Source organism: Prionailurus bengalensis, chromosome E3, assembly GCF_016509475.1.
Source record: "Prionailurus bengalensis isolate Pbe53 chromosome E3, Fcat_Pben_1.1_paternal_pri, whole genome shotgun sequence".
Taxonomy (NCBI): Eukaryota; Metazoa; Chordata; class Mammalia; order Carnivora; family Felidae; genus Prionailurus; species Prionailurus bengalensis.
The window spans coordinates 39,245,559-39,374,765 of NC_057357.1; the positions used below are offsets into that span (position 1 = coordinate 39,245,559).

At 59.7% G+C, this 129,207-nt stretch overlaps 12 protein-coding genes and 1 long non-coding RNA gene across 65 annotated transcripts; 4 read left to right on the top strand and 9 right to left on the bottom strand.

The window, feature by feature from the left end:
* The first annotated feature begins 3,680 nt into the window (after positions 1-3,680).
* BICDL2 (BICD family like cargo adaptor 2) lies at positions 3,681-11,138 on the top strand. Its single transcript, XM_043560770.1, has 10 exons — positions 3,681-3,745; positions 5,073-5,368; positions 7,649-7,864; positions 7,986-8,102; positions 8,179-8,325; positions 9,183-9,374; positions 9,477-9,626; positions 10,085-10,215; positions 10,443-10,563; positions 10,649-11,138. The coding sequence occupies exons 2-10, from the start codon at positions 5,087-5,089 to the stop codon at positions 10,808-10,810; spliced, it is 1,518 nt and encodes a 505-aa protein (XP_043416705.1). The 5' UTR covers positions 3,681-3,745; positions 5,073-5,086; the 3' UTR covers positions 10,811-11,138.
* Positions 11,139-11,164: 26 nt separating this feature from the next.
* Positions 11,165-14,189, bottom strand: THOC6 (THO complex 6). Of its 2 annotated transcripts, none has more exons than XM_043560772.1 (13): positions 14,076-14,189; positions 13,171-13,286; positions 13,001-13,065; positions 12,805-12,908; positions 12,687-12,724; positions 12,555-12,603; positions 12,360-12,431; positions 12,166-12,268; positions 12,029-12,078; positions 11,875-11,937; positions 11,664-11,774; positions 11,443-11,577; positions 11,165-11,344 (listed from the first exon to the last, which is right to left on the bottom strand). In XM_043560772.1, the coding sequence occupies exons 1-13, from the start codon at positions 14,112-14,114 to the stop codon at positions 11,264-11,266; spliced, it is 1,026 nt and encodes a 341-aa protein (XP_043416707.1). In that variant the 5' UTR covers positions 14,115-14,189; the 3' UTR covers positions 11,165-11,263. The 2 variants fall into 2 exon arrangements, with proteins under 2 accessions (XP_043416707.1, XP_043416706.1); XM_043560771.1 differs by lacking the exon at positions 14,076-14,189 and adding an exon at positions 13,946-14,060.
* A 314-nt stretch (positions 14,190-14,503) lies between these two features.
* Positions 14,504-15,816, top strand: HCFC1R1 (host cell factor C1 regulator 1). 3 transcript variants are annotated; one of them, XM_043560778.1, is made up of 4 exons: positions 14,504-14,612; positions 14,913-14,969; positions 15,083-15,208; positions 15,439-15,816. In XM_043560778.1, the coding sequence occupies exons 1-4, from the start codon at positions 14,518-14,520 to the stop codon at positions 15,572-15,574; spliced, it is 414 nt and encodes a 137-aa protein (XP_043416713.1). In that variant the 5' UTR covers positions 14,504-14,517; the 3' UTR covers positions 15,575-15,816. The 3 variants fall into 3 exon arrangements, with proteins under 3 accessions (XP_043416713.1, XP_043416714.1, XP_043416712.1); XM_043560779.1 differs by lacking the exon at positions 14,913-14,969; XM_043560777.1 differs by lacking the exon at positions 14,913-14,969 and having other exon boundaries at positions 14,507-14,612; positions 15,020-15,208.
* Positions 15,817-16,060: 244 nt separating this feature from the next.
* On the bottom strand, positions 16,061-18,206 carry TNFRSF12A (TNF receptor superfamily member 12A). Its single transcript, XM_043560780.1, has 4 exons — positions 18,049-18,206; positions 17,166-17,270; positions 16,787-16,921; positions 16,061-16,701 (listed from the first exon to the last, which is right to left on the bottom strand). Exons 1-4 carry the CDS (start codon positions 18,140-18,142, stop codon positions 16,646-16,648), a joined length of 390 nt encoding a protein of 129 aa, XP_043416715.1. The 5' UTR covers positions 18,143-18,206; the 3' UTR covers positions 16,061-16,645.
* A 78-nt stretch (positions 18,207-18,284) lies between these two features.
* On the top strand, positions 18,285-21,926 carry CLDN6 (claudin 6). 2 transcript variants are annotated; one of them, XM_043560775.1, is made up of 3 exons: positions 18,285-18,952; positions 20,614-20,768; positions 20,862-21,926. In XM_043560775.1, exons 2-3 carry the CDS (start codon positions 20,637-20,639, stop codon positions 21,300-21,302), a joined length of 573 nt encoding a protein of 190 aa, XP_043416710.1. In that variant the 5' UTR covers positions 18,285-18,952; positions 20,614-20,636; the 3' UTR covers positions 21,303-21,926. The 2 variants fall into 2 exon arrangements, with proteins under 2 accessions (XP_043416710.1, XP_043416709.1); XM_043560774.1 differs by having other exon boundaries at positions 20,614-21,926.
* A 203-nt stretch (positions 21,927-22,129) lies between these two features.
* On the bottom strand, positions 22,130-24,326 carry CLDN9 (claudin 9). Its single transcript, XM_043560776.1, has one exon. The coding sequence runs from the start codon at positions 23,296-23,298 to the stop codon at positions 22,645-22,647; it is 654 nt and encodes a 217-aa protein (XP_043416711.1). The 5' UTR covers positions 23,299-24,326; the 3' UTR covers positions 22,130-22,644.
* A 5,341-nt stretch (positions 24,327-29,667) lies between these two features.
* Positions 29,668-30,211, bottom strand: LOC122471780. Its single transcript, XR_006294276.1, has 2 exons — positions 30,067-30,211; positions 29,668-29,854 (listed from the first exon to the last, which is right to left on the bottom strand). It is a non-coding gene; the product is annotated as an uncharacterized LOC122471780 (long non-coding RNA).
* Positions 30,212-34,006: 3,795 nt separating this feature from the next.
* LOC122471782 (glycine-rich cell wall structural protein-like) lies at positions 34,007-44,903 on the bottom strand. 29 transcript variants are annotated; one of them, XM_043560795.1, is made up of 34 exons: positions 44,806-44,890; positions 44,573-44,605; positions 43,589-43,618; positions 42,889-42,924; positions 42,525-42,557; positions 42,365-42,418; positions 41,908-41,928; positions 41,789-41,821; positions 41,662-41,703; positions 41,285-41,344; positions 40,542-40,571; positions 40,435-40,467; positions 40,311-40,346; positions 40,078-40,107; positions 39,962-39,994; positions 39,300-39,335; positions 38,918-38,947; positions 38,793-38,825; positions 37,962-37,997; positions 37,760-37,792; positions 37,640-37,675; positions 37,293-37,325; positions 37,145-37,180; positions 36,690-36,821; positions 36,361-36,405; positions 36,017-36,058; positions 35,862-35,894; positions 35,374-35,433; positions 35,265-35,294; positions 35,127-35,186; positions 34,880-34,993; positions 34,570-34,614; positions 34,417-34,470; positions 34,007-34,177 (listed from the first exon to the last, which is right to left on the bottom strand). In XM_043560795.1, exons 1-34 carry the CDS (start codon positions 44,870-44,872, stop codon positions 34,152-34,154), a joined length of 1,485 nt encoding a protein of 494 aa, XP_043416730.1. In that variant the 5' UTR covers positions 44,873-44,890; the 3' UTR covers positions 34,007-34,151. The 29 variants fall into 29 exon arrangements, with proteins under 29 accessions (XP_043416730.1, XP_043416734.1, XP_043416732.1 ...); XM_043560799.1 differs by lacking the exon at positions 35,862-35,894 and having other exon boundaries at positions 44,806-44,891; XM_043560797.1 differs by lacking the exon at positions 39,962-39,994.
* A 5,044-nt stretch (positions 44,904-49,947) lies between these two features.
* PKMYT1 (protein kinase, membrane associated tyrosine/threonine 1) lies at positions 49,948-59,021 on the top strand. 12 transcript variants are annotated; one of them, XM_043560793.1, is made up of 10 exons: positions 49,968-50,160; positions 50,464-50,611; positions 54,646-55,150; positions 55,961-56,454; positions 57,117-57,223; positions 57,338-57,510; positions 57,596-57,753; positions 57,963-58,083; positions 58,581-58,679; positions 58,763-59,021. In XM_043560793.1, the coding sequence occupies exons 3-10, from the start codon at positions 54,800-54,802 to the stop codon at positions 58,781-58,783; spliced, it is 1,524 nt and encodes a 507-aa protein (XP_043416728.1). In that variant the 5' UTR covers positions 49,968-50,160; positions 50,464-50,611; positions 54,646-54,799; the 3' UTR covers positions 58,784-59,021. The 12 variants fall into 12 exon arrangements, with proteins under 12 accessions (XP_043416724.1, XP_043416729.1, XP_043416728.1 ...); XM_043560794.1 differs by lacking the exon at positions 50,464-50,611 and having other exon boundaries at positions 49,954-50,160; XM_043560788.1 differs by lacking the exon at positions 57,963-58,083 and having other exon boundaries at positions 49,969-50,160.
* A 2-nt stretch (positions 59,022-59,023) lies between these two features.
* PAQR4 (progestin and adipoQ receptor family member 4) lies at positions 59,024-62,556 on the bottom strand. 2 transcript variants are annotated; one of them, XM_043560826.1, is made up of 3 exons: positions 62,050-62,556; positions 60,451-60,672; positions 59,024-60,290 (listed from the first exon to the last, which is right to left on the bottom strand). In XM_043560826.1, the coding sequence occupies exons 1-3, from the start codon at positions 62,213-62,215 to the stop codon at positions 59,857-59,859; spliced, it is 822 nt and encodes a 273-aa protein (XP_043416761.1). In that variant the 5' UTR covers positions 62,216-62,556; the 3' UTR covers positions 59,024-59,856. The 2 variants fall into 2 exon arrangements, with proteins under 2 accessions (XP_043416761.1, XP_043416762.1); XM_043560827.1 differs by having other exon boundaries at positions 60,451-60,746; positions 62,050-62,161.
* A 965-nt stretch (positions 62,557-63,521) lies between these two features.
* Positions 63,522-67,993, bottom strand: KREMEN2 (kringle containing transmembrane protein 2). The gene is made up of 8 exons (XM_043559457.1): positions 67,502-67,993; positions 67,086-67,260; positions 65,979-66,070; positions 65,754-65,878; positions 65,404-65,557; positions 64,521-65,042; positions 64,358-64,439; positions 63,522-64,117 (listed from the first exon to the last, which is right to left on the bottom strand). The coding sequence occupies exons 1-8, from the start codon at positions 67,596-67,598 to the stop codon at positions 63,907-63,909; spliced, it is 1,458 nt and encodes a 485-aa protein (XP_043415392.1). The 5' UTR covers positions 67,599-67,993; the 3' UTR covers positions 63,522-63,906.
* Positions 67,994-75,052: 7,059 nt separating this feature from the next.
* On the bottom strand, positions 75,053-116,718 carry FLYWCH1 (FLYWCH-type zinc finger 1). 8 transcript variants are annotated; one of them, XM_043560833.1, is made up of 9 exons: positions 89,228-89,439; positions 88,035-88,475; positions 87,301-87,762; positions 85,798-86,223; positions 85,403-85,666; positions 81,344-81,607; positions 80,061-80,358; positions 78,588-78,652; positions 75,053-76,144 (listed from the first exon to the last, which is right to left on the bottom strand). In XM_043560833.1, exons 2-9 carry the CDS (start codon positions 88,366-88,368, stop codon positions 76,137-76,139), a joined length of 2,121 nt encoding a protein of 706 aa, XP_043416768.1. In that variant the 5' UTR covers positions 88,369-88,475; positions 89,228-89,439; the 3' UTR covers positions 75,053-76,136. The 8 variants fall into 8 exon arrangements, with proteins under 8 accessions (XP_043416768.1, XP_043416769.1, XP_043416767.1 ...); XM_043560834.1 differs by having other exon boundaries at positions 80,086-80,358; positions 89,228-89,438; XM_043560832.1 differs by having other exon boundaries at positions 75,053-78,652.
* Positions 107,620-116,737, bottom strand: FLYWCH2 (FLYWCH family member 2). 2 transcript variants are annotated; one of them, XM_043560836.1, is made up of 3 exons: positions 116,634-116,737; positions 110,521-110,958; positions 107,620-108,854 (listed from the first exon to the last, which is right to left on the bottom strand). In XM_043560836.1, exons 2-3 carry the CDS (start codon positions 110,849-110,851, stop codon positions 108,751-108,753), a joined length of 435 nt encoding a protein of 144 aa, XP_043416771.1. In that variant the 5' UTR covers positions 110,852-110,958; positions 116,634-116,737; the 3' UTR covers positions 107,620-108,750. The 2 variants fall into 2 exon arrangements, with proteins under 2 accessions (XP_043416771.1, XP_043416772.1); XM_043560837.1 differs by lacking the exon at positions 116,634-116,737 and adding an exon at positions 111,715-112,041.
* Positions 116,738-129,207: the final 12,470 nt, after the last annotated feature.

Below are 129,207 nucleotides of genomic sequence, written 5' to 3' on the forward strand. Positions count from 1 at the left end.
GGATAAATCTCATAAACATTCTGGAAAACAGCTGCCTGGAGTTTTGTGGGGTTTTTTTTTTTTTTAGATTTTTTTTTTTTATTTGTAACTAATCTCTACTGTCATCGTGGGGCTCAAACTCACAATTCCAGGATCAAGAATCGCGTGCTCAGGGGGATGGGCTAACTGGGGGAGGGGGATTAAGGAGGGCACTTGTCATACACTATATGTTTAACTAACTAGAATTTAAATTTTTTGGAGAAAAAAAAGAGTCACAGGCTCTACCCACTGGGCTAGCCAGGCGCCCCCAACAAGTGGGCTACTTTAGATTAAAGGACATCTGAGAAAAGACAGCTAAATGCCATATGTGACCCTTGATTTCATCCTGGATCAAAGAAAACATCATCTAACCGGGGCATTACTGGGAACATTCGAACATGAGCTGTATATTGGGCAAGATTCCTTAATCTGTTTTATCACTGTTCAGTTCGTCACTGGCGATAATGGTCCGTGTTACGGAGGCGAATGTCTGCGTCCTCAGGAGATGCACGCCAAACCGAGGTCGCCAGTGGGTTAGCAAAACGTGCGGTGGGCAAGCCTTGTGTAAGAGAGAGAGGAAGCGTACGTGGCAAATGTTCACAATTGTGAGCCTACAAGGAGCGCATTCATTGCATTATCCCTGCAACTTTGCTTCGGTTTGAGAAAATTGTCAAGTCGATTCTACGGATGCATACAGCCTGGATGAGTCTCAGAAGCATTATGCGAGGTCAGAGAAGCCAGGCGCAAGAGACCACGCACTGTACGTGATTCCACGTGGAGAGCATTCTGGAAAGGACGAGATGATAGTGACACAAAGGGCGTCCGTGGCTGCCGGGGGCCAGGTGTGGGACAGAGACTGCACGAGGGCTTGGGGTACGTTGGGGATTCAGCAAGTGCTCTGTCCCAGGACTGTGGCAGAAGCTACAGCACCACATATACTTGTAAAAAACTCATCACATGAGGGACGCCTGAGTGGTTCGGTGGGTGAAGCATCTGATTGCAGGTCAGGTCGTGATCTCCCGGTTTGTGAGTTTCAGCCCGCGTTGGGCTCTCTGCTGCCAGCCTGGAGCCCCCTAGGGACCCTGTCTCCCTCTCGCTCTCTGCCCCTTCCCCACTCACGCTCGGTCACTCTCTCTCTGAAAATAAACATTCAGGAAAAAAATTTCTTAGGCTCATCAAATGAAACACTTAACCTGGGTGAATTTCATGATGTAAACATTATTCCTTGCGGAGGCTTGTATTGTGTCTCCAGACAACAGGTGTCCAGGTCCTAATTTCCAGACCCCGGGGAATGTGCCACTATTTGGAAACAGAGTTTCCAAATAGACAGGCCCAGAATAGATTTCATCCTCAGAGCCCGGGCAGGGAACCAACCCTTTCCCCACTTTGATTTGGGACTTCTGGCCCCCAGAACCAGGAGACACTAAATTTTGTTTTTTTTTATTTAAAAAAAATTTTTTTTTCAACGTTTATTTATTTTTGGGACAGAGAGAGACAGAGCATGAACGGGCGAGGGGCAGAGAGAGAGGGAGACACAGAATCGGAAACAGGCTCCAGGCTCTGAGCCATCAGCCCAGAGCCCGACGTGGGGCTCGAACTCACGGACCGCGAGATCGTGACCTGGCTGAAGTCAGACGCTTAACCGACTGCGCCACTCAGGCGCCCCAAGTGTGCAGTATTTTATACAGAGGTTTAAAATGCTCCAAACAATACCACTTACTGTTCACAGACTTTGTATATGTCGTAAAAGCCCGGAGGCACCTTGATCTGGATCCGCGGCGTTCCCACGGGGTTACCTCTATGGCAGGGGGCATTCTTCGGGCCTCTGGACGCCAGCGTGGACCGCCCACAGCTCTGCGAGGGGACCCTGGAGCCAAGATTGGGCACTGTAGGGGCCCACCTGCTGTTGGGAAGGTGGGGAGAAAGTTCTAGGGTGAGAGTGAGCCCGGAGGCTCCAGGAAACTGGCTTGTTTGAGGGCTGGGTTGTCTTTCCCTCCCTTAACTGCTTATATCCCAGCCCGGCTAGGGCGTCCCTGGGGCCCCTCTGTCCCTGCTCTCCATTTTCCTGCTGGAATCAGCAGGGAGGCTGGGAGAGGGCAGCGGGGGGCCTGTGAAGTCAGCCCTCCGGTCCATCAGGACAGCTGGAGGCCAGAATTCCTGGGTCCAGAGGAAGCAGGGGGCTCCTGCAAACGTCCAAAGAGTGACCAGGTGCCCCCCGACTGGCAGAAATTTAAAAGTCTGATGATGTCAAGTTGCACGGGCAGATCACTGGGCCTCCCTGAGCTGGCTTCTGGTCTGCGAAGGATATGACGTCAGGGTGGCCGTGAGGAGGAAAACACTGGAACGTGTGTGGTGAGTCACTTCTATGGCCGGGCTACGGCCACTCAGAGGGCCCCTAGCAGGATGAAGTGCTGGCGCTTGACCCTTATTTAAGCCTCCCTATAAGCTGGGAACTCTTATCTCCCCCATTTCACAGATGGGAAAGGCGAGGGCAGCAGAGGTTCCTCACCTAAACGACACAGGTGCGCACAGCTAAAATGTGGCCAATCTGGGATTTGGCCTGAAGCCAAATCCGGGACTTGGGAGTCCCAGCCTCTAGGCCACGCCTCCCACGAGTCCTTGCCCGCCGTTTTCCCAGAAGCCACCTTCCTCTGATTTCTTTAGGATCCGGTCCCCAGGACCCAGGAGTCCTGGCCGCCAGCCAGAGGGGCGTGGGACGCAGCTGGGACGAGCTGATAAACGCCAATAATGCACACCTAGGCCCAACTTCACATTCAACAATGTCACGTCGGTAGCGGGACATCAGCCACGGAGGGAGAGCTTCTACCCCAGAAAGTGCCACGTGCAACCATCTGGGGCTTTCTGTTTCCCCAGAAAGCCTGCTGTTGAGCAGTTCCCAGCCCACTGCTCTTCCAGCGCCCGGCGTGTCCCCGCTCCCCAGGCCACGAGCCTCCGCCACAGCGGCGCGGGGGAGCCCCGGACACCTGAGGAGGCTCGTGACCGGACACGAGGCCGTGGCCGGGGCGTCCCCCACATGTCCGGGCCGCACTGGGCTGGGCCCGGCCCTGGATCCTCCTGGTGTCCATACCGAGGCCTCTGGCCCTGGCCTGGAGCGTGGGGTCGAGTCTCGCGCAACCTCGAAAGGGAGAGCCCCAGGTTCCCAGCCCCACGGGAACCAGGGCAGGAGCACACGCCCTGAAGTCACACTTCTGTGGTTCACATTCAAGTTCTGTCGGTGTGAACCCAAGCAAGCTACAGCCTCCCTCAGCCTCAGTTTCCTCGTCTGTAAAAGAGGGCTAATGGGAGTTCGTGCCTCGTTAGGGTGTCATAAAAGTAAGCAAGCTGTGCCTATAAAAGAGCTTACTTAGCAGAGTGCTCGGTAGGTCAGATGTGTCCTTGCTGTTGTCATTCTTAGCGATTCCCTATCCCACAGGGCGGTTTGTCAGGGGAAAGGAGCGGACGCCCATGCTCAGCGTGGGGTCTGCATACAGCAGGTGCTCCACTAATGGGGCCTGTCGTTTCTGCCAGGGCCGAGATAGGTCGGTGCCTCAGACCTGGGTGGGGGCGACTCCCCTTCAGCCCCGCCCGGCCATTCCCGCCACCAGGGGGCGCCCCAGGCCCGCCCGCGGCACCGCCCCCTCACCTGTGCGGGCCTGGCACCTGGCGCCGCCTCCGGAAGAGAGGATCGGGGACCGCGGGGACCTCGGAGGGAGTCCGGAGTCGGCGGGTAGGAGCCTAGGGGCGCCGGACACGGGGCGCCCTTCGAGTTTCGGGCAGGACAGGGCCAGGACGAGCGGGCGCCGGGGGTGGCGGGTGCCGAGTCCTGGGGTCGGCAAGCGGGGGGGGCACCGGCAAGGGGGGAAGGTGGCCGCCTCGGGCCGGGGGGTCGAGGAGCCGGGGGCGGGGGGGGGGCCCACACGCCCGGGCCGACGTGCTAGACAGCAGCTCGATGCGCGGACGCGGGAGGAAGAGGGACGCTCCCGGGTCTCCAGAGCGGGGTCGCGCCCACTGGGGCCTCGTCACGGAGACTCCCGGTCCCCGGTCGTCGCTGCGCTGGGACGATGGCGACTACTGGGTCCCGCGGTAGGGCTGGGCTTGGACACCTGGAGAGGAGAGAAGAGGAAGGGGCGGGGTGCGTGTGTGTGTGTGTGTGTGTGTGTGTAGGGAGTGGGGCCCCCCAGAGGGCTAGAGGTGGGGAGGGTGCCAGGCAAGCCTGGTGTGCCTTCGCATGAAGCCCCTGAACCGCCGGCCCTGGGCCGCCCTAGGAGAGCGCCACCAGGCTCCCATCCCCAGGGGCGGGCCGGGAAGTAAACAGAAACCTGGAGCGGCAGGGCCTCCGTCCGCCGGCACAACCTGTTACCTTGCCCTGCCCCCGGCCTGACCCCCGCGCCCTGGGAAATCCGTGCCAACACTCTACGATGGGCACCGGGTCTGGGCATGGGGACTCGAGACACCATGGATCTCGAGAAGTTAGGAGAATGAGGCCTGGGCTACCTCGTGGGAGGGCTGGGGGCTGGGGAGGGCATCTGAGCCCCAAGCTGCTGAGGACCTGGGGCTTCTAGAAGAGGAGGAGGCTGGATTTCTTGGGGCAAAGTGCTCAGGAGCTGTAAATTCCCAAGGGCCCTGTATTCTTGGGAGGGGAAGGGGCTGAACTCAGCCTTGAGTCCTGAGTCTCTGAGAACTTGGTTTCTGGGAGGAGGGTCCCTGCGGGTGAGGGACCAGGAGACAGAACAGCTAAGGTCTGGGAAGAGGAGGGCAGTAACTCCAGGTGACCTGCGGTCCCGGAGCACGGGGACAAGACCCCCTGGGGGGAGAGGATGTCTGCAGTTCACTTCCTTGTGCTCCCTGCCTCAGTTTACCCTGGGGACAGTAACGGAGCTGGGTGGCCAAGACACAGATCATTAACCCTTCATGGCCCAGGGAGGCCCCGGCTGCAGGATTGAGAGGCCAGATCTTGACCAGCAGGGGGCAGGCGCCATCGGGCTGCAGAGTAGAGCGTCCTGCAGCCACCTGCGCCCACTGAGCCACCTGCGCCCACTGACCTGTGCCCACAGATGCCGAAGGCACCATGAGCTCCCCGGAAGGGCCAAGCTTCCCGTCGGGGCTGCTCTCGGGGGGCGCCTCCCCCAGTGGCGACGAAGGCTTCTTCCCCTTTGTGCTGGAGCGGCGGGACTCATTCCTGGGAGGGGGCCCAGGGCCCGAGGAGCCCGAGGACCTGGCTTTGCAGCTGCAGCAGAAGGAGAAGGACTTGCTGCTGGCCGCGGAGCTCGGCAAGATGCTTCTGGAACGCAACGAGGAGCTACAGCGGCAGCTGGAGACACTGAGCGCCCAGCACTCGGAGCGTGAGGAAGTGAGCCGACGGCAGGGGGCAGGGGTGGACGGCAGGAGCTTCCAGGCAGGTGGGCAGGTGGCAGGCAGGCGGGCAGGGGGAGGAAAGCCCGGCAAGGGTCTGTCTCCGGGACAACGGTTCAGTGCTGAGCCCGTGCTCCTGGCCCGGCTCTCCAGTGGTGAGGGACGTGGGCCCTGGACACGTCAAGATCTGGGTTCAGACCTCTGCTTGGCTGTGTGATCCCGGGTGAGCCACTGGCCGTCTCTGAATCTGGGGTCCGGCTTCTCAGTGGGACGGCACAACCCCTCCAGCAGCTCAGGGGCAGCCCCTCCCGGCCTGGCTCTGGGCTAAGCACCTTCCATACGTCGTCTTGGTCCATTCTCACCTAACCCTGTGAGGCAGGACAGTTCCTCCCTCTGCCCAGGCTGTCCTCAGCCACAGTCTCATTTTGGGGGGGGGGGGGGTCACACCGGGCCCACTGAGCGCCCTGGACGCCACTGACCCCGGCATCCACAAAGCCCCAACCACTGCCCCGAGACGGGCCTGGGGCGCTTCTGCCCCTCCCCTCTTCCCCGGGCCACCTCACGGGCATCTCGACGTAAGTGGCACTCTTGACCCCTGCGCTCCTCACCCCAGCTTCCCGTGTCAGGACCAGAGCGTGAGCCGCGCACGACCCCTCTCCTCCTGCGTGTGCATGCCCTGGTGACCTCTCCTCTCAACTAGATTCTGAATCCGCCCACCTCCCGACATCTCTGCAGCCTCCAAGCTGGTCGCGGCCAACATCCACTCTGCCCCAGACCCGCGGCCGCCCCCTCACGCGTCCCCAGCTTCCGCTCTTGCCCCCTGGAGCCCATTCTCCATGCTCCACTCCGGGGCAGCCAGAGGGGTCTTCAAGTTGCAAACGGGGTCGTTTCGGTCCTTACCCCAAATCTCCCGACAGCTCCCCGTCACACTTGGGATGACGCGGAAAGTCCTCACCCGGGCCCGAGAGTCCCCACGTGCAGGCCTGCCGGACCTCAGCTCGCTGGGCGCACCGCCCTCCTGCTGTAGGGCCCCTTTTCGCTTTCTTGAGTAACCCGCGCGTGTTCCCTCGGGGCCTTTGCACCTGCTGCTCCTGGAGCAGCCCTCTTCCCCCTTGCCCCTTAGGCCTCAGTTCAAACATCACTTGTACCCCCAGCCTACCCCACTCTTCCTCTCCAGGGTTCCTTTAGCGCCCTCACGGTCCCTCTGAAATTACCCAGTTCAAGAGCATGTCCATTTGCCTGTGACTCTCCAGACTCTAAGCTGCTGGAGGTGGGGAACTGGGTGGTCTCACTCCCCGCAGACAGCCAGACCCCACGACGGGAGGAGCTCAGCAAATATCGGACGGATGGCTGCTTGACCGGAACTTGGGGAGGTGAAGGAACCTGTCTGACCACAAAGCGGCAGCAGAGCCGGGCACCAGCCAGGACAACCGGACCCCGAAGCTGGGGACTCGATCCTAGAGCCATGTTGCCCCCGTGGCAGTTGGCTAAGAGCTTGGCTGCCTGGGTTGGAATCCCTGCCTCACTAATTTGCTGGGTGTCCTTGGGCAAGGCGTTTCACCTCTCTGAGCCCCAGGTTCCTCAAAGACAAAATCAGCACATTAACAATTCTGCCTCTAGCTGGTTAAATGAGAAGCACCAGGAACGTGCTCGCACAGGACCTGGCAGGCAGGACACCTGCTAATAATTGTAGCAGCTGTACGGTTAGCATCACCTTCCTGCTTTGAGAGTTTATAGAGAGTGGGGACCAGAGGCCGGCCGCCCAGTTTGCCTGCCTCCCCAAGCTGGGCACCCAGGTGTGCCAAGAGCGTCCCCCTGCTGGTTGGACAGGTTTGGGGAAGGGCACGCAGAGGCACGGGGCCCAGGCGGGGCCGGCCAGGGTTAATTAGAGGGAGCTGGAGGAGAGGGGCTGAGCGGAGTCCGAGCAGAGGCCGAACCTCCACGGCCCCTGGGACATTGGTTCGCGAGGCCATGGGCCGGGGCTTAAATTCTGCCAGACTCAGGCGCCAGAAACGGCGCCTGCGGCCTCGGGTCCAGAAGCCCAGGCAGCAGCCAGAGGTGAGTGGGCACCGGGGACCCCCACTGCACTCCAGGCCCGGCTGGGCTCCTCCAGCCTGGCCTGGGAAACTCTCCACCTCCCCTCCTCGCCCAGGCTCTGGTTATCACCCTGCCTGCCTCTCCCTCTTGCCTCCATACCTGTCTCAGCTCAGCCCCGCTCCGATGCGCCCCTGGCTCTGTGTCTACTCGGGCCTCACCTGACTCTGTCCGGCCCCCACAGCGGCTGCAGCAGGAGAATCACGAGCTCCGCCGGGGCCTGGCAGCCCGGGGAGCCGAATGGGAAGCCAGGGCGGTGGAGCTGGAGGGGGACGTGGAGGCCCTGCGGGCCCAGCTGGGGGAGCAGCGCTCAGAGCAGCAGGACAGCGGGCGCGAGCGTGCGCAGGCCCTCCGCGAACTCGGGGAGCAGAACCTCCGGCTGAGCCAGCAGCTGGCCCAGGTGGGAGGACCCCCAGCCCACGGACCCAGGCTGGGGGGGGGGATTGGGGGAGGGGGGTAGGGGCCCTGGGCTTGGGGCTAAGGCCTGGGCCACCTGAGCCCCCCCCCCCTTCTGCCCCCAGGCCTCCCAGACTGAGCAGGAGCTTCAGAGAGAACTGGATGGACTTCGGGGGCAGTGCCAGTCTCAGGTCCTGGCGGGAGCAGAGTTGAGGACGCGGCTAGAGAGTCTGCAGGGGGAGGTGAGTGCCAGCTGGGGCTGGGGGCTCCCTGGGGCTGGCCGGGCACCTCCCCTCCAGCGCTGAGGTCTTCCCCCAGAACCAGATGCTGCAGAGCCGCCGGCAGGACCTGGAGGCCCAGATCCGAGGCCTGCGTGAGGAGGTGGACAAGGGCCAGGGCAGGCTACAGGCAACCCACGAGGAGCTGCTGATACTGCGGCGTGAGAGGCGGGAGCATAGCCTGGAGGTGACCAGTGGGGCTGGGGTGGGTGGGTCCATCCTGCTGGGGCACTGGCCACCGCCCGGGGGCTTCCCCGGAGATGAGCCCAGAGCTGGATCCGGGGGAGCTCCAGAAGCTGGGCCGTGACTGCGTGGGCGTTAGACTACGGCAAGTGGGAGCCTTGGAAGAGTATTGAGCAGGGGTGGTACGCTTTTAGAAGGCAGGAGAGCCTGGCAGCTGGGAGGCCAGGGCAGGGACTGAGGCCGGAGATGATGGGGACTCGGCCCGGGTCTGGGGCAGTGGAGAGGGATGAAAGGAAATGAAAACAGGCAGCGTGGCCTGCTATTTGGGATCTCAGGAGTTTACACTTTGTGGTCCAAAAATGTAGGCTCTTAGCCCCACGTCCCTTTTTCCTATTGTGGGACGCCCAGCCTCAGTTTGCTTGTCTGTAAGATGGGACGGTTATGGTAGAGAGCCGCCCTGAGGGTGAGGCGCTCAGCACCGCGGCGGCTGAGAAAGATCAATAAACTTTGTTGGTTGACTGCGCTGACGAGTTAGAAGACAGACCGGTCGGGGGAGGGGGCGGGGCTCTACGAGGTGACCTGATGAGGTGGGGCTGGAGGGAGGGTGATGAGAAACTGTAAAGCCGGGGCGTCTGTCCCCGCCCTGCTTTATAGACGAGGAAATTGGTACCTGCCGAGGAGAAGTGAGCGGCCCAAGGCCGCCCAGCGATCCGGGCGTGGGATCCGGATCCAGCAGCTGGAGCGCGCCGACGCGCGGGGCTGCCAGGCTTTCGGTGGCGCACCGGCGCCCCCTGTAGGCCGGCTGCGGGAAGAGGGCTCCGGGCGCGCCTCGGTGACCGCCTTCTTTCTGTCCCTGCTCAGCTGGAACGCGCGCGCTCCGAGGCCGGGGAGGCGCTGAGCGCGCTGCGGAGGCTGCAGAGGCGCGTGTCCGAGCTGGAGGAGGAGTCGCGTCTGCAGGACGCCGACGTGTCGGGAGCCTCGCTGCAGTCGGAACTTGCCCACAGCCTCGACAGCGACCAGGACCGGAAGGCAGACGGACACCGAGACGCCCGGGTGAGCCCGCGATCTGCTAACCCCCACGCTCCATGCAGACTCTGCCCCCCTCCTTTTTCCAGGAGGTCTGACACCTCACCGACCGATTCCTTTGGCAAACAGGACACCCTGTGCCCTGAGATCCAAGAGGCGCTCAGCCACCAGTCTTCGCCCCAGGAGGAGAGCTTGGAGCCTCCCAAGAAGCGAGCATCCCTGAGCCCAGGGGAGATACTAGAGGAGAAGGAGGCCGAAGTGGCCCGGCTGCAGGATGAGGTGTGTTGGGGGGCGGGGGGAGCATGGTGCTAGATATAGAGTCCCTCCCAAGGCCACTTTCCGTTGCCCATCTACACCTCTGGGCCTTTACCCACGAATCCCCCTCTACCTGGATTGATCTGCATCCCAACAAACTTGCACTCAGGCTTCAAGAGCCAGCCTGTAAGCCACCCCCTCCAGGAAGACTTCTTGGACCGCATCCCCTGCTTAGTCCCACCTCCCAGTGCTTCTCTCAGCATCCTTCCTGCTGGCTTACACCACCCGACCGGCCCCGCTCCGCCCCATCCCGCACCAGCCTGGAGGCTCAGAAGATTCATCTCCAGCACGGCCCACCGCTGCCCGGAGTGCTTGTGGAGCAGGCAGGGGAGGGCGCAGAGACCTGAACCCCTGGCTGCTGAAGAGCGGGACCTGGGAGGTCAGGGGCCTACCTGTCTCTCTTCACCCTTCCCTGCCCCCAGATGGCGCTGCAGCGGGCCGAGTTGCAATCCCTCCGGGAGGAGCTGCAAAGGCAGAAGGAGTTGCGGGCACACGAGGACCCCGAGGAGGCCCTTAGGGGCGCCCTCTCGGATCGAGATGAAGCCGTGAACAAGTGAGCCTCTGCCACCGTCCACCACAGCCCCAGTGGGGCTACAAGGCACCCTGGGCCTTCGGTACCCCCACGCGTGATAGAATTATTCCCACACCCACCGGGGGCCCTCCGACTTTGTTTTCGGTGTTCGCGGCCCCACCCTAGTCCGGGTCCAGCAGCGCCCAACCACCCCTGCTCGCTGAGGCCCCAGTACCCTCGGGTCCGCTCACTGCCTCTCTTGCCTGCAGGGCCCTGGAACTGTCCCTAGAGCTCAGCCGCGTCTCTCTGGAGCGGGACTCGCTCTCCCGGGAGCTGTTTCGCACTATCCGCCAGAAGGTGGCGCTGACGCAAGAGCTGGAGGCCTGGCAGGTGAGCGGCGGGGCCTGGAGGGGCGGGGCCCGGGGCGGGGCCGGCTCGCTGACGGGCTCCTCCCACCCGGCCTCCCTACCCGCAGGACGACATGCAGGTGGTGATCGGCCAGCAGCTGCGCTCGCAACGCCAGAAAGAGCTGAGCGCCACCGAATGTGGCCCGCGCCGCGCCGCGCCGCGCTTCTCCCTGCGCCTGGGCCCTGGGCCCGCCGGCGGCTTCCTGAGCAGCCTCTTCCGAAGGACCTGACGGCCGGGCCCAGGGGGCAGCGCGTGCCCGCTGGCTCTCTTTCCTTTTCTGGCCAATGTAGCAACAGGGCCCCGATCGTCTTCCAGACGGGGCTGGTAGCCTCCCCACTCAGGGAGGCTGGGCAAAGTCACACTGGGAGCAGGGGCCAGCTTTGGGGGTCAGGGACCCCAGGTGGGTGGCGGCGCAGGTGGGGCAGAGCTGAGTCTTGTATCTATACAGGTCTGTATTTTCTAAACACTCTGGGCCTGGCATGTTCCAGGGCAGAGATGGGGGTGGGTATTTATGTATCAAGATCAAACAGAGTAATATATAAAAATCATTACACTGACTTGGCCTCTATTCTTGGGATGAAAATGCATGGAAGAATAGCCTGAAATTTTATTTGGTAAAAAAAAAAAAGGAAAAAAGAAAAAGCACTCCAGGTCCCTGGGACAGAGGGGGCGTTGCCAGAGATCAGAAAGACAGGGAGAAGGCACGGTAGCCCAGATTGGTGAAGACATCCACCCGGCAGCTGTTACCTGCGGCTGTCAGGACCTGGAAGCAAGAGGGGGGGGTGCCTGGCCTGTCCACACACATGCCCCTTCCCCCCGCCCCCCGCCCCCCGCCCCCGCATAGCCCCCTGCAGGACCCACCTTGCACTCGGGTGCTGCTGGCTGCTGGTTGAGACTGAGGCTGAGCAGCCCTGGGGAGGAGCCAGGCACCTGGGCCTTGAGTTCCCCACTCAGCTGCCACTGGTTGACACAGCGGCCCTGGCCCGCGGACAGAATCTGTGGAGGGTGGAGAGAAGAGTCGCGGGTCAGGGCTGGAGAGGGGAACCGGGCACAGGTGGCAGAAGCAAGACAGAGGGCCTCACCAGGTCCTGGTAGAAGGTGACGTGTTTCTGTGGCGCCCGCATGGGGAAAACGGTGGTGGGCGTGGAGGATCGGAGGTGCCAGAGGGTGAGTGCTGGGCCTCCTCCACAGACCTGAGCAGAAAGGCGAGGTGTCCCCAGCCGCCGTGAGCCATAGGCCCTCTGCTGGCAGGGCCCGGAACTGTCACCCCATTCTGGACTTTGCCCTGCTCACCATCCAGTCTGAGTCGGTAGCCAAACAGCCGATCCAACGCCCATTGTGGGGCCTGGAGCACTCCTAGGAGGGAGGAGGAGGAGGGAGAAGGAGATGAAGACACGTGGGATGCCCAGGAAGCGGAGGGGAGGACAGGGCATGGGGCACGCCTCACCTCGTGCTTATAAACCTCGATGGTCTGGACTTCCTGGGCTGAGCGCAGGTCTGTGGGGGGTGGGGGAAGACTCTGAGAAACAGCCTGCCCTCCCCCATCTCCCTCACCACCACCTTTCCCTCCAACCTGACACTAACCCCAAAGTCGCACGGTTCCATCTTCACCGCCCGACAGGACCTCGGGGCTCCGCTCCCGCAGCGCCAGGCAGTGGATATAGTCCGTGTGGCCCCGGAGGGCCCGCTGCAGGAAGAGGGCCGGCGTCAGGAGATCCAGGAAGACTGCCCCTGCTAGCATCCAGCCCTGACCACCCCAGCTCCAGGGCCCCGCTCACTGTGAAGGTCCCCGTCTCGAGGTCCATGGTGTGCAGCTGACAGTCTCCCCCTGCCAGGATGAGAGAATTCTCCTGTGGAAGAAGGCAGGGTGGAGTTGCAAGTTCAACGTAGACTCGGGACAGGGAGAGGGAAAAGGCTTAAAGTCTGGGCCAAGAACAGCGTGGGGTAGAGCTCCAGTCACAAAGGGCTCAGACCTTGGGGACCAGAAGCAAAGCATTGATCTCAGGCACTTCTAGGCTGGTCCTGCGAGAGAGAAAGCGAGGTCAGCTCTGGTGAGCCAGTACCTTCACCCCCAAGTGCCTTCTGCCCACGTGGCCCTAGCTCACCTGTACGGGGGCTGACGTCGCCAGAGCTCCTTACAGCCCTTCATGGAGGGAAACACCGTATGTCAAAGGCTCTCTGGGCCTGGGCAACCCAGCCTTTCCCCAGCTCCACACTCCTTACCTTCTTGAGGATCTCTGCCCAGAGCCAGGCTTTCACCTCCCCATCCCCGGCACTGAGCAGATGTCGATCCGTGGAGACCATGCAGTAGACGGGCCCGTCATGGGCTAGATGGAAATGCAGAACTTGAGTGACGCTGTCCTGTTCCCCTCCTCCACTCCGGGGGGTTCCCTAAGCCAGACTCAATGGCTGCACCCACCTTGGAATGTCACCACGGGCTTCTTACTTTCCTCTTTGGCCTCGGAGCTCAAAGCGGCAGACAGACTGAAGGGAGAGGGGAGGGGAGGCCTGAGAGTCAGAAGCAGGGGCACCAGTCTCAGGGGGGAACGAACACTAGAGCTACTGGGCGGGGGAAGCAGGGGTGAGTACCTGAAGATGGCTATCTGCCCGTAATTGTTGCCAGCTGCCAGGAACTTGCCGCAGGGTGAGACACTCTGGGAGAAAATGGTCATGTGCAGCCGCTGCAGGGCCTGAAACACTTCGATCTGTGGAAAGAGGCTGCATGAAGGCTGCCTGGGACATCTGGGCCGGGGACTCCAACTCCTTCCTGCTGCCCCTGCCGCCTGTCCGGCCCCCCCACTGCCCAGGGATCTGAGGCCTCCTTTGAGGCAACCCACCAAGTGGGTCCCAGGGGTTGCTTCAAGAGGGTGACGAAGTGGGCAGTTGAGGTGGGACGTCTACCGGTACCTTGAGCAAGCACCCAGCCTGGCTTCCAAGGTTCCTCAACTGTCAAATGGAGCTCAAGGAGACTTTGTCACAACTGTCTGAGCTACCGTATCTATAACTTCGCACAGCGCTGCCTCATTAAAAGCACTTAAAAAGTGGCTCCATTGTCCCAAGACAGAAAAACACACAGACTTCTGATCCCTACTCTCTGGCTTTTTTTTTTTTTTTTAAATGTTTGTTTATTTTTGAAAGAGAGAGACAGACAGAATGAGAGCAGGGGAAGGGCACAGAGGGAGACACAGAATCCGCAGCAGGCTCCAGGCTCTGAGCTATCAACGCCGAGCCCCAAGAGGGGCTCGAACTCACCAACCGTGAGATCATGACCTGAGCTGAAGTGGGATGTTTAACCGACTAAGCCACCCAGGCGCCCCCCCCACCAGAACTTTCATGTTAGGCGCCTAAAGGGTTGCCCGGTTACCTTCCCGCCCGCGGGTCTGAGTCCGAGTCCCGCGCAGAACAGGGCTGAGGGCATGACTCCTTGCCTGCCCCTTCCGAGCCGGGCATGGACTACAAACCCCAGAAGGCACCGCGCATCACGCCCGCCTCACCTGACCCAGAGGTACTGCGTGTGGCACAGCTCGCTCCATCGCGAGAACTACAAATCCCAGAGTGCTCCGCGCGACGCAGCTTCACGAGTCTGGACGTGCCCGCGAGCGGTTCCCCCTCGCGGAGCCGCACAGCCTCAACACGGTTCGTCGGCCCGGCGCGAAGGCGGCCGCCGCGTGTTACCCCGAGCCCCAGGAGCCCAGGGACCGCCGCGAAGATCGCCAACACTAAGTGGCGACCACCGCAGCCCCGCTACGCCAGATCCCCTCCCCCACACCGCGGAGCAGACCCGCCTTCCAGCCGCGCGTCGCTCGTCCTCCGCGCCTGCGTAGAACCTTGCCGCTGCGCGCGCCTAAAGCCACGCCCCCCGTGCTGGACCACGCCCTCTGAGGCTCCGCCCTGTCGCCCGGATCCCACCCTCTGACCACAGGACCCCGAACCCAAATGATCCTACAGCAGCCCCTGGAGCGAGGCCCCCCAGGTCGGGCCCAGCGCGACCCACGGGCCGCGTCGGGGACGCCCCGAGGCCAGGACTTGAGGTGTGTGTAGGGGCGCTGGGTGGGCCAGGCCCAGGGGCTCAGGACCTTTGGCTGGAGGCTCTGGAGTGGTCTGCAGGATGACAAGCGGTGGGGCGAGTCGTCAGGGCTTGGGCATAGGCTGAGACTGGGCTGAGAGGTCTGAAGCAGGCTGCTGGATGGCCTGGGAGAGGGGGGTGACTTAGGTGTCAGCTGAGACAGAGGCGGGCTGGGGGCTCCTGGCTTACACTGCAGGCGCAGGAGAGCAGATCCTGGGGATGGGGCGAAGAGGGTGGGGTGCACCTGGTTTTCTTTTCTTCCCAGCTCCCCTCTCCAAGGAGCTGTGCCCATGAGCACCAAGCGGCGCCTGGAGGAGGAGCAGTGAGTTTGGGGACAGGGAGGGACTCCCAACAAGACCTCTGTCACCTTAGGTCCCCATCAGACTGCTGCTCGTGTGAATATCCTAGCCTGCCTGTCTCCCCGTCTCCCCCCAGGGAGCCCCTGCGCAAACAGTTCCTTTCTGAAGAGAACATGGCCACCCACTTCTCTCGACTCAGCCTACACAATGACCACCCTTACTGCAGCCCCCGCATGGCTTTCCCATCTCTGCCCCCACTAAGGTAGGCACCATCCACCGTCTGGGCCTTCTGGAAGATCACACCCGATCTTTGGAGCCAGTCTCTAGGCCCTGCCTCATCCTGCTATTTTTAGCTTCTAGCCAACCTCTGTTGTTTCCCATCTTGGCTCCTTGGAAGGTGCTGGCAGCCCACGAGCTCCTGGGGACCTGGACCCGGTGGGAGGTGGCTCTTCCAGACCAGCCTCAGCCCCATGCTGCTATTTCCTTTTCCAGGAGCCCTTGCTCTGAGCTGCTTCTCTGGCGCTACCCTGGGAACCTGATCCCCGAGGCACTCCGACTGCTGAGGCTAGGGGATGCCCCCACCTCCCACTACCCTGTGACCCAAGCTGGAGAGATAATGGAGCTCTGAGTGCTGGTGGGAAGATCCCTGCCTATCTTCCGTCTTCCCCAAACCGAGAAGACCAGCATCCCCACTAAGGCACCAGCTGTCCTGCTTATTCTCCGGACCGGGCCTCTGGGCCACAGGACCTACCCCCAACAGAGGAGGACACTGAACCCCACGGAGCCCTGGGCCGGGAGGGGCAGGAGGAACCGGAGCATGGGAAGGGAGGCATTCCCCTCCGGAGAACCGAATAAAGATTGCCGAGCAACTGAAGGCGTCAGTCTGGAACCCTGGGGCCTTTGGGAAGGAAGGTGGGAAGACTGGGGTGCTGGATGCTCAGGGTTTCTCAAAAATCTTCCCTGGAAAACGGTCAGGGCCAGGCCAGGTCCTGGCAGGCTGGGCTCAGGCATTGAGAATGTGTGAGTCAGAGCCTCACCCCCGCCCCCGCGGCTGACTCACTCCTCCCTCCAGCTCTGGGAAGTCGGGCTGGGGATCGTGCCACTCTCCAAACCATTTAAAGTTATAGATTCTTTTATTAATAAATTCTCCCTCCCCTCCAAACGCTCTCCCCAAAATAAATACTCCCCCCCTCTTTGGGGGTGGGGGGGGACAGTGTCTTAGGGCCAGCCCCCCTAGAGGGCCAGCCCCCTAGTGTTAGCAACAGGTCCCTGACCCCCCAGGCAGAGACCCTGTGGTGGAATATCAGTACATCTGAGTTGGTGGGGCCTCGTGGTGTCTGGCCCTCGGGTCAGCCTGGCCCTCAGGCCCTGGGGGTGGAGGGAGGGACCCTTTGTGCAAATGCTGCGGTTCCTCAGTGTCAGCTGTCTGGTGTGACCCAGCATGGGTCTCCTTTCCTGTCCTGGAGCCAGAGCCAGGGCAGTCAGACACCTTGGAAGCCTCCTCGGAAGCCTGGGCCCAGGCCTCGGGGAGGTGATTCACCAGTGCCCCATCCCTCCACACCCCTGCGGTTGGAAGAGTCTGGCTCTGGCTGTGTGTCGGGTGAGGGGCTGGCTCCAGAATGAATGAATGAATGAATGGATGGATGGATGGATGGATGATGAGTGGGTGGGGCCTCCTGCTTGGCAGGGGCTCTCACTGTCACTGGATCAGTGCCACGCCAGGACAGCCCTCCCCGCCGGTCTCCTCAATGGGGGCTGCAAAACAAGAAGAGGGGTGGTCAAGGGCAGGGGAGACGTCGAGGAGTGATGGGGAGTGTGCGGGTGGGCCTGGCACACTTACTAGTAAACTTCTCTCTCCTGCGGCACCGTCTCCAGACCAAGAAGCCAGAAAGCAGTCCCAGCACGAGGGCTAGGCTCAGAGCGCCCCCCAAGATGGGCCACAGTAGTGGGAAGGAGGCTGGAGGGGAAGCAGCGCCTGGGGGCGGAACTCCAAGTCAGACCTCGCCCCTCTCGGTACTAGCCCCGCCCCCTAGGTCCGAGCCCCAAGCCTTTACCCCACCTTGGCCCCTGCCCTGAACCCACCATTTTCCCACCCACCTCCCACCCACCCCCGCTTCCCGATTAATTCCTCAGATCTGAAGCACTGCACCCCTCTCCGCCCGGGCAATCCTCTCTCCCAGTCTGGGGTCCGCTCGCCTCCGGGCCCCGCCCCCACTCACAGCCCAGGCAGAAGTCGCTGTGCGGTCGCGCCGGGCACGACGCGCAGTCCATGCACTTGTCGAGGTCCGCGCTCCAGGAGCTGCCGCGAGAGCAGGGGGTGGTGCCTGGGGAGGGGGCCGCGGGTCAGGCTGGGGCGGGGCACGGCTATTCTGGGGGCTGAGGTCAGGGTCTGTCGGCTCGAATAACGTGAGTCACCGGCGCCCTCCCCTCGCATTCCTCACAGGTGACCGCACGACCCGACCGGGACTCGGCAGCGCGGGGGAAAGGGGGGCATAGCGCGGGACGCTTGTGGGGGGGGTCAGGTCCCCCCACACAACCCCCCCGCAGCCGGCGGGTGACTCACTCCTGGGCACGGGGCCGAACCCCGTCCCTCCCCCCACATAGCTGGGCACTGAAGTCACCGGATGGAAGGAGGTACCCCACATGGTATAGGGGGTACAGACCCCCGTGCCCTCGGCACCACCATCCCCCCACCCCGACTCTTCGGTCACTGGGGCTAGACAGAACACGTATTGAACAGGCTGGGGGCGTGCCTTCCCACCGAACCAGACAACCCGCCCTCAAACTTTCTTTCTCCCTCCACTTCTGAGTCTGGACTTTTTAGGACAGAAGCACCCCACCCCACCTCACCGCCTCCCCCCCCCCCCAGTTGAACGGGGGGGGGGGGGAACTGAGGCCTGGCCTGAGGATGAAGTTCGGAGCGGGATGAACCTCTCCTGGCCAGAAGCCCGGTGTCCGGAGACCACCTGACCGGGATCCCCACGTCCGCCTAGTACCGCCCAGATCGGCCCCGTTCTCTGGGTCCCGGGTGCCGGCTCCGCGATCCCCGGCGGGAGGCTCCCCCCGGCCTCCCGCGCAGCCCGGGCCCCGCGCCCGGCGTACCTGGCACTCGCTCCCCGGCCACGGCGCCCAGCAGGGCCAGCCCGAGCCCCAGCGCGAGGAGCCGCGGCAGCGGACGCAGCGGGCCGGAAACCATGGTGCGGGTCCGGCGGCCGCGGCCGTGTGTGCCCGCCGCGCGCGGGCCGGGGCGGACAGCAGCCACTCCGCCTCCACCCCCGCCTTCCGGGGCGGTCCCCTCGGCTCGGCCCGCCCCGCGCGGTCGGCTCCTGGACGCCCCGCCCCGCCCGGCCCGCTGAGGTCAGTCATTCGCTCGACAAACACCGCCTCCTGGCGCGAGCGGCTGGGACCCCCGCAGGGACGCAGCCCTGGCCCTGCCCTCTGGAAGCTGGAGTCCCGGAGACGTGTGCTGGCGGAATCGGACACGGAACAGCCCACCGCAGAGACACCTGCGGCTTTCCTAAGGTCCCCAGGGTATAATAACAACAGAACAATAACAACAACAAAATAATGATAATAATATGTCTTTAGTTTCTACCTTAGGACATAGTTACACGATAAAACGTGGGCTTCTTGCCTCCTTTTGGCCGAGTAGGAAACTGGAGCTTGGGAAGGTTAGGTGAGTTGCCGAGGTCACAGCGCTAGTAAGTAGCGGAGCCAAGAGCCACGCTCCGTTTGGCTCCACGCCCTGTGCCCCGACCCGCTGCGGGTCCGACGTTCGCCAGCTGAGGTCCCCGCACCCCGGGCCAGATGCGGGCGCAGCGGCCCCCGGCTCGAGCGACCCCAACTGACGAAGCTGGGATTCGCGCGCCCGCGGAGGTCCGGAATGGGGTCTCTGCCCCTCCCCGGGGCGGTGGTCCGGTGACGTCACTGCCTCTTTAAGACCCCCGCCTCCGCCCCCATCCGCACACTCGGCGATTCCTACGAATCCCAGTGGACTTCTTCGCAGGTGAACCTGGGGGAAAGTGCGCGCGTTGGAGGGGAAGAGGCAGACTCCTCGAGGAGTGGGGTGCAGACGGCGTGGGTGGGGGTGCGTGTAGAGAACCTGGGCTGATCTGGCTGCGGCCACCGGGGCACAGCTCCTGGCCGGGGATCTGCACCGAAGCCGCAGAGATCAGGTCCCTCTGCAGCCGCGGAAGGGTTAAACGCCCCTCCCCCTCCCCCGGGACAAAGGCACCGAAACCCGGGCGCCCCTCCCCCACCTGCTCTGCTCCCTGGGGCGGGGCTCCCCTCCCCCTCACCTACCGGAACCGACCCTGCTGCTCCCGCCGCCATTAAACCCTCCCCGCAGAGCGCCTCCCGGGCTGGGACCTGGCGACCCTTCCTCGGGCAGGACTCAGGAGGGAACTAGGGGTCGAGAGCGGGAGTGGGCGCCCTCGGACCAAGCCGAGTCCGCAGTGTGCGGAAAGAGAAGGGGTCGAGGGCAGAGGTAGGGTCTCGGAGGGGAGAGATGCCGGGTGCCTGGGCCGGCGTGGCCCCTGCGCTAACCGGGCCAGAGGCCTGGAGGACTGACAGCGGGTTTGGGAAGAGCGCGGCCAGGTATGGCTGGGCGTGGGCGATGCAAATGAGGAGTGGACGGTCTGTCTGTCCTTGGGCCACACTGCTGGGGCCGGTCCTCAGTTCAACTCCAAACCGTGCGCGGCAACTTTGGGTAACGGAGAGCCAGAACAGGACCCTGAACAGAACTGATGCCCCAGCCAGCCACAACACCAAGTGGGATGCGAGGAGGGGCCAGGGCTGCGGCGGAGGAGCTGGTTCACTGGGAGGAATCCAAGGGTTTCAGGTCGTCTTAGGGAAGTTGAGTCCTTAGAGGATGGCATTTGGGGCAAGAACGCACAACAGAATGTCCCCCACCTTGGAGGTATGCTCAGGGAACCCCTAGGGGAGGGCGGAAGAGCCGGGCCCAGGGCGCCGCCGGTGGCCCTGGGGAAGAAGCGCTTTTGGGTGAGAGGGTGGTATTTGTGGTTTTCACTGCTCCTGCCCCTCTGGGGTTTGACTGAGGCTGGACTGGGCCAACTGGGCCAGGCAAGGCCGGGAAGGGTGGGTCACCTGAGACACAAACATGACCACCTGCTTGGGGGGATGGAACCGGCCTGGGGTGAGGAGTTTGTACACTGCTACTGGCTGGTTGGGAGGCAGCTTGGATCTTTAATGGTGATGTTGAAACTGACAGGTTTTGAGCCTGAAACTCATGGCTAGCACCAACCCACCATCTGTGTGCCCTAAGGAAACGCCTGGAAATTGCTGTCTGATAAAATTAGGAAAAGTGGCTGGGGCCACGGACTAGCATTGGTGTGGGCTTTGTGTCTCATGTGCCCTTGAGACAGCCAGGACTGGGTTGCTTACTTTTTCGCTCTTGTAAGTCAACGGCAATCCCAAAGCCGGTGGGAGGTGGGGGGGCGGGGGTGGGGGGAACTGATGCTAAAGCGTTAAGTGTTCGTTTTGGCCACGAGAAAATGAGGCTCAGAGAGTGTGCTTGGCCCCTGGTGTACTGATTCCCAGGGTTCGTGTTCCCGGGGGCCACGGCATGTGGCATGAAGAGTTAGCACGGGAACAAAGGGTCTGGACCTGCCTGTCTTAACAGCAGTCTCCTTGCGTCCCCCAACGTAGCTCCTCTCAGCCTCAACCTCGCCATGGCTTCCGCTGGCCTGCAAATCCTGGGAATCATCCTGACGCTGCTCGGCTGGGTGAACGCCCTGGTGTCCTGTGCCCTGCCCCTGTGGAAGGTGACCGCCTTCATCGGCAACAGCATCGTGGTGGCCCAGGTGGTGTGGGAGGGGCTGTGGATGTCCTGCGTGGTGCAGAGCACGGGCCAGATGCAGTGCAAGGTGTATGACTCCCTGCTGGCGCTGCCCCAGGACCTGCAGGCCGCCCGCGCCCTCTGCGTCGTCGCCCTCCTGTTGGCTCTGCTCGGGCTGCTGGTCTACCTCGCGGGAGCCAAGTGTACCACCTGCGTGGAGGACAAGGACTCCAAGGCCCGTCTGGTGCTTGTCTCTGGGATCATCTTTGTCATCTCGGGTGTCCTGACCCTTATCCCTGTCTGCTGGACCGCCCACACCATCATCCGGGACTTCTACAACCCTTTGGTGGCCGAGGCCCAAAAGCGGGAGCTGGGGGCCTCCCTCTACCTGGGCTGGGCAGCCTCTGGTCTTTTATTGCTGGGGGGGGGGCTGCTGTGCTGCACATGCCCCTCGGGGGGGGCCCGGGGCTCAAACCATTACATGGCCCGATACTCCGCCTCTGCCGCACATGGCACCTCTCAGGGTCCCTCCGAATACCCCGCTAAGAATTATGTCTAATTCCGGTAGGGGAGCGGGGGACTCCCTTGACAGCGGAGTCTAACTTCCTGAGCCGGAGACGTGGAGATGGTGATCCAGACAGCTTTGGGTGGTTTTTTATCTTTTTTGGGGGGGAGGAGCGGGGGGAGTGGTATTTTTAAAACTCAGTTGGTAACCCGACCAAGAAACTCAGCATCTCTCTTGGGCTCTGCTGCTGGTGCGTCTCACCTTTGGATGATGGAGCCAAGGAGGTGATGCTTCACAGTTTCTGGATCTTTCTCCACCCCGGACATCCCCATCTCGGAGGCCAACCCGCAGCCGCGGGCCAGCGTGAAGGCTGCCTGCTGTTCAGATGCTTGCAGCCTGTCCCCAAGAGTCCCTCCTTTGTGGTGGGTCCTCTGAACCCCCCGGGGCTCCTGAGCCTCAGGTAGCCCGCCCTTAGAAGAGCGGGCGGTTTAAGTTACCAAAGAACCACCCACCTCCAAGTGTTCCGACCTCTGGCTCCTCTACCCTGAGTCCTGCCCCAGCTGTGCCCTAGACCACCTCCCCCGCCCCCCTCTGGCTCACCTTCAGCCCCTGCACGCTTCTGTCACGCCCCCCCTGCCCCCCACAGTTTTTGTTAAATAAAGCTGGTCTTATTTTGTCGCTTGCCTTGGGTGTTGCTGGGGGGCTGTTGAGAGCCAGCCCGGCAGGGGGAGAAGGTGGGTGCAAGTGGCTCATCTTTCTCACCCTCACACCTCGCGTGGTGAGCGAAGGTACCCACGGGACACGTCCTGGAGCGGGCCTTGGACTGACAGTCCCAGGAAGGCCACCCGGTCTTCCCTGCCTGACCACAGATCAGAAGAATCCAAGGTACAAATGCTGTTTATTCCCTACTGGCAGGGGGGAGTAGAGGGTGGGGTGAGGGGCTGGGCCTCCGGGCCTGAACTTCTGGGTGCAGGTGGGGGCCAGCTGGAGGGGACCCGCTCCAGGGCAGGGATCCCCTCCTCATTTTGGAACCAAGGAGCTGCTGCCCTTCAGGTGAGGGGCAGGCTCCTGGGGGCAGGGTGGCCTCAGGAAGAGGAGTGCCAGCCGGAGTCCTGGACCAGAAGAAGGCAGATCGTGGTGGGAGGTGGGGGCAGGCCAGCGTCGCTCTGCCTGGGTGGAGGAAACAAGAACGCCTGGGCCCCCCCCGCCCCCGCAGAAAAGGGTCTGGACTCTTCCGGGCCAGCTGGCCACACCTCTGGAGCCAGACCTGACTGGAGCTTCTGGAGAGCGGGTTTCGCCAAGGGAAGGGGTTGACGTCGGGGGGCAAGGGTTGCCACAGGGCATCCGGCACAAGGTCGGGGCTCTGAGCGGCGGGCTTCCGGGGAGGCTCTCCGCCTCATACGTAGTCCCTCTTGTCCAGCCCGGACGCACCTGAGCGGGAGGGGATGGAGTAGCCCAGCCTGGGTCCTCGGGGCCGGTCGATCTGGGGTGGGGGGCACGTGCAGCAGAGGAGCCCCCCACCCAGCATGAGCAGAGCGGCGGCGGCCCAGCCCACGTAGAGGGAGGCCCCCAGCTCCCGCTTGAGGGCCTCGGCCACCAGGGGGTTGTAGAAGTCCTGGATGATGGCGTGCGCGGTCCAGCAGACCGGGATGAGCACCAGGATGCCCGAGAGGAGGAGGAGGACCCCTGCGGTGAGCACGATGCGGGCCTTGGCACCTTCGTCCTCCACGCAGGTGGTGCACTGGGCCCCCGTGATGGCCACCAGCAGCCCGAGCAGAGCCAACAGGAGGGCGATGACGCAGAGGGCGCGGGCGGCCTGCAGGTCCTGGGGCAGCGCCAGCAGGGAGTCATACACCTTGCACTGCATCTGGCCCGTGCTCTGCACCACGCAGGACATCCACAGCCCCTCCCACACCACCTGGGCCACCACGATGCTGTTGCCGATGAAGGCGGTCACCTTCCACAGGGGCAGGGCACAGGACACCAGGGTGCCCAGCCAGCCCAGCACGGCCAGGGTCATGCCCAGGAGTTCCAGGCCGGCTGACGCCATCTGTCCCCTCAGGTCTTCTTAACCCTAGACGGCCCGCTTGACTCACTGGGGTACGTCAGGTGCTGCCGGGTGGGGGTCTCGGTGCCCAGAACGTGGGGAAGTCTGTGTCCTCGGCCAGGACCGTCCTCACATCTGTGGGCCTCTTGCAAAGCACCTCTCTGACCCTCACACGCACAAGTCAATCTCACAGTCTCACAGTCCCGCTCAGCGGAGTAGCGGTGTCCCTTCGAGGGGCCCGTTGCCCATCAGATGCCCGGCGGACGCTGCTCCTGCCACCCTGCAGGCACTCACGTCCCGGCGTCCCAGCTGCCGCCCGTCTGACCCGGCTTGCACAGACCCTCCCGACCCACCTTCGGGCTGAAGAGAGCCTTGTCCCTCCGGCAGGCACAGGTTCACGCCGAGCAGCACACCCGCTGTGGGTGTCACCTGGGGACTCGGGCCGGCTCCCAGACGCAGGCGGGGTTTTGAGGCCGAGGCAGGGGAGGGGCAGCAAAGCTGAGAGCGGTGAAGCCTGAGCTACAGGGAGTAGGTGGCGGGGGTGGGGTGGGGAGCCTGGGAGGCGGGACGGAGACCGGGAGCGGGGGAGGAAAGAACATCCGGGCCGGTGGGAACACAGGGACAAAGGAAAGGGGAGACTGAGGACCAGCTGGGGAGTAAGGATTGGCGGGGGGGGGTCATAAAAGTAACAGGCTCTGCACTGAGAAGCGGAGGCTCGGCGGCCTTCCTGAGCCGCCTCCTACTCCTCCCCCAGCCACCCCTTCTTGTCGTCTTTGCTCCCTGCGACCCCGTTTCACTCTACGTTGCAAACACGCCCAGATCCCCCCGTATCGCACACCCCCGCCCCTGTCCCCCTGCCCGCCGGGGACTCTCAGGAATCCGATCCGTCTCCAGTCTCAGCCCAGTGGCCCTGGCTGCTCCCAAGGGAGGGGCCCCGCCCGCACTGTTCCCCCGGCAACAGGTGCCGGCGCCCAGCTCAGGTGGCATCGCCCAGGCAACGGCCTAGAAACCCCCCCCCCACTTCAACCTCAGCTCAGGTGTGCCCTTCCCACCCCCCACGCTGAAACTGAGGGCTCAGCCGAGCTGGTGAAGGTCTCTAGTGGCAAAGGATGAAGGCGCTGTTGTGGAAGTCGGGGAGGGGCGTGCAGGGGTCTGTGGGGTGAAGGGGGATGAGTAGTGGAGACAGGAGCCCAGGATGGGGGTGAAGCCCCAGGACCCACTCTTTCCTGTGAGGAGCAAGCGATCACTCTGTCAGAGACACCACGGAGGAGGGCGAGGGGACGAAGCCTGCTCACCGTCTCCAGGAACAACGACCTGTCCTGAAGACCTTCTCGGTGCCTGTGACTCCTCTCGTGGGGGGCAGCCTGGGAGTCAGACTACAGCTCAAATCCTGCCCCCAACTAGGGATAGATTATGGAAGGCCAAGGTCCTTAACCTCCTTAGGACAAAGGCCCCTGTGAGAAACCTCATGGAACCCACAAACATGAGCCCCTCGTTTTGGGGGGGTGGTCATGAACTCCCTCAAGCCTCTTCCCGGCTACTAGGAACTGAGGGAAGAGGAACAGGGGTGGGGAGCCTTCCTTCATACCGTTTCCTGGGGGGCTGGGAGGACTCTCCAAGGCAGAGCTGGGCCCTCACCTGGGACGGCCTCTCACCTCCACACCTCCTCCTGAGGGCCTTGGCCCGTCTGCCCCACGGGGAGGCACCCGTTGACTGCCCGCGGAGGCCGGGAGGGGGGTGCTGGGACGAGGCCGGATCTAGCAGGGCCAACGGGGGGGGGGGGGCAGGCCTGCGAGGCCCCCACATACACCTGGGGGTGGCACGCACTGGGTGCCTCTTCACCTGTTCAGTGAGACTTCGTTAACTTCGAGCGGGTGCACTGCTTCTGGGGATGGGTTTTAGCATTTTTTAGAAGTTTATACTTTCATCAGATCTGCAAAAGGCTCAGTGACGAAAAAAAAGCTTGAGAGCCCCTCCCTCTAAAACAGAGACTGAAAGGGGCGCCTGGGTGGCTCAGTCACTTAAGCATCTGACTTTGGCTCAGGTCGTGACCTTGAGGTTTGTGGGTTCAAGCCCAGGGTCGGGCTCTGTGCTGACAGCTCAGAGCCTGGAGCCTGCTTCAGATTCTGTGTCTCCCCCTCTCTCTGCCCCTCCCCCACTCATGCTCTGTCTCTCCCTCTGTCAAAAATAAATAAACATTAATAAAATGGAGACTGAGGCCAGCGCCGATAAGTGGGCCGATGAGTGGGTCTGAAAGGTAGACGCTGGTGGCTAGAGTTTCCTCCACACCCTTGCCTCCCCACAGGTTCAGCTTTTCAGCTGGCTGGAGGAGGGCGGGGAGGGGTGCTCCTCCCTTGTGAGGGGCCGACTTGGTGGCCGGGTGGACATGGTGGGCAGTGTGGCGGGGAGGGGGCAAGTGGCCAGAGCCCCCTGCAGGCTGTGATGGGCCTGGGGAATCGTGGGGTTTGTCCAGCTAATCCAGCCCTGGGGCCCTAGATTTCACAGGGTGGGCGGGGAGGGGTGACTGGTAAGAAGGGGAGGGGAGGGGTGGCTGAGAAGGACAAATAGAGGCAGGCATTCAGGGCCCAAGGAATCCGGCCACACAGGTTCCAGCAGGCGTCAGGAGGCAGCAGCAAGCCCAGGTATCGGAGGGGCCCGGCAACCCTCCCGTAGCGCCTGCGTCCTGGGCAGCCTGCCCAGGGGTCTTTCCCGTCCCTGGGCACAGAGACAGCCTCGGCACAGTGAGACCCACCCAGCCCGGTTTGCCCGAGAGCCTGCAATTGGGCCCGGCCTCCAGGACCCCCCAGTTTCACAGGCAGCTTTAAACCCCTGATGTTGTCACAGGGCCAGTGCGGGGGGGAGGGGGGAGCGCTGCACACACATCGCGCCCAGAGGTGGCACTGAGGACCCTAATTGTTTTAGATCCCAATTCTTCTTGGGCTCGACACGTCAACACTCAAGCACAAAGACCCCCACACACGGGAGGTGAGTGGTCAGAGGCTGAAGACACCCCCAGACCAATCGGAACCAGACCCGTGGTGGGGGGCCCGGGGAAGCTTCAGCTTCCTCCCACCTAAGTCTACTCTTTCCCCCCTTTGAGAAGACAACGCACCTCCCCCCAAGGCCTTCGGGGAGGTTAAAGGTGGGACGATCTGTCCGAGAGCAGGGAGGGGCCGAGAGGACGCCGGAGGTGGCCAGGGGAACCGCCCGCAGCGGGGGTGGGCAGCAAGGACGATGCCGGGGAGACCCCGGAAGGCGCTTCCCACCCTCAGCCCTCACTCAGGCCGGGTCTTGGGTCCCCAGGTCCACCCGGACTTGGTTGGATCCGAGAACCAAAGGGTTAAAGTTGGGGCCCAGCGGGGACTGTAGCTGGGGCCGGAATGTCATTGATATGGAGAGGGGGGGGACTCCCTCGGCGCGGTTACCATCTCAAAGGCACTTCATCACATCCACTGGAATCTCCACCCCCACTGCCTCCGCCGGGGAAAGAGGTGGGGGAGGGAAAACTGCCCCAATATACGACTGTAGAGGGAAACTGAGGCACGGGGGTGTGTGGCCTGCCCCACTTGCTGCTTCGGTGGGTGGTAGAACTGGGCCCTATCTGTTCTCCGGAGGGCGGCAGGCGGGCCGCTCAGGTGGGCGGAAGACACGGCAGGCTTGGGGGGGAAGGGCGGGGGCGGGCTACCTTCAATCCTCACCTCCACCAGGCTTTTGGAGGAAAATGTGGCCCAAAGACAAAGACGGGAACCAAAGGTCAGAGGGCCATCATGGGGCCAAGGAGAGCATGGGGGTGGGCACGGGGGCTGTGCGGCCCCAGGGCAGCATCAGCCTCTGCTTCGGAGGTGCCCAAGGCCCCAGACTTTGTTAGGAGAAAGGCCAGATCCGCTGGCCGCTGAACCAAAAAGGGGCAGATGAAGCCCGAGGTCGCATATCCGTTCTTCTTGCTGGGTCACTACCTCCATTTTACAGACCCAGAAACAAGGTGGGGGAATGGGAGGGCAATGAGAACTTGGCCACATGTACTCATGAGAAACATGAAGTTTTCTGGAAGCCTGAAGGCGTCCAGACCCCGGCCCAGAGCACAGTGCAGGGGGGGGGGGGATGGGGGGAGGGGGTGGGGCTGAGCCAGGCCTCCCGGTGGCAGCACAGCAACCCGCAGGCACCACCCCACCCACACCCTGCCGAGGTCCTCCCCTGCCTCCCCTCCCTCTCCCCGCTCCCGCAGTCAACCCTGCACCGGGAAGTCTCCGCAGAGAACCGCACCTGGATCTGGTTACACACCGGGAGCCACCGTCCACCCTGGGCGGCACCTTCACCGTGTCTGTCCCCGCCACAGAAGGCACCAGTTGTTCACCACCTGCTGTGGGCAGCTTAACGGAGCCCGGGCAGACCTCGATGGGCAAGTCACAACTGCAGTGATCTCCGGGGGGCCTCCCGGCTGTAAAACGAAGGGAGACGCCTGCCTGGCCCGCCCCCAGGGTCACTACAAGAATTTGCCCACCAGCGAGCACCCCACACACCTTGGGGACCACTGTAGGTACCGACTTGGGACTAGAGTATTTCGTTAACAGCATCATGGCGGTTTCCCTTGTAAACCTGGTCAGACGCCATGGATTGGGTAGCAATTAACTTTATTTCTGTCGTAACCGTCAGCCTTCAAATAGCAGTCTTTATCCGTCTGGAGCTTAGAGGCGAGGGGGTTGCCCCTCACCTCACTGCTGTGTTCTTACGAAGAGTGGACATTCGGTCTTGTCCCTCCCATTTGGTCTGATTCTCAGTGGAGAGGAGAAGAGAGCTCCAGGATGTGAAGAGGGTGAAGAGAGCAAACCAGCAGGAATGGGAACACGGCAAGAATTCAAGACAAGGGCAGGGGAGTCGTCATGAAGGTACCAGTGACTCTGGCTCCTGCCCAAGGACTCCAAGGGACAGCAAGGTTCAAGCCAGAAATAGGGTTTTAAATAGAGTGATAAGGGAAGCTGGGAAGACGGCTCTGAAGGTGGCCAGAGCCCCCAGCGACAGGACACTACTGGTATAGAATGCATGGTGGCCCCCACAACATGTCCAGGTCTTAAGCCCTGGAACCTCTGAATTTGGCCTTAACTGGAAAAAGGGACTGGGTGGCTTAGTCAGTTAAGTGTCCAACTCTTGATTTTGGTTCTGGTCATGATCTGATCTCACAGTCCTGAGATTGAGCCCTGTGTCATGCTCTGTGCTTGACTGCACAGAGCCTGCTTGGGATTCTCTCTCTCTCTAAATAAATAAACAAGAGAAAAGAAAAAAAGAAAAAGACAAAAGGAAAGGAAAGAAAAGGCCTTTGCAGCTGTAATTAAATTAAAATAAATTTAAAACTTCAAGATGAGATCATTCTGTATTCAGGATGGGGCCTACATCCAATGACAGGTGTCAAAAGAGGAAAAAGAGAAAGATGTGAGACACAGACACAGGGTAAGGCCATGTGAAGACGGAGGCTGAGGCTGGAGGGATGTGGCCACAAGCTAAGGAACGCCAGGGGCCGCCAGGAGCTCGGAGACGCAAGGAAGGGTCCTCCCCTAGAGCCTTGGGAGGAAGGAGCACAGCCCTGCAAAACCCTGATTCGGGGTTTCTGGTAAATTCGTCTTATTTTAAGCCATCCAATTAGTGGCGGCTTGCTGAAGCAGTCACAAGCAATTCATATACTGCCTTTTTTGCTAGTGGGTTCCAGGCTCTCAGAGGTTGCCCAAGGTCAAGTTGGCTTCCCGATACCACGCTCGAGTTGCTGTAGAAGAGCCCAATGAGATAGGACATCTGCCTGTTACCTGAGCCCAAGCCACCTGAGTAACAAAGGGAACTTTATTCTGAGTTGTACAGCCTGGGGAGAACCTGGCAGGGGGGGGTGGAGGGGAGGGCAAGTAAAAAGGGGACAGAATAGGGGCTTCCTTTCATGACTCACCTTGGGAGGCTTCCCGTCCCTGGGGATGACCTAGGCCTTGCATGTGAGGCTGCTGCTCCAGGGCCCAGTATCGGTTGTCCATCAGCACCGCTGCTATTCTGGTGCATCCAGACCTGCACAACCCTTGGATCTCTTTCAGTCCAAAGTCTGACTCAAAGGGCACCTGGGTGGCTCAGTGGGTTAAGCGTCAGACTTCAGCTCAGGTCACGATCCCGTGTTTGGTGAGTTTGAGCCCCGCGTCGGGCTCTGCGCTGACAGCTCAGAGCCTGGAGCCTGCTTCGGCTTCTTTGTTTCCCCCTCTCTCTGCTCCTCCCCTGCTCATGCTCTGTCTCTCAAAAATAAATAAACATTAAAAACAAGAACAGAAAGTTGGACTCAAGGCTTGCAAGGCAGCAAGTTTCCCAGAAGCCATACACACGCAAAGGAACAGGACCTTAGTGATAACATCCAAACCCCTCACTTTATAAGGGAAAATGAAACACCTTGCATACCCAGTCAGAACATTCTGAAGTCTTGTTTTCATTTCAAGCCAAGCGCCGTGTGCCCCCTGTCCCCACCGCGCCAGATAAGCAGCCAACTTCTCTGCACAAGGTATGAGTTACATTCTCAAATAACCAGGCAAGAGGCTCGCTGTAGGGCAGTGGGACAAAACGGAATAAAGACCCTATTCTTAAACCGAATTTATTTTTAGACTTGCCCCTTCCACCCCAAACCTGGGCCTCTCCTCTGACACTGCCTCGCGCTTCCCCAGTCCAGACTCTCACCGGCGCTTTCTCAACCTGCCAGATGCGAAGGCGGTGAGGGCGCCCAGCCCCGGTGTCCAGGCAGGACGGCCTACTCACCCGCCCGCAGCCCCTCGGGGTCCACGGCCTCGCAAGGGCCAGGCCATCAGCAGGGAGGCGACAGGAAGAGGTACGGCGGCGGCGTCCGCGGCGGCGGCGGCGGCAGCGGCGGAGGGAAGGCGGGCAGCAGCCAGGGGGCGCGGGGCGCGGGCGGCGCCAGCAGGTTGGAGGGCGAAGGCCGCGCGGGCAGCGGCGGCAGCGGTTGCGGGGGCGGCTCGGCGACCAGGGGCGGGCGGCCGCGCGCGCCTACAGGCCCGGGCGTGGCGGCGACGGCGGCCTCGGGCAGCGGCGGCAGCGGCAGGTGCGCGGGCGGCGGCGCGGGCGCCGGTAGGCGCGGCAGGTCCTGCAGCGCGAGCGCGGCGGCGGGCGGCGCGGGCACGCAGGCCTCGGGAGGCAGCTCCGGCAGCGCCAGGTGGGCGCCGGGGCCCCAGGGTGCCAGCGGCTCGGGCCGCAGCGGAAGCGCGGGCAGAGGCGGCAGCTCCGCCAGGGCGAGCGCCGAGGGCGGCGGCGGCGGCGGCGTGGGGCTCAGGCCGGGCGGCAGGCCCGGCAGCGGCGGGTGCGGCAGGGACGGCACGGGCGGCGGGGTCAGCGACAGCGACGTGCGGGACCGACCCAGCCGCGAGTGGCCGCGGGCACGGACGAGCCGCGGGTTCGAGCGGGAGCGTGGGAGCCGCGCCGCCAGCTTGGCCGTCGCTGCGGGGCAGCGACCTCCTCCCTCCCCTACGGCGGCCACGCACCGCGCGGGGCCGACCAGGCCAATCACGGGTCAGTGCGCTGGCGGCCTTCGCGTGCGTCCCGCCAGGTAGAACGAGCTGCTGTGGCGGCCAATCAGAGGCGGCAGCGCTCCCCGTCAGCGTCTCCTTTCAGCCCTCCCACGGTCTCAACCAATCACGGTGTCCCGCGGTGCCCTTGGCCCCACCCCCTGCTAGCCCCGAGACCAGGCGCTGCACACGCGCAGTTGGCGCCCCCACCTGGCCTTAGCGTCGGCTGAGTCGCTGCATTCCCGTGGAGGCTAACGAGGCGATAGGGCGGCTCTCCTGTTCCGGGGTTTGCACTTAGCGGTCCCGGAACGAGGCGCGCCTGGACGTGGGTCAAGACCAATGCAGATTTCAATTATCTTAAAGAAAAGAGAATTCAAAACTAAAATTTAGGGGTAGCCTAGTGACTCGGTTGTTTAAGCGGCTCACTCTTGATTTTGGCTCAGGTCATAATATCCCCCAACGATGAGACGGGAGTTCTGAGTGGAACTTTGTGCTGAACAAAGCAGCCTGCTTGGGATTCTCTCTCTCTGTCAAAATAAATATATTTAATATGCTTAAAAACTTTTAAAAAACCCCGAAATTTGATGACATGTAGCATTTGCGTTATTGTTAAGATATGAATGATGGGGGGGGGGGGCAATCAGAAACGAAGGGATGGTAACTCTCTTTAAAACTGGAATATAGAAACCTTTATTAAAATATTAGATCATTTCTAGGTGAGAGGTGCGTGGGTGGTTCAGTTGATTGAGTGACTGACTCTTCATTTCGGCTCAGGTCATGATCTCGGCGTCATGGGTCTTCGCTGAGCATGGAGCCTGCTTGAGATTCTCTCTCTCTCTCTCTCTCTCTCTCTCTCTCTCTCTCTCTCTCTCCCCCTCTCCCTCTCCCTCTCTCTCTCCCCCCTTCCCTCTCTCCCTTCCTCTGTCCCTCGGTCGCTCGAGCTCACTCTCTCAAAATAAAAAATAAAAGCAAATCATATAGAAAAAAACATTTTGGGGTGCCTGGGTGGCTCATTCAGATAAGCATCCGACTTCAGCTCAGGTCATGATCTCATGGTTGGTGGGTTTGAGCCCTGCCTCGGGCTCTGTGCTGCTGGCTCAGAGCCAGGAGCCTGCTTGGGATTGTGTCTCACTCTCTCTCCATCCTTCCCCCACTTGTGTTCTCCCTCTCTTTCTCTCTAAAAAATAAACATTAAAAAAAATTTTTTTTTAATTTCTAGGTGAGTTAGGCAGGATACCACTCAAGGACAGTGTGCTGGGCGGGCCCTGTGCCCAGATGTTAGCTTCTAATCCTTTGTTACTGTTAACAAAAAATCAACCGAGTCATTTTGACGCTCTAACTGGCTTTAAGCGATTCGTGAATTGGATAGCATCCCATCCACCAAGTAGAAGGGAGCTGCAAGGAGTTGGGCAGAATGGAAGATTTTTACAGGAAGGAGGGTGAGGCAAGAAAGTTTAAAGAAAAGATTGTGACAGCAAGGTCACCTTCTCTTAGAGGGGAAGGGGGAGGAGGGGGGCAGAGGAGAATTAGGTAGATTACCTCATATTCCTTCAGGTGGGGTGGTGAGGCCCATGTGACATTACCCCAGTAGTGCGGACTAGAAAATCCCTGACTGGTTAAGACTACGTTTCCCGGAGGGAGGTGGGAACTGCAGTTAGTAAGGGAGGTAAGGTACTAAGCTCCCCTTTGGGGACTGGGCCTAAGTGGCCCCACCTTTAGCTTGTGGTTTCCTAACATCAGTAAAAAGATGTGATTTAGTGTATACCTTGGGGCAGAGAAAGACGAGACTATTTGGATATTTTATTTTAGTGTTTGAGAGAGAAAGCATGAGCAGGGGAAGGGCAGAGGGAGAGGGAGAGGGGAGAGAGAGAATCCTAGGCAGTCTCTATGCTGTCAGCTTGGAGCCCGATGCAGGGCTCGAACTCACCAGCTGTGGGGTTATGACCTGAAGTCGGACGCTTAACCCACTGACACACCTAGTTGGATATTTTTTTTTAAATGAGTAGTTCTGTGAAAAAGGAAAAATCCAGGCCTCCCAAAGAGAGCAAATCAAATGAGGTTGGCTAAGAAAAATCAGGCTGGAATTCTGATGTTTATAGAATTTCCTAAAAGCTGATCAAGCTTAAGCCTTATTTGTATTACTGTGAGGGTCGCCAGAGGTGTGGGCTTGCAAGGGCACAAGGCCATAAGCCAGAGGCTCAGAGAGATGGTTCTGGCACGGGCCTGCCCCTGAGTAGGAGCTCGGAACAGCGGGTCAGTCCCCAGTTGTGCCACCTCCACGCTGGAGCCGGGCAAAAAGACTACTGGGCGTCCCATTTCTGTGCAAGAAGATCTGTACGCGTGGGGTAAGAAAAACGGGCAATCCAGTATCACCAATACTGATACTGGGTCAGTAACTGGCTTTTGAAGATGTTTGAAAGCGTTCAGGAGTCGGAGATGGCAAACGTCTGAGTTCTTCATTTCCAAGAGCCCTTTAAGTGCTCAGAAAGAACTTAGTGGTTGGATTTTGTAGATCGAGGAGATTATGTGTGTAATTGAAGTGTGTAAAGGAATTGGGGTCATCAGGTTTGGAAGGCATGCTAAATCTTCAGGGAGAAGTCAGATCTGGCAAATTCGTAATCTAACTTGAGCATTCATCCAAGAATGTGGGAGTGAGTTTTACATCCAAATTGTAAAGTTATTTAGTACAATAACATTGGAAAGCAAGTGAAAGCTTAAGAAAAAGATTTCGAGGGGCACCGGGGGGGGGGGGGGGGGGGAGTGGCACAGTTGGTAAGGGTCCGACTTCCGCTCAGGTTACGATCTCACCATTTGTGAGTTAGAGCCCCGCAGTCGGGCTCTGGGCTGACAGCTCGGGGCCTGGAGCCTGCTTTGGATTCTGTCTCCCTCTCTCTCTGCCCCTCCCCTGCTCACCCTCTATCTTTCTCTCTCTCAAAAAATGAAAAATAAAAACATTCTAAAAAAATTAAAAAGAAAAAAGATTTTTAGTGGAATAACTAATACATAGACTCTAAATTTACACGTAAATAATGCACACGGCCCCTAATTTGATTGTGGCTCCCCCGCTCAAGCGGGACAAAGTGACGGATGGATAGAAGTGGGACAGACGAATGAGGTGCCGGCCGGGGCTGCCCCACCCCAGCCGGCGATCCCCCTACCACAGCACAAAGAGGCCAACAGGGCAGCACGTGGTCTTTATTAATACTTTCAGCCCGCAGGAGACCCCAGGCCAGAAGCCAAGCCCCAGGGTCCGGTCGTCCTCACCCACACCGGGCTGTGGTTCTGAGGCACTCAGGATGGGTGGTGAGGGAAGGGCCTCGGCGCTCAGCATTTTCCAAGAGAACAGTGGCCTGGGAGGAGGCAGGGCCCCGGTGAAGTCTGGACCCCTCCTCACCTCCCAGGCGACTTGAGCCCTCTCGCTCCTCTGGTGTCTAAGATCAGTCACTCAGCACAGACCTACAGGTGACCCGAGAGCCTGCCATCCCTCCCAAGGGCGGGGACAGCCCCAGGGACAGCCCCAGGGCGCCTGGAGGGGCCACAATGGTGGCGCCGGGTGAGTGGCGGACAGGGCCACTGTGATGCCTCTCACCTCCATAGCCATTTCCCAGCAGGCCACTGCCACCTCTCTTCACCTCAGGGCTGCCTAAGGCACAGACAAGCCAGGACACCAGGTCACCGGAGGACTTCAAAGTCCTCCTGCCCTTCCCGGCTTCAGCCCAGGCCCTGGGATACTGCCACTCACCGAAGGGTCCAGGGCCCAGCTCTGGCCTCGGCTGTCCATATGTGCCTGGGGGGAAGGACAGAAGGTGGGAGCACTGAGTCCCCGGTGGCTTTCACTTGGGGTCTGTCACTTCCCCTTCTTGTTCTAGCATCCAGGTTCATGCTCAGGGTCCCTCGCCCCTCCCCTCTCCTCCAACCCCATCCGTTCCTGCCTACCCACCCTGGTCCTGTCCTGTTCCCTCTCTCCAGGGCTGTGGGTGGGCCTGGGCCCAGGGCGCAGCTCCCTAAGCCACCGGGACAACCCCACAATGCTTCTCCACATAGCCCATTACCTGGCTGGCTCCTGACCCCTGGATATGCGCCTCCAGCCCCATATCCAGGCTTCAGGGCAAGCACCCAGGGCTGGACGGAGAGCCAAGAGGAGGCCCTTAGGGTCCCAGCCTGACCTGCAGAAGGAGAGCTGCTGTGGGTACCTGTCCCCACCAGAGCAGGACATCCAGGGCCTCGGAAGCCCCCGCCCGGTTGGCGTGGTCCCCATGGCCCTTGCCGGGGTTCACCCCCAAAGCACTCATTTCCTACCATTTCCTTCAGGGCCCGGAGCTGCTGCCTTGGGGTAGACTGGCGCTTCTTCCCCGAACCCTGCAAGAGATCCAAGCGATTCCTGCCCAGCCCCTGGATGCCCCTCCCCCCATCGCCTGCACTCTCCCCCAGACTCACCATTCCTAAAGCCATTGGCCCCAGGGAACTCTGGAGGAAGGAGAAGGTCAGAGACAGGAGTAGCCCTTGAATCCAGTGCTCCCCACCCCACCCCAGCACCCCCAGGCACCTGGCTGCAGGTGGGCCTCAGGGAAGACCCCAGCTCCCAGACCATTCCCGTAGCCGAACCCTACAAGACAGAAGTTGGAGAAAGACTGGGTGAGTGGTGGGGGTAGGGGCCCAGGGTGACCAGCGCACGGACAGACAGGAGGCAGCAGACACACAGACTGACTCGGAAGCAACCCAGAGAGGGCCTCACACATTCTCCCCACCCTCAGTCGGCTAACCCTGTGCCACCCCTGGTGTCCCACCTTCCAGAAGCTTCTCCTGACCTCCCTCTGGGCAGCTTCCCTTTCCACCTGAGGACTGTGCCTCAGTCTGCCACTCTGCCCTCACCGGAGACAGGGTGGCACCTGGTTCTGGCCATAATTACGGCCTAGTGCGCAGTAAACGTGTGCAGGCTACATCGGGAAAGAGCCAGATGCGGCAACAGACAGGAGCAAGGAGGGCTTGCCATAAGGAAAGTGGCAGCCTGCACCCAGGGGACCAGGCGCTCACCGACTTTCTGAGGCTTGAGGCCACCACCAAAGCCTGGGGGAGAGGAAATGGGGATAGAGATTGGGCGGGGGGGGGCGGTGGTCAGCCAAAGTCTCTTGACTCCACTCTTCTCGAGCTAGGGACAGGAGAGGCAGGAAAGGGAAGGGCCTTCTCACCCAGTTCTGTTCCTGCTCCATAGCCGTTCGGGGGCCGGTATCCTGTGGGGAGAACAGAGATCAGCGGAGAGTACCCAGACTTTCCCTAACGCCCTGGGGGTCAAGGACGGACCTTATGGGTTCTCAAGAGGAGGAAGGGATCCTCCCTATCAACAGGAAATGGAATCAGAAGAAATGGGCTTAGAAAGCAGCAAGAGAAACTGAGGGTAAACTCTGGGAGGAACTTCCTTTCCCTAAGGAGCCTGAACAGCTGAGGCAGACTGGGGCACAAGGATGATGGAGTGACCCTGGTGTGGCATGGGGACGGGGGGCACAAGGATGATGGAGGAGTGACAGACTCGCACCTGCTTTCTGAGGTTTCATTCCCCACTGGATGGCCGGAGTCGGTGCTAGGAAGAAAGTAGGAAGAAAGCCAAGCGACAGGAGTGAGCTTAGGGCAGGGAGGGTCAGGAGTGCTGCAGGCTGCCCTTGGTGCAAGGGCTGGGGGCGGGGATGCCATACTGGGGGTCCCGTGGGGTCTCAGGGCCAGTTTAGGCTTTCCCTCAGGTGGCTCTCTGCGATAGCCTCAGGCTCAGCTGGAGGACGGGCAGGGGCTTGTGACAGCCCAGCTAGACCCAGCCCTTCCTGGGACCAGGTATCCCCTGCTGCCCCCCAGACCCCACTCCACACTGACCTGGGAACTTGCCATTCTGCACTGGGGGAGGGGGCTGAGATTTGGGGCCCCAGCCGCCCCCTTTGTCAGAAGGGACCCCCGAAGTGGGAGGCCTGGGGAGCAGCAGTGGAGGGACCCTCCCATTGCAGGGACCTAGATGGGGGGGGGGAGGGCAGTGAGCCCAAGTTGGCGCCTACCCCAGGCTGCTCTCCTGGCCTCAGCCTGGCCAAGCCACCAGCCCTCAGCGGCTTCACCAGCTGACAGACACAGCTTGGGCGGGAAGGGGGGGGGGCGGGCGGGGCACTGGCTAGGCCAGAAGAAGCCCTGTTCCTGCAGTGCTAGGGGGGCAAGGTGACCCACATCTAACACGGCACCTGCTGTTGGCCCACCCAGCCCCTCTGCCTTCCAGCAACATCCCTCCCACCTCCCTCCTGGTGCACATCCCTTCACCCCCAGCCCCACCCCAGGAGCCTCACCTGGCTGGGCCCCCACCCCAATTCCATTGCCATATCCTGGAGAGAAAAAGCAGGGATGTGAGGGGCAGTAATGGTGGGGTGGAGGAGGGTTCTGGAAGGAGGCAGGAGGAGGTGCAGGATAGACATGGGGGGGGGGTCTCTCACTTGCCTGGCTTCTGAGGTTTCACACCCCCTCCAAGAGCTGCAGGAGAGACAGGAGGCTTGAGACCTCAAGTTTCTTTTTTTTTTTTTTTTCAACGTTTATTTATTTTTGGGACAGAGACAGAGCATGAACGGGGGAGGGGCAGAGAGAGAGGGAGACACAGAATCGGAAACAGGCTCCAGGCTCTGAGCCATCAGCCCAGAGCCCGACACGGGGCTCGAACTCACGGACCGCGAGATCGTGACCTGGCTGAAGTCGGACGCTTAACCGACTGTGCCACCCAGGCGCCCCCGAGACCTCAAGTTTCTAAGAAGGAGCTCTGTCTCCCCTCTTGAGGCCCCCACTGCACTCACCTGCCAGGAGCTGCAACCCAGGCCCTGGGGCATATCCTGGGAAGAGAAGCAGGCTTGAGGACAGGGGCTGGGGTGCACAGACTTCAGGGCAAGGCCCACGAGGGGCAGGGGTGGGCTCACCTAGCTTCAGAGGACTCATGCCCCTTCCCAGGCCTGGGAAGAGACAGAAGCAGGATGAGGGGACCCCACCCTGCTCTTCTCTTCTCCAGGACCCAACTCTTGGCCCCACGGGACCCCATGCCCCGTCCTCCCCTGTCTCCACCCCACCCCCCAGCACCCCAGGGCCTGCCCCTACCTCCCTCACCTGGCTGGGCCCCCTCACCTGGGAAGACTCCGGCTCCCAGTCCATTCCTGTAAACTGGGAGACAGGGTGTGGGTCATGAGGGGGAATGGGGCGGTGGGGGGAGTAGACAGTTTCTGGGGGTAGAGAGGGGTGGGGGCCTGACCCCAGTCCCAATTCTTTCTGGGATCCCCCCCACCTCCGGCGCCAGGCAACTCTCCCAACACCAGCTGGGTGTCTGACGGTGTCTCTCAGCCCAGATGCCAGCAGACGGCATCAGAGCCCACAGGTTAAGGGCTCAGTGCCCCACCCCCCACTTCAGGAACCATCCCCAGTCCAGGGGTCACCTGTGCCTCTGATCCACCGGCTAGAAATCGAGCTCTCTGGATCTGGCTAATTTGCTAGAGCCGCTCACAGAACTCCGAAAAACATTTGACTTCTCAGAGTGCAGGCTCATTAGAAAGGCTAGAACTCATGACCAGTGCAGGGAAGAAATGCCCAGGGCCTGCGGGAGCGCCCGAGGGGCTTCCGCCCCCTCCGAGCCTTTTGGGTTTTCATGGAGGCTTTGTTACGCGGCCCGGGGGACTAAGTCACCGCCGCCTCCGACGCCGGAAGAGCCTCTCATTCCCCAGCCCGGCCTCCTCCCCAGAGCTCAAAGGATGGGACCGAAGGTGGGACCCAATCACGGAGTGGGATCCCCTGGCAACCAGCTCCCCAACCCTAGGCGGCTCGTTAACATAACAAAAGAACACCTCCTGCGGCCTTTAGGAAATTACTACGCTTTTAGGAGCTCTATGCCCGAACCGGAGATCGAATACTTATTTCTTCTCACAAGTCACAGTATCACGGGGCCCGGACCGAGAAAGGTTTTACCTGGCTTCTGGGGCTTCCCGCCTTCACCAACGCCTGAAGAAGAGACAGGACCGGGTGAGCCGCCGACTCCCCGTCTCTGGGCCTCTCCTCCACAACCCTGGAGGCCCCAGCACCCGCTTCCCTACCTGGTCCATAGCTGATGGGAACCACGGGGCCTGTGTGGACGGGAGAGACTCAGGTATGGAAGGAGGCCAGGGGACGAGCCAGAAACCTGGGGCCTCCTCCTCTGCTACCTCCAGGCGATCGTCTGCTCCGCCCTCTGAGTCTGGCAGGACCCCCAGAACGGGGCTTGGGTGAAGAGACGCGCTGCCCCCCAAGCCCTCCTCTCCTCACCTGCTCTGTAGTCTTTGTGAGCTAGAGGGGTGAGCCGAGGGTGGGGGTTGGGCTGGCTAACGTGGAGGTCCCCCCAGCTGTTCTGAAATGGTCACCAGCCCTGCCCCTGCAAGGCCCGGAGGGAGGTGTGAGAGGACACCCAGAATTGCACTCCCCAGACCCCACCAGTCTCACCTGGCTGGCCTCCCAGCCCGTTGCCGTTCCTGAATCCTGGGGGGACAGAAGGACACGGGGTGTGAATGGGGGCAGGGGAGCTCAGGGTTTGGGGGAGGTGGAGAGAAACGGGGAGGGGTGAGGCTCACCTGGCTTCTGGACCTTACTGCCCCCCCCTCACTTAGGCCTGGGGAGGCAGAGGCTGATGTGGACCCCACCAGACCTCTCTTCTTGGTCCCCACGCACCCCCAGCTCCTGCTTTTTCTCCCAACCCTCAGGACCCAGACCTGGCTGCCTTCCATGGGTTCCTGTTGTCATAAGTGGGGGGACGGGGGGTGGGGTGGGGGGAAAGGAAAGCTGGATGGGGATGAGGGACAGTGTTTGGAGGGGCTCAGGAGGAGGCAGGACAGAGCTGGCTAGGGCTGGGAGGCCACCTCTCCCCTCACAGGGGCCTCTGAGGTTTCATGCCCCTCCCAGGCCACAGTTCACCTCTCCATCTCCCCAGCACTTGGAACCCAGCCTCCCCCCCCCCCCCCCCCCCGCCCGTGTAAAGCCTGGCCCCTGGCCCCTGGGAAGCCCTGCCTCCCAGCCATTCCCAGATCCTAGAGAGGATCCTTAGGGAGTAGGGGGTGCTCTGGCTTCAGGGGGTTCATGGATACAGATAAGACCAGGGCAGGAATCACCTGGCTTCTGGGGCTTCCTGCCCCCACCAAAGCCTGGAGAAGACACAGGAGCAGGTGAGGGACGAGGGAGCCCCCATCTCAAGGCCTCCCCACGGTCCTCCCCACCCCGCTCCTACCTGCTCCATATCCGTTCTGGGTCGCTGGGCCTGTGGGAGAGGAAGGGTGAGTTGGGGGGATTTGGGGCCAGCTGAGGTACAGGTGAAGGTGCCCCCTTCAGAGCCAAGCCAGAAAGCTAGAATCCTGGAGGCTTTCTCTCAGCCCTCCCTCAATTATTTACCAGTCCGGCCTCCGCAAGGCCTGGAGGGGAGAGGACGCCTAGACGCGGGCACCCAGACCCCACCAGTCTCACCTGGCTGGGCTGCCAGCCCGTTGCCGTTCCCGAATCCTGGGGGGGCAGATAGGGGCTGTGTGAATGGGGGAGGGGAGCTTAGGTTTGGGGGAGGTGGCGAGAGACAGGCAGGGGCGAGGCTCACCCGGCTTCTGGGGCTCCACACCCCCTCCAAAGCCTGGTGGAGACAGGGAGCAGGTGAGGGTCCAGTCCCCGTCTCTGGGTGTCCCCAGAGCCCTGGGACGCCCCTACCTGGTCCATAGCCGTTTTGAGTTGCAGGGCCTGGTGGAAAACAAGAGGGCTCTGGGTACAGCCTCTCTTCTGAGGCACCCCTGAAGCCTGGCCCCTGTGGCTCTGAATTCACCACCATACCCACCCCGTTAAGTCCCTGACCTGCCCTTGGGGCCCAGCCCCCTGGGGAGCCTGAACGCCACCCCCGCTGCCTGGGTGCCACCTGGTTGGGTTATCAACCGCCACCATGTGCGTCAACCAGCCAGGAAGGTAGACTCGGACACTGCTTCCTGTCACCAACCGCAGGCTCAGTGCCAGCTCCTGCCGCCTCAGCCGCTGAGCTGTTTCCACAGCCTGTACCCTCTCTGGTCCCCTCTTGGAGGCCCCAGCTCAAGCACCCACAGGCGTTTCAGTGGGCCCCAGCCAGCGGTCTTCTCCCTGCCAAACCCGCCGGGCGCCTTGGCCTCTCTGTGGCCTTCATGCTCCTTTCCTGTCCTCCCCCAGAGCGACCCAGGCTCTGGAGGGGCCTGTCCCCCACCTGCCCACCCCCGGCGGTCTGCCACACCGGCTGGGGAAGGCGGTGGCCTGGGGGTCTCGTGTGGCTTCTGTGGCTTTACTCCCCCACATCCCCCAGGGCACGGGGAAGACTTGGGGAGCGCTGCCTGGTCCCTCGTCCTCCCTCCGAACTAGGGTCAGGCCCCCGAATCATAACTACGCCTGGCCACCTCAGGGACCCCCACTCTCCTGGAGCTCCGGGCCCTCACCTGGTTGTACTCCTGCTCCTGGGAAGGCGCCGCCTCCCGGCCCATTCCCGTTCCCAAATCCTGGGGAGACAGAGCAAGAGGGAGTAAGAAGGATGTGGACGACTGACAGGGAGACAAGCAGTGCGGCTCACCTGGCTTGTGTGCTCTTCTACCCCCACCAAACCTGGGGAAGAGACTAGCCGATGAGGGACCCAGAAGCCCAGCCAGGCTCCCAGCTTCAACCCCACCCCCTCGCCACCCCTCGTCCAAAGCCATTCTGAGCTGCGAGATCTATTCGGAGCCGCATGGGGACATCACCCCAGCAATCTCCCGCCAGCAATCAATTTTCTGCCCCCTCTAGTCCCTGACGTGCCCCAGCTTGGACCAGGCGCCCTCACCTGGCTGGGCTCCAACTCCCATCCCATTCCCATTGCCAAATCCTAGGAAGAAAGAGAGGGGGAGTTAAGGGGAGGCCGGGAGACCCAGCGAAAGGAGATTGGGACATAGGGACAGGGTGCGGCTCACCTGGCTTTTGTGGTTTCACGCCCCCTCCAACTCCTGAGAAAGGGTCAGGGACCAGGTGAAGGAGCCTGGAGCTCCCCTGAACCACCACCCCCCCATATCCTCCTGGCCCCCACCCCTACCTGGTCCCTGAGCCGCAGGGCCTGTGGAGAGAGGGAAGGCAGGGCTGGAGCTGGGCCAGTGTGGCTGCTGAGGGTGGGCTCACCGCCTCCTATGCTGCCCTCACCCAGGACCTCTGTGTCCCTCAACTGTTCTTTGCAGGAAGCATGCCCTGAGAAGGGCCTGGGATTCGGGAAGGCCCTCCCCGAGACCATGGCTCTTGCCACAGGAGTGGCAGCAGCTGCCCAATGAGGGGAACAGCTCCTGAGAGGGAGACACGGTGCCCGAGCTGGGGACATGCAGAGAGGGCTACTCTCCCCTCCCCTGGTTGCTGAGGTTGCATTCCCCCTACCGGGCCTGGGGACAGACCGAGGCTGAGCCGCTCCCCACAACTTTCTCCCCCTCTGGTTCCCTGGTTCCAGTTCTACCCGCACCTCCTGTCCCTCCCGGGGCCCCGTCTCCGTCTCCGGGTGTCCTCACCTGGCTGGGCTCCAAGCCCCGGGAAGGCACCAGCAACCAGTCCATTTCCATATGCTGGGGAGGCAGAGCCAGACGGCATAAGGAGGGGACTGGGCTTCAAAGGGAGCCAGACAGAGAACAAGGTGGACGGAAGGGTGGGTGTGGACGGGGGTTGTCTCACCTGGCTTCTGGGGTTTCACACCCCCTCCAATGCCTGGGAGGGAGATGGGAATCAAGTGAGGGTCTCGGATCCCATTTCAGGAGCACCTCTAGAATCCTGGCCCCAGCTCGCCATCACCCTGGGCCCACCTCTACCTGTTCTGTAGCCATTCTGAGCCGGGGCGGCCCATCGGGAGAGGGAGGGATGAACTGGGGAGGTTTGGGGTCTACCCAGCGTAGGGGTACGAGGCCCTTAGACCCAGCTGGAAACAGCAAGTCAGAAGGCTCCCGATCTGCCCCCTCAATCCTTAAAAAATCCTGACCCTCCCCTCCAAGGTCTAGGAGGGAGACAGAGAAAACCAACCCCCAGAGCCCACCAGTCTCACCTGGCTGGGCTCCCAGGCCATTCCCGTTCCCAAATCCTGGAGGGACAAATGGAGACAGGGGTGTGAGAGAAAGGTGGGGAGACAGAGCTGGGGCTGGGCAGGGCCCACCTGGCTTCTGAGGTTGAACATCCCCACTGAAGCCAGGGGAGACCCAGGGCACAGGTGAGGGACTCCGGATCCCCTTCCTCAGGGTCGCCCAGGACCCCTGCTCCCCGCTGCCGGTCATTCTGAGCAGGCCTGTGGGAACTCAGCTCCGGTCGGTCCATCCCAAAGAGGGTGGACAGGACCGCTGGTGCACAGGAAGGGGGCCTTGGAGCCCACTCCCCTCTTTCCACTCCCGCAGGCCCAGAGGACATGCAGTGAGCCATGCTTGCTCGCCCCGGAGTGGGGCTCAGCGGGGGCAGCACAGGGAAGAAGCAGGGAGAGGAAAGACTGGGGGTGCCCAGGGCAGGTCCACGGGTGAGATGACACGAGAGCCGTCTTGGTGGATTCCGAGGGGGGAGGGGAACGTGTGCAGCAGGAAAAGGAGAGACCTACACCTGCCACAAGGGATCGCTGGTTTGCTTCTCTACCCGGGGGTGGGGGTGGGTGGGGGATGCGTATGTGGGGGGGGGGGGCGGGGAGGGGGTCAGCACTGTCCCCACATATTCTGAGGCAGCTGCTTCTCCCAACCCCCAAATCCCATTTGCCCATCTCTCACCTGCTCCCAGGCCACTGGGGGGGCCGTAGCCTGAGTGGAGGAAACAAGAAGTTGAGCCTGGGGGCCGGGAGGGGCCAAGGGCTCGGGTGCCTCACCCTCGTTCAGAGGACACAGCTGCTCCCACCCTGCCCACCCTCTCAGCCAGCTTTACCTGATCTGTAGCCACTGGGGGTCCCTAAGCCTGTGGGTTGAGGAGAAGGAGGCGAACTTAGGAGGGGGCAAAGGTCTGAACCTGAATGCCGCCCCCGCCACTCTGCAAGAGCGGAACCCCTCTCTGGGCCTCAGTTTCCCCTCTGGTCACAGGAGGGGCAAGGACAGAGCCAGGTGAGTAGCCAGCAGCAGGGTCATGGAGGGAGGGGGCAGATCCCCTGCGCCTCCCACAGGGGTGTGTCAGCCTCTACCCTCCATTCGGACTCTGGAGTGTCTCTGGGATGCCTCCCTTCCCGGAAATCTCATCCTCCTGGCGCCGCACCTCCTAATCTTTCCCTCCTGCAGCTCAGGTGCATCTGGTCTCAGCAGGGATCCCCTTCTCCCACCCTTAAGACCCCACAGGTTCCTGGAGTGAAGACCCTTCTGTGACACTCTGGCCCCCCTCCCCCCGTCCCTGGGCCCCTTTGTCTTCTCCCCCCTGCCCTGCCTCCAGGCCTTTGCCCTGTCTTACTGCCAGGATGTGCTTCCCCTTCCCTGTCACAGCTTGCCCCCTTTGAACACCTAGTTCCAACCCCTCCTCTGGGATGTTCTCATGCCCCATCCCATTCCTGTTCCAAAGGTGTGGGGTGTCTTTGCTCCACACACTTGAGCTGACCATGGACGAGACTGTCTGCTACGAAGACAGGGAGGGACCCTGTGCTCTCTTGGGGCCCACATCAGGATCTTAGAACTAGGTAGGGAACATCTGGGGCTCTCCCCCCAGAGGGCTCCCAGACCCCTGGGGGAGAGACCAGGCCCTCTTCCTTGACCCCAGTGCCAGGAGGGACTGCTTACCTTTCCCTAGGCCTGGAGACAATGGAGGTAGCCCTGGGGAGCAAGGAGGTGCTGACTCCGGGTGGGGACCCCAGAGGTGGAGAGGGAGCAGGACCCAGGCATCCATCCCCTGCCCAGGACAGACTTCACATCCGGACCTCCCTCTCTCCGGAGCCCTAGCAGTGGCCCAGGGCTGTACCTAGGCCCCCCAAACCCAACCTCAGCAACCTCAGCTGCCCGCCTTCCGCCCTCACCGCCTTGCAGGCTTTCAGAAGTCAGGCAGAGCAGGAAAAGCGCCACGGGGAAGGCCCAGGTGCCCATGATGCCGAGTGGGACAGGATGGCACCCACCCTTCGGGCCTTTAAACACCCCTGCTGGGTGGGGTCTCGCCCGGGCCCCCCAGCTGTGCGTGGCAGAGGCTCTGCTGGCAGAACCCAGGGGGCCAGCCCCCACCTCTCTCTGTGGCATGACTCCAACCCCTCGACTTCTCCCCGCCCCACCCCTCATCCATCATGGGTGCTGACAGCCGGGACAGGCCCCCACCTGGCCCCTGGGGCTCCTCCACCCGTCAGGGTTGGGGCCCCGGCGCCAGACCTCGGGGGCTCAGATTCCCTCCCAGCAGCTGGCAAGGGGCAGGCAGGCACCCCAGGCCCAGCCCATATAGAGCCGGAGAGAGGAGGGGAAAGCCAGGCCCAGAAATGTGGGGGGGAGGGAGGGGCAGGCAGGGGAGACTCTGATGAGTTATTGTGATACACAGAGAGCGGGGCGGGGGCGGGGGGCAGAGACCAGAGTGTTCCAGAGGCGTGTGGAAACGCCAACAGTACAGTGGACGACAACAGGCCGCGTGTCCACAGGAAGAGCTTGTCTAGCCCTGGAGGCTCGGGGACCATACCAGGAGGTGGCCCATGGTCTCCCAACAGAGGCTGCGCGCACAAGAGCGGGCCCGGCCTCCCTTCTACAGGAGGTGGTGACACCCGGGGAGCCTGTCCAGGGATCCTCACTGTTCCTTGAAAGCCTGGTGGGGGCCCACCCGCTGCAGGAGGCCCTCTCAGCTTCACCCCTTTCTCCTGGCCAGCTCCAGCAGCAATGACTCTACCCCTGGGGGGGGTGCTGGCGGGGGTGGGAGGGCACTGCTTAAGGTGGAATGGGGACAGGACCGCAAGAAGGGTGCCAGAGGCCAGTTAGCGCTCTGTTTCTCGGGGGCGGGCCGATGAGCCTGGAGCCCAGGCCTGCGTGAGGACTTGGTGACGACCCAAGTAGGGGAAGAAGGAGAGGCGGCCCCGGGAAGTGCCAGGAGTGAACCCCACTGAGCTGGCTGGGGACGGCAGTGACTCAGGCCCCCTGGGCCCTAGTCCAGAAGGCCCCACACCCTGTCTGATGGTCTGGCCCCTGCCCAGCCCGCCCCTCCTGGCACCTCTGTCTAAGGATACAGCCAGCCAGGGCGGGGACCTAGAGAGGGGCTACCACGGGGAGTGGGCGACACGGGTCTTCTTGCTGTAAGGCTTCTGAGATCACAACACACACAGGGGCCAGCTCCGGCCATAGTGGACAGCAGGGCTTTTACGAGATACACCCTCACTTGGAGTACCCCCCACCGCCCCCCGCACTGAGATGTGCCTGTACCTCACCTCCCTCTTTGTTCTCCCGCCTGCACATGGCCATGCCCCGGCACCCACTTTCCCCCCCACACACACAGGGCCCCTCTGTTCCCACTGGGTGCCTGCAGCCCAGTACCCCGGCGCAGCACCCCACACGCCCCCCACTCTCCCTGCCCGGTACAGAGGCATAGAGCCGTGACCCCGAGTCCTGGGGGCTGGACCTTTTACTGGCTGCCGGGCAGTCTGCAGGGCTCCTTGGGCCCAGTCCTCTATTCTGCCACGCCACACACTGCTGAGCGGGCAGCAGGCCAGGTCACCCCAGACACTGCACCGCTCTCTGTCCTATGCCAGTCTAGGCCCAGGGTGTCTGCTTCAGAGCCCATATAGCTAAGGGCCCCCTACACAGACCCAGACACAAGGCTCTCCCCATAGCGTGCCAGGGAAGCTTGGCCCGGGATGAGGCAGGCACAGACCAGGAGGGGCCGTGCAGGAGGTACAGGCTACTGCCAAAGGGAATGCGGGTACCCACGGCCACTGCCAGGCTGCCTGGGTGCTGGCACGGGCCGGTGGAAAATGCCAGGCAGCCTGGGGCCTCGGGCCAGCTGGAGGCTGCTCAGAGCCAGGGCCGAACCCAGCGGGGCATCCCCTGGCCCCTGCAGTGCTGCCACCCCCACCCCAGCACATCCAGTTCCCTCAGGTCGGGCCAGGCTGGCCTGAGAGCACAAGGACCACTTGGGGACCGAGAGAGCCCCTGATGGAGCCCGGGCCTCGGGTACCCTTCGCTCCCAAGTGTGAGGGGACATGGTGGTCCAGCTTCCAAGCGGAGGAGCGACTTCCAGGGGCCAGGGCAAGGTGACAGCTGGGTGTTGAGAGTGCAAGGCAGAGGTCCAGGAAGTGTGTCGCCTAAAATGGTAAAGCCTGTCGATAGACTCGCAGCCAGCTGCTCAAAGCGGCACCTGCCGGGGTAGGAATTTGTGGAGGACAGCTGGAGGGGAGGGCGGGCGCCTTCTGAACCTGCACCTGTGCTGAAGTCCCCTCAGGTCATCCTCTTGGCCGTGCACCTGACAGCCCTTTAGCCTGGATCCCCGCGTTGGCTGCCCCTAGGGCACTGCCCGGCACCTCTAGGCACTTGCCCGGTGCAAAGCTGACCTCTGTGAACTCCCTCTCCACTCACCTGCCAGTCTATTAAAGCCTATGCCAGCGTGAAGTCGGGCAAACACACAGAAGCGTGCAGAGGACAGAAATGTATGATATAACAAATACCCACAAAACAAACAGCTACTGGGGCGCTTAAGTGGCTTAGTGGGTCGCGTGTCGGAATCTCGATTTTGGCTCATGATCTCACGGCTTGTGGGAAGGAGCCCCTGCGTCGGGGTCTGCGGTGACAGTGTGGACCCTGCTTGGGATTCTCTCTTTTCCCCTGCTAATGCTCGCTCTCTCGAAATAAATAAATAAACTTAAACAAAATTCAGCTAGTGCTGCTGGCACAAAGATCAAGAAACAGAACGTAGCCAGCTCCTCAGAAGCACCCCTCACAATCTCTTCGTTAGGGTAGCCACATTTGCACTTGGGGCTGTCATTTCCCGCTTCTCTTAAGTCACGGTATTCCTGTTCTGTGCCCCATCCCTGCGGGGGCTTCCTAGGTGAGGGGTGACTCTTCCCTGCAAGTCTGGGTGACGGTGCTGTTGCGGCGATGGGACACACGGGGGCGCAGGGTTCAAGCCGGCTCTTACCTGTGTGTGGGTGGGACGCCTGGAATCCAGCGCCTGGGAGGTGGGTTGGGGGGCTTCCTTCTAACGGAGCCCCAGCCAGTTTCTTTGGTCTGGGAACTTGTGGTCCCCGGGCAGGTGTGGGGGCCCGATCCCTCTCTACCAGGAACTTCCTTGTGGCCCAGGCAGCTGCTGTGAAGCCTGTAAAATACCATACGGTTGGCAAAATATTACTGTTATTATGAAACAGCTCCTACTGTATGCTTGCTCAGCCTTGTAACTCAAGGCAGTTCACGTTCATTTTCTTTTTTTTTTTTTTAAGTTTATTTTTGAGAGAGAGTGAGCAGAGAAGGGGCAGAGAGACAGAATCCCAAGCAAGCTCCATACCATCAGCAAGGAGCCAGATAGAGGGCTCAAACTCACCAACCGTGAGATCATGACCTGAGCCAGAATCCACTCTGCACTGATTGAGCCACCCAGGTGCCCCTCACATTCATTTTCTTATTTAGTGCTCTTGCCCTAGGAGGTAGGAACTAATCTCTCCGCAGGGAAACATCCAGAGACATAAAGCAACTTGCTTAGGATGGCACAGCTTTTGAGTGGCAGAGCCCTCCTTTTCCTTACTTCACCGCCCACGCTCTTAGCGACTATCTGGACTTAACTTCATATTATAGTCCTTCCACACAGTGAAATATCCATTGGAAGTATATTTTCGAATTTAAAGAAATATTTATTTTTAGGTCATTGCATATTAGGCTTTCAAGACTGGGCAGCTGGAAGAGGCCCTGGGACCCAGACTCCTGCAGGAGGGGCTGGCAGCTGGAGGGGGGCCTGCCTGCTTCCCCAGGCCTCCTGGGGACAAGCTTGGGGCCTTTAACAAGGATCCAGACTGAGTCACTGGGGCTGTGGCTGCCAGAGATGCAAATTCAAGGGGAGGGTGGGCAGAGGTGGGTGGGGATGCGGCCCCTAGAGACGCTCTAGGTCCAAGGACCTAATCCGGGGGAATAGGCCCTCCTTTGCTGGGCCACACACTGGAGCGTTCGCTGAAGGCACCACAACGGGCTGGGAACTCTAACCTGTTAGAAAACTGGGGGGGGGGGGGGGGGGGGGGGGACACGGGTGGTCAACAAGTAAACCAATAACTAGAGGAGAGAATTTCAGATAGAAGTTAAGTGTAATAATAAGGAAACCAGGTGGGAAAGGAGATGCGACGCGCTGAGGAGCGTTCTTGAGAGGGTGGCCCGGAAGTGTGACTCCTCCCCCGCCCCCACTGTTAAACGGATAAAAGGTCCCCTCCGTGAAGGCGCACCCCCGAGCCGCGCCAGTGTTAGGGACCAGCGCTTGCTCCGCCGGGGCTCCCTGCTAAGAACTCCAAGGGGGTCCCTCCCATGTGAACCTCTAGCTCGGTGCGGGAAGCTTCATCAGCTCAGTGTTTGCAGGTGGCTGATCCGAAGCTCAGAAAGGCCCCGTGGGTCCCCAAGGTCGTTCGGCCAGGAAGGGGCGGAGGTAGGGTGGAGTTGAGCTCAAATCTCAAATCCAAAGAATACTTCGGGCTGCCTCGGAGGTGGCCGAGGCCGGCCTGGTGGGCTTCCCGGGGGGTGGGGACAATGTCCGCCCTCCCGGTGCGGTGCACGACACGCAGGAAGGAGCCAGCGAGCCCAGGGCACCCCACGCGGCTGGGACCCGCAGAGCGCAGGCACTTTCCGTCCCGTCCGGGGTGACCCCCTCCTGAGGCGCCTCTGAGGCCAACTGCAAAGACCGCCTCTTTTATAATATAGAAAACTAAGCCAGCTCAGTGACGGCCGTGGGTGCAGGACTGGGGTCTCGAGCTGTGTCCCCAGCCCGGGACCCGAACGGGACAACTCCACGCCCCAGCTCACACCACGCGCCACGCCGCATCAGCGAGATTGCACCGCGTCGCAGCCTCCGCCCTTGTTAGCGCCGTGACGTCGCGCCTGCGCAATGAGAGGGCACGACCTGAGGTGCCGGAGAGGGCACGGGGACGCGCACGCCGGGACGTCGGGGGCGGAGCCTCTGAGCCTGGGAGCCTCTGATGGGCTGCATCGGGGAGGGGCGGGGTAAGAGGCGTTCCTGGGCGGGGCCTCGAGGCCGGTTTGGAATTTTTGGCGCGAGCCGGCTCTGCGCGCGTTCACGGGCCGTTCCCCTCCGAGAGTCCTCCCGCCGGGCGTGGGAAGCCGTCGACTGCAGACCCCCGACCGCCTGACTGCGCCGGGGGCTTCCGCGGCCTCTGCCGATCCGGAATCTGGGACCTCTCTGGGCCGCGCCCCGCCCACCCGTCAAGGTGAGCCCAGACTGGGTCCTGCGGGCCGTCGGCCGGCACTTCCTCCCGGCAGCCCCTGCCCCCTGACAGCCCCTGCCGCGGTCAGCCTCACCCGCTCCCGGTCCCAGCCCCCAGCCTCAACCCCACCGACGGCCCCGCCCCGTCCCGCCGGGTCGGGCCCTGCCCGCGGCGGCCCCACCCACTGCCCCCGCGGTTCCTGGTGACTGCCACCGCCCTCCCGGCCCTCCTCGGTGACTACGCCCTCCCCCCCCCCCCCATACCGGTCCCTCCCCGGGAAAAGCCCTACCCACCTTTCATCTGCAGCCCCTCCCCCGAGGCAGCCGACCTATTCAGCTGTTCGCCAGGCTTTGCCCACGGCCACGGAGGTGAATCGGCTGTGGCCCTGTCCCGGAGGAACTCACAGTCTAGCGCGGCAGACCGTGGTCAGCGATGTGTCCGGCCCAGTGAGCGGGTGAGGCCCCCGAAAGGTCCAGAGGCCACCCAGGCCTGGCCTGGTCAGGGCCACCCAGGATTCTCCCTCCCCTGTCCCATCATCCCCAAAGCTGTGTGGCCAGGCCGGTGGTGCTAGAATGAAATGACATTGGGGTCGCCCGAGAACTGGTTTAAGATGCTCCAGGTGTCTGGAGTGGCGCCTGGGTGTCTCAGTCAATTAAGTGTGTGCCTTTGACTCAACTCACGTCATGATCTCACAGTCCGTGGGTTCGAGTCACCTGTCAGGCTGTGTGTTGCCAGCTGGGAACCTGGAGCTGCTTCGGATTGTGTGTCTCCCTCTCTGCCCCTGCCCTGTTCGTGCTGCTCTGTCTCTCTTTCTCCAAATAATAAACATATTTTTTAATGTTTATTTCGGGGACAGAAGATCTGAAGCGGGCTCTGCGCTGACAGCACAGAGCCTACGTGGGGGCTTGAACTCGTGAACCATGAGGTCATGACCTGAACTGGAGTCAGACCCTTAACGGGCTGAGCCACCCGAGTGCCCCTCCATTAATTTTTTTTTTTTTTTTTTTAAATAAAATTTAAAGAATGCAGGTGCCTGGCGTCTCCAAATATGCTAGGACTGGGCCTGGAGGCTGTACTTGTAACCAGCAGGGGGTGCTGACACCCTGGTTCTGCACTTTGAGAAACCCTGAGATGGGAATCCTGAGGTGAATACGGGCGGAGGAAGGGTCCCCAGGGGATGTCGGATGGGGGTCCCTCCCCTACCCCTCACTGCCCCAGCGACAGACTCCAGAGGACCGCTCCCCTCAGGTGTCTGTTCCCGATTCACTCCCTGCTTCTTTTGATACACTGTGGCTTCCTCTCAAAATTGGGCTCCTCCTCTCTTGTTTTCTTGTTTTTGTTTCTCTAATATGGCAACACACAGCCCTCTCTCTCCCGACACACACCCTCAGGACCACCGCACTTTGGGTGTGTTCTTTGAATTACTGCTCAGAGCATTATTATATTTTACTTATCATGTAACAGTTAGCATTTATTGGGGGATTTGGTTTTCTCAAAATTTCTTTAAAAGTTAATTTTGAGAGAGAGCACGTTCGAATGGGGGCGGGCAGAGAGAGGGAGAGAGAGAGAATCCCAAGCAAGCTCTGCACGGTCAGTGCCAAGTCCAATGCGGGGCTCAGCTCAAACCCACAGACCATAAGATCATGACCTGAGCTGACACCAAGCAAGAGTCAGAGGCTTAAGCGACTGAGCCACCCAGGCGCCCTATTTAGGTCACCTTTAATTTCTTTAAGCGGCTGAAGGAAGAGTGGATGGAAAGCAAGTATATATGCATAACGTTGGCTACAGCGACCCTCTTATTTGTCACTTCTGGTTCTCTTCATTTGTTCCTGCGACTGGAGTTACCATCTGGTGTCACTTTCCAGTCCAGTGTAATTTTGTTCCCACCCACCTCTTTTGGGCTCTTATTTATAAGTGTGTTAGGTCTATACGTTCAGTGCCCAGTATACAATTGCATGCTATCGTCCACTTACTTTCCATATCGGCTAAGAGAGGAGATACGTATTTAACCGTCTTTTGTATGACACACCAGCGCTTTGCTTCTTCGTGTCGATTCAGATTACTGTTAGGGATCACGTGCTTTTGGTCTTGAGAACTTCCCTTAGTTTTTCTTTTTTTTTTTAATTTTTTTTTTCAACGTTTATTTTTATTTTTGGGACAGAGAGACAGAGCATGAACAGGGGAGGGGCAGAGAGAGAGGGAGACACAGAATCTGAAACAGGCTCCAGGCTCTGAGCCATCAGCCCAGAGCCCGACGCGGGGCTCGAACTCATGGACCGCGAGATCATGACCTGGCTGAAGTCGGACGCTTAACCGACTGCGCCACCCAGGCGCCCCTTCCCTTAGTTTTTCTTACAAAGCAGGTCTGCTAGCAGTGAATTCTTTCTGTTTTTACCTGGGAAATGTCTTTATTTTGCCTTTAGTTTTGGAAGATAGTTTTGTTGGACATGGGGTTCTTGGTTGACAGATGTTTCCCCCAACACTTTGAATAGGCCACCCGCTGCCTCCTGGCCTTCGTTGTTTCTGCTGAGAAGTCGGCAGTTAATCTTAGGGGAGGTTGTAAGCGATGAGGCCTTTCTCTCTTACCGCTTTCAAGACTGCGTCCTTGGTTTTGGTTTTCAGCATTTTAAAACGGTGTGTCTGTGTGTGGGCCTCTCCATTCGTCCTCCCTGATGCTCCTGGAGCTCCTTGGCAGTGTTCATGTGTTTTTCTTAGGGCGGAGAGGGTTTTTTGTGAATCACATTGGGGCAGTTTTCATCTATGATGTCTTAGCATATTTTTCTTGTTCCTCCCCTTCTTTCCTCTGCTGCACCTTGTACCTACGTTGGTGCACCCAGTGGTGTCCTGCGTTTCCCCGAGGCTCGGTTCCCTTTTCTCCGTTCTTTTTCCTCTCTGTTCTTCAGACTGCAGAATCTCTCTTGATCTGTCTCCAGGTGCACGAATCATTCTGCCATTTCAAATGTGCTGTTGAAGCCCTCTGATGAATCTTCTCATTTTAGTTCTTGCACCTTTCAACTCCACAACTTCCCTTTGGTTCTTTCGATAATTTCTATCTCAGTATCACCGTTCTTCATTTGCTGAAATGTGGTCATCACGCTTCACTTACTCTTTTCAGCGTGGCTTCCTTTAGTCCTTGGAACATATTTATAGTGAGTACTGCGACGTCTTTGTTAAATCTCACATCCGGTCCCTCTCAGGGACTTCCTTTTGTCTGGTTTTCTCCTGTGAGGGGGTCACATTTTCCTATGGCTGTGGATATCTAGACAATGTTATAGCAACTGGCCTTACTGGCTTCTTCCCCGCCTGGAGGATTATGAACTCGTTCGCTTGTTTATTTTTTAGCGACTGGCTGGGCCACTGTCGCGATGTCTCTTTCCCCTGCAGCGTGAAGCCTGGGATGCCGCTCCTCAGAGGGCCCAGCCTTGGCCACGTGCATGGTCACCTTTGAGTGACGGTGGTTGTTCGGGCCTCTCTTTGTCCATCCCCGTCCTTAGCTGCTGGGCTCCACCCATTGCGGGGCTGACCGTTCTGTTGTTTTTCTCAGTGCCTAGGGCATTGATTGCTCCGCAGGCTGGTCTAATTAATTTGGGGCTCCTTTGACAAGGTAGCTTTTGAATTCAGTGTTTGAGGTTTGTTTTGACCCCAGTAAGGCTCTTGTCCCCAGTTCTGTCTGGGAGAGTAGCCGGGCTGTGGGGCACTTGTTGCACTAATGGAGGTACCAAGCTTCCTCCTATTTGCTTACCATCAAAACCTCCAGAGTCTTTGAGGTCTTTAGGCTTGAACTTCCCACACATCATTTCAAATAGCGTGTGTGTGTGTGTGTGTGTGTGTGTGTGTGTGTGTATTTTTCAGGGAGAGCTTCAGAATTTCTCTTCGGTTGCCTGCTTGTCTGTAGACTGAATCCCTGGGCCAGAGCTCGGGAGCTAAGGGCAGCGACACAGGTGCCTGTCTGAGTGACACTGCTGCCTCAGGGTGGGAACAGTAGCCTCAGGCCTTCTCGGCTTGCCTTTCCCGGTGGGGGACCTCCTGCTGGGGTTTGAGTGGCTGGGTCCCAGTGTCCCCAGCCCTCCTGCCAGAGAGGGCTTTTGCCCCGCTGCGCTCACCTGGAACTTGGGCCTCCCTCCGTGGCTGCAGGTGGTGGAGGTCTACTGAGTGAGTGCTGGCCCCACAGCTGGGAGAACGAAGACACGAGAGAAGCTTGGATTTCAGATCTTTGTTTTCACTTTTGAATTAGAGATAAGGGAGGGTGGGCCTGCATTAGTATTTCCGCCTTACGATTTTGGAAGAGGGTGCGTATCCTAAGGCCAAACAGCTGGTTGTGATGAGGCAGGGGTCCCTGGCTCCAGAACCCTTCTCAGCCAACCTGTGCTGGACTGCGCAGTCTCCAGGACATGGCCTTGGGGTTTGTGGTTTATGCTTCTCTGGCCTCCCAGGTACAGATGACTGCATGCAGGCCTATGTATACTTGTCCTCTGCCTCTCCCTGCAGGTGCTCGTCCCTGTGGCCTCCATGTTTAAAGCGGAACGTGTGTGCAGAGTGGACGCACCTCTCTTCCGGAGCCTCTTTGGGGCCGCAAGACCAGGCACTGTTTGAGCAGACACACGGCTCTGTCCTGTGCACCGCAGGGCCTCCTGTGCTGGCCATGCCTGTGCCCACAGAGGGCGCCCCTCCGCCCCTGAGTGGCACCCCCGTGCCAGTCCCAGCCTACTTCCGCCACGCAGAACCTGGCTTCTCCCTCAAGAGGCCTGGAGGGCTTAGTCGCAGCCTCCCGCCCCGGCCCCCTGCCAAGGGCAGCATCCCCATCAGCCGCCTCTTCCCTCCTCGGACCCCGGGCTGGCACCAGCCCCAGCCCCGGAGGGTGACATTCCAAGGCAAAGCCTCTGAGACCCTTCAGAGCCCCTCCTATGACCCGAGCCGGCCAGAGTCCTTCTTCCAACAGAGTTTCCAGAGGCTTGGCCGCTTGGGCCACGGCTCCTATGGAGAGGTCTTCAAGGTGAGTGGGGTGACAGTTCCTCAGGCCTGCTACTGCCACCTCCCCCCCCCCCCCCCCCCGCCTGGAGGGGACGGTGTCCTGGGCAGCCCACTCCCCTTTTCTCCCCTGAGAGCCTGCTTCTCCTGGGCTGATTTGGCTGCTTTCTCCTTCCCCCTACTTAGGCCCTCCACGCCCCTCAGTAACACTCCCCCCTTGTGCAGAGCCTGGCACGCCTCACAGTGGCTCCTGGTTGCCTCTTTCTCCTGCCCCAGGGCAGCCTCCTCTGCGTGGCGCACACCCCACGCCCCATCACCTCTCAGGCCAGCGGGTGCTCCCGCTACACCCTTCATACCAGCTTTTTATTTCTCCTTAAAACATATTTCCCCTTTATATTTCCTTTACAATGGTAATCTTCCTTTCGGAAGTACTACCTGGAGACAATTTTGTTGCTAAAAAGCACAAGTAACGTGGCCCCTAGACTGGTTCTTCCTGGAGGAAACCACTGTGCTTCTCGGGTGGGTGTCCTTCCTTCCAGATCTTTTTCTCTACGTCTCCACAGAGTTGACCAGATACGGACAGACTCTTTTTGTACTCTGCACAGTGGGTCGTGCTGGCCACGTGTTCGTGTAGCCAGATTTTTCCACGTAGCCTCGTGCCCCGAGGCCCTTTTGGGTCAATGCGTAGAGCTCTCAGAGTGGCCCGTCCAGCTTTGCTGCTGCACACGTGGGCTCTGAGGCGGATGCCGTGCTCCACCTTCCATGTGTGTGAAATCCTAACAGGGTCTGCCAGACCGGCCTCCTGTCCCACTCGTGGGTGCCACCTCCCTTCCAGGTGCGCTCTAAGGAAGACGGCCGGCTCTATGCAGTGAAGCGCTCTATGTCGCCCTTCCGGGGCCCTAAGGACCGGGCCCGCAAGCTGGCCGAGGTCGGTGGCCACGAGAAGGTGGGGCAACACCCGCGCTGTGTGCGGCTGGAGCAAGCCTGGGAGGAGGGCGGCATCCTGTACCTGCAGACGGAGCTGTGTGGGCCCAGCCTGCAACAGCACTGCGAGGCCTGGGGCACCGGCCTGCCCGAGGCCCAGGTCTGGGGCTACCTGCGGGATACCCTGCTTGCCCTGGCTCACCTGCACGGCCAAGGCCTGGTCCACCTTGACGTCAAGCCCGCCAACATCTTCCTGGGGCCCCGGGGCCGCTGCAAGCTGGGTGACTTTGGGCTGCTGGTAGAGCTGGGTGCATCTGGAACTGGTGAGGCCCAGGAGGGAGACCCCCGCTACATGGCCCCTGAGCTGCTACAGGGCTCCTACGGGACAGCGGCGGACGTGTTCAGGTGAGGGCCGGGAGGCGGGAGGCTCTTGGCGGGGTTGGGGGGCGGGGGATGTGCAGTCGGCAGAGGGAGGGAATCGCCACCCTAGCCCCAAGTCAGGAAGACCCGGCCTCGGGCCGGGACGTCCTGCCCGGAGGGGGTGGAGGCCCGTCCTGCACTTGAGGGGTTCTGCAGAGACAGACTCTGGGCAGCGGACCCTCTGGCCACTCTACATGGATCCCCCGTTTCCTCACCTCCCCCCCACAGCAGGGACAATTGCTCCATTTACAGGGGACGGACACAGTGGGGCCGAAGGACTGGCACAGAGTCCACTTAGCAAGTGGGGAAGCTAGGGCTGGCCCGGGCAGTGGGTTCCGTCGTCCAGGCGGGTGACCGCCGCTCTGCCTCTAACGGCCGTATCCAGCCTTGGCAGCAGAACGATGGTAGTGACGTCAGCACCCGCAGTGCCTGTCCAGTGACGGGTGCCAGGAGGACTCACCAGGTGGTGAGGGGGCTCCGTGATATGGGCCTTTTCGGGCCCCCCAGCCCCTCCCTCCCCACTTCCCCGGCTCGTGGTGGAAGACAGCAGCCCTTCTCCACCCTCTTCTTGGGCAGCCTGGAGCTCTGGGGTCTGGGCCCCAGGGCCAACCCTGCCCCTCTTCTGTCACTGCCCCCACCCTTCCCAGTCTGGGCCTCACCATCCTGGAAGTGGCATGCAACATGGAGCTGCCCCATGGCGGGGAGGGCTGGCAGCAGCTGCGCCAGGGCTATCTGCCCCCGGAGTTCACTGCTGGTAAGTGGAGGGCAAGGATGGGAAGGAACGTGCGGCCCCAGGGAGGCCGGGCTCACGTCTGGGGCCCCTGGGCTCAGAGCTGTCACCCCTGACACGGCCCCGCCCTGTGCACAGGCCTGTCTTCTGAGCTGCGTTCTGTCCTCACCATGATGCTGGAGCCTGACCCCAAGCTGCGGGCCACAGCCGAGTCCCTGCTGGCCCTGCCCATGCTCAGGCAGCCTCAGCCTTGGAACGTTCTGTGGTATATGGCCGCCGAGGCCCTCAGTCGAGGGTGGGCCCTGTGGCAGGTAAGGTGGGTGACCGTGACAGGGTGCCCAGCCGCGCTCCCCGGCCCCAGGGCCTGCCCTGCTTCCTTTGTCCCTGTCCCCTCAGGCCCTGCTTGCCCTGCTGTGCTGGCTCTGGCACGGGCTGGCTCACCCCGCCAGATGGCTGCAGCCCCAGAGCCCACCAGCCACCCCGCCCGGCTCGCCACCCTGCAGCCTCCTCCTGGACAGCAGCGTCTCCAGCAACTGGGATGACGACAGCATAGGGTGGGTGAGAGCTGAGGACGCCGGGGGTGGGGGAAAGGGGCAGTCAGCATGGCCAGGCCGCAGCCCCGTGAGGATTCGTGGTGAACAGGACCCCTCCCCCAAGCCTGCCCCCCGACCCCCCCCCTCCCCCGCCATCATACCCTGGGAAGGGAGCCAAGGCCAGTGGGGGTGTGGCCTGGCCCAGCTTGAATGCGGCGGTCTCCTCCAAGCTCAGTGCAGGGACCACGCAGAGCAGAGCAGAACCGGCAACCTCACGCCTGGGGCGCTGCCTCACGAGGGAGCAGCGCGAGGGCCACGGCCGCCGCCACGGTAGGGCTGCGGTGCCCACAGGTGAGGTGCTGTCCGTCCTCTCCGGGAACACAGTCCCCAGAGCCTGGGGAGCCCGAGCCCAGGGAAATTCCTTGGTCCTAGGTACCTGGCGGCCAAGTGAGAGGCTGTAATTAAGAAACCGCTTGGGGCACAGTCCTCAGGAGGAATCACGCCATTAACCCCTTTTTAAGGAAATGTCACCCATCGCCATGGGGACGCTTTATAGCAGACACGAGGTACCAGATAGGCTTCCTTTGTCAGAAGTTCATTTGTCAGCCAGCTGTCAAAACCCACATGTTCTAAAAAGGAACAGAGGTGGCCTTTGAGCGGTCAGATGGCCTTTAAAAGTTGTGAAAGTGCTTTTTTCAAAGGGCACCATGCTCTCACTGCTCCCGACTGGGGCCCCTGCCCATGTCAGGAGCCTGGGGTCTGCACAGGGCAAGGGTTGACCTTGCTGTGGCCCCCTCCCCATGCACTCCCCACCCCCGACACCTTACTTGTCTGGCCCACCTGTGCAGGCTCTCGCTCTCTCCAGAGGCTGTCCTGGCCAGGGCTGTCGGGAACACCTCCACCCCCCGCAGTGGCTCCCCGGCCCCCCGGAGCAGGTACACACTGAGGTGAGCAGGCCCAGAGTCCAGCGGGTGGGAGGTGGTGGCTTTCAGATCCTGAGTGTCATTTGTCTCTCTTCCCCCCACCCCAGGGAGGCCCTGGACCTAAGTGACATTGACTCTGAGCCCCCTCGGGGCTCCTTCCCCTCCTTTGAACCTCGGAACCTCCTCAGCCTGTTTGAGGACTCACTGGGCCCAGCGTGAGTCCACAGGCCAGCCTTGGTGTTTTTAACCTTTTAGCCACCACCCCCTCCCCATTCCTCCTGGAGGCTGGGGTCCCTCTGGCAACTCCAGGGGTTCCTTCTGCCTGCCATGTCTAATAAAAGGTATTTGAATCTTGGGAGCACCCAAGCTTGCTTGTGTGGCAACGGCTCTTCCTGCCCCATTTATTGATGCTGCCCAGGGTCTGCGGCCCTGGGATGGGCCGTGGCTGAGCCCTGATGCAGGGCCCCAGGCCAGCACACTGGAGCTAGGAGCATGCGCTGTGTGGAGCAGAGACTGCCTGAGCAGGCACGTCCCCGGCGTGTCGATCGAGCCATCAGAGTATGGCAGTCAGGGTGGAGGGCGGGCCCTCAGCCCACTCAGGTCGTCATGTCTCTGTGCTCGGATGCAGCAGCTGCAGCCCCCCTCCTACCCCTTGGTCCTGGGACAAGAGGCTGCTCTTGTGGTCCAAACCCCTCACTCCAGTCTCTGGACAGAAAGGAGAAGGCGAAGGTGAGCCTCAGGCTGCTGGGAGGGCTGGCACGCAGAGCAGACACAGGTCAGGAAATAGGGCTGAGGGCCGGGCAAGGCACCCATGAGGTACCTTATGTGTGGGGCAGGGTGGAATGACAGCTCCGGGCCGGCAGAATTCTGTCACAGCAAGACGTGACCCCAGAGTCCCTCTGGCCATACCCTCATAGGTCACAGAAGATAAACTGAGGTCCAGAAAGGAAAGATTTCCTTCTAGCCTCCACAGTACCCTGAAAGAAGGCAAGGAGGGGAAGCTGAGCTCCGAGGTGTGGGTAGAAGAGGCTGGTCCTCGTCCACAGGGAAGAACGGACAAACAGATGAGGCTCCCAGCTGGCAAGTCCCGTTTGCTGGAAGCATCCGGGGAGTCAGCCCCTTGCACACCAGCAGAAGGAGCGAAGCATACTCTTGGTCCTAGAAGACCGTAGAGAGGCCGGCGTAGTGGGCACCAGGTGGCTCAGTCCGGGGGGCAGGCGTGGCGGGCGGCCCAGAGCAGGTCGGGCACGACACCCGCGTGCAGCTGGAGGATGGAGCCCACGCTGAGCAGGTGCATGATCTGGTGCGAGTTGCCCCAGTAATCAAAGCGGCCGGGTCCCCAGCGCTCCGGCAGGCGGGCCACGTTCACCAGCCCCCCGAGCAGTGCCAGTGCGTCCATACGCAGGTAGCAGGGCAGGGAGCCCGGAGCCCCAGAGCCCAGCCCCACTCCTCGGGCCCCGAACACCAGGAGGCGGGCGGCAGCCTGCCAACCGAAGGCGCGGAGCCGGGCGCCGGTGGAGGGAGCGGTGAGGGCCCGCCAGCCAGCCACGCCCGACAGCACGGTGTAGCCCACCAGGGCGGCTGGGCGCAGCCAGGGCCTACAGGCCAGGGTGCAGTGGATGATGGGCAGAGCCCCTGCACGGAGGAGAGATACAGGAGAAGGCATGTCAGTCCGGGGGACTGCCTGCCCTTTCCACCCAGGGCTCCCGTGAGTGTCCCCTGCCTCTTCCCCCCCCCCCCGCCTCCCCCCCCAGCGCCCATCCTTCAAGCCTACCCGCCCTGTCCTTTAGCTCACCGAGGGTGTTGACAAGGCAGACCCCACACATATCCAGGGCAAGGAGCCGAGTATACACAGGGCTGCCCCCTTGGTGGCACATGAAGAGATGATAGAGCACAGAGCCTGTGGGCGGGGCCAGGCAGGCCACACAGTGTGTGCCCCACAGCCAGCCATCCTTGCCCAGCTGCCCCCAAGGCATGGTCATCGGCAGCAGTACCAGGAAGCCTAGGAGGGCCAGCCCTGGGAGAGGGAGACAATGATCCATCACACAGCTTCAGCCAGAGGACAGGTCCTGTCCTCAGGGAGTCTGCAGTCTAGAGATAACACCAGGGATGAGGCAAGACAGATCTTGACAATGCCGTTAGCACGCTATCTGACAGAGGCAGGCCTCGCGCCTTCAGTGACTTCAGTGACTTGGCAGAGCTCTCAAGACGCCGGGGGAGTAGACACCATTATCCAGTCCACACTTCCAGGTGAAGAAACCGAGTAACTGCCCCAGGTGACCCCGGCAAGGAAGGGGTGGGAGCAGAATAGAACCTGGGCACTCTTAACTCCAAGCTGCTCTCACCCCTAGGCCACATTACCTCCCCAGAGAGCAGGAGCCCCAATCCCCTAAACTCTGTTGTGTTGGCAAAACCCAGAAGGAGGCATGGCCTCAAGCGGAATTCTAAATAGAACATGTGGGCAATGGTACCAGATCCCAGGGCCACTTAGCTTGCTTCTCTCAACCCCTGTGTCTTCTCTGTAAGTGACCAAACGAGGAGGCTTTGGGCCTTTCTGTCTTCCGGAAAGAAGCAAAGCCAGGCAGGGGAGAGGGGCTGAGAGGAGCTTGTTCCAGCTCCCCAGGCAGCGCTGCCTGCACACCATTTCTCTCAGTCCCAACCAGGGTGATTCCTACACCCTTCCCTAGGCACTCTGGCATCGCCCTCACAGGGTCAAAGACTGACACAGAGGACTGGGGCTGTGGCTGCACACTCGGCAAGGTCTGGCCAGGCCACAGTCTCCCCCCCCCCCCCCCCCCCCCCCCCCGGTAAGGCAGGCACCCAGGTTGGGCCCAGCCTGTTCGGGGCCCCTCTCCTGGCCGGGGCAGCCCAAGGACGGGCAGGGCTGTGTCAGCAGAGCAGGGCCGCGGAGGAGGGGCCCCGAGCCTGGGGGGGGGGTGGGGTGGAGGAAGGAAGGAGCCGCCACCAGGCGGAGCCCCGTGTGGCTGGGCCGAGGGTGGCAGGGCAAATGCGTGGGGAGGGGCTGGGGCCTGGTTTCTTTTCCTCTCCTAATCGAAGTCAACACCCCATCTCCTGGACCAGTGCTGGCGGGGGAGGTGCCCCAGACACAGGGATTATGAAGGGGGTCGGACACCAGACTCCTCCCCGGGGCTCAGAGGGATTAAGCGGACTTGGTCCCCTATGCTGCTTCCTTCGCCTGCCCGGGGGGAGGCCCCCGCCCGGGAAGCGGAAGGACAGTTCCGTCTGGGACAATGGCAGCTTTGTCACCACGGCTCCTGGCCGTGCCAGGGCCCAGGCAGACCGGGACCTGAGCACTGGGGCGCTCCTCGGCCTTCCGGCCCCGGCCCGGCGCGGGCAGGGCTACCGCGGGTGTGGGATGCGGGGCGCGGCTCACCGTGCGTGTAGATGTTGCCCAGCTCGTTGTGCAAGTAGAAGAGGCTGCGTAGACAGCCCGAGCCGCTGCTGGCCGGCCGGTAGCCCGTCAGCACGAACTTGTTGAACTGCAGGTGCGGTGGCGAGCTGGCCCAGTCCAGCAGGCGCGGCCCGGCCAGGAACGCCATGGCCCGGCCCGGCGCGGGCGGCCCGCGCTCCTCTCGGCCCCCGGCTTCCTCAGTGCTGCCACAGCGCGCCGAGACTCATCCCGGTGCCCGCCCGCCGCCCAGCGCTGCGTCCGCGCACGCGCCGGGCGGGGGTCCCGGCCCGCGCCCCTCCCGCGCTGCGCACGCGCGGGCCCGGCGCCCCCACGCTGGGGCGGAGGCCGGGGACGCGCGGGGCGCCGGGGCGCAGTGAGACCGGTCCCGCTGGGGAAGGCGCGCCGCAGGGACAGCTCGCGGAGGCGGCAGCGGTCAGTCGTCCCTTCGCAGCCGGGAGGACGGGCGCGGCCGGACGCTGGTGGGGACGCCAGGCTCCGCCCCAGCAGCTCGCCCCCGCCATCCCGCCGGCGTTTCGCGCGCGGTACTCGTGACGTCGACGCTGCGAGGGCCAATGGGCGAGGCTGGCGGGGAAGCCCCACCCACGCCCGCCCAGACTTTAGCGTGATTACCATAATATATGCGCTCCCAGCCTCATTTGCATGGGGTAGCTGTGGGCTTGGGATCCGACGTTCTGGGTCCCAGTGGCTCTGCTGGAGTGACCCCGGCGTCTAGAGTCTGCCGTACGCGCCCGGGCTTTCCGCGCGACCCCCTAGGTCGACGCACCCTTGGGCACTCACCCTCGTCGCCACCAAGCCCCACCCCTCACCCGGGCTCTGTCCAAGGTGCTGGCGGTCCCGGACCTTCGGACCAGTCAGGTCTAGAGCCTGCGCGTCCCCACTCCAGCCAGGGGGGTGATCTCCGCCGGCCCGACTCGGCCAGAGCGCAGCAAGCCACGCTGAGTGGCCAGGCCTCACACGTGTGTCTGACGCGCCGAGCGCCCTCGGGCGATGCCCTGCCCTTCAGGCCGGGCTTCTTGTAGCCTGAGCTCAGTCAAACTCTCCCTGTTGTCGCCCACTGCGAGGCACCTTCGGTTCCACCCAGAAAAGACAGGAAACGTAGGGGAAGATAGGGCAGGAGGTCACGGGAGAAAGGTCCGTCCCTGCCCGAGTTCATTTTAAGGCGGGTCCAGGAATGCATCCCTTTTCCGGCTTAACCCCGCCCACAACCGCTTCCTCCTCCTCCTCCTCCTCCTCCTCCTCCTCCTCCTCCCCTCCTCCCCTTCTCCATGACCCCGTCCACGCATCCTTCCGCCTCCGCCGTTCCTCGGTCCTAAACTTTCCCGGCAGCTCCAAAGCACTCTAGGCTTGGACCAACCTTACTTTGTATGGATACACCCAACTTTGGCTCATTAACACAACTCTTCTTGTCACGCAAGAACTTGCAGAGAGCCCTGTACCAAAATAGGTCCTTTATTCAGAATCTATGGCTGGCCTTTTGACTACTTTTCTTGACCTCTCACATTTCACTTAGGGCAGCAGTCCAGAACCACCCCAAGAAGTTCTAAAAGCAACCTGAAGTCAGAGACCCTGGTATTAAGGTTTATGAGGGAGGGGAACCAGATTCCTCTTGCCCTTTGGCCTCAACCATCTGGACCTTCGAGGGTCAGACCAAGTTCTCAGTAATAGCACCAGAGGCTTCTTGTCCAATGTCTGGCCTCCAGGAGATGATCAGAGACCGAGCTGTCTTTACAGGGGCGGAAGGTCAACGTAGAGTGCGGCATGGAGTCTGAGATGTCCATTCCACTGGCAGAGGGTCCAGTGGACCCTAGGGATCCCGAGTCAGAGAGCAGAGATGAGCGAACGCAGGGAACTCTGGCTGGAGGCGCTCAGGGGCCGGTAACTCGCGGCTAGAACCTCAGCCTGAGGGTCCCCAGGGGGACAGGGCAGGGCCACCCCTCGAGGCCGGCGGTACCACACAGCCCAGCTTCTCCCGGGGCCCCGGGAAGGCCCCAACGCCGGGGGCCCTTTTCCCGGAGCCAGCAGACAGCTCCTAGAGAGGGAGCAGATGTCAGCCGAACCCCCAACCAATCTTACCTCCAGCGTCCTGCTCCGCCTGCGAACCCGCGCGCGATTCCCTGTGTGGACGCAAGCCCTTGTCCCTCAAGAACCCGGGATTGCCTCCCAGCCGCGTTCCCCTTGAAAGCCCCAGCTTCCCACCAGGGCCCCCTGGGCACCGAGGCGTCAGGCGCCCAGCTGCGTCCGCCCTCAGGCCCTGCCCCAGCGGGCGCACCGTCGGCGCAGCAGGCGCAGCAGCGACAGCAGCAGCAGCAGCAGCAGCACTGAGACGGCCGTCACTGTCGAGAAGACCCGGGCTGCGGGCACACGGTGCCTTGAGGCAGGGTTTGGGAGGAGCTGCTCCCCAAACTGCCTCCCGCCACGCGTGCCCGCCTCACCCCCCGTCGCGGCCTCCGGAGCCCCAGGCCGGGGGCTGCAGCTCACGTTGGCCCAGTCAGGGGACGCTGCGGGGGTCTGGGCCGAGCCCTGGGGCGCGCGGTCGTCGGCAGCGTCCTGCAGCCCTGCGGAGAGAAGTGTGAGGCAGGGTGGCGGGGCAGCGGGCGCAGGGCGACGAGGCGGGCTCTCACCGCGGTAGGTGAGCGCGAAGCCCTGCGCGTGGCCGCGCGCGTCGCTGCGGAAGAAGAGCAGCAGCGCGGCGGCGCGCAGGCGCAGGGGCCCGGGCGGCGGCGGGCGGGCGCCGTCGAAGGCGCGGAGCAGGCTGCCCGAGGCGGCGTCCCGCAGCTCCAGCCGGTCGCGCGGGTCGGCCAGCTCGAAGAGGCGGAAGGTGAGCTCCAGCGCGGCGCCCGGCGGGCTCAGCGCCCAGCTGCAGTTCCGGTCCGGCCCGTACTCGTCCGGGAAGTCCGGGGAGTAGATGACGCCCTGCGGAGCCGTCCAGTTCCCCTGGCAGGAGCCCACGGACACTGTGGGCGGGGCCGGTGGTCAGGACCCCGAGGCCCGCGGGCTCTTCCTTCACGGGGCGGGCCGCCTGCCCCTCCCCGCTGGGCCGCGACCCCAGACCTGCCCCACCGCCCCCTCGAGCCGGGTCCTACTCCTTCAACGACCCGCGAATCCCCTCCTCACGTCCCGCCCCCAACTCCACGCCCCGCCCCTGACCCCCCAGGTGCGGAGCCTGCCCTCCACCCCACTCCCCTTCTCGGGCCCCGCCCCCAGCGTACGGCTTCCCCCTCCCAGATTCCGCCCCCTACCGGGGCGTGGCACCCCGGGACCCACCCAGACCCTCTCCCTCACCGCCCAGGCCCCCCTTCCCCGCCCACTCCTCACCTTCGTAGATGCCCAGACGCCCATCGCCGCCGCACAGCTGGCCCGGGTGGCCGAAGCAAATCTGGTCGCAGTCGGTAGCTGGGGCCGGGCGTCCCCGGTCCAGGTCGCTCTCAGAGCCACAGAAGCAGGCGTAGCCAGCCTCCACGCCCGCCAGCTGGGGGCACAGACTGGGTGACCCAAGAGGCAGGGGTTGGGGTAGGGGTGGGTTCTAGGGTCAGGGTCATAAGTGGGAATCGGGCAGAGACTCCAAAATCAGCGTCAGGGTTTGACGTCAGAGTGGGAGTTGATTTGGGTCCTGAGGTCTAGGTCAGGGGTCACTGTTCTGAGCCGGAGGGGGGAGGGGGCAGTACCTGGTAGCCCTTCATGCGGCAGAAGCGAAGGCACACCTGGACCGTGAGCTTCGTTGAGGTCCCGCTGGGGCCGCTGAGGGCCGGAGGTGCCCCCGAATCCACGAAGCAGCCCAGGTACCCGGGCACTGAGGGGGCAGCAGAGTCGGGCTTTGTCCGGTGCCTCCAAAAGAGAACTCTACCCAGGCAGCCCAGCCTTCCCACCCTTGTCCAGCCCGGCCCACTCACTGTGACACGTGGGGATGTCGCAGTAGCGCCAATAGATGCCCTCCTCTGTCTCGGCTACGTAGCACCACGGCTGCACGTCACCGTCGGGGTTCCTGCCGGTGGGGGAGAAGTCGTCTGGATCCACCCCAAGGGCTGCAAGCCCCAGGCCCCACCCCACAGCCTTTCTGCAGAATGGCCACCGTGTGTGTTAGATCTGGTTTGTGTGTTCCTCTCCGTTGTCACTGTCACACAGATTCTGGCTTGTCCCACCTGTTTGTGGCTGTCGACTCCGGAGGGGATGGTGGGAAGTCCTTAAGGGGCACCTGGGTGGGGTGGCTCAGTCGGTTAAGGGACCGATCTTTGGTTTCAGCTCAGGTCATGATCTTACAGTTTTTGAGTCCGAACCCCAAGTGGGGCTCTGTGCTCATAGCGTGCAGCCTGCTTAGGATTCTGGCTCCCTCTCTCTCTCTTCCCTTCCCCTGCTCACTTTCTCTCTCTCAAACAAATAAATTAACTAATAAACTATTTTTTTAAAGGAGGGGCGCTGAGGGCATATTTTGGGCTTCAGATGTTGCTAGGACGTGACCTTATACATGAGGACTTTGAAGCCACCTGCAGGGTTCGTCCCCAACCCTGCCTTGGGCCTCGGCCACCTCCCTTGGCTTGCAACCCTGCTTTAAAGCAAAAGTGGTGAGCCCCGAGCTTCGTGGTGTCCTCTCGCTCCGCTGGGTCCCTGCGGCTCCAGACAGCAGTTGTGGCTCTGAAGGCCGCCCCCCCCCCCAATCCCTCTGTCACCAAGAGTAGAAGTTGTACCGCAGGGGCTGGACCCTCCACCCCACGGCTCGCCCTCTGACTGGGTCCCGCCTACACAGGCTCCTTGAATGCCCAGGCCTGACCCTAGGCTCTGCAGCGTTTGGGCACCTAAATGTCCCGAAAATGTCCTGAGCGGCCAGCCCCGCCCCCAGAACGGGCTAGGTCCCTCGCCTCGGCTCTGCTCCCAGACCCTCGGGGTGGCCCTCGCATCCGCCCAGCCAAGACCTCCCTCCCACCCACACCGAGGCCCTGCCCCGGGCGGACGCCTGCAATAGTGCGCCCAGTCCCGGGCCCAGCGCAGGCCCCGCCCCTCACCGGCAGAAGTTGTGCGGGCCCAGCCCCCACCGGCCCTGGGGGTCGCTGGCGCTGCTGTAGCTGTGCTGCTGCGTCTGGTCCCAGAAGAGGCACGGGCGGCCGGCCCCGCGCGGACCCGTGCGGTTCTGGTGGCCGCGGTAGTCGGCGCCATTCACCTGGAAGCACTCGGACAGGCCTGCGCGGCGACCGCGGGGGCTGGGGAGGTCCCGACCTTCTCCGGCATTTTCACCGCCCCCCCCCCCCAACTCTAACTCCCGCCCGGCTCCCCCGTCCGCGCCCCCGGCGCCTGCGGGGCCCCGGGGCTCAGCTCCTCCCGCCACCTGCTCTGCCCCCTCCTCCGCTTCGGGACCGGCTCCTAGGCACGGAGGCAGAGAAGAGAGCGGTGACCGCGGTCCAGTCGCGGGGGCGGGACTCACCTGGGCTGTGCAGGCTCCCCGCGGAGGCCCCGCGGGGCGGCAGCGGCGGGAGGAAGAGCAGGAGAAGCAGGAGGCCCTGCGGGGCCCGTGTCTCCATCGCCCCCAGCCCAAGAGAGGTTGCCCTGGCCCGCACACGGCCCACGCCACCCCCGGGGTCGCTCCGGGGTCTTCCAGGCGACCTGGGGGGCGTTGTCCTCTGACTGACTGTTCGCGCCCCGCTCTGGGCGGCGCTCTCCGTCTGGAGCGGTGAACTCTCTCCCGCGAGTATTTGCCTCCAGGGTTTCTGCCCCAGGAGGCGTCTCTTTGCCCCCGTGTCCCCTCTGGCTGTCCCCGGGGTTCTCTGGCCAGGGGCGGTCTCCGTCACTGCCTCTTAGTGCTGGGGCGGCGGGTGTGTGTGTGGGGGGGCTTGCCCTCGCGTCCACACCCGCCCTCTCCCGCGGCGCCCTGCTCTCCCTCGCTCAGGTCTCTAACGCACTGGCTCCTGCCCCCTCGCGTCCCTCTGTGGGTCCCTCCCCCTTGGGTCCCTCCCTCCCCACCCCATACCCCCGAGGCCGGGAAGCCCCGCCCGAGACTCCAGCGGAGGCAGCAGGTCCAGACGCCTCCCACGCCAACCGCCCCCCCCCCCCAACACACTGCCCCGGGACCCTCGGTGTCCCAGCACGCTTCTCCTCTCCCCTCCCCCTCTCAAAGTCCGTGCAGGTCCTAGGGGTGTGTGGAGGAGGAAGGGCCAGGCTGGTGGACAGAGGGACCCCGGTGGCGGTGAAACACGCCCCTCTCCCAAGTACAGAATGGCTCCGGCCGGACGGAGGAAGTGCCACTCCCGGCGCCCGCACCCGCGGGGATGGTATGGACGCTCAGTCCCGGACAGGCAGGGGCAGCTGGTGTCTGGGGAGGAAGGCAGCTGCGCCCCCGGTCCCAGCCTGTCCCCTCCTCTCTTCCCCCTTCTTTCCGTAGGACCCCCAGCCCAGGCTCGCCGGAGCCCTCGCAGCGCGGCGGAATTCCCCCAGCGGAGCCCCCCCGCAACCCCAACCTGGCGGGGGAGGGGGAGGGGAGCAGGCCCGGGCAGGCGTGGGGGGAAATTCCCCGCCCCCTCCCCGGGCCCAACTCCTGCGAATCCTCTGATCTCCCAGCGCCGCCCGCCGGCTGCCCCCAGGGCTTGGGGGGAGGCCAGCGCAGGTGCGTGGGAGGGCGGGGGCGGGGGCCGGGGCGGAGGGGGGTGGTGGCCGGGCCCGAGCGGCCCCGCCCCGCCCACCTCCCTCGCCCCTCAATCCAGCCTCCCCACCTCTCCCCGGGCCCTCACCAGGCCGTTCAGCCGGGACGGACCAGTCCCCGCCCCGCAGACAGGGTGGCTCGGGGCGGATTCTAGCAAGGCCAAGGTGCGGGAGGCGGTGACGCGACCGGCGGAGACCTAGCGGTTAGCGCCCCAAGATGAGGCTCTGGGATCCTAGGGCGAGCAGCCCAAGGAGTGAACGTTGGAAGGAGGTGGGCTTGCTGAAACTCGAAGCCGTCGCGGGGTTCGCCTCCTGAGGGAAGCCCTCTCGGCAGCCAGGCTGGCCAAGGCTCGCCTCCCACTTTCCAGGCCCCGTGGAGCACCGGGATGGGAGTCTCACCCGCGTGTGCTAGCTGCGCACAGAGAATCTAAGCCCCCCCACCCCCCAACCAGGGAGCGGTGGGTCGCCACCTTTTGGCCTGGGCCCCTTCTCCTCCAAGCCGGGTAGGGAGAGGGGCAGTGCTGCTGGGGCCTGTTGGGGTCCTCCCAACTCTGCAGGCCTGGGCCACGGCCTGGGCCATGGAGGTGCGTGGGGAGCCTCACCTTCAGGGCCACAGGCCGCCCAGGAAAGGCCTAGGTGGGGTCAGGGAGGGGACAGTAGGGGGAGTAGAGTAGGAGGTGGGCCCTTCCCTGGCAGGGCCGGCCAAGCTGTCCGTCCAGTCTACTGTCCTAGGGACTCTCGCCTCCCGAGGGGGCCCCTGTCTCCCGCACAGGGGATCCTGGATGACGAGGAGGAGGGCTCGGTTCCAGGCCCCCCGGCCCTGAGATGAGGGGCAGTGTCCTCATTGCCAGCTCCAGTCCCGGGTGGCTCACAGAACCCCAGACTGAAGAAGACCTTGACCTTCACCCTGTCACTTGCAAGGAGCTCAGAGAGGCTGAAGGCCCCCAGAGTCTCGGTCAGGACTTAGTCCGTCCAAAACCAACAGCGCTTCTGCTGTGGGAGGGCTGGGCCACCTCCTGCCTACTCAGGCCCTCCACCTGTGTTTACTGATCCTGGTTCCTCCAGCTCCTGTGCAAACAGCTGAACTTCATTTCCCTGTGTCCCCTGCATTCGACTATGGGGGGGGAGTTCAGGCCGATGGGGCGTGGGCAGGAGTGGTGCCTCTCATAAGGCAAAGTGCGGGGGGGGGGGGGGGCCGGGGCCAGCAGCATTAGCACCACGGAGCAGCTCCTTAGAAATGCAGATTCTCAGGCTCCACCCCCAGCCTCCTTCATCAGAACCTGTATTTAACAAGATCTCCAGGTTTGTCTCTCCTCCCTTCAGCAACCAGACGTGGGAGATGCCAGGGGCCTGGGGCAGGGTGGAAGGAGCTGGATTCCTGAGCGACCCTGTGGAAGGTGCCCACTGACCGGAAGCGTCAGGAGGCGGGAGCCGTGTAGCCGCTGAGATCAGAGGTTTGCTGGTTATACGGACCCGCACAACCTCCCCTCCACCGATACACCCTCCTGCCCCCAGCCGGTTCCTGGGGCGTCCGGACAAAGGCCCACAGACTGGGCGCTTTAACAGCAGAGATGTGTTGCCTCGAGGTCTGCAGGCTGGGACCCTGGGACTCAGCCATCAGCAGAGCCCGTTCCTTCTGGGAGCCGTGAGTGGGCGTCTGTCCAATGCCTCTCGACTGGATGCTGGACGTCAGTTGTCATCCTCGGTGTTCCTCGGCTTCTAGAATCATCACGTCCACCTCGGCCTCCATCTTTGCCCGGCGCTCTCCCCGCGTGTGGGGGGTCTGGGTCCAGATGTCTGTGCCCGGCCCATGCCAGTGTGACCGCACCTTGACTGATCACCTCCGCGGTGACCTGTTTGCTCATGGCATCACGTTCTGTGGTGCTGGGGGTTGGATCCGAGCCGTGAACCAGGGGGCGGGGAGAGCACAAGTGCACTCGTGGCGTCTCTTGATTCATCCGTGCGGCCTCTGCCAGAGTCTGGGCCACTGCCGTCAAATCACACTCCAGCCTGACGTCCGGCCCCCCGCGCTCACCCTCCACACCCCTCTGGCAGCCGGAGTCTTTGGTGGGGAGCATTTACGGCGAGCACCTTCTGGCTCTTGGCATGTGCTTGTTCTTCTTCTTTCGTTAATGTTTATTTTTATTTTTGGGAGAGAGAGCGCAAGCGGGGGAGGGACCGGGGGGGGGGGGGGACATAGGATCTGAAGATGGCTCCACGCTGACAGCAGAGAGCCCGATGCGGGGCTCAAACTCGCAAACCGAGCCGTGAGATCGTCACCCGAGCCGAAGTCAGACGCTCAACCGACTGAGCCACCCAGGCGCCCTTCATTCTCCTTTTTTCAGTGGGAAATAACACCTGAGTTTACATTCTTCGCTCTTTCCAAGTGAACAGTTCAGGGCGCCTGGGTGGCTCGCTCGGTTGAGTGTCAACTTCAGCTCAGGTCATGGTCTCGCGGTTCGTGGGTTCGAGCCCCGCGTCGGGCTCTGGGCTGACGGCTCGGAGACTGGAGCTGCTTCCGGTTCTGTGTCTCCCTCTCTCCCCGCCCCTCCCCCAGTCACACTGTCTCTCTCTGTCTCTCAAAAATGAATAAATGTTACAAAAAAGAATTCTAAAAAGCGAACAGTTCAATAGTGTTAAGTATATTCACATCACTGTGCGATGGCCCTGGGACCTCTTCGTCTTGTAGCACTGAAGCTCCCCCTTCCCAGCCCCCACCCTCTTGGAAGCTACCTTTCTAGTTTCGGTTTCTATGATTTTTGACTGTAAATATTCCATATAAGTGGGGTCACACAGTACTTGACCTTTTGTGACTGGCTTGTTCCACTTCACATAACGTCCCCCGGGTTCATCCGTGTCACGGCACATGATTTCCCTCCTTTTAAAGGCCGCGTAATATTCCACGGTGTGGATGGACCTGAGCAGGACCCTGACGGGGTCCCCACGGGCCCAACCCTCCTCTCTTATTCAGTCACGTCTTTATCTTTTGTTTTTCATTTTTTTTTAATGTTTTTACTTATTTGTGACTCAGAGAGAGACAGCGTGAGCAGGGGAGGGGCAGAGAGAGAGGGAGACACAGAATCCGAAGCAGCTCCAGGCGCTGAGCCGTCAGCCCAGAGCCCGACGCGGGGCTCGAACTCACGGACCGTGAGATCATGACCTGAGCCGAAGTCGGCCGCCTAACCGACTGAGCCACCCAGGTGCCCTCAGTCACATCTTTAATAAGTATTTTCTGTGCACTTGCTATGTGCTAGGCAAATACTCCTTTCTCCAAAGCATTGGGGGTAAGACACTACAGCCCAAGGCTCAAGCCCGGGCCTTGTTTCCAAAGCGGAGGGGCCCGTCTAGTGCCCTCAGAGCCCTCAGGGGGACAGTGGGGTCGGCAGCCAGGAGGCTCTGGGCTCTGCAGAGCTGTGCTGAGGGTGCAGCCTAAGGCCACGGGCTGCCCTGTCGTTGGTTGGCCTCCAGAGGACCCCCCGCCCCCCACCCCCCCATCGCCACCACTGGTACCTCTGGCTTTTGGTCCTTGAACCAGGCAGTCCTACTCGATGTGGACACCAGGGAGCAAACACCTGAGGCAGGTGTTGCACGGTGGGATTGCATTCCAGAAAAGCCCCTGGCTGTCACGGGGATGGGTTGCAAACAGGCGACGCTGGAGGCTGCCGGGGTCCTGCAGGCAAGCGGCCGGGGCTCTCGGTGACTCAGCGGGCTTGGAACGAGGCTGTCCGTCAACGCGAGGAGCAGCTAGAGAGCCGTCTGGACTCTATGAGTGCCTTACCTGGGGCTGAGGGGTGAACGCGTCCCTCCAACAGTCACACGCTGAAACCCGATGACAGGCGATGGTACAAGGAGGGGGGAGCGTAGCCTCACGACGGACCGGCGCCCTCCGAGGCCGGCGGGTTAGCTAGTCAGCCCCCACCCCAGCCCGTGTGAGGACACAGCAAGGTCACACTCTGATCTCCGGCCTCTCGCCTCCAGGACCTCGAGGAATAAATGTTGATTGCTCGGTATTTGTTATGGCGGCCTGCGTGGCCCAGTCGCCTGGATGCCTCAGAGCCTCCCAGCGCCAGAGAGAGGAACCGCATGGGGCTTAGCGCTTAGCGACAGAAACAAGAAGAGTGAATGATGCTAAGGGATCTGGGGTTTCTGTTCAGGGGGACGAATACTCTGGAATGAGACTGGTGAATATACTAGGAGCCACTGAGTCATACACGTTGAGGGGGTGAATTGCAGGGTGCGTGGGCAGGGTGCCACTGGTGGGCAGGACATAGGGACGGGGACATCGAGGACAGCTCTGGGTTTCTCCTTGTGGGGTGGAACCATCCGACGAGGGGGACAACAGCTCCCCTCTGCTGCCTGTGCCTGGTGCTCACGGGTTACCCAGGGCCATGGCCACGGAGGCAGTGGGGCACGCAGGTCCCAGAAAAAGGGCCAGCTGGTGCGGCAGGGGAACCAATTGTGGACCCTCAAAGCGGCTGGGCAGAAAAGGGCCGAGGTCCGGTCCCCAGAAACACCAACCACCCAGCTTATAGGTCGGGTGGGGGCAGAGGGACCCTCCAGGGAGGCTGGGACCGGCTGCAGGGAGGTAGGCAGGGGACTGAGGGGAGGTGTCCCGGGGAGGGGTGGGAGGGGGCGGTCAGTGCCCGAGGGTGAGCTCTGAGAAGCAGCTCCTGGCTTTTAGGCACGAGGAAGTCCTTGGAGCCACCGTCCTGCAGGAAGGACATGGGGACCAGAGGCTGGGCTGGGGCCAAGGGGAGTGGACCCATGAGAAGCATTTTGGTGACGCTCACCTTACAGCCCTGGGGGACAGGAACGGGGGGCCGGAGCACCTATGGCCGGCCACTGTTCCCCTTTTTAAAAATTTGTGTTCCTTGTTGATAGTTTTGTTCTTCCTAGTGAACTTAAAAAAAAAGGTCATCATTGAAACATAATTTCACAATTGCTGCTCTCTGTCACACAAAGGGGCACAGAGGCACACTGTCGCCCCGCTCCGTGTGGTGCGCACGTCATAAAATAGGGTCTCCTGGGGGAGATGAGCAGGAGTGGGGCAGGAGGGGGCCCCACCCTGTGGACCTGTCTCCATCCACAGACCGGCCTGGCCCTGTGCCCTCTGCTCTGGGACCATGTGACGGGACAGGGCAGGTGACGCCCTGTGGCTCTGGAACTGCGGAGGGAGTGGACTCATGGGGGGGAGGCCTCTGGAGCTCTGAGCAGCTATGGGGCTGCCCAAAGAGACGGCAGTGTCAGAATTCCTGTCCATCTGGGAGACCCCAGTTCGAGCAACACGGAACTTCCATCCGACCCGTGCAGTCCAAGCAGGTGCAGAGAGGAGGTGCTCACGGGCCCCCGTCGGCGTGAGTGTCCGGAGAGGAGCGAAGTCCCTCCCGGCGCCTCCGTGCGCTGCACCCTGGAGCCCAGCCACGCTGAGGGCTGTGGGATGGGGACTGAGGAAGCCACCGTCCTGCAGAGACGCGGCCGGTGGTGGAGGCTGCAGAGCCAGGAGATCCTGCGGGTTTCGCCGGTGGCAGTGGCTGCCGCGACTCAGCACTTCTTGGGGAGCCCCTGGCGCCTGTGTGAGGTTCCCCGTCCACGGCGGGGCTGGGCAGAGACTGACGGCGGCACAAACTCGACCCGGTGCCTCCCGCTAGGTGTGGCCACCTCCCGTGGGCGTGCATATTTGTGACCCAAAGGTGGATCTGGGTTTGGGGTGTCGTGTCTGTTCCCACGGGGCTGTCTTTGGCCTTGGCCGTGGGCAGTTCATTGTCTCAGGGCCCCATGTTTCACGGCCAAGAGCACCGCCCAGAACACAGCCTCTGGGCAGTGCTGAGGGCCGTCAAGTGCGGAGGACACCTGCCCCCGGCCTGGGAGGTGGACTGTTATGTCCCTGGACCGCTTGACCGCTGGCAGGCTGGCAGGCCAGGGCCCCACGGAGCCGGTAGCTGGGTCAGTTGATAGGCCACTTACTCGCCTGGGAAGGTAGCCAGGGTCTAAATTGGGGGTCTAAGTCGCTCTGTCCTTGGGGAAGCCATTTCCATTTTAAGCTTGTCTCAGTTTACGGGAACGAGGCAGGGCCGGGGTAAGAGGCTGCGGCAGAGAATCAAGGCCTCTCTTCCCTGCAGGCTTGGAGCAGACCCCTCAGCCGCTGCTCCAGAGGACCCCACCCCCCCCGCTCTGGGTCCAGCTGACACGTGGGCCAGGTGACCTACGTGGGGGTCTCTTCTGGGGTGCCAACCTGACTCCATCACTCCCGACCAGGTGGCGCTGACACGGAGTGTGTGGCTTCCTGGTGGCCAGCTGTTGTCGCCGAGGGGATGGGGACGCACATACCAGTTCCACAAGGTGAGATATAAAATAGGGTTTATTGGCGGGAAATCTGTAAGCAGAGGGACAGTGGGGTCCCAAGCTGTCGCTGTCCTGTAGCCGGACAGCAGGCTGCACGGCCGGCTTGGCGGGAGAGAGGGAGTCTGTGGCCCCGTGCTCGCTCTGCAGTCACAGCGTGGAGACAAGGAACCTCGCTGTCCGGACGGCCCGGCAGGTGTCTCCGGGGCTCCCGGCCGCCGCCGCCGCCTGCTTCTCGGACCTGCCAGGCCAGCTCCCCTGCACCGGCGGACAGAAGGGGTGGGCCTCCGCTGCCATTAGAGTCTGCGTCTCCTGCACCAGACGGACGTGGGCAACCCACACACCGTGGGCCCGGTCGTGGCCGTCCGGGGCCGCCTTCCCGTGGACATCCGGGCTGGCGCCCACCGCCGGCAGGGACGCCCGCCACGGGGATCACAGACCCTGGGAAGACAGCGAGGGAGAGAAAGTCGACGGCGCGTGCGGGGGGAGTGCAGTGGGGCTGCTGTTACCAGGCAGGGGGGGGCTGCAGCTCAGTGGCAGGCGGCCGAGGGGCGCAAAGGCCCACGTGGCCCCCGCCCAGAGAACACCCGGGGAGGCCGGAGCTACACGGGACAGCTGAGCCCGAAGCAGCAGGAACTTCTCCAAACGTGCCCTGGCCAAGCAGGGCCGCACCGGACTGGAAAGGCCTTGGCAAAGTCGCGTGCTCTGAAAGTGGACGGGTGTTCGCGGCTCGGGACGGCGGAGCGGGGGAGAGGTGTCTCCGTGTAAAGATGCTTCTCCAGGTCTTCCGTAGCGAGGGGGGGGCTCTCCCCGAGTCACCCATGTATGCGGGCCGCCAGCTCCCGTGTGCCCGCTCGAAGACACCGTCAGAGTTTTCCTCTTGGGAGGCCCCGTGAAGAAGTGAGAAGGCCACCGTGCTGTGGAGGAGTGGAAGAGAGTCTTTGTGAAGCAAAATCTAACCGGGTGGGAAACGCCAGGGTCCTGGGTGGGCTCGGAGCATCCGTGACGCTGGCAGCACGAGGTCCCCATGCTCCCGTCGGGAGGGGATGGGCCACACTGCTCCTCACTGGGCGGTTTCGTACAGTTCACCTTCCTGATTACAAAGAAACACACGTTCGTTACAAACATCCAAACACGGCAGAAGCAGACCCTAGTTTCCTTTTCCCTAGAGATCGCCACGGACTAGACCTTGTTACACACGTACACATACACGCATTGTGCCGTTTCCTTTAATGTCTTAATGTTTATTTTTGAGAGAGACAGAGTGAGAGCGTGACTGGGGGAGGGGCAGAGAGGGAGACACAGAAGCCGAAGCAGCTCCAGGCGCTGAGCTGTCAGCGCAGAGCCCGGCGTGGGGCTCGAACCCACGGACCGTGAGATCACGACCTGGGCCGAACCCAGACACTTAACCGACTGAGCCACCCAGGTGCCCTGTACCGTTTCCTTTAACCTACAATTTGGGAATCCTCGGCTTTCTACGCCAGCGTGTCCCGGGAGGAGCCACCAACTCTCCTGAGAAGTCCCACCCCCGCCTCCAGAGTCCCCGGGGCTCTGCATGTGGCCTTTGCAAGATTCTCTGTCAAGAAACAGGAAGTTCTCTTGGATCACCGTGAAGGGTTTGGAAATCACGAGTTCTCGGCTGTCCCTCCTTTCGGGTGCGGGAGCCCGACGCCCTCCCCTCGAGCGTGGGCTCCGTGCGGTGGAGGAACAGAGTGAAGCAAGAGGGACAGGGTGTGGTGTGGGTCAGAAAGTCACCGTGGCTTCCTTCCCGTTTTTTTTTTCAGCGAGTTTTGAGCTGCTGTTCTCACTCCACCGTGTCCGCCCTGAGCGTGGAGCCCGACAGGCGCAGTGTCCCCACAGCCGTGCGCCCAGGACCACGGCCACTTCGGGGGCACCCCCACTCTCCCTAAAAGCCCTGTCCCTCCTTTTCTACCTTGAGGAAGAGTCTGTGAAGGACGGGTGCTAATTCTTCGTTTAGTGTTTGCTAGAGGCCACCAGTGACCTCCGGGCCTGCGCTTTCCTTGACGGGAAGTTTTAGAACTTCTAATTAAGCCTCTTTGCCTGTTACAGGCCTGTTCGGGTTTTCGTAGTTCTTCACGAGCCAGACTTGGTACTTGCCTCTCTAGAAATGCATTCACTTCATCTGAGTTACTGGATTGGCTGGCCTCATAGCTTCCCTTACGATCCTTCTGTGTGTGTGTGTGTGTGTGTGTGTGTGTGTTTTCCCTGTGATGTAGGTAGTAGTGTCTCTCCTCTCATTCTTGATTTTAGTAATTGGAATCTTCCCTATCCTTATTTGATTTTTAAAGATTTAATTTTTTAATGTTTATTTTTGAGAGAGACAGAGAGACAAAGCATGAGGAGGGGGAGGGGCAGAGAGAGACGGAGACACAGAATCCGAGGCAGGCTCCAGGCTCCGAGCTGTCAGCAGGACAGCTGTCGAGCACGACGGAGGGCTCGAACCCATGAACCTCGAGATTATGACCTGAGCCGAGGCCAGACATTTGACTGAGCCACCCAGGCGCCCCTAAAGTTGTTTCTTTTTTTTAAAGTAAGATCTACGTACAATGTGGGGCTCGAACTCATGACCCTGAGAACAAGACTCCCACACTCCTCTGAGCCAGCCGGGTGCCCCCGAGTCTTCCCTATCCTTAAAAACCAATTTTGGGGGTGATGGAGCTACAGGTTTATCAATTTTGACGAGCCTTCCAAAGAACCGACTTTTCTCTATGTCATGAATTTCCATTCCCTATGGTCTCCCCCTCTCGCTGCAGGACTGCCTCGTTCGTGTTTCACCAGGGTCTTCGCGTGGAAGTTTAAGTTAACGAGTTGACCTCTCGTTTCTTAATCCGGGAACTCACAGCCCCAAGCTCCCCGTCAGCAGGGCTCTGCTGCGGCCGTGCGTCTGGCGGTGCCCCATTTTGTTCATTTCGGGCCATTTTCCACCGTCCTCGGGATTTCTCCCCCCATCGGTTGTTCGGGAGCGTGTTGTCTCTCACATTTACGAGGTCCCCAACTTTCTCCGTGTCCCGACTTCTGGCTTCGTCGCACTGTGACCGATAACACAGCTGGCGTGAACCCAGTCCTCGTAGAATTCTGGGGCCTTGGGTCAGGGCCGAGACGCGGCCGCCCGGCCGGGCCCCGCGTGCGCGTGGGAGGGCTGCGGGCCTTCTCGCTCGGCTCCCTCCCTCGGGGCGCTCGTGGGGAGACAGCCGTCGGGTGTGAGGACACCGGAGCAGCTCTGAGGAGCGGTCCGTGCGGGGAGGAGCTGAGGCCAGCAGCCCACGGCCGTGCTGACTGAATGAGTCGCTTTGGAAGCGGCTCTCCAGCCCCTGCCGGTCTTCGCGTGACCACGGCCCTGGCTGACACCTTCTCCGACCTCATAAGAGACCCCGGGCCAGAACCACCGGCCCAACCACTCTGGAAATCCTGCCCACAGAAGCTGTGGGAGACAGTGACTCTCCGTCGCCAGAAGCCACCACGTTTCGGGCGATCTGTGGTGCGACGTCAGACAACGGACACCGTTACCCGCACACCTGCTGGGTTTCCGGAGGGACGCTCTGGACACGCAGCTGCACTTCTGGCGGAAGTTTCGTGTTTTCTGAGGGAAGAGAATGGAAAACGCGGGTTAGTAATTCTTCTCTCCTTGAGGCGGCGAGAGCCCGAGGCGCGCACTTTGCGATGATGACCTCGAGGCCTCGAGGATAAAGGAATCCGGGAGGAGAGACCCTGATGTGGGCCGTCGCGGGGAATTCTGGTTTCCTGACGCCCCAAACTCCCGCGCCTGGTGGAGGGAGCTGGTGGGGATCCTGAGGGTCAGCGGTCAGCCCCTCCACCGAGCAGATCGGGACTGAACCAGGCGTCAGAAGCGAGGGGCCCTCCGCCCGGGGGGGGGGGGGGGGGCCCAGTCGGTCGAGCGGCCGACTCTCGGTTTCGGCCCCGGTCAGGATCTCAGGGCTCGTGCCTCTGAGCCCTGCATCGGGCCCTGCGCCGACCGCGTGGAGCCTGCGTGGGCTCCCCTCCGTCCCTCTCTCTCTCTGCCCCTCCCCTGCCCACGCGGGCTCACGCTCCCTCTCAAAATAAAGCAACAAATAAAAACGTGCAAAACAAAGCGAGGTGCCCTCTGCGGCACCACGGGGGCGCCACGAATTCTACTTCCTGTTGCCGCCAACTGGCGGCTTTCTCTCAGAAGTCTCCTTCTGTTTTTGTTTTGTCTTTGAACAGAAATCAAATTTCTTTGGGCTGTTTTATACAACCTGGGATCATTTTTGTATTTGATAAAATGTGGCCCTTATCATTTCTTTAAGTGTATTTATTTCGAGAGGGAGAGAGCAAGCGAGTGCGAGTGGGGGAGGGGCGCAGAGAGAGACAGACAGACAGACAGACAGACAGAGGGTCCCAAGCAGGCTCTGTGCAGTCATCGCAGAGCCCAAACCCGACTTGGGGCCCAATCCCACCAACTAGAGATCATGACCTGAGCCAAAATCAAGAGCCGGACGCTTAACTGACTGGGCCCCCGAGGCTTCCTGTGGCCCTTATTAGTTACGTGAATTAACATAAAACACAAAAATGCCTCTTAAAGACTGGTTCTATATTCTGTTTATGTGAAGGGGACCCATTTTCAGTTCAATAAAATTAATCATCGGCAAGCCTTACGAACGTGTGTGCACACGCGCGTGTGTGCGCGCGCACACACAGACATTAGTACATTCTTCTGGAGTGCTCTCTATTTTTTCATCAGATTTTCACAAAACACTGCCCTGTAACAAGTGAAGACCTCTTAGAATAAAAGAAAGGAGACAGAATGAGAAGGGGAGTTGTTCTTGAGGATGGGACAGATCCGGGGGTGTTTTCAGGTTCAGGAGAAGGAGCCAGTGGACAGGAGAGGTAGAAGATTCTGGAAAGGTAGAAAGGCCAGGGCGCGAAGGTCCGGATGACGCCAATGCCCTGAGGTGTCTGAACCTTGGGCTGGCAGCCACGAGATGCCCACGGCTCGTTGGTACTCCCACCTCTGACCCCCAGCCCTGTCTCCACCTGGGTCCTCCTGCCGGGCCGCGCCGGGGCGCCGCTCCCGCTGCCTCAGGGCCTCCAGGCCCGCCAGGTCAGGCAGGTGGCAGTGGCTACGCATCACCGTCACCAGCTGGCCCTGGGTGATGGCGCGGCTGCGGCAGCCCAGCCGGGCCTGGTCCCGGCACATCCAGTACACCTTGTCCCCGGCCGCCTTCTCCTTCCGGTAGAGGAAGGACTCGTACACCAGGAACCGGCCCCCGAGCGAAGTCCGCAGGAACTCCAGAGGCTGCAGCGTTCCTGGAAGGAAGGGGACAGCGTGAGCGGGGCACTTCGGAAGCAGGGTAGAGAGCCTGCGTGCCAGGGACAGAGGCTCTTTCCTGTGTCCCACCGGCCCGCCCCACCGCAATCCTGCCGCACGACCCACTCTGCTCTCCGCCTCCACACCTGCCTGTGCCATGGGGCCCAAGGACCGAAGTTCGGGCTGCTAGCCCAGGGCCCCCGGCTTGACACCCTCGAGCTTGGACTGGCGGTCTCCTTCCCAGGGCCTTGCTGCTTCCCGGGGGCGGGGAGGGGGGTGTTGGTGCTGGCCCTGCAGCCGCCCAAACCCAGAGCTTTCCTGAGGCCTCTCCTGACCCGGCCCGGACTCCACACTTGCTGGCACACACACCAGGGCGGAGGCTAGGCTGGAACATGGAGCGAGGCCCACGGCCGGTTTGGGCCACTCACCAGGAGCCTCCTGGCTCCCTGTGCACCCTCCCTTGGCCAGCTGGCAACCAATCAACTCTCTCTAGAGGCTTTTGAAGCCCTGATTGAAAAGTCATGCAATGTTAGGGTTTGGGTAGCCAGAGAGAACTGGGGGGTGGGTGGGCAGGGTGAGGAGTGAAAGAGGAGGTAGGAAACAGACACGGGAGACCCAGGGAGGGGAGTCGGAGGGTCCCACGTCCAGGCGCACCTCCCCCCAAATGGAGCTAAGCGCTTCCTGGAGCTGGTTGGGCCGGCCTCACCCCTCCCTCCGCAGCCTGAGTGGGTTCTCTCGCCAGCAGCCAACCCCAGACCAGCCCGGCCATGAGCGAGGAGCCCAGATGCAGCCCGCCGGCCCTGAGGGAGCCCGCACCGTGGGCAGCTAGGCCCCGCCAGGCACGGGCGGTGGACAGAACATCCCAGACAACCTCTAGCCTGGCACTGGCGCTGCGGCGGGGGAAGGGGGTTGGGCGGGGGGCGCAGGCAGCAGGGAGACCGGGGCGCAGAGCCCGTTCACCCCCCACACCCTCGGCACCCGCACCTGAGCCTTCCCTCTGGGCTGGGCTGGGGATCTGCTCCCGCTGCCTCAGGGCCTCCAGGCCCCCCAGGTCGGGCGGGTGACAGTGTCTGCGCATCACCATCACCCGCTGGCCCTGGGTGATGGCGCGGCTGCGGCAGCCCATGCGGGCCTGGTCCCGGCACGTCCAGTACACCTTCTCCCCGGCCGCCTTCTCCCGCCTGTACAGGAAGGACTCGTACACCAGGAAGCTGCCCCCCAGAGGGGTCCTCAGGAACTCGGGGCCTCCTGGGGAGAGACCAGAGAGGTGGTGGGGGGAGGGAGAGCCTGGAGCCAGGTCCTGGGGTCCAGCAGCGAGGTGACGGGGCCCCTGTGCTCAAAGCCGGAGCGGCAGGGCTCCTGGAGTGAGACCCGCCAGCGCCCCTCCGCTCAGCACCCACATCCCCCAGGGAGAGGAGCCAGCCCTGGAGCCCAGGAGGCAGCCCCCTCCCCCAGACCCAGCCTAGTCCCCGGTCTGGGGGCGGGGGGCGTGAAGGGAGGCAGGAGATGGGTGAGGCAAAGGCCCTGAAGGCAGAAACTGTCTCCCCACTTGGGGGGGGGGCCCTGCAGGAAGGAGGCCGCTCTCTGCAACCACTACTTAAACTCGGTTCCCGTGGGCAGGCGAGGGGGGGTGGGGTGCACGGCAGTGCGGTCCTCGTGGAGTGGGAGGAACAGGCACGGGCCCTGTGGGGACAAGCGGCTCGGGAGTGAAATGGCAGTCAGGGTGAATCTGTGCGCAGCGGGGAGGCTCGGGGGCTGAAGCAGCAGCAACTCCCCGAGCTGGGCGGGGATGTGACCTGGGGCGGTAGAAGAAAGCAAGGACTAGCTGACCGGGGCCACGTATTCAGAGGCACCGTCTTGGAGTGTTGAGGGTGAGGACCGAGGGTGGCTGTGCCTTCCACCCTGAGAACTTCCTCTGGGCACGCGGGGACCACAGTGGAGCTGGAGACACACTGGGGAGTCTGTCGTGGCTGCGGAAGCCATGGGGGGTGAATGCGTTCCGGAGACCGCGGTGGGCGGTGGAATGGGCATATGACACGGCCCGTGACAACGTGCACCGAAGTGACAAAGACAGAGTCTTTTGCTCCAGGTCTGGAGCGGCGGGGGTGGCAGGGCAGAGATGCACCCAAAACGTCAGAGGTGGGGAGAGCGGGCGAGTGGTCACAGATCCCGGAGGGGAAGCCAGCCACTGAGGACCCGAGAGCCCAGGGGCCAAGCTCAAGGTGCGGGGGATGCGGAGTCCCTCCGAAGGGGGGTTAGTTGTGTGGGGAGCAAAGAGCCCAGGGAGCCAGGCCCGGGGCGGAGGTGGGGGAAGTCTGTCCTGCAGGCTGCCACTTCCCGCCCAGCTGTCCCTGGCAGCTCCCAGAACCCCGCCCAGGGGGCGGCCCCTGCCATGGGCACCAGCAAACCTAACCTGCAGCCCCACAGAGGCGAGGCCTGGGCTCTCGGGCCAGAGTGGCCACTCAGGGCCGCAGCTGCCTGACCGCAGGCCCCCCGTCAGCACCACGTACAGAGCTCGCAGCCTCGCCTTGAACATGAGCAGCGGGGCAAGGATCACCAGACACTGGAGAGAAGCTTTACCCAGAAGGAAGAGACCGAAGCAGACACACAGAGAAAAGGCGCTCGGGGAAAACAAGGCCGGCGCCAGAGGCAGGAGACAGGCCTGTCGTCCCGAGAGGATGGGGTGCAGAGATGTCCGGGCACGAGAGCAGAAACGCAGACGTGAGATGGAAAGGCTGGGAGACAAAATGGAGGGAATGTCCCAGGCAGTCAGGCCGGGACGATGGACAGCTGACCAACAGGCACAAGGGAGGGAAACGGGCAGGGAGCAGAAAGTCACGAAAGAGCAAGACAAAGTCACTCTGAGAGAGGGAACTGAGTTTCCGGCCCCCAAGGCCCTCAGTGCAGCCAGACAGCCCAGGGATGGAGACACGACCCCAAAACGTCAGCAAAGACGCAGCACATGCATAGGACGGGTTTGAGAACGGGGGCCAGACAGCCACAGAAAGTGACTTTGAACCAGGAGCTCCACCAGCCCCCATCAGGTGTCACCAGGAGTGCGCGGTCTGTGAGCGTGGCCCCCGGCCCCTCCCGCTGTGGCTCGGGGAGTGACTAGGAGGGACTCCGCAGCGAGACGAGGGGGTCGGGCAAGCAACAGCAGGAGGGACCCCCCGGGAGGACCGGAGCCCAGCCTGGAGCCGCCCGCTGCCTGGCCACCCCGTGTGTGAGGACACAGAAGACGAGGCCAACAAGTAGAGCGGCTGCCCGACGGCGGAGAAAACGGCCTCGGAAGAAGGACCGGACACCCTGCAGCCGGTGACGGACCTCCTACTGAACTGCAGACAAGCCACCGCAGAGGCACTGGGAGGGTGGGGCAGCGCGAGGGGTCCCTCCTTTCCTCCCTGGTCAGCAGGCCGAGAGACTTAAAAACCGGGTGGGGCGCCTGAGTGGCTCAGTTAAGCATCTGACTTCGGCTCAGATCATGATCTCACAGTCCGTGGGTTCGAGCCCCGCGGTGGCCTCTGTGCTGACAGCTGGGAGCCTGGAGCCTGCTCCCGAATCCGTGTCTCCCTCTCTCTGCCCCTCCCCTACTCTCTCTCTGTCTCTCTCTCAGAAATAAATAAGCACTAAAAAAATGAAAAAATAAATAAAAAATAAATACAAACAAAACAGAAAAACCTAGCTGATAGCAGCAGAGGCACAGACTAGATATTGGGCAGCAGACACTCTATGAGGGGCTGGTTATTTGGGGCGGGAGTAGGGGGTGAGGACGGGGCGGGGGCTGCCTTGCGACTTGGAACGTCTTCCCCCTGTACCCAGTCACACGGAAATAGAATACAAAGGGAGAATCCGAAGGAAACAAAATCAGGGACACCTGGGTGGCTTAGTCAGTTAAGCGTCCGACCTCGCTCAGGTCATGATCTTGTGGTCTGTGAGTTCAAGCCCCGTGTCGGGCTCTGTGCTGACAGCTCAGAATCTGCAGCCTGCTTCAGATTCTGTGTCTCTCCACCTCTCGGCCCCTCCCCTGCTCATGCTCTGTGTCTCTCCATCTCCCAATAATAAATAAATGTTAAAAAAAAATTTTTTTTAAACTTTCTAAAAACAAAATAAAATCAGAGATTTCTAGTTTGAGAGAACTTTGGGGCCAAGAAGACTCTATTTTTTTAAATGCTTATTATTTATTTTTGAGAGAGGGAGACAGACAGAGCATGAGCGGGAGAGGAGCAGAGAGAGAGGGAGACACAGAATCCGAAGCAGGCTCCGGTTCTGAGCTGTCAGCACAAAGCCTGACGTGGGGCTCGAACCTACAGACCCTGAGATCATGATTCAAGCCGAAGTTGGACACTTAAGCGACTGAGCCACCCAGGTGCCCTGGTGCCAGGAAGACTCTAAAGGCAACTCTGATGACTCAGAAAACCATAGGACCGGGGGCCCTTGAAGGACAGGCAGGCGACCCCGGGACACAGACCGGGAGCCAGTGGGTAGACCAGACTGGGCCACAGTGCTCTTCTTAGCAAGAGGACGAGAGGAATTCCGACCAGAGGGACAGAACACCAGGTGGACAAAGATGAAAAGAGCAGGGCTCTGACCCTTGTCACGGGTCCCTTAGGGACCATGATGTTTCTGGAGAACCACAGGAGGAGGGAAGAAATGTCACCTCCCACCCGTAAACCACCTGGTCTGTAGGACGTGCTCGGTGCAGGCACGGTGTCAGCCACTCACACTGTGAAAACGAGCAGCCAGCTTGTGGTTAGGTTCTCTGTAAATCTTGCAAATTTTTTTTAAAAAGGAGGAGGAGGCGGCGGAGGAAGAGGAGGGGGAGCCGGGGTTTATCAGGCGCTGCAGAGATTTTGGCGCTGGACCCAGCAGGCCGCAGAGGGGCAGGAACTGGCTGTAACTACTTCCAGAGTGTTCCAGTGAGAACAGGAGGGTGCTCGCTGGGGGACACGGCGGCGGGGGGCGGGGGGAGGGGGGGTCAGAGGGAAAGACTGGCTGGCTGGGTCCGTTGCCTGTCCCCAAGTCCCACTGGCCAGTCTGTCCTACCTGGGCTCCCCCGCTGGGCCGCACCAGGGCGCTTCTCCCGCTGCCTCAGGGCCTCCAGGCCCCCAAGGTCAGGAGGGTGGCAGTGGCCGCGCATCACAGTCACCCGCCGGCCCTGGGTGATGGCGCGGCTGCGGCAGCCCATGCGGGCCTGGTCCCGGCACGTCCAGTACACCTTCTCCCCGGCCGCCTTCTCCCGCCTGTACAGGAAGGACTCGTACACCAGGAAGCTGCCCCCCAGAGGGGTCCTCAGGAACTCGGGGCCTCCTGGGGAGACACGGGAGGAGGGTGGGGGAGGGAGGTGGGAGTTCAGGGTCTTGGGGTCCCTCCTACTTCCCCAGACCCGAGGAAGCACGGCCGGAGGGGGCCCAGCTGTGGGCCAGGTGTGAAAGACTCACCCAGGTCATCCTCCTGGTCCCCGGCGGAGGCGCCCTGCAGGGCCGGGGGCTGGGCCGGAAGGGCCTTTGCGCGCTTTCTAGGCCGGGCTCTGCTGAGAGTCAGGGGCCCGGGCCCGCCGCGGGACAGCAGCTCGTCCACTTGGCCCCCGGGCCCGCCCGGCCGGGCCTGCAGCGTCTCCATGGCCTTCTCCTGCTGCCGCCGGGCCTCCAGGCCCTCCACGTCCGGCGGGTGGCAGTGGCCGCGCATCACAGTCACCCGCTGGCCCTGGGTGATGGCCCGGCTGCGGCAGCCGTGCAGAGCGTGGTCCCGGCACGTCCAGTACACCTTGTCGCCCACGGCCTTCTCTCGCTTGTACAGGAAGCACTGGTGCACCAGGAACTGGCCCCCGTAGCAAGTCCTCAGGAACTCCAGGGGCCGGGGTTCTCCTGGAGGAGGAGTCTGGGCAGTCAGGGCGCCGAGGAGCGCAGGCCCAGGAGGTGCGGGGCGGGGGGTGCAAGCGCCTTCTCCTCGATGCTGACCTTTATTGCAGCTTCCCCTGAGCCGGGCATGTGTGGGCCGCGGGCGTACTCCCACTGACCCCCCACCCAGTGACCCGGGGAAGAGATTGAGTTCCTCTCCCGGAGGTCAGCACGGTGGCCACGGCTCTCGGTGTTTACACGTCACGTCCAAGGTCACGCACCCGGGAAGGAGTGAGCCGGCTTTGACTTCCTAGCCTAGGCACTCAATCACTCAGGGCCATACCTTTTTTTAGGGTTTGTTTGAAATTTTTATCTAATTTTCGAATAACACGTGCACGTGCCATAAAATACAAATGGGGGCAAAAGACACACAGTGAAAAACGCGTCTTCCCTGCCCCCCCTGGCCCCTGCCGGCCCTCGGTACCAGCACAGCAGCTGCCCTAACCCCTTGCATCCTTGAATCTGCGTCAGGAGGGAGCCAGCGTATGGGATGGAGCCCATCTCCCACTTACTGGTGGTAAAAACCACGCAGAAGGCCTCCGGGGCCGACCAGCACACACGGACCGGTGCTGAGCACTTCCCACACATCACACACCTAATCGCCCCTAACCTGAGCCGTCACCCAGCCCCGGTGAAGCTCCTGAAACTCCAGAAGTTCAGAACGTGTTCTGAAGTCACCAGGCTACACGAGGTGGGGGCTGGGACTTGAACCCGGCCCAAAGTTCAGCATTCTCCCCTAGGCCGACCTTCCCTAAACTCATGGGTTACCAGCACCACCCGGGCCTGTTAAAACTCAGGCTTCTGGCCTCACACCAGACCCTGCTGCATCAGAAAGTTCCAGAAGGCCCTGGGACCCCTGGTTCTGGAGCACTAGGTTCTATCCCACGGGCTCAATGATTTGGGGGACATGTTTATATTTTTTACTCATCTTGACTTTGAGCACATGAGAAAACCAAGAGGGACCCCACACTTCCATCTGGGCACAGGGAAGGGCCTGGGGGTTCCCGCCCGCCCCAGAGGGGAGCCCAGCTGTGAGGCACTCACCGGTCCCCAGCGTCGGCCGTTTCTTGGGGGGCAAGCTCAGCAGCGACAGGGCTCGTAGGCCCTCATCCTCCTCTGCGGCGGGCCTGCTCGGCACCAAGCCAGGGGCGGGCTCCGGCTCCTCAGGGCACAGCCACGGGCCCACCCCTTCCAGTGGCTCCTCCACTGGGCCCCCGGGGCCCTCCGGACCCCCCGGGCCTTCAGGCAGGGCTGGGCTGGGCAGCTTCTGTCTCTGGCGCCGGGCCTCCAGGCCCTCCTCATCAGGCGGGTGGCAGTGGCCGCGCATCACTGTGGCCCGTGGGCCCCGGGTGATGGCCCGGCCCCGGCAGCCCAGCTCAGAGTGCTCGCGGCACTTCCAGTACACCTTGTCCCCCACGGCCTTCTCCTGCTTGTACAGGAAGCACTCGAGCACCAGGAGGCGGCCCCCGAAAGGGGTCCTCAGGAACTCCAGGGGCGTGAGGGCTGCTGAGGGCAGGGGAGGGGGGCTGGGTTAGCTGGTGCAGAGCAAGGCTCGAGGCCAAGGGCATGGATGGGAGCGATGGGGGATGCACAGGGATGGCCCCCTGAGATCGTCACACCAGCTTGAGACAGAGTCGTGATGAGACACGAGGATGCTTAGCTCAGAGGAGGGATGGGACCCCAAGGCCGCCCTCCGGAAAGGGGGTACACAGGGCCTGTGTCTGAGCATGCAGGGCCACAAAGGTGGCTGGGCCGGGGGCAGCAGGCCTGGAACTCACCTGTGTCTGGCTTGCTGCGTTTATGCTCAGGGACCTGGGGGGTTGGCTGGACTGTGCCCGCTTGCTCCTCCACTGGCAGGATCTGGGGGGTCCTGGCTAGTGTGTCAGGGCCAGACAACTCCAGGGACATGACACGGTGCCCTCCTTTGGGCGGGGAGTCCACCTCGTCCACATTCTCTGTGGAGGCTGCCAGCAGGACCAGTTTGGAGAACACTTTGGGCTTCGTGGGGGCGGCGGGGATGACATCGGTCCCTGGCTCAAGGGACTCCGGGGCCGGCTCCTGGCCAGCTTTCACACTCTCACCCTCCTGCTCGCTGGGCTCGGGCAGGGGCATCCTGGGACGATGGTCGGTCCCCCAGGCCACGCTCAGGCCCCAGCAGACGGATTTCTCCTCTTCCTCCTCCTCCCGGATAGGGAACCTGGCAGTCCAGGGGCTCCGTCCTAAGGAAGAAGGCAAAATCCATCAGTGGAGGCACCCGTGGGCCGGGGGCTCAGGAAAATGGATCTGGGGTGGAGGTCGAGGCAGACGGCGCTGCCTCGGGACCCCCGGGGCTGAAAAGCTGGGGAGCGGCCCGCACGGAGCTGGAGAACCTGGGCCTCTCCCTCTCTTGGGCAGCCTTGGGTCTGTCACCTCGCCTACCCAAACTCCACTTTCCCATCTGAAAAATGTGCCAAATGCAGGGCTCTCGGGGCCTGTCGGGACCCCTGAGGCACAGAGTACCATGAGCTCGTACGGACAGAGGCCCGTGGGTGCTGAGCAGGCTCTGATGTGGTTTCACGGGTGTCCCCATTTCACTTGGCCCGTGTTATGAAAGTCGATCATTCTTATTGACCCGATTTACAGATGAGGACACTGAGGCATTCCAGGACGGCCAACACGGCCATGACGTGCAGAGCCGGGAGTCTGGTCGAGGCGGATCCGGAGCCCGTCCCCACACAGGACCTGCTGTGCCTCAGCCAGGGTAACATCCCGGCCTTCCTGAGCACCAAGCATCGGAGGCCAGCCCTTGGGACATGGGCTCGGGTCACAGACCCTCTCAGAATGCCCGGTGGCCCTCATCCCGACACCGTGTCCCAGGGAGACGGGGGCCAGGGCTCTGTGGACTCCCAACTGGATCCGTCCCCCATCCCGGGCGGGAGGCCCTGGACCACCCGGCACTCAGGAGATGCCAGGGCCCCAGGAGGGCAGCGACCTTGCGCCTGAGCCGGTGGTGGTGCTGCCTCAGCTGGGGGAGGGGACAGGGCTGCAGAGGCGTCTGCGGAATCCACAGTCACTGAGGGCTCCCCAGACTCCGGCTGGAGAAGCGGAAAAGCCGTATCACAGGGGCCGACGGCAGGGCAGGGCTGGCCTGGAAACAGGGCCCCGGTGCATCAGCTCAGGTGCAGTGGCCGTTTTGTCTGCTGGGGCGACCGGGCTGGGGGGGGGACAAGGCTGCAGAGGCGTCTGCGGAATCCACAGTCGCAGAGGGCTCCCCGGATACTGGAGATTCTGGAGAAGCAGAAAAAAAAATGTATTATGGGGGTAGAGCTAGCCTGGAGCTGGGGCCCTGGGGTACCTGCGTAGGGTGGAATTTTTTGCTTTCTGGGGGGACTGGGTGCTGGGTGAGTGGCGGGTCTCTCCCACCCCTCAGTCACCCACATTCAAGACTGCAGCATTCATGCACATTTCAGCTCCCCATCTGTGAGCTGTCACCCTCATGTCCAAGTTCTGCCAGTTCGAATTCCCTCTGGTCCCCCATTCCTGCTCTGAATTTCCCTGGTTTGAGGCCCACATTCAGCTTCCCAAGGGCAGGGTCCCAGTGTCCCCGCTGAGACACAGCCAAGGCTTAAGGTGCAGAGGGGAGCAGTGTGCCGAACCCCCGTCCCCCGTAAACTCTCCGCACACACGGCTGTCCATCCCAAGGAAGAAGGGAAGCCCATCCCAGGTTGGCGAGGGGGGGGAGGGGGTGGCTCGAGACTCAAGGAAATCTTCCAGGTAACGGGACACCTGATTGGGAGTCCCGGCTGCCCTCCCTCCCAAGTCTTTCTCCTGGACGAGCCAACCCCCGCTCCTCCCGTGTGGTCCTGCCCTGTCCATCCCGCCCCACAGGGCGACGTGGTGGGCCAGGGATCCGGAGGGGCCTGGGGACGAGCAGCAGTGGCAGCAGTGAGACGCGGTCAGCGCCTCCATGCAGATGTGCTCTGAGCAGGAAAAAGGGATGGCGGGAGGCCCCGCCCCCGGGTCGCCCCGCCTCCCTCGCGGATTGGCCCCGGCGCCCGTCCCTCCGCTGACAGCCCACCCCTGGCTCGCGCTCGGGGTCCCTGCACCCCGCCTGCCTGCGGGCACACTCTGGCAGTGCCCGTGGCCCCCACCTGGCGGAGCCACGGCGCCGGGCGGGGGCGGGGGGGCGCGGCCTTCCCCTCCACGGGAGGCCTCAGACAACTCGGGCCCCCTCCCCCAAGCGGCGTGGCCACTGTCCACACAGCACGCACACTCCTACAGGACCAGCCATCGATCCCCCACCACGCGCGGGGCAGGAGGGGACTCCAGCGGCTTCAGTGTCAGACCACCAGGCGCCAAAGCCCACCTCCTCCGGACCAGAGGGCGTTGTCATGACTAAGAGCCCCTACATTCCCCGGAGCGTACTAGAGTCATGGGTACGCCCAGTGCGATCCCCTTAACTAAAAGTTCTGCTTAAAAGGCTTCCAAGGGACGCCTGGGTGGCTCAGTCAATTAAGCCTCCGACTTTGGCTGAGGTCATGATCTCAGGGTTCCTGCGTTCGAGCTCATCAGGCTTTATGCTGACAGCAGGATCCTGCTGTCTCCTTCTCTCTGTGCCCCTGCCCCTGCTCGTACTCTCTCTTTCCTAAAAATGAATAAACATTTTTTTTAAAATTTAAAAGACTTCCAAGGTCCCTCAAAGGATATAGAAAAAGTTCCATACACTATGGTTGACTATCCCCTGCAGAAAAGCATGAATTTGGCAATGACCTAGAATTTAGATTAGACTGACACTTACCAATCTCAACCACTAGAGGGCCTTGGAACACCCATCGTTTATAGTGACCACAAATCCTCCTATAAAGTATGCAGGTCCCTCTGCAAGGTGGTCGCTCATCTGGACGGGCTCCAGCCCAGATTGGCCACTTGCTGAGTGTGGCAGAAGCCTGCGGTAGGGGTATGGAAGTCCTCACTCTCATAAGACATGGCCCTGAGACTGCCAGGCTAGGAAGTGGTGTGAGAGGCCAGACGCCGGGGGGTTGGAAGCACTGCCAGGCACAGAGGAAACCATCTTGCACGGTCCAGTCCAGCAAACCCCGCAGCTGTGTTTAGCCACATGAAGGAGCCAGAAGAAACCAAGTGAGGAACGGCCCAGCCAGCTGAGGGAACATCGATCGGTAATAAACTGCTATTTTAAGCCAGTGAGATCGGGGTCATTTGTTACTCAGCAGTAACTGATATTCTTGGCAAGTGACTGAACATAGCGGGTTTGGCTTTTTGATGGTTGGAATATTAAAGGCTGTGCAATACACAACAAAGTGCTTTTGAAGTTCAGGTGCCATGCTACACAGATTTTTAAATCCCTCAGGGCTGGTAATTCAGTGAAAAGAACAGAAATATTAAGTAAAAAGGACGCCAACGAGAGTTACGTATTTAAAAAGTACGTAGGGGCGCCTGGGTGGCTCAGTCAGTTAAGCAGCCGACTTCAGCTCAGGTCATGATCTCCCAGTTGGTGCGTTTGAACCCTGCATCCGGCTCTGTGTTGACAGCTCAGAGCCCGGAGCCTGTTTTGGATTCTGTGTGTGTGTGTGTGTCTGTCTCTCTCTCTCAAAAATAAATAAACCTTAAAATGATTAAAAAAATTAAAAGTACATAACATAAAATAAGACCATCACAAAAAACCACAAATGCCGGATGATCCCACTTCTAGGATGTAGCTGCTGTTGCCAAATCCAAAGATAGAGTCAGGTGGTGGTTGCCAGGGGCTGGGGGGAGGGAGAGGGAGACTGGGGGCAAAGTTCTGGGGGTGGGTGGTGCTGGTGGCAGACAATGTGAAAGTGTCTAATGGCACCCAGCTGTGCACTTAGAATGACTCAAATTGTAAATTTTTGTTATATATATTTTACCAAACACACGCATACACACACGCGCGCGCGCATAACAAAGTACAGGTAGTGATGCTGCATTTACCTAACGTCCCTGGTGAATGCGGTTCTCCAAAACAGGCAGATTTCAGACTAACTAAAGTTATTTCTCCACCATCCAGAATTTTACGATTATATCTGTTTCAGTTTACCCACTGAGGATGGGTATCTTCGTAAGCTCTCGTCACTCCTCGCTAACTGGATAAAGAGGGCATACATACGTTATCCGGATTCCCCACCCAGTTCCCTTGGCATACCCCCCACGCTCCTGGGGGCCCTTTCCCCACTTCTTACATCCTGCTGTGTCTAGTTGCCAAGCCTCTTGCCACCCCGCCCCCACCGTGGTTCTTCTTCCCACGGGGGACCACCAAGATTCTGTGGTCTCCTGTGTCCTAAAGCCCTCCTTCCGTCAACAGTTCAACTTTGTAAGAACGGCCCACACTCGACCCTTCTCAGCCTGGCTGTCGGGAGGCTGACACGTCCAGACACCGCTCTCCTCCTCTTTGGCCATCGTGCAGGATCAGTGCCGGCTTGGTCAGCCCATCAACCGCGTTCTCCCAACAAACCACCTGCCCTGGCCTATATGTGGTCCGTCCACACAATAGAATTCATTCAGCAATTGGGGCGCCTGGGTGGCACAGTCGGTTAAGCGTCCGACTTCAGCCAGGTCACGATCTTGCAGTCCGTGAGTTCGAGCCCCGCGTCAGGCTCTGGGCTGATGGCTCAGAGCCTGGAGCCTGTTTCCGAATCTGTGTCTCCCTCTCTCTCTGCCCCTCCCCCGTTCATACTCTGTCTCTCTCTGTCCCAAAAAATAAATAAACATTGAAAAAAAAAAAAAGAATTCATTCAGCAATAAAAAGGAAGGAAGCACTGACACCTGTTGCCGTGTGGGTGAACCTTGAGAACATCACGCTCAGGGAGAGAAGCCAGACACAAAAGAAAGCACAGTGTAGGATTCCATTTATGTGAAATGTTCAGAACGGGCAAAGCCACTGAGACAGAAGGTAGACAAGTGGTTGCACAGGACTGGGGGAAGGGAAGGGGAGATTAGGAAGTGATGCTAAGGGGTGTGGAGCTTCTTATCGGGGTACTGAAAATGTCAAATTGATTGTGGTGACGGTTATACAACTCTGTGAATGCCGTGGAAACAGTGAATTATACAGTTCGGATAGGGGAATTGTATGGGATGTAATTTACAGCTCAGTAAAACTATTTTTAAAAATCCTTATAGGGACTCAGGTCTCCAGGACCACTTGGATGAAAAATAGTTTGTTTTTTTAAAAAAGTAATCTCTACTTTTTAGTAGCGGGGCTGAAACTCACTACCCAGAGGTCGAGTCTCACGTTCTTCCGACTGAGCCAGTCAGGTGTCCCCAAAACAGTTTTCTACCCCATTAGCAGGCTTTTCACTCCAGGGCTTCGTTTCCTCATCAGAGAAGAGGGGTAGCATGGATTACACACACACACACACACACACACACACACACACACGTATATTGTATTTGAATGTTTTTTTGTATTTTTGAGAGAGGAAGCACAAGCAGGGGAGGGGGAGAGACAGAGAGGGACAGAGGATCTGAAGGAGACTCCAAATGGACAGCAGTGAACCCGATGTGGGGCTCGAACCATGAGACCATGACCTGAGCCAAAGTCAGATGCTCAATCGACTGAGCCATGCAGATGCCCCAGCATGGATTATATTTGGGATATTTTGGAAGTTGCTAGTATTCTATTGTAAAACTATATACAAATACTTTTTAAATCTTAAGAACATAATACTAGTAAATCACCCATAATCCTGCCACTCAAATGCACAGCTATCTTCATTCTTGGGTTAGTGCTCTTAACAGACATTTTGTTTTCAGTGGCATACAATTGCGTTCAACATGTTGTTTGCTATTTCACCCCACTTTACAGTGGGGGGGAGGCCCTACCTGCAGATCTGATAGAGCCCTTGTAAAGGCTGAAATCGCCATGTAGGCCCAGAGCAGGCGTGAACACAAATCTAAACCCTCAGCGGCAATGCTCTGAAAGGCCACGAGATGGCGATGTTGCTCCTTAAAACGAAGTTACTGGTAAAAATTAAATGATCCAAATGTTTCCAAAGCAGTATCTGGGAGTTTTTCCCTGTAGCAAAAATAAGTAAAGCTTTCCAAAAATGTTTGTATTTACAAAACTTTAGTTAGAAAGCAGATGTGGTTAACAAATTCTGAAAATACTATCTTTTCTGAGCTTTTTCCAAAAAATAAGCCAAAGTATGACTGGGACACTGCTGTGGCCTCTGTCCCTCGGCCCCCACAGCCCCTCTCTTGCCTCTTCCCAGCTCTGCTCCCAGCCACCAATTACGGACTAACTTTATGTATTCATGACTTAAAAAAAAAAAAACCTTCAATAACTAGGAAGAGATATCTCAAAATGTTAAAAGTAGTAAGTATAGTGATTTATTTTCTCCTTACTTTTCTTTCGTTTTCCTAAAATTGTGTACAATGTGCATGAATGCTTTGTACCGTGGGGAAACGGGAGACATCTCGCTTGGTGATTTTTTCTTCAACTCCGTAACTCTCCCGTGACAAGTCACACAAGAAATTAAAGAGTTAACAAAAACGACAGAACGGAGAAATGAATAAAAATCAAGGAGAGTAAAATCCCTGTGGGACCTACATAGGCTCAGACATTCCCTCCAAGATGTTTATTAACTACAAAGGGTAAGATGGTAACTTGATGATGGTAACACACCCCCCTAAGCGATCGAGGTCAACTTCACCGGCCAAAAGACACATCAACACCATGACCTCCTTGACACAACATCGTCTCTGTGATATTTCTGCCCCAAACACACACCCCCGCTTTAATCGGACAAGCCACATGGAGGGACGGTCTACAAAACAACTGACCAGGACACTTGAAAACGGCTGAGGTCATCAAGGACGGGGGCAGGCTGAGGACCTGTCACAGACTGGAGGGGACTGAGGAGATCATGGCTAAATGCATCATGGGATGCCGGAACAGGAAAAGGATGCTGGGAACAAGCTGGAGAAATCAGAGTCAGGTTAACAGAGCGGCATCAGGTAAGATGCTGACAATCAGAGAGACTGGGTGACGGGTATATAGGAATTCATGTTACTATCTTTGCAATCTTTTTTTTTTTTTTAATTTTTTTTTTAACGTTTATTTACTTTTGAGACAGAGAGAGACAGAGCATGAACGGGGGAGGGTCAGAGAGAGAGGGAGACACAGAATCTGAAACAGGCTCCAGGCTCTGAGCTGTCAGCACAGAGCCCGACGCGGGGCTCGAACTCATGGACCGCGAGATCATGACCCGAGCCGAAGTCGGACGCTTAGCCGACTGAGCCACCCAGGCGCCCCTATGCAATCTTTTAAAAGCCTAAATTTAAAACATTCTTGAAAACCCAAGTTTCAACTTATAGACAACATGGGAGATGACAGAAAACAAGTGACGCAAACCTCCCGGTGGAAGGGTGAGAGAGGATGAGGGTCAGAGGGTAGAAGAGACAGGGGAGACACCCTTCCGCCCAGAGCCTTGTTGTTGGTCCTGGGACTTGGGACCTGGGACCTGAGCCGGGAACAGAACTCCTCTGGCATCGGCCCACATGTTCAGTACAGTAACCCAGCAATCTCCCTGCCGAGGGTCACCATCACTCTTCCCCGCTCTGCTTCTGGGGCCTTCAGCGAGCGGCCCAGGACGACACGGCTCGGCCGAGACTCAAACCCAGGCCCAGCTGGTGCCGCGCTAATGGGGTGCCTCTTCCTGCCCTGAGCGGCTGAGGCTTGAGGTAAGAAGCGCTTGTTACAGAGGAAGCTGAGGCTCAGAGCTGCGGTCAGGCCTTCAGAGTAAGTCGTCCGAGGCACTGATGTGTCCCTACAAACCAGCTCTTTCATGGTTTGTCACAGTGCCCTCCCGCCGATCTGGCCAGTGGGAGGCACTACGGGTTCCCGAAACCACCTGCTGGGCGGGGCTCCACCGGTGCTGTCTGCTCCGGCTTCGGTTTCGCAGGGTCTCCCTGGGGGCCCTGGACGCTCAGCCTGCTGTGTTGGCAGCATCCAGCCACTGCTAGCGTCTGGGCTGCTCAGTTTCCGGTTCGGCCCCTCATCTCCTCCACCACCAGGGACCGCACGGAAATTCCCAGCTGAAATCTTACGGTGGCTTCTGTTCTCCCGTCTGCATTCTGACTGACACATCCTCCGAGAGTCTGAAGGACTGTGATTTCACCATTTAATATTTACCAAACACAGCTGTGTGCCTGGCACTCCCTGAAGGGCTCTGCACGCACGGTTTCCTCTTCCAGATAACCTTGTCAGAGTGCGCTATTCTTCCCTATCTCGGAGGAGGAATTAAGGGTTCGTTCGTCTTCGGTCCCTGTGGCCAAGAGCAAGGCCAACAAAGACAGAGTCACCGCTCGAGACTGCTGTGTCTGCCCTCAGGGCTGAACCTCTTAAAATAAGTGAAAATAGCCTTTTGCAAGGGGAGGATTCTGACCATAAGATCATATAGTGGGTTAGGATTGGTGGCTGTCAATCAGGGTGATTCCCAGGCAACACTTGGCAATGTCCAGGGACACTTTTGGTTGTCACGACTGGGAGGCAGGGCACGCTACTAGCATCTAGCGGGTAGGGGCCAAGGATGCTGTTCAACATCCACCAGTGCTCAGAGTGGCCTCTCCAACACCCGCTTAAAGAAGCATCTGGTCTACGGGGCACCGGGGTGACTCAGTCGGTTAAGTGTCCAACTTCGGCTCAGGTCACGATCTCGTGGTTCATGGGTTCGAGTCCTGCATCTGGCTCTGTGCTGACAGCTCGGAGCCTGGAGTCTGCTTCAGATGCTGTGTCTCCCTCCCTCTCTGCCCCTCGCCTGCTCACACTCTGTCTCTCTCTCAAAAATAAATAAAGCAAAAAAAAATTAAAAATAAAAGGCATCTGGTCTAAAATGCCAACAGAGCCAAGGATGAGAAACCCTCCTTAAGATCAACGCATAAAAAATGAAATACAAAAGAAAGAGTCCATCGATATAAGTCTAAGTCTAATTTTCATGCATTTTTTTTTAGTATTTATTAAGTAATCTCTACACCCAACGTGGGGCTTGAACTCACAACCTTGAGATCAAGAGTTGCATGCTTTTCCGACTGAGCCAGTCAGGTGCCCCTTCACGCAAGTTTTATTACAATTATTTGTATGTGTAACTCTGGTCTTCATAAGAATTCCCCAGGGCACCTGATTAAAATGCGAATGCTTGGATTTCCATCCAAAATGCTGACGGAGGGTCTGGAAAGCGATTCTAGAATCTGGATTTTTAACTAGTACCCCATGAGGCTCAGCACTGGTGGACCACGGACTCCTGCTTTTGAGAAACACTTGAACACATGCCCTTGAGAAACAGGTGGCCAACCTGAGACGGATTTGAAGGTTTTGTTTTGTTGTTTTATTTTGTTTTTGTGCCGGGCTCCTTATTAAGCATTTTATATACATTATCTCATTTAATCCGTCACGTTGTGCATGTTCCTTCATTAATGCATTAAATAAAATCACTAATATTTGTTTATTTTATAGCAGTGGGAGAGTCATGATTTTATCTTTCCTGAAATGATCCTTCAACAATTTAACAAGTGTCAGGTGCCTTAGGGGATTTGGGGGACCTCAAGAATACAGACAGGACTTTGCTCAAACTTACAAGCAGTATGGATGAAATCTGGTGGAGACAGCTTCTTGAGCATAGCTTTTATACCATGAGATAGCAAATACCAGATTTTTACAAATCCCATCTGAGATTCCTTATGAAGGCTGCCAACAAAGCAAACTCAAGAAGGCCTTTATGGTGAATTAACACACAGTACCTGCGCGAACAATCAGGCCAAGTCTAAGGAGACCGGCCTTATTTTAAGATTAGAAGTATCTTTCATCGAGGTTATGAGACTGCAAAGAAGCTTTGTGTTTCAGTGGAAGACGATGCGGCTGTCTAGAACACGCCTTCCAGGTTATAGGATTCTAGCCTTTGAACTATTTTTACAACTCTGCACAGTGTAGATAACCGAGAGCAATGCAAAATTATTCTAGTCTATAGGCAACAAACTCTCCCCATGCAAATACGTATAGACATGCAAATTACTCTTCCCACTGCAGAAGATGCCAGTTTTGCCTCCATGTGCACATTTATTTCAGTATCTATAGTCTTCTAGAATCTTCTTTGGAATCTCTTGCACACTGGTTGTTAGGTCTTTCTGGTTTGTTGGTTAATGAGTTAAGTACAAGTTTCCATATGTGTTCACTTCACATCTGTGTCAAACAGCTTTATTTCCTTTGTTTTGGTTTAAGACTGCTAAAAATTTTTTTTTAATGTTTATTTATTTTTGAGAAAGAGAGAGAGTGTGAGCAGGGGAGGGGCAGAAACAGAGGGAGACACAGAATCCAAAGCAGGCTCCAGGCTTTGAGCTGTTAGCAGACAGCCCGATGCAGGACTCGAACCCACAAGCTGTGAGATCAGGACCTGAGCTGAAGACGGACGCTCAACTGACTGAACCACCCAGGCATCCCCAAGACTCTGCTTTCTAATTGTTCAGGTCATTGGTCCTTTAACCTCTGGTTCCGGTCAGTTTTTAATTAATTTATTTATTATTATTTATTTATTTTATTATTATTTTTGTTTGTTCCAGTCAGTTTTTAAAATTACGTGTGAAATATCAATCTGCACTGCATGCAGTAAAACTGGGTATTATTTTAGAAAACTTTTATTATACATGTGTATATTTATTCCGGGTGGATTTAAATATATTTTTTAACTCAGGATGGCTATTGCTTTGAGGTAAATACTTGAGCCCCTAATGTGTTCGTGTTGTCATATTCAATTTTTATTCGCTGAAGATTTATTGAATGACTGGAGTGTTTTTAAATCGGGCAGATGTAAATGGAAAGTTGGAAAGCCTCATGGTTTAGGATTCGTCGCTCTCATTTCCTCTCCCCCCCCCCCCCCCCCCCACCAGAAGCAAGGTACAGGGCAATTCGAATGCAATACTCAAGCTGCCTGCTTTGATATTGCTGTGCACTGGGGGTCAGTGTAAACCTAGCACCCAAGAGACACACGGTGTTACAGGCTGCGACGTGCCTCTGAGGCAAGCCCTAAGCGGTAAGGTCCCGAAAGGCTGACCCTCACGCGGCAGCTAACAGTGGATCAACAGAATTACCTTTACACACGAGAGGGAGAGCCACCGTTCCCATGCGCCAGTACCCGGGTCCTTAGGGCTGGCTTGCCGGGTGGGAGACCTGGGGCAAATCCCATCAATTCTCTGGGCTGATTTTCCCTGTGAAACAGGAAAAGTGGCAAATGAGATACTGCACGTGAAATTCTTCTATAAACCGTAAAGTCATCTCACGAGAACAAAGAGTTCTTTGTCAGGATCCGGGGCCCTGATGTTTGAAAAAGCTCCTGGGTGACTCCAACTGCCGCTCCCCTCCCACATACGCTAGGGAACCATAAGGGTTAGAGGTGTTCATTGACTGACTCGAGACCTTCCTATGAAATATGCATGGTCTCTGTGTGTGCACACAGGTGTCCCTTCCAGAAGGCGATGAGGGTGCCAGTGGCCCTGCCCCTAGCGATTAAGATTGCTGAATGGCCTAGGGGAGCCACTGCTTCAGACCACGTTAGAGAGGCAGAGGGCATGGAAAGAAAGATTCTAGCTCCTGGTCCTCTCAGCCCAAGTCCTTCAGTCACCAGATCAGAATCTTAGCTTTTTGTTTGTTCGTTTGTTTATTTAAGTAATCTCTATGCCCAACGTGGGGCTGGAACTCACAACCTGGAGATCAAGAGTCACACGCTCCACCGACTGAGCCAGGCACCCCAGAATCTTAGCTATTTTTACTCCTTCCCTATCAGAACTGATGTATCCTCACATGTCATGTATACCTGGCCATGACACCTTCTATGGCCCTCCCACTGAACATCGCTGCACGGCTTTGATCCCCACCCACTCCTTAACAGCCCTCTCATCCGGCAACCAGCCAGTCCCATTCTCCCTACGCAGTACCAACCAGTTAATCTTCCTAAAGCTGAACTTTAATTATTTCTCTGTCCAGTAAAAAATCGTCTCCCTCTCCGTATAAACACCCCACAGGGGCGCCTGGGTGGCGCAGTCGGTTAAGCGTCCGACTTCAGCCAGGTCACGATCTCGCGGTCCGTGAGTTCGAGCCCCGCATCAGGCTCTGGGCTGATGGCTCAGAGCCTGGAGCCTGTTTCCGATTCTGTGTCTCCCTCTCTCTCTGCCCCTCCCCCGTTCATGCTCTGTCTCTCTCTGTCCCAAAAATAAATAAACGTTGAAAAAAAAAAAATTTAAACACCCCACAATCCAGATAGACACTATCTCTTCCCCAAGTCCCACAGAGCTTTTGGAAGAACAAGATAAGCCTGATGGCATCCAACTAGATAATTCAAGTCAAGTCCTTGAAGTGATTTTGGCCCTGAGAAGCAGAAATGTCAAAATATTAAAAATATACCCTTTCTTTAGGATTGAAGGTTACTCGTGATTATCTGATTATTGGAACTCCGTCAGCATCCCCCAAAGGAAAGAAGTAAAGGAAACCAAAGACTGATGGCTTGCAGCAAGGGTTTAAAACTGGTCAGAACCAGTAGGTCCTAAAATCAATTTAATGGGTTAACAATAGCCTTCTGGAATGGGAAGAACAGAATAGAATTAGAACAAAGGTAGAGTAGATCCGGATGAATCAGGAGAGGTTAGGGTAATTTCTCCCTTTAAACTTATCTTTCAGTAATCTACATCTACAGCACAAGTTTCGCATGTAAAACAGATTTCTTAGTATAGGGTGAGTCAAAAAAAAGTTTGAAAGTCACCACAGGTAATCTACATAAGCAGAGGGGAAGCTGGGGTGTTAAGAGCAAAAAGTGCAAGGTCACGGGGACCTACAGAACACCACAGAAGAGACAGGGCTGGGGTGGCAGCACGGGTCAGCACCGGTGGGGCGGACACCGCCGGGGGTGGGGGGCGGGCGAACGTGGGGTGACTGGGGGTTTCAGGGCACAGTCCCCGGGCCGGGTGGGTTGGGGGAAAGGAGGAGCCTGGAGAAAGGAGGCGAGTCTCGGGTGAAGGACAAGGAGGCGGCCTGAGCGCCGGGACGCAGAGCCGGGTGACCACCCCCTCCCAGTATCAGAAGCCGAGGGACACCCGGGGAGGCCTGGCTGGGGCGCGGCCACGCCGTGGGACCCGCGACCCTCCCGGCCCGCTGGGGCCCGTGCTCACCGGGCACCGGCCGGGCGGCGGCGGCAGCGCACCCCTCCCTCTCCGGCGACCAAGCCGCGGTGGGTCCTTTGGCCTCGACCGCCGGAACCACAGGCGTCGACCTCGCGGCCAAGGCCCCTCCGGCCACCACAACCCGAGCGCCCGCTCCCCGCCCCCACCTGCCCTCTCGGGAGCGAGCCTCGTGCCGGCGCACCGCGCCGCTGGCCAGGAGCGCGCGCCTCCCCGCAGGAGAGCCGACCTCTTGGAACGCCCAAACGGGCTCCCAGCGCGCATGCGCCGCAGGGCCGCTGGCCGGGGGTGGGGGGCCATTCCGTGGACAAATTCCGCTTCTCCGGCTCTTCCGTGAGCCGCGCCGAGCTGGCGGCCTGACCAATCGGCGCCGGGATACAGGGCGAGGTTTTGCGAAAGGGGCGGGGCAATCCTAGGATTGGGCGGCGGCGCCCGGGGGCGGAGCGTCGGTCGGACCCGCTGCTTGGACTAGAGATTCTGCGCGGGGGCTCTCGGACACGTGAGTGAGCTGGCTGCCTTTATTGAGACCCCCGGGGCCTCCACCACGGTTTGACTCCGTGCTCGCTAAGCGGGAGCATTTGTTTAAATATTGTATTAGACCTGTCACTTTCTCTAGCCAGCAGAAGGACATTTCTTACGCACCTCATTGAAACTTTCCAAGACCCCACGCCAAAGCTGGGGCAGTTTGAGATTCAAACCACAGTAGTAAATAATGATAATAACGGATTATGACTTTGAATAAAATAAGAATCCACGAGTCGATACTGATGTAGACAAGTAAATGGGGAGAAGGAAAAGCTCGTTCTTAGAGTAGAAGGCCAAGTAAAAAATGCAGAAGGGATGATGCAGAAAATCAGCATTTGGCAACCATCCTAATTAGTATCCGATTTGAGCAAAAATCCTCAATGGCCGCTAAAACTGGAGAGTGAAAGTTTAACCAGGAAAGAGTATTTACATAACCCCAAAGGTAGTTATTAATTACAAACGGGGAAATACAAATTTTACAGTAGAGAAATGGTTCTCAAAGTGTAGTCTGGGCGTTCCTGGAGGTCCCTGTGGAATATTGCAAAGAAGGCGACGTGACTGATGTAACAGGTTGATTGCCAACGCACATGTGCGAATCTCTAGCCTTACCTTAGGCTTATTTTGAAGAGATTTGCAAAATTGCAAAAACAATTCCACTCCTCTCACTGTATTTCTTTGTTTTGGTAAATACAGTCATTTCTCATAAAAAAAAGTTAACACATAAATGGTTTACTATTGTTTCATTTTTGATAATGGCTTTATTGAGATATGATTCTCATACAATGCAGTTCACCCATTTAAAGTGTACAATTCCAGTGGTTTTTAGTATATTCACAAAGATGTGCACACATCACCACAATCAATTTTAGAACATTTACTCCAGAAAGAAACCTGTAGCAATCGCTGTGAAATCCCCCATTCTCTGCCCCACTCCCCGCCCCTGCACCTCGGTAACTATTCATCTGCTTTCTGTCTGTAGTTTGCCATTTTGGACATTCATATGAATGGAATCATCCGATATGTGGCGTTTTTTTGTCTGGCTTCTTTCAGTTAGTATAGTGTTTTCAAAGTTCACCCTCGTTGCAGCTTGTGGAAGTGTTTTGCTTTTTTTCATGGGCAAAGAATATTGTGCCGCGTACGCAGATTACAACTTGTATATCCATTCATCCGTGTTGGGGGGTTGTTTCTGTTTTTATCCATTAATCCGTTGATGGCCATTTGGGTAGTTTCCACCTCTGGGCTCCTATGCCTACCGCCGCCATGAGCATTTATGTACAAGTTTCTGTGTGGACATCCGCCTTCAGTTCTTTGGGGTGTCCACCTAGGAATGGAATGGCTGGGTCATGTGGTAACTCTTTGTTTAACCATTTGAGGAACTGCCAGACCGTTTTCCACAGTGGCTGCCCCATTTCACATTCCCACCAGCAGCGGATGAGGATTTCAATTTCTGTCCATCCTCGGCAATGCTTGTTAGCGATCTGTCTTTCTGAGCAGAGCCATGCTAATAGAAATGAAATGTATCTCGTGGTTTTGATTTGCATGTTCCTGATGATGGACGATGTGGAGCCTTTTCTCACATGCTTGTCGTTTGCATAGCTTCTTTGGAGAAATGTCTATCAGATCTTCGCCAGTTTAAAGTTGGGTTGTCATTTCATTATTGAGCCTAAGAATTCTTTATATAGTCTAGGTATACAGGTCCCATTCAGATATATGATTTGCAAAAACTTTGTCCTGTTTTGTAGGTTGTCCTCACTTGACTGCCCACAGTTGAGAGATGATGTGCTTTGAAGCATTAAAGGCTCTTTTTTCTTTTAATTTTAGAGAGAGAGAAAGTGGGAGTGGGGCAGAGGGAGAGGGAGAGAATCCCAAGCAGGCTCCACACTGTCAGCGCAGAGCCCACAATGCAGGGCTCAAACCCGTGCCCCAGAAATCATGACCTAAGCTGAAACCAAGAATCAGATGCCCAACAGACTGAGCCACCCAGCACCCCGCCCCCTTCCCCTGCCCCGGTACCATTTGTGGAAAAAAAGACCATTGTTCCCCCCACTTAATTATTTTGGCACCCTTGGTGAAAATTAGTTGACCATAAATTTGAGGGTTTATTTCTGGACTCTCTCAATTTTACTTCACTGGTTTATGGCTCTGTTTACACCAGTACCATATTGTCTTATTGTTCTTTCGTAGTAAGTCTTGAAACCCGAGACTGTGAGTTCTCCAGCCTCGTTCTTTTTCAGGATGAGTTTGGCGGTTCTGGGTCCCTTGAGTTTTCAGTTGTTATCTTTCCTTCCACTCTTTTGAAAATGAATGTTTTAAATTTTGCATCCGTGAGAAAACACTCCATAGCAATTATTTTCATGTCGCTGCCTTTCCACTTAACTCTGTAGTGTAGACACCGCCTATATTGTAGGTAGGCTTATGTTACATATGATTAGCTACACAATTTAGTTATTTTCTTGGTGGACACTGAATTTCTAAATTTCGCTGTTATCAATACTGCCGCTGTGTGTGGCTGGTTTCATTCCTAACTTTTGGGAAATCTGGGTGAAGAGCATATAGGAATGCCTTTGCACTCTTGCCGCTTTCCTGCAGGCGTGAAATTATGCCAACATAAAATGACAGAAAAATTCATTCACCCTTTGGCATTCATTCTGGCCTCCCTCGCCCCTCGATCCCTCCCTCCCGCACCCGCCCTTCCCTCGCCCGCCGGCCCCTCCTCCCTCGCCCCTCAATCCCTCCCCCCCGCACCCGCCCCTCCCTCGCTCACCGACTCCTCCTCCCTCGCCCACCAGCCCCTCCTCCCTCGCCCCTCCGTCGCTGCTCCGCCCACTGGTCCCTCCCTTACCTTTCGGTCCAGCCGCCCGACCCAGCCCACAGCTCCTGGACGCTTGTCCTTCTCCGACCACCCTGTGCGGTGGGGTCCCGGATCACAGCGGGGAGCTGCGGGCCGGGGCGCTGCTTTCCGAGACACTTGGCGAGTGACGGCCGGAGCGGCCCCAGGCCCCTCACCTGGCCCAGGCGCGGGGACGCCCCCGCCTCCACTCCCGCACGGCGTCCGGGGCCCTCGGCTCGCCGCGACCCTCCCCAGCCCCGCGGAGACCCCTCCGTCCGCCCGCTCTCCTTCGCCGGGCCGCAGCCCCCGTCTTCCGGCCGCGCGGCCTCAGCCTTGACAGAGGGAAGACGCTGCTCCTCTCTAGAAAACCCCACGCGGCGCTGACACCCGCTCCCCTGCGCCTCCCTCCCGTCGCTCTAAAGCTGCTGCTGGAAGTGGTCCCCTCCCCCCACTGCCGGCTCCCGGCAGGTGCAGGTGCAGGTCGCGTGGGACCCGCGCGTCCTCCGCCTCCCTGCCCCTCTCCGCGCGCTCCCCTCCCTGTTCTCCACCCCGGACGTCTCCGGGACCCGAATCCACAGAGACCCGTGCTCGGGTGTCTGGGGGACCTGCCGAGAAGCGGGGGGTACGAACAAGGAGTTGCGTGGGCGGTTCCGGGCGGCGCTTGTAATGGGGAAATGCAACGGGATGGGGGGCGCTGCAGGTGCCTCCAGGGGAACGCTCCCCGCGGGATCGCCGGCACCCACCCCTGCAGAAGGCGGGTGAGAGCGGGTGCTGTGTCCCCACGCGGGGGAGGCGCCGGGACCCGAGCCGCCGAGCCGCGCGCGCCCCCTCCCGGCCGCCGGCCGCCTCAGCCCCGGGTGTGGGCGGGCTGGAACCTGCCCTCCGCCCGCGCGAGCGCGCAGAGGCTGCGCTCACAGGAGAGAAGCGGACGGTGCCGCTGCTGCTGTCGCTATTATTATTACCATTTTCTCGGTGACAGCCCCGGTGTCGGTCGGCACGGACGCCTCTGAGCGGGGGCCCAAACAGGCCGTGGGGAGGACGATAGTTGTCGGTCCTCCCCGGGAGCAGCAATCTCCCTTTTAGAGCTTCGTCCCGGGAATACCCGGGGCTACTTAAGGATTGTCGACAGGCTGGACGCGACTGGGCGGCACCGGCCCGGTGGGATAAAGGACGTCCCGTCGCTTGCGGTGGTATGCTGTAGCCGGTAAGTGGGTGTGGGAGAGTTTGCAATATATCAAGAAAAAATGTGAACTGCATCATCCCAATTTTCTGAATACAAAAAATATTAGACATCTCTCTAGATGGTGGAATTACTGAAGATATTTGTAATATTTCCTCATAATCAGTATGTATTTAATCACCATGAATTATCTTTTTTTTCCCCCGCTTGGCGCCCCCCCCCTTATTTTTTTAAGGAAGTGTATAGTCATATTCTTCAGTCTTGATCCTCATTATAATTAATGCCCACCCGTCCGGAGCGCAGAGACGGAGAGTTGGTATCGGTGTGTGACCTCTGAGGATTTCCCGGTCTAACACTCGCGAGGGAAGGACTCTTTTCACAGCAACGCAAGGATTCTCCTCCTGGTAGGTGGCGCTGTCCTTCCCAGGTGGGACAGCCTGTCACTGAGCCAGTCTCAGCCTCCTGCCGGCACTCCCCATTTCCCCTGTGTCTCCTCTCCCCCAGGCGGTGGTGGAGAGCGCTGGGACAGTGCACAGTTTGGACACTTCCAGCCCGTTCCCCTCATGGTGCCTGTGGGCTTTGTACGACAATGCTGGCCTGCTGGCCGTGTCCCTCCTCTGCATAAATCCTTCCCCTGCTCCCGGCTCCCGATGAGGAGCCTGGAATCCTCCCTGTGGCCTTCGGGTCCCCAGATCCTGAGCCACTGCCCACCATTCCCACCTTGCTGGCCTTCTTGCCCTGCTCCGTCCTGGCCTGCTGGCTCCCTCCATGGGGCTTCCTCAGGCTTCCCTCCCTGAGCAGTGTGGGCTTGCGCCCCTGTCATATCCCCCCCCAGTCATATCCCCACCCACCCCCGCCCCCCATCATATCCGAGGGGCACCGGGCCTACTCCTGGTCCGGCCTCAGTCCCAGTTTTCACGGACTCATTGTCAGGGAGTTCTGAGTTTCCCGTCAAACTCAGGGAGGCCCAGACTGTGACCCGTTCACCGCTAGATCTCAGGGCCGGACATTAAGGTCCTCAAGAAGTGAAGGGTCAAGAAAGTGGCAGGAGGGAGAAGCAAGGGGAGAAGGTCAGGGGGCGGGAACAGGACAGGGAGAGGGTGAAGCTGGTGTTGCCCATGCTGCTCCTGTGCAAATTTGAAAGGTTTCAAAGTAAATACGTGAAGACAACCTTGACAGGGCTGGACCGGGTGTGTGGGCTCCCGGCTGGGCTGGGCTGGGCTGGGCGGTGGCTTCCTGCCCGTGGGACCAACTACCCTGCACACAGATGACCGGCACCCAGCACGACGGGCCACAAGGGGGAGGCGCGCTCGGGAGTCCACCAGGCCCCACTCGCAGGGGACCCCTTAGCACCTGGCCCCACCCGCGGCGTCCAAGGCAGCGGCAGGAGGGCTGACGGGGACACACCAGCGCCGGGGGAGTGGACGCCTACCGGCAACCCTGCCCGGTGCACGGCCGGGTCCGTCCTCTCCGTCGTCCGGGCGGGTACAGCGGCGGAGCAGACCAAGCCACACCTTGCCTGCCCCCTCTCCTCACGCCCCCTGCCGGCCCTGCTTCCCAGGTGCTACCCCCCCCCCCCCCCAACGCCTCTGGTGTCCTTGTGACCTCACACACCCAGGGGATGACGCGTAACCTCAGAAAAGAAAAACCGTGGTGAGGAACGGAGATCTATTTGGACACGGAGCCAAGACACAGGAACTTTAAAAACGACGCTTCCAGAACATGAATGTTACAAGCAAGCAGCTGTAAAAGGAGGGGGGCGAAGTGGAGCTGCGCAAGGGGACTCGCGGCGTGACTCACTTTTCCTCGGAGGGGTCTGCAGACCCAGGTTACGTTCGGGAAAGTGAGGTGTAAAAACATAAGGCCTCTAGACTCACCTCTTTAGAAATGATCCGTGTCCTTTGCCCAATGGCAGTTTTCAAAAAAATGGGGACCATGTGTGGGGAAGCAACGCGAGGCCGAAGCCTTTCCTGTCGGAGGGGGCCTCTGGGGAACCCTGACTTCCGCTTGCAGGGGGGTACCCGTGCGTTCCTTGACTTCCTCCTCCAGGGGGTGCGGCACCCCAGGTGCCGGGGGAGGGGCTGAGGTCCCCGGGAATCTGAGCTCCAAAACACCCAGAAGGAACACAATGGGGCCGTCATACACTTCTGTCGGGGTCCCCCCCCACCATCCCGCAGGCCCACCCCTTCCTCAGCAGAACCCTGGGTAGCCATGAACACAGGTCCCCCACGCGGGGTGGAGGAAAGCTGTCAGTCCGTGTGGCTCCCTGGAAGAGGCTAGCCTCCTGATGGTCCAGGAGGAGCAGGCTGAGGCCTTCTGGGAACAAGTCCCGGAGGGACGGTCAGGAAGGGGCTGGATGGGCTTCCCTGGGGCTCAGACCAGGGGGTCCCACTGCTCCCTTGCAGGCCAAGGGCAGCAGGAAGGAGAACGCTCAAAGGCCCCACCTAGTCATTGGTGGTTCCCCAGGCTGAGGGGCCAGGGGGTCTGGGAGACTGCCCAGGCCAGGCAGCCCCTGGGGAAGGACCAGGTGAGGGCTGGTGGGGTCCCAGTTGGGTCTCAAAGGACCCGAAATCATGGAAGGTTTTAAAACCTGTCCATAATGGGACCTGGCTTATAGCTTCTTTTATTCTTTTTGGGTCTCTTTCTGCTTACAAAAGTAATGTATGCTTGATTTGAAAAAAATTACATGGTGTTTGAGAATGAAAATCAGTTGGCAACTGGGTCCCAGGCAGAGGTCACAGCCAAGTTCACTGACCCAGTAAGGGCGCACCCGCGCTTGTCAGGGTTACAGGACTGTGCTGGGCACGATGGCGTCTGCGGTGGACTCCTCCCCGACCACCTCCGTGCTGGGGGCAGGTTGCCCTGCCAACCTTCCAGCTTCTTTTCTATCTAGAAGAGATAGAGTGAGTCAGGCTGGTGTCACGGGAAAAGGGAGGGGACAACCCGGAGCCTGAATCTCTCAGCCCAGCCAGGGGATGTTCTGGAGGTGCCACTGGCTGACTTACAGAAATCATTGCTGATTCCAGAGACATGCTCCCCAAGGCCACCAGGCCAGGGCCACAAAGGCTGTTAGAGTCATTTCCGGGGAACTTCGGGCCAAATCAGGGCTGAGCTCCAGGAACCCACTACTGTCCCCACCGCCCAGCCTGGGATGGGCTAAGAGCTGGAGAAGTCTGTGGCCCAGGTGTAGAAAACACAGGGTGGCAGGTTGAGGGGGTTGTTCACTGCCCAAGAGTGCCTGACTAGGGGAGCCTGAGACATAGCCCTTGCTCTGCTCTCCAGCCCTCCATCTGAGGAAGGGTGGCTTTGTTCTACCTGTCACCGAGGGGCCATGTGGGGTGGGGGCCACATGGTCCCAGAGCCCAGGCAGATCTGAGGAGTGGGCAGGGGTCTCATATGGGTGTAAGGGACCACCCAGCTCAGTGACAGGCTCTGAGCCAGATTCTCCCTGCTCATCCTCTGCAGTGACCAGCTGGTGGCCTCAAGATTTAGCTCCCTAAGCCCTGCCTCTTCACAGGTCATGGGGATGGCACTCTCCACCCCCTGGAGAGCAGATAGACATGGCGGGGTGGGGGGGGGGCCCTTGGGGCAGGACTGGCTGGTGGAAACACGCGAGGGTGAGCTGGACACGCCACAGAGGGGCCTCCAAGCTCCAGGGGGTGGGGTCCCCTAACTCCTGAGTTCAGCTCCCGTCCAGCAGACGATGCTAGCTGAGGTGTCCCTTGGGTCCCCTGAAACTCCAGGCCTGTTGCGGGGGATGCCCCTGTCACAGGTGCACTGGCATCTCAGCTCCAGGGGAAGCAGTGGGGTCCCTCCCATATGCATTCAGGCCACTCATTCCTAAATTTCCATCAGTGAGTGGGGTTCCCTGCACTGCCCAGCTAACCAGGAGCCTCCTCCCCTTCCCAGGACTGGCTGACAGGCCAAAGACCTGGGCGCGCTCCGGGGCAGGGGTGGCACCTGTTCATAGGCAGCAAGTGGAGGCCAGCCACCGTGGCTCGTCCCCGTCTTCTCCGGACACAGCAGACCACCCTCCAGTTGGCCCCGGCTCATCTCTTCCCCAGCCACTGGGCAACCCTTCCCTTGAGCGTCTCTCAGGATTCCACGCTCAGAGAAGGCACCCACGTTCCAGGGTCACCTGTACTAAGCTGGGTGGGCGGTGGGGGTTCTGCCCGGGACCTCAAATAGACTCTGGCACAGAAACGTGTGCCCCCAGCCCCCCAGACACAAACACCTAAGAGCAGATATGGACAGAAATAGGCCCAGGACACAGACACACAAGGACGCACACAAATATACCCGGAGGGACACACAATATTACCCTCCCAGGCAAATCCACACATACGCAGACCCTTAGACAAGCACAACGTGCATGGACGTCCACATACATGCAAGATGCACACAGAGACGTGGACAGGACACACACAGATGCACAGAAACGTGCACGCTCTCCAGAGCCGGCCACGCCCAGCCGTCCCCCAGGCTCCCAGGTGGTCAGGGGACTTCCGGCCCCGGGGAGGTCTTGCTCACTCTGAGCTCGGGACCAGGGCCTCACCTGTGTCCAGCTTGCTGCGTTTCTGCTCAGGCTCCTGGGGGGGCGCCTCAATGGCCCTCTGAGCCTCAGGATGGATCTTGAGGAGGGCTTTAGCGAGGGTGGCGGGGCCCGGCACCCCCAGGGACATGATGCAGTGGACTCCTTTGCGCTTGGCCCCTGCCACCTTGGCACTGTCCTTAGAGGCTGTCAGCAGGACCAGTTTGGAGAACTTCCTGGGCTTCCTGGGGGCCGCGGGGACGACATCGGTCCCTGGCTCAGAGGACTCGGGGGACGGCTCCTGGCCAGCCTTCACACTCTCACCCTCCTGCTCGCTGGGCTCGGGCAGGGGCATCCTGGGACGATGGTCGGTCCCCCAGGCCACGCTCAGGCCCCAGCAGACGGATTTCTCCTCTTCCTCCTCCTCCTGGATAGGGAACCTGGCAGTCCAGGGGCTCCGTCCTAAGGAAGGAGGCAAAATCCATCAGTGGAGGTACGTACCCCTGGGCCGGGGGCTCAGGAAAATGGATCTAGGGTGGAGGTCGAGGCAGACGGGGCTGCCTCTGGACCCCCGGGGCTGAAAAGCTGGGGAGCGGCCCGCACGGAGCTGGAGAACCTGGGCCTCTCCCTCTCTTGGGCAGCCTTGGGTCTGTCACCTCGCCTACCCAAACTGCACTTTCCCATCTGAAAAATGTGCCAAATGCAGGGCTCTCGGGGCCTGTCGGGACCCCTGAGGCACAGAGTACCGTGAGCTCGTACGGACAGAGGCCCGTGGGTGCTGAGCAGGCTCTGATGTGGTTTCACGGGTGTCCCCATTTCACTTGGCCCGTGTTATGAAAGTCGATCATTCTTATTGACCCGATTTACAGATGAGGACACTGAGGCATTCCAGGACGGCCAACACGGCCATGACGTGCAGAGCCGGGAGTCTGGTCGAGGCGGATCTGGAGCCCGTCCCCACACAGGACCTGCTGTGCCTCAGCCAGGGTAACATCCCGGCCTTCCTGAGCACCAAGCATCGGAGGCCAGCCCTTGGGACATGGGCTCGGGTCACAGACCCTCTCAGAATGCCCGGTGGCCCTCATCCCGATACCGTGTCCCAGGGAGACGGGGGCCAGGGCTCTGTGGACTCCCAACTGGATCCGTCCCCCATCCCGGGCGGGAGGCCCTGGACCACCCGGCACTCAGGAGATGCCAGGGCCCCAGGAGGGCAGCGACCTTGCGCCTGAGCCGGTGGTGGTGCTGCCTCAGCTGGGGGAGGGGACAGGGCTGCAGAGGCGTCTGCGGAATCCACAGTCACTGAGGGCTCCCCAGACTCCGGCTGGAGAAGCGGAAAAGCCGTATCACAGGGGCCGACGGCAGGGCAGGGCTGGCCTGGAAACAGGGCCCCGGTGCATCAGCTCAGGTGCAGTGGCCGTTTTGTCTGCTGGGGCGACCGCGTGGGCAGATGGCGGGGTCTTTCTCCGTTTACAGTGTTAGGACAGAAAGAAGACCGCATCCTTAGCAGACATCTCACCTCCCCGTCTCAGGACCCAGGCGGTGGCAAGGATCACAGACACCTCCCTGCCCACGCCCCTGCCCCGCCCTGTTTATCCCACCAGGGTTGCAGTTCTGTTTCCTGGGACCCCTCCCAATACATATGACCCGACGGGGCCAGGGCCAGTATTCCAAAGTGTCCCAAGACCCCATCCATGAGAGGAGTCAGATGTGTGATGCCAAAGAGGGGTTGGGGTGCCTTGCTCCCTACAAGTTCCATCCCGGTCCCTCAGGGCAATTTGCCTGGTAACGGGTCACCTGACCACAGGCACCCGTGGGATCAGTGTCTGCTTCTCCCTCCTGCCCCCGGTTCAGCCCTGGGACGCGCCGGCCTCCGCTCCTCCAGTGCAGTCCTGCCCCTGCCCTGCCCGTGCTGTCCCACAGGGTGACACGGCAGTCCTGGAGGAACGTGGGGACCGGCTTCAGAAAGGACACCACCAACGCCTCCCCGGGGAGGGCAGCTCTGGCAGAGAAAGGTCGCGGGGGAAGCCCCGACACAGGCGCTCCTGTCCCCGCACATTGATTGGTTTCAGGGCGCGGCCCTCTGAAGCCAGCCCACCTCTGTGGTTCGCCGGCTCCCCCTGGTGTGCGGATGAAACCCCACAGGGGTAGACCCCTTCCTCGCAGCATATACAAAAATTAACCCTAAAATACTCTGAAAAAAAAAAAAAAGATAGAAGGGGCACCTGGGTGGCTCAGTACGTTGAGCATCTGACTTCTTGATTTCTTGATTTCTCAGGTCATGATCTCACAGTTCATGGGATTGAGCCCCGCGTCAGACTCTGTGCTGTCTGGCATGGGATTCTCTCTCTCCCTCTCTCTGTCCCTCCCTTGCTCTCTCTCTCTCAAAATAAACAAATAAACTTAAAAAAAAATAGAACAAACAGATAAAATGGACTTCATCAAAATGTAAAACTTTCGTGCCTTACAGGACGCCATCAAGGAAGTTGGACGACCACCCAGAGAGGGGGAAAGAATTGTTGCAAATCACATCTCTGCTGAAGGAACTGTATCCAGAATTTACAAAGAACTCTTACAACTCAGTAGCAAAAAGGCAAATAACCCAATTTAAAGATGGGCAAAGGCTCTGAATAAGCCTTTCTCCAAAGAAGAGAGGCAAATGGCGAGTAAGCCTATGAGATGCTCGGCGTCACTGGTCAGGAGGGAAACACGGAACCAATCTACCACGGGATGCTCCTTTCCACCACTAGGATGGAAAAAATAGAAGGCACACACACAAAGCAGACCATGACACGTGTGGGTGAGCAGGGGGAGAAACTGGGAGCCCCCTCCACCGCTGGCGCGGACGCCACCAGCAGAGCCAGGTGGGCATTCTGGCACCTCCTCCAAAGGTTAAGCACAGAGTTCCCACGTGACCCGGCAACTCCACGCGAAGTAGTTCCCGAGGGAAGTGGAGACAAATGTCCGCATAAAAACTCTAATGAACGTTCACAGCAGTGTTATTCATAGTCATCAAGAAGTGGAAACAACTCAAACACCCATCAACAGATGAATGGAGAAATAAAACACGGCATCTGCGTACAATGGATATTATTTGTCAATTTAAAAAACGTGTTACAGGGGCCCCTGGGTGGCTCAGTCGGTTGAGCATCCGACTTCAGCTCAGGTCACGATCTCACAGTTCGTGAGTTCGAGCCCCTCGTCAGGCTCTGGGCTGATGGCTCAGAGCCTGGAGCCTGCTTCCGATTCTGTGTCTCCCTCTCTCTCTGCCCCTCCCCCATTCATGCTCTGTCTCTCTCTGTCTCAAAAATAAATAAACATTAAAAAAAATAAAAAAAAAACAACAACGTGTTACAGGGGCGCCTGGGTGGCTCAGTCGGTTAAGCCTCTGACTTCAGCTCAGGTCATGATCTCACGGTCCATGGGTTTGAGCCCCGTGTCAGACTCTGTGCTGACAGCTACCTGCCCCTACCCCACTTGTGCTCTGTCTCTATCAAAAATGAATTTTTAAAAATGTAAAAACAAAACAAAACAAAAAGACTGGGATGCTTAACAGACTGAGCCATCCAGGAGCCCCAAGCATCTGACTCTTGATCTCAGCGCAGGTCTTCTGTTTTTTTGTTTTTGTTTTTGTTTTTGTTTTGTTTATTTATTTATTTATTTATTTATTTTTAACATTTATTTATTTCTGAGACAGAGAGCAAGCATGAACAGGGGAGGGTCAGAGAAAGAGGGAGACACAGAATCTGAAACAGGCTCCAGGCTCTGAGCCGTCAGCACAGAGCCGGATGCGGGGCATGAACCCACGGACCGCGAGATCATGACCTGAGCCGAAGTTGGACGCTCAACCGACTGAGCCACCCAGGCGCCCCAATGTTTATTTATTTTTTAGAGAGACACGCTGTGAGCAGGGTACGGGCAGCGAGAGAGGGAAACAGAGAATCTGAAGCAGGTTCCACACTGCCAGCAGAGAGCCCAGTGCGGGGCTCAATGTCACAAACTGTGAGATCATGACCTGAGTCAAAGCCGGTCGCTCAACCGACTGAGCCACCCAGGTGCCCCCCAGCTCAGGTCTTGATCTCAGGGTCATGAGTTCAAGCCCTGCATTGGGCTCCATGTGGGGAGCCTAAATAAACAATTTTAAATGAATTTAAATTAAAAAATAAAATAAAATAAAATAAAATAAAATAAAATAAAATGACCTAGTGACTGGAAAATCTATGGAGTAGAAAAATCCATCCACGGACACAGATGTGTGGTGGGCTAGGGGTGGGAAGGAGGACATTGAGAGAATGAGGAGGCGTTGTTTGCTCGTGGGGATGGTCTCTGGGGTGATGGAAATGTTCTAAAATGGACTGTGGCCATGGTTAAACAACTTTCTGAATACACTAAAAGCCACTGAATTGTACACTGTGAGCGAGTGAACTGCATCGTATATGAACGATCTCCTAAAAATGTTATATATTAGGAAAAAGGGAAATTAAGTCTACAACCAGTAGTGCCCCAGTTTCACTATACCTAAGGAGCGCCTGGGGTTCTTGTGACAAACCCACAGTCCTGGGTCCCAACCCCCACTCAAAGGGGCTGGAGGGGGGCCCGAGAATCTACACTTTTTACCAGTACCCCATTTGTCTTTGATACTTGGAGAGACATGGACGGTGCCATGGGCCTTTCACTTCAGAAGTCTGTAATTTCTAGCTCACAGGTTGAACTGGTGTTCGGTGTCTCCATGAACAGGGGTGGTCATGTCCTGCCGGCTGGATCAGCCTCTTTTCTGGAGTCATCCTTAACCTTCTAGCACTTTCTTTCCTCGATGTGGAGGGAAGACTAGAGAGGCAGCTATTTTAAGCCTAACATATATTTTTTGAAAGTTAAATTTCACTCCATGAAAGTTCATTGAAGCAACAGAACTGTTAAAAGTGAAGCAGAACTGAGTTAAAAAAGAGCACAGGACTTAATAGTTCACTCCCTTTACGCCCTCCCTCTAACTCTGAAATCTGGTGGTTTGATATTGTCATTGACCTCCAGTCACTCGCTCATCCTAACCCGCTGTCATGACATTGGTCTGCACGGAGGAGACCCAGAACCCATGTCAGACTTCTGACCTCCGAACAGTAAGACTGTTACAAAGCCGTGTTGTTTAAAGCCACTAGATCTGTTGTAATTTGTTACGACAGCAATAGGTAACTAATACAAGGTCCAATCCCTTGTTCCCGAGGTTCTGAAAGGCACGATACGAACACTGCCCAGCGACTGATGGGGGCTCAACCAGGGCTCAGTAGAATTACCTCCACGCGTGTGGGAAAAAAATACCATCAACCTCGGACAAATCCCTTCCCGCTCCGGGCTGCTTTCACGTGTGCGCTGGGAATAGTGGCAAATCTAGCAGAGGTTCTAAAGAGCAGGTAGGCAAGGCTAAGCTGTTTTCAAAAGTCCAGGTGATACTGACCGCTTGCACCCTGGGGCTCATGGGGGACTGCGATCCGGTGCTGGTAGCATGAAGGGCCCACATGGGTGTGCAAGTACACATCCTGACAGGGAGATTTCCAAGGCAGCAGCGATCCAAAAAGACCGAGGACTGCTTCTGTGGATACGCAGGGAAGGGCTTCCCCATGGTGGCAATTTCAGGCAATGACGCCTCCTCCCCCTAATCGCCATGGCTCGGAATCTTACTTTTACTTCTCCTTACACACTGTAATTTGTCGTCAGACCTGTCTCTGCTGCACCCAAATGGCCCCTCCTCCCCTCCCCTCCCATTATTACAACCACCCCATCTCTGAGCCCGCGGGGTGTCTACCCCCCCCCCTCAATATGTCACCACTCCAACAGAGTGGGACAAGGCTGAGGATGGCTGCGGGGAGGGGGGGCAGTACTGGGTGTGGTCAAGGAAAAGCAGACCAACGTGAGGATCCTTGACTTGGGGTGTCAGGGCTCATTCCGGGGTCGGGTGGGTTGGGGGGGAAGGAGGACCAGGAAAAAAGAGGCGAGTCTGGGGTGAAGGACAGGAGGCGGCCTGAGCACCGGGACGCAGAACCAGGGGACCCCCGCTCCCAGCAGCAGCAGCCCTGGGGACCCCCGGGAGGGGCCCGGCCACGCGTGGGACCCGGGACCCTCCCCAGCCCACTGGGGCCCGTCCTCACCGGGCACCGGTCGGGCGGCGGCGGCAGCGGAGACCTCCCTCTCCGACGAAGGAGCCGCGGCAGGTCCTGCAGCCTCCTGCTTGGGGCCCCCGCCTCGGTTCGGACCGTCACCTCAAGCTGGGGTCACGGAACGAGCATGCGCAGCAGGGCCGGGCGGGGGCAATCCTTGGGCGAATTTCACTGCTCCGGGTCTTTGCCTCGCGGAGCCGAACTGGAGGCCTGACCAATCGGCGCGGGGGGGGCGGGGCTACGACTCGCGAAGGGGACGGGACCAGCCCGGGATTGGGCGACAGCGCCCGGGGGCGGAGCGCCGGCGGTCCTCAGGCCTAGAATCAAGCTCTGGGCGGGGCTCTCCCAGCACCAGAGTGTGGGTTTAACTGAGACCCCAGGACATCCCCCGGGGTTTGAAGCCCGCTAGCGGCGGAAGAAACCAGAGCTTTCGTTTAAAGGCCTCGTTCGCGCCTGACACTTGCCTGAGCGACCCGAGGCTGTTCTCTATGCTCACTGAAACCACTGGCTCAGCTCAACCCTGCTTCCTCGACGAGGCAGCATCCTCACCGCCGGCCCCTCCTCCCCCGCCCACCGGCCCCTCCTCCCTCTCCCCTTGACCCCTCCCTCCTGCACGGGCCGCTCCCCCTGACCCACGGACCCCTCCTCCCTCGCCCCTCCGTCCCTCCGTCGCCCCCTCCCGCACCCGCCCTTCCCTCGCCCGCCGGCCCCTCCTCCCTCGCCCCTCAATCCCTCCCCCCCGCACCCGCCCCTCCCTCGCTCACCGACTCCTCCTCCCTCGCCCACCAGCCCCTCCTCCCTCGCCCCTCCGTCGCTGCTCCGCCCACTGGTCCCTCCCTTACCTTTCGGTCCAGCCGCCCGGCCCAGCCCACAGCCCCTGGACGCTTGTCCTTCTCCGACCACCCTGTGCGGTGGGGTCCCGGATCACAGCGGGGAGCTGCGGGCCGGGGCGCTGCTTTCCGAGACACTTGGCGAGTGACGCCCGGAGCGGCCCCAGGCCCCTCACCTGGCCCTGGCGCGGGGACGCCCCCGCCTCCACTCCCGCACGGCGTCCCGGGCCCTCGGCTCACCGCGACCCTCCCCAGCCCCGCGGAGACCCCTCCGTCCGCCCGCTCTCCTTCGCCGGGCCGCAGCCCCCGTCTTCCGGCCGCGCGGCCTCAGCCTTGGCAGAGGGAAGACGCTGCTCCTCTCTAGAAAACCCCACGCGGCGCTGACACCCGCTCCCCTGCGCCTCCCTCCCGTCGCTCTAAAGCTGCTGCTGGAAGTGGTCCCCTCCCCCCACTGCCGGCTCCCGGCAGGTGCAGGTGCAGGTCGCGTGGGACCCGCGCGTCCTCCGCCTCCCTGCCCCTCTCCGCGCGCTCCCCTCCCTGTTCTCCACCCCGGACGTCTCCGGGACCCGAATCCACAGACACCCGTGCTCGGGTGTCTGGGGGACCCGGCGAGAAGCGGGGGGTACGAACAAGGAGTTGCGTGGGCGGTTCCGGGCGGCGCTTGTAATGGGGAAATGCAACGGGATGGGGGGCGCTGCAGGTGCCTCCAGGGGAACGCTCCCCGCGGGATCGCCGGCGCCCACCCCTGCAGAAGGCGGGTGAGAGCGGGTGCTGTGTTCCCACGCGGGGGAGGCGCCGGGACCCGAGCCGCCGAGCCGCGCGCGCCCCCTCCCGGCCGCCGGCCGCCTCAGCCCCGGGTCCCAGAGTCGCGTGCGCGAGGGCGCGGGCCTGTTTCGTTTGGTCTTCATCCTACCCCGGTTTCTCTTTAGGCGTCTGAGTTAGTTGTCGTTGTTTCATCGCACTTGTCACTCCTTGGCCTACCCTGAGGTGACACGGGTTTAGCCACAAGGCTTTTTGAATTATTTATAACAGTGAAACGAATGTGAAGTGACGCAAGTGTTCATCAGGGGATGAGCGGATAGGCCAGTGTCCTCTATGCCCACGATGCAGCATCATTCGGCCCCAGAAGCTGCCAGACGCAAAAGGACAAACATTGCATGGTTCCATTCGCAGGAAATGTCCACAATAGGCAAACCCATCCAGACAGAAAGGAGATTAGTGGGTGCCAGGAGGGGTTAGGGGAGGCTTGAAAGGAGATGTGGACTTTTAATGGGTGTGGAGTATCTTTCTGGTGTGATGCAAATGTTCTGGAATTAAGGAGTGGTGATGGTTGCACGACCTTGTAAATATACTAAAGCGCCCAGAATTGTCCACTCTAAAATGGTGCATTTGGGGGCCCCTGGTGGTTCAGTTGGTTAAGCTTCTGACTTCAGCTCAAGTCATGATCTCTGGGTTGGTGAGTTCCAGCCAGGCGTGGGGCCCTCTGCTGGCAGCATGGAGCCCGTTTTAAATCCTCTGTCCCCCCTCTGGCTCCGCCCATCCCTGCTTGCGCGCGCGCGCGCTCTCTCTCTCTCTCTCTCTCTCAAGAATAAACATCCCAAAATTAAAAAATGGTGCATTTTATGGCATGTGATTTAAATGTCAATTTAACACGAAATGAAAGCCTGTGCGTGGTTCAGTCGGTTAAGCATCCAACTGTTGATTTCTGCTGAGGTCAGGAGCCCAGGATCCTGGTGGGATGGAGCCTGAGTCTGGCTCCTGCTGAGTGTGGAGCCTGCTTAAGATTCTCTCTCTGTCTCTGTCTCTGTCTCTGTCTCTGTCTCTGTCTCTCTCTCCCATGCTCTACCCCTCGCCCCTCCCTCTCTCAAATAAAAAGTAAACTAAAAGAAGAAATGAACAATCAAGAAAGTGGCAGCTTTATTAAAATTACTCCCTCTGCAGGCGCCTGGGGGGCTCAGTCGGTTAAGCCTCCAACTTCCGCTCAGGTCATGATCTCACGTTTAGTGAGTTCGAGCCCGGCATCTGATTGTGTGCTGACAGCTCAGAGCCTGCAACAGGTTTCTGATTATGTGTCTCCCTCTCCCTCTCTCTCTCCCCTCCCCGCTCACACTGTCTCTCTCTCTCTCTCTCTCTCTCTCTCTCAAAAATAAACAGTAAAAAAAAAATAAAGTAAAATAAAATTGCTCCCTCAAACATGGTTTGTACTGGGGAGGTGGATGGGGAAATGGATGAAATAAAGGAGATGAAGAGGTACAAACTCCCAGTTACAAGCCGTGAAGATGAAAAGTATAACATAGGGAATATTTTAAAAAAATATTTTTAATGTTTATTTTTGAGAGACACAGAGTGTGAGGGGGCGGGGAGGCAGAGAGTGAAGAGACACAGAATCCGAAGCAGGCTCCAGGCTCCGAGCTGTCAGCACAGAGCCTGATGCAGGGCTCGAACCCACCAACTGTGAGATCATGACCTGAGCCAAAGTCAGATGCTTAACCGACTGAGCCCCTCAGGTGTCCCTAAATATTTTTTGTTCTTTGACTTCAGACATGCATTTTGTGCATATTTTCATTACCTATTTCACACTAAAATCAGTTTAAACAGGTCACTGGTATATTTTGTATGATCCTCATTGAACTCAGGGGTACTGGTTCCACTGTATGTCCAATTTTCGATCGGATGTTACAAGTGCTGAAAAAGTCACTGTCTTTACATAGGCAGGAAGGTATGTGCACCCCAGCGGCTGTAGAAAATCAAATTACAAATGCGCCTTGAGCTCAGGCACACGTATTCCCACGAGATGGTTCTCATTCCCAAAGTATTCAGTTTCAATCTTGGCTTAAATATAGCTTGGATCCTTTTTTTTTTTTTTTTTTTTTTTTTTTTTTTTAGTAGTAGCTTGGAATTGAAGCCAAGCTATTGTTGATGTGCAAGCTGGCAGACGAGGCCACACATCATTCAATTTCCTGGTTCATATATATTTTTTTAATGTTGTCCTTTATTTATTTTGAGAGAGAGAGAGAGAGAGACAGAGCATGAGCAGGGGAGGGGTAGAGAGAGAGACACACACACAGAATCTGAAGCAGGCTCCAGGGTCCGAGCTGTCAGCACAGAGCCCGACGCAGGGCTCGAACTCACAAACCATGAGATCATGACCTGAGCTGAAGTCGGATGCTTAAGTGACTGAGCCCCCCAGGCTCCCCTGGGCCATAAGATTTAATACACAGATGACTTAAATTACAACGCTTGAGGAGCACCTGGGTGGCTCAGTGAGCTAAGCATCCGACTTTGGGTTAGGTCATGATTTCACGGTTCACAGGTTCGAACCCAGCCTTGGGCTCTGTGGTGACCACTCAGATCCTGAAGCCTGCTTCTGATTCTGTGTGTCTCTCTCTCTTTCTGCCCTCTCTCTCTGCCCCCCTCTCTCTGCCCCTCTCTGTCCCTTGCTGCGCACACTCTGTTTTTCTCTCTCAACGACTATAGAAAAAAAAAAAAAAAAGAAATGACAATGCTTGTAAACATAGTCTAGTTGGTTGTCACTGGTTAGCGGAGGCCGAGGAGACAGCACAAATAAATACCTTGGTAACGTGCACTAGATCCTGGACCAGAGAAGGGCATCAATGGGAAATCTGGTGACGTTTTAGTAAGTTTGAGAGCTGGGAGTTTGGAAGTTTAGTTAAAGGGATTATATCAATGTTCATTCCAATGGCTAATTATATTGACTATGTTAGTCTGTAACATTAGGGAAAACTGGGCTGAGGGCGCACCTGGGTGATTCAGTCGCTTAAGCGTCTGACTCTTGATTTCGGCTCAGGTCGTGATCTCGTGGTTTGTGAGTTCAAGCCCCGAGGTGGGCTCTGCACCGACAGCGCAGGGCCTTGGGCGGGCCAGAAAGGGAGATGGGGACACAGACACACAGTGGGGCTGGCTGTGCGACAATGCAGGCAGAGAGACTGGCCCGATGCACCCGCCAGCCAACGCGTGCCAGGAGCCTCCAGCGTGTGGAAGCGGCCAGGCCAGATGGGAGCCTCCCCTAGGGCCTGCGGAGGGACTTTGAATTCCAGAACTGTGAGAGAATAAAATGTTAAGTCGCACAGTTTGTGATCCTTCGTGACAGCGACTCCAGGGGACTAATACGCCCACATTGGATTGTCCATAGTCTGTACACGTTGGAGGAACAAGGTCCAAGCCACCGGAAGTGAGGAATATAATTGGGGCCAACAGGAGAGAAAGACGGCTTTAACTTTACAGTTTGCTTTGTAAATTTCTCTTCTATGTGAAACGTTTACCAGATGATGATTTCATCTGTCTGTTAAACTGCTAAGACCTACACACACAAAATTAAGGAGAATCCTTTGGAGCATTTCAGCAGTATTTCAGTGTATGTTTCAGGGGCACTGCTCACGTTCACGATGCTGTTCAGCCCTCACTACAGTCTATTTCCCAAACCTCCCACCCGAACAGAAAACCGTTCCCCATGCCTCCTGCCCACCTGGGCCACGGAATTGCAAGATAATAAATTTATCTTGTGATACGCCTCTAATTTTGTGGTCATTTGTTATGTAGCAATAGGTAACTACTCCAACCTCCTTCATTCATTGATTTACTCATGCACTGTATTTATGGAGCACCTGCTTGGGCCGGGCACCGAGGAAAGAAGAGGGAACCAAACAGACACAGATCTCTGCCCTTCTGGAGCCTGTGTTCTGGGACGGAAGCAGACGATGCCATTGTAGCTCGGTGGGGATGGGGTGGGCGGATCAGGTGATGGGGTGGGTGGACCAAGTCATGAGGGGAGACAGGGAAGGCGCCAGGCACTGCTTGGTTTCTGCTGATTTCTTATTTTATGTTAAGGCAGATCTAGTACCTCTTTTCGTTTTCTATTTAATGTTTATTTATTTTGAGAGACAAAGATAGAGAGAGAGCGGCAGAGGGTCACAGAGAGAGGGAGAGAGAGATCTCATGTCCCACACAGGCTCCGCATCAGCACCGAGGCTGATGTGGGGCTCGAACCCACAAACTGTGAGATCAGACCTGAGCAGAAAAAAAAAAGTGGGTTACTTAATGGACTGAGCCACGCAGGTGCCCCTTATTTCATCTTCTTCTTTTTTTTTTTTAATGTTTAGTTATTTTTGAGAGACAGAGAAAGAGACAGTGAGTAGGGGAGGGGCAGACAGACAGAGAATCCCAAGCAGGCTCTGCACTGACAGCACAGTCCCCCAAGCTGGGCTCAATCTCGCCAACAGTGAGATCATGACCTGAGTTGAAATCAAGAGTTGGACGCTTAATGGACGGAGCCACCCAGGAGCCCCTCTGGTAACCCATTTCACCTTTCTGCCAGCCCTTGAGGGAGCTGTGTTCTGATTCCTATTTACAGACAGGCCCAGAGAGGTTAAGTAACTTGCCTGAGGTCACATGGTAAGTCGCGGAACTGGGATTTGAACTAGTGCTCCAGGGGAGCCCAGCGCATGCCCTTTGGTCCCATGGCTGCAGGTGGAGACTCCTGTGTGGCCCTTGGGGTGCCCAGCACCCTCATAGCAGTCATGGCTGATAATTTATTACAGATTCATCTCTGGGGAGTGGTGCAGAGGGGCACTGGGGAGGCAGGCACCAGGGTCCCTGGGGGGCAGGAGGGTGGGCAGGGGGGCGATGAGAGAGAGTGGGCCTACGCAGGCCAGAGGGAGGTAACCCAGGCCAAAGTCAGCACACGCCCCTCTGCTTCCTCGGGTCCCCAGAGGAGCATCTTCACAAAACAGCAATGTAAAGAGGAAACCTGCTCCCCACCCCCCCCCCCCGCCCCCGGGCATAGCTGGATGCCCACATCTGTCTCTCCGGACACACCCAGGTCTGCTCTTGCCCCCAGCCTGGCTCCTGCCTCCACCTTCTGTCCCTCCTCCCGCTCCCACCCTGCCCGCAGGGACCCGTGTCCACTCCACCTCATATCCCTTTCCTCGGCTGCCCCTGGCCTGACCTGAGGCAGTTTGCATATTTTTGCCCTGGACTTTGAGTGCAGTTCTCTTTCTCAGGCTTATAGGTGATTGTTCTGGGGCAGGGCGTAATCAAGTGTTCTAGAAAACCATGCAGCCGGCTGCTGGGGCCAGAGCCCAGAGGTGACTTAGCGGCCCTCTGTATGGCATTTTCGTTCCTTGTGTATCTCCCCCATCCCTGTGGGTCCCTGCCACGTGCTTGGGCATGTCCTGAGCACCGGGTGGCGGGGGTGGGCATGTCGCTTTGGAGAGGAGGAAAGTCAGAAAGGAGAGTGGCCGGCCCACATGACGGCTCTGGCCACTGTCCTGCAGCCACTGTCCCCTCGGGAAGCCCAAGCACCCACATGCAGCTGTCTGCCCGGATGGTCAGGACCCAGCCGGCGACCGAAGCGTCTCTATCTCCTGCCCCTGCATCTAACTCAGGACCACAGGGAAACCCCGCTCTGCCCGGTCCAGACCCACAGGGCACCGCTTCCGGTCAGTCACTCCCAGCTTCTCCGGGTCCACAGCCTCCAGCCGGTGGCCTCTTTCCCCGTGAAGCTTTCTGCTGCCTCTGTCCACCTGCCAGTTTCCATCAGATACACGGACGCGGCAGAGGAGACAAGGCAGTGGCGGGCTCCACCGAGGGCTGGACGTCACCCTGCCTGGCAGGTGCAGGGGGCTCAGCAAGGGTGTCCTTGGATCAGCCAGGTCTGCGTCTGGAGGGCTGGGTTTCATCCCGAAGCTAGTAGTGCTGTGTGTGTGTGTGTGTGTGTGTGTGTGTGTGAAGGGGGGGGTGGGGGCTTAGAAACTGAAAATGATGGAGGCGGTGAAGGCTAGAAACGAGGTTACCGGGTTTGGTGACTTGTCCATGCTGAGGGTCCCTTTCAGGTCAAGGGCAGCAGGAAGGGGGACGCTCAAGGACCTCACTTAGTCACCAGGCTGAGGGGTTCCGGGGCTGTGAGACCCTGTGACACAGTAAAAAATACATATCTGGTCTCTGCCCATGGTTCCTAAGGCAGAGCTCCCCAAACCTCTGTGACTTCCTGAGTGATAGGGGTGCTCGCTCTAATATTTGGTCTTTGACCTTGGATCCTGACACAGGACTCAAATCCCCTGGAATTTCCTGGGTGGCAGAAGTGTCTTTTTTTTTTTTTTTTTTAATGTGTATTTATTTTTGAGACAGAGACAGAGCGTGAGCAGGGGAGGGGCAGAGAGAGAGGGAGACACAGAATTCAAAGCCGGCTCCAGGCTCTGACCTGTCAGCACGGAGCCCGCCGAGGTACTCAGACTCATGAACCTCGAGATCGTGACCTGAGCCGGAGTCTGACGCTTAACCGACTGAGCCACCGGGCGCCCCGTGTCTTTTGTTCTAACGTGGTGACTCTGGGTGGGCTCCCGGAGAGCTTCAGGATGAGGGCTCGTCACCAGATAGAAAGGCCAAGGCTTCATTAGCAACTTGGAACTCGCAGCCCTCCTCTGGGGAGGTGGGAAGGGCTGGGGACTGAGATAAGGATGCGTCCTGTGCACGGGACGTTCCCTGGACCACAGGATTCGGGCAGGTGCGCACAGGGAGCTGTGCAGAGGGTGGCACACCCAGAAGTGGGGGGGGGTGTCTCTCTCCTCCCCACCCCCCCGCCCCCACCCTCCCGGTGCGTCTCCCCGGCCAGTCTTCCTTGACCATAAACCGGAGATCTAGCAAGTAAACCATTTGCCTGGGTTCTGTGAGCCCTTCTGGCAAATTAACGAACCCAAGCGGGGGGCCGTGCGATCCCCTGATCTGCGGCCAAGTGGAACAGAAGTGTGTGGGTGACCTGAGGCCCCGCTGTCAGAAATTGTCCCCTGAAGCAGCGGGTCTCCTGGGGCGGGAAGGGGTTAGGCGCTTAGTGAGCACTCAATAAATGTGTGTTCGGTGGCTTTTGTGTTGCCCCAAAGTTGACTTTGTTCAGACCCAAGACGTAAAAGCATGTCTAGCATGCTGCCTCACAGCATTCCTGCCCTGAGGAAGGGGACCCTCCCCTTCTGCTGGGGGTGGGGGTGGCTTAGAGAGCATTCCTGTCAACACCTTTCGAGGCTCTTGTTTGTTTCGTCTGCAAGGCAAGGGGGTCAGGCAGGGCCCAGACCCCCACGGGGAGAGGGTGGGGTGGCCGGTTGGGAGGGGCCTCCGGGCCTCAGGCCAACGACGGGCCCCATCTTCTCCTGACCTGACCTGTGCCTCCCCCAAGCTACCCCAGTCCGCCAGGTCACGTACTCCCCAGCCTACGCCAGCCGGCCCGTGGGGCCCCCCGGGCACTGATCCCAGGCCTGCCCTGCCCTGTGCCAGGGGACGGTGGTGAGCTCTGAAAGAAACGACGGCACCCACGGCAGGAAACACACCGCAGGCCCTGTGGCTGGGGCACAGTGAGCCCAGGCCGAGCCTACAGGATGGAGACGGGGAGGGACCGCGGGACTCAGAGTCCTAGGGTGACGCAGACGGGAACCAGAGAAAAGTCAGGGATGCTTGAGGGAGCCTGTCGCACGGAGCTCTTCGGGAAGAGTGGGCTCCAAGGCAGAGGCTGGCCCTGCTCCACCCCCTGCAGGGACCAGCTGGTGGCCTCACGGTGGTGACTTGGGCCCTCTCAGCCCTGACTCCCACAGGCCATGGGGACGGCACAGTCCATCCCGAAGGCGGGCGGCAGGAAACAGGTGGACAGTGGAGGTCCTCAGAGGGCAAGCTGGGCATGCTGCAGAGGGGTTCGGGGCTCCAGGGACAGGGTCCCTCTGACTCCCCCAGCACGGCTCCGGCCAGGCGACCCCCGGCAGGCGTTAGAAGCCAAGGGGACCCTCGGGTCACCTGAGAACGCCTGGCCTGTGACCGTCAACGCCCCTCCCAGGTGTCCTCGGTCCCAGACCAGGGGGAAGCAGTGCCCTCCCCATAGGCTCCTGGAGCCTTTGGCCGTCGTGGGTGCACCGAGTGAACAGGGGAAATGACCGGGGTCCTGGTTCCTGTCCCCTAGCGGGTGGCTGGATGTGGCCGGGCCTGGCTGAGCGTGAGGGGCAACTCTTGGGTCTCACGCTGGCGACCATTTGGGGCACTTCTCCTATCACCTTATCCCAAAGGTACCAGAGCTCAGCCCTGTGGGGAGGACACCCCACGTTGTCTTTCTTCCTACACACTCGACTCTCCCAGACCCCCGGGACCCGCCAGGGCCATGTGTCAACCTTACATCCTGAAGGGGTAACCGGGACAAGACACCAGGGTGCTGGCTGTCCAGGAGCCCACCGGGCTGCCGCGGACCGGTCCCTGTGTGTGGGGGGGTGTCTGTGGAGGTCCCACCACCCACCTGGCCTCTGGCTTACAAGTTGCCTCTGCAGGCCTGGGGATGTTCACACCCCCCACAGGACTCTTTGCGGGGGACCCACCGCCTCCTAGGCTCCCCAGCCGCGGGCCCCTCACCGCCCCCCGGGGCCCAAATACACCAGGAACCACCACAGGCTCCTCTCCATCCAGTCCACATCTTTGCTCCGCTGGGGCCGAGGCCTCGGCAGCAGGCAGGAGCTGAGTGGAGGGCCACCTTCCGGCCCGGCCTCCTCCCGTGGCGGTCCTGCCCAGGGATGGAGACCATTCTCCTGGGGTCAGCTTCCTGTCCCCCTGACCAATCCGGGGAAACTGTCCTCCGAAAACCTCCAGTGGCTGCCAGCCTGGCCCCCCCGCCTGCTGTACCCCGCACTGTGCAGCCCGAGGCCTGGCCCATGGCCCCCTCTTCTCTGTCCCTGGGTCATCTGAGGACACACACCAGTGGCCCCCTGACCCCTCTTCCCTGTTCACCAGGCAGTTTCATCTGGTTTCTCATCACCCTGATACCCCTCCCCCACCTTGGGGTGCCCAGCAGGACCCACAGAGGGCTGGCTGAAGGGGGGTGGGGGGGGCCGGGCCACTCCAGGACTGCTGGGTGCAGAAAGGAGCAGCTCAACCCGCCGCCATTCCCTGCCCAACTCCCCCCACCCCCAGCCAATTCAAAGGCACGCATTCCTGGACGTCCCAGATGCCCCTGGTCCTCACCTTTTGTTCCCTGTCGCCCCTTCAGAAGGAAGGTCTGATGTCTGCATGCGGAACGTTTCCCTATCCCACCTCGGCCTCCCTTGGCTGAGCTGGCTGTCCTGTCCTGACCACAGACGCGCCGTGGGACCCCACATCTCGATGGAGCCGGTTCCCTGCCAGTCCCTGTGCCCTCATCCTGGAAGGAAGTCCAGCCCTCACCCCACAGGCTCCCGCGGGCTCTGGCTGCACCAGACCTGGAAGCAGACCCACTCGCGAGTGGGCATTCCTCCCTCCTCCCTCCTGAGGCTTATTGGAGAAGCTATGGTTTTGCTGAACCCATGTGACACTTTTCTGAGGTCATCGCGGTCCCGATTCCGTTTCATTTCTCCACCTGCTCTGAAATAAAAGCAGTTTAAAGGTTCCTAGTTTGTGAGATGAGTAAGGATTCCATTCGAGGGTGAGGGAGAGAGCCAGAGAGCTAGCCCCGGGGCAGCTGGGAGAGCAGCGGTGGCGCTGAAGGCAGTTCTGAGCTCACTGTGTAAATACAGCCTCATGTCCGGCCGGCGTCCAGTCCTGCCCCCCAGTCTGCAGCCCCCACCCCGTACTCATTATAATCTCTGCAGCCAATGTTTTTGGCCAAAGACCCTTTCCTTGGGAGCTTGCAGCTGGAGCCTTTGGTCCTGGGAGACTTCCTGGAGGAGGTGACACTGTGCCTGGGAGGGCAGGGACTGAAATGTCCTTTTGCAATGACCATCATTTGTTATTTACAAGACCTGGAGGTTCTACAGCAACCCTGGAGCTACACAGTGAGGTAGCTGGGGTTGGGGGCGGGGAGAGAGGAAGAGAGAGGAGAGAGAGGAGAGAGAGGGAGAGAGAGAGTACACAAGAGCCCACTCACGGACAGGCCTGGGGTTCTGCTTTTATTGGGATCAGGGATGCGGGCCCAGGGTTTTGCAGGCTCACTCTTTATTGCTGAATTTAAAACATAAGAACAGGGGGCGCCTGGGTGGCGCGGTCGGCTAAGCGTCCGACTTCAGCCAGGTCACGATCTCGCGGTCCGTGAGTTCGAGCCCCGCGTCAGGCTCTGGGCTGATGGCTCGGAGCCTGGAGCCTGTTTCCGATTCTGTGTCTCCCTCTCTCTCTGCCCCTCCCCCGTTCGTGCTCTGTTTCTCTCTGTCCCAAAAATAAATAAATGTTGAAAAAAAAATTAAAAAAAAAAAAGAAAAAAAATTAAAAAAAAAACATAAGAACAGGAATCGAAGGCTTCGGAAGAGAGAGAGAAAAAAAAAAGTGGCCCAAATGGTCAGCTATAGAAGTCCACCGAACTCTCTAAAACAGCAGAGTGGGGAGGTGGCCTGGCCCTTTTCCTAGGGTGGCTGGCAATGTGTTCTTGTGAGATAGCCTTCTTTGAAATGGACGCCTTGGCGATCAAAGTTCAAGATGGGCACCTGCGTCAGAAAAAAGAGAAAGGAAACCGCGGTGGGGGGGCGGGGAACTTACGCTGCACCCACCCTGTTGATGCCTCCGTCAGAGGATGTGAACTACCTGGGGAGCTAATATGCCAAAAGCAGGGACAGGGCACACTGTCATCCAGAAAGTACACTTCTCCACAGGATTACGGTAACAAAGCCTATAAATATTGAGGTGGGAGGAGAGTCTGGACTCCAGTTTGTAGCCATCGTCCCAGACTTGAAGGGTCCAGCTAGGAAAATAGGTCGGTCATCTCAGGGGCCAGCTCAGGGAATCTGTTCAAG

What these genes read in the sequence shown, in the direction of transcription:
- BICDL2 (XM_043560770.1), top strand. Translation starts at nt 5,087, where the DNA reads ATGAGCTCCCCGGAAGGGCCAAGCTTCCCGTCGGGGCTGCTCTCGGGG. An exon ending in AGCACTCGGAGCGTGAGGAA is followed by an intron (nt 5,369 to 7,648) that starts GTGAGCCGACGG and finishes CGGCCCCCACAG; the next exon opens with CGGCTGCAGCAGGAGAATCA. An exon ending in ACGGACACCGAGACGCCCGG is followed by an intron (nt 9,375 to 9,476) that starts GTGAGCCCGCGA and finishes TTTGGCAAACAG; the next exon opens with GACACCCTGTGCCCTGAGAT.
- THOC6 (XM_043560771.1), bottom strand. Translation starts at nt 13,999, where the DNA reads ATGCCCTCAGCCCTGTTCTGCGCGGGACTCGGACTCAGACCCGCGGGC. An exon ending in GGGCAGATAGCCATCTTCAG is followed by an intron (nt 13,066 to 13,170) that starts GTACTCACCCCT and finishes CTCTCCCTTCAG; the next exon opens with TCTGTCTGCCGCTTTGAGCT. An exon ending in CTTTGCTTCTGGTCCCCAAG is followed by an intron (nt 12,432 to 12,554) that starts GTCTGAGCCCTT and finishes CTTCTTCCACAG; the next exon opens with GAGAATTCTCTCATCCTGGC.
- HCFC1R1 (XM_043560777.1), top strand. Translation starts at nt 14,518, where the DNA reads ATGATCCTACAGCAGCCCCTGGAGCGAGGCCCCCCAGGTCGGGCCCAG. An exon ending in CCCCGAGGCCAGGACTTGAG is followed by an intron (nt 14,613 to 15,019) that starts GTGTGTGTAGGG and finishes CTGTCACCTTAG; the next exon opens with GTCCCCATCAGACTGCTGCT. An exon ending in CCATCTCTGCCCCCACTAAG is followed by an intron (nt 15,209 to 15,438) that starts GTAGGCACCATC and finishes TTCCTTTTCCAG; the next exon opens with GAGCCCTTGCTCTGAGCTGC.
- TNFRSF12A (XM_043560780.1), bottom strand. Translation starts at nt 18,142, where the DNA reads ATGGTTTCCGGCCCGCTGCGTCCGCTGCCGCGGCTCCTCGCGCTGGGG. An exon ending in GGCCGGGGAGCGAGTGCCAG is followed by an intron (nt 17,271 to 18,048) that starts GTACGCCGGGCG and finishes CCCCCTCCCCAG; the next exon opens with GCACCACCCCCTGCTCTCGC. An exon ending in CAGCGACTTCTGCCTGGGCT is followed by an intron (nt 16,922 to 17,165) that starts GTGAGTGGGGGC and finishes TTCCGCCCCCAG; the next exon opens with GCGCTGCTTCCCCTCCAGCC.
- CLDN6 (XM_043560774.1), top strand. Translation starts at nt 20,637, where the DNA reads ATGGCTTCCGCTGGCCTGCAAATCCTGGGAATCATCCTGACGCTGCTC.
- CLDN9 (XM_043560776.1), bottom strand. Translation starts at nt 23,298, where the DNA reads ATGGCGTCAGCCGGCCTGGAACTCCTGGGCATGACCCTGGCCGTGCTG.
- LOC122471782 (XM_043560795.1), bottom strand. Translation starts at nt 44,872, where the DNA reads ATGGGCACCTGGGCCTTCCCCGTGGCGCTTTTCCTGCTCTGCCTGACT. An exon ending in CAGGAAGCCCCAGAAGCCAG is followed by an intron (nt 39,336 to 39,961) that starts GTGATTCCTGCC and finishes CTGTCCCCCCAG; the next exon opens with GATTCAGGAACGGCAACGGG. An exon ending in TCCGGGCCCTGAAGGAAATG is followed by an intron (nt 34,994 to 35,126) that starts GTAGGAAATGAG and finishes CTCCTTCTGCAG; the next exon opens with GTCAGGCTGGGACCCTAAGG.
- PKMYT1 (XM_043560782.1), top strand. Translation starts at nt 54,479, where the DNA reads ATGAGGCAGGGGTCCCTGGCTCCAGAACCCTTCTCAGCCAACCTGTGC. An exon ending in CCTATGGAGAGGTCTTCAAG is followed by an intron (nt 55,151 to 55,960) that starts GTGAGTGGGGTG and finishes CCTCCCTTCCAG; the next exon opens with GTGCGCTCTAAGGAAGACGG. An exon ending in TGGGATGACGACAGCATAGG is followed by an intron (nt 57,754 to 57,962) that starts GTGGGTGAGAGC and finishes GTCTCCTCCAAG; the next exon opens with CTCAGTGCAGGGACCACGCA.
- PAQR4 (XM_043560826.1), bottom strand. Translation starts at nt 62,215, where the DNA reads ATGGCGTTCCTGGCCGGGCCGCGCCTGCTGGACTGGGCCAGCTCGCCA. An exon ending in GGGCAACATCTACACGCACG is followed by an intron (nt 60,673 to 62,049) that starts GTGAGCCGCGCC and finishes TCCCTCTCCCAG; the next exon opens with GGCTGGCCCTCCTAGGCTTC. An exon ending in CTGCCTTGTCAACACCCTCG is followed by an intron (nt 60,291 to 60,450) that starts GTGAGCTAAAGG and finishes TCCTCCGTGCAG; the next exon opens with GGGCTCTGCCCATCATCCAC.
- KREMEN2 (XM_043559457.1), bottom strand. Translation starts at nt 67,598, where the DNA reads ATGGAGACACGGGCCCCGCAGGGCCTCCTGCTTCTCCTGCTCTTCCTC. An exon ending in GGCCCGCACAACTTCTGCCG is followed by an intron (nt 66,071 to 67,085) that starts GTGAGGGGCGGG and finishes CCCCACCGGCAG; the next exon opens with GAACCCCGACGGTGACGTGC. An exon ending in CGACATCCCCACGTGTCACA is followed by an intron (nt 65,879 to 65,978) that starts GTGAGTGGGCCG and finishes CTGCCCCCTCAG; the next exon opens with TGCCCGGGTACCTGGGCTGC.
- FLYWCH1 (XM_043560829.1), bottom strand. Translation starts at nt 88,368, where the DNA reads ATGCCCCTGCCCGAGCCCAGCGAGCAGGAGGGTGAGAGTGTGAAAGCT. An exon ending in ACGGCCGACGCTGGGGACCG is followed by an intron (nt 86,224 to 87,300) that starts GTGAGTGCCTCA and finishes CTCCTCCTCCAG; the next exon opens with GAGAACCCCGGCCCCTGGAG. An exon ending in GGCCCAGCGGGGGAGCCCAG is followed by an intron (nt 81,608 to 85,402) that starts GTAGGACAGACT and finishes GTCTCTCCCCAG; the next exon opens with GAGGCCCCGAGTTCCTGAGG.
- FLYWCH2 (XM_043560836.1), bottom strand. Translation starts at nt 110,851, where the DNA reads ATGCCCCTGCCCGAGCCCAGCGAGCAGGAGGGTGAGAGTGTGAAGGCT. An exon ending in ACGCAGCAAGCTGGACACAG is followed by an intron (nt 108,855 to 110,520) that starts GTGAGGCCCTGG and finishes TATCTCTTCTAG; the next exon opens with ATAGAAAAGAAGCTGGAAGG.